This window comes from Bubalus kerabau, chromosome X (genome assembly GCF_029407905.1).
Source record: "Bubalus kerabau isolate K-KA32 ecotype Philippines breed swamp buffalo chromosome X, PCC_UOA_SB_1v2, whole genome shotgun sequence".
Taxonomy (NCBI): Eukaryota; Metazoa; Chordata; class Mammalia; order Artiodactyla; family Bovidae; genus Bubalus; species Bubalus kerabau.
In genome coordinates this window covers 109,746,341-109,890,519 of record NC_073647.1, presented here as the reverse complement: position 1 = coordinate 109,890,519, position 144,179 = coordinate 109,746,341, and the positions used below count along the sequence as shown (strand labels likewise).

The following is a 144,179-nucleotide window of genomic DNA, read 5'->3' as shown; positions in this document are numbered from 1 at the left end:
AAATTTAGAACTCTGTGTAATGTCTGATGATCTTTTAAATATTGACAACCAACTCAATATTAAGTGACTCTGAGACACTATGAACCTGCACACCAACCTTTCTCCAACCTGTGCTTTGTATTGATACCTTATCCATTTGAACTTCATATAATCCCACTTAATTAAGTCCCATTTTAGATTTATAGCATTGATCTTGCTCTTGAATTTCAGACTTTGATGTACAATTATCAGTTAAAAATCTCCATTTGTATGTTATAAATATAAATGTGCCCAATTCTCTTCATTTCTACCATCACCACTCAAGTCCCAGTCTCTGATATCTGTTAACTGGGCTTATAAAACCATCTCTTCACTGGTTACTACTTCCATTCTTGCATTTATATAACTTAAAATTTTCTTCATGGTCTAGACTTATGGTTTCTGTCTTGATTATATCCCTGTGGTAAATGAATCAATATTTATATTTTACAAGTCTTCCAAATGTTACCAAATCCATAAGTCATTATCGTGATTCCCATTTTTCTTCTTATATACCATAGGAAGTATATAGTAGACTTACTGTATTTTCCCTATTAAACAAAAGAAGCTTCTGGAGGATACATTAAGTGTGACAATATTTTCATATTTAAGAAATGGAACAAGATAGAACACCAAGAGATAAACCTATGCACCTGTGGACACCTTATATTTCACAAAAGAGGCAAGAATATACAATGAAGAACTTCAATAAGTGGTGCTGGGAAAACTGGACAGCTACATACAAAAGAAGGAAATTAGAATACTTCCTAACACCGTACACAAAAATAAATACAAAATAGATTAAATATTTAAATGTAAGCCCAGAAACTATAAAGCTCTTATAGGAACATAGCACACACAGCAAGATCTTCTTTGTCCCACCTCCTAGAGTAATGGAAATAAAAACAAAAATAAATGGAATCTAATTAAATGTAAAAGCTTTTGCACAGCAAGGAAACAATAAACAAGACAAAAAAGACGACCTTCAGGATAGGAGAAAATAATTGCAAATGAAGCAACTAACAAAGGATCAATCTCCAAAATATATAAGCAGCTCATACAGCTCAATATCAGAAAAACAAACAGTCCAACAAAAAAATGGGCAGAAGACCTACACAGACATTTCTCCAAAGACACACAGATGGACAATAAACACATGAAAAGATGATCAACACCACTCATTACTAGAGAATTGCAAATTAAAACTACAGTGAGGTGACACCTTACACCATTCAGAATTACCATCATCAAAAAAAAAAAAAAATACAAGCAATAAATGCTGGAGAGGATGTGGAGAAAAGGAAACTTTATTGCAGCGTTGGCAGGAATGTAAATTGGTACAGCCACTATGGAGAACAGTATAGACAATTCTTTAACAAACTAAGAATTAAACTACCATGTGACCCAGCAATCCCACTACTGGGCATACACCCTGAGAAAACAATAATTCAGAAAGACACAAATATCCCAATTTTCACTGCAGCACTATTTACAATAACTAGGACATGGAAACATCTTAGAAGTCCACTGACAGATAAATGAATAAAGAAGTTGTGGTACAATACAGTGGAATATTCAGTCATTAAAAGGAACGGATTTGAGTCAGTTGTAACAAGGTGGATGAACCTAGAGCCTGTTATATAGAGTGAATTAAGTTGAAAAGAGGAAAACAAATATTGTATATTAACACATATATATGGAATCTAGAAAACCAGTACTGATGAACTTATTAGATGCGGATGTGGAGAAAGGACTTGTGGACACAGCAGGGGAAGCAGAGGCTAGGACAATTGCAAAAGTAGTAATATCATGCATAAAATAGAAAACTAGCAGGAAGCTGCATATAACACACCGGGCCCAGTCTCACACTCTGTGACAACATAGAGGGGTGGAACTGGGGGGAGGGAGGCTCAAGAGAGAGGGAATATATATATATATATATATATATATATATATATATATATATTTATGACTGATTTGCATTGATGTACACGGAGACCACCACAACATTGTAAAGCAATTATCTTCTAATTAAAAAAAAAAAAAAACAGAAATGGTGTAAACTTACCAACAATGACAAATGTATAGTTGGCTAATGAATTTGGTTAACTTATTCAAGTGGGAGAAGAACACAGCAATGAAGGCATGGAGTAATATTTGAAATAATTAGAGCCTAATTTTAAGTCATTAATTTTTAAAAAAATTATCTACTATTTTTATACATACATTTCTGCTTTTTCTAAATTTATTGTAAGTTCCTTCTAGGCTAAGATTGTGTTATTTATACTTCTGACTCCCCAGATTGAACCTCCATGCTAAAAATAGAACTTTATTAATTGTAGAGGACATGATGTTAAAGCTTTAAAAGCATTAAACATTTGTTGAATTTAATCAAAATTCTTTATGTTTCCAATACAATTCAACGTGCCATTATTTTCTTTTGTGGTGAGAACATTGAAGATCTACTTTTTTAGTAACACTATTGTTAACTATAGTTACCATACTATATATTAGATCCTCAGAACTTATTTCTTTAATGTCTGAAAAATTATACTATTGGACCACCATCCCCCCATTTCCTTCACCCTCTAGGCCCTGGACACCAATGCTCTACCCTCTGTTTCTATCAGCTCAGCCTTTTTAGATTCTACATATAAGTAAGATCATACAGTGCTTGTCTGTCTCTGATTTACTTTGCTTAGCTTAAAATCTTCAAGGTCCATCCATGTTGTCAAAAACGGCAGGATTTCCTTCATTTTTATGGCTGCTGAATTGAAATTGTAATAATTATGTATAAAATTATATATTCAAATGTTATATATATATATATATATATATATTATATATATATTGCATTTTCTTTATCCATACATCTGTCCATAGACACTTAAGTTGTTCCCATATCTTGGCTATTGTATGTAATGTTGCTGCAATGAACATGGGTGTGCAGATATTTCTTTGAGACAGTGATTTCATCTTCTTCATATATATACCCAGAAGTGGAGTTGCTGGATCATATGGTAATTCTATTTTTAATTTCTTGAGGATTCTGTATAATGGTTGTACCAATTTACATCCACACTAATGGTGTACTGGTGTTCTTTTTGTCTGTATTGTCACCAGCATCTGTTATCCCTTATCTTTTTGACAATCATTCTAACAGGTGTGAGGTGGTATCTCAATGTGGTTTTGATTTGTATTTCCTTTTCTTTTAGTTTGGCTGCACCAAGCAGCGTGCAAGATCTTATTTCTCTGGCCAGGGATTGAACACTCTCCCCCAGCATTGAAAACAGAATCTTAATGCATGGACCACCAGGGAAGTACCTTGATTTGTATTTCCTTGATAATTAGTGGTGGTGTGCATCTTTTCAGGTACCTGTTGTCATTTGTATGTCTTCTTTGGGAAGATGTCTATTTATTTCCTGCTCATTTAAAAATCTGTTTATTGTTATTTTGCTATTGTGTTATATCAATTCCTTGTATATTTTGGATATTAATCTCTCATCAGAGAGGTGGTTTGCAAATACTTTCTCCTATTCTGTAGGTGGCTTTTTCATTTTGTAGATGATATTTTTCTGTGCAGAAGTTTTAAAGTTTGTTGTAGTTCTATTTGCTTACTTATCCTTTTGTTGCTTAAGCTTTCAGTGTCATATCCAATATATCACTGTCAAGACTGATGTCAAGAAATTTTTTACTTATTTTTTTTTTTTAGGATTTTTATAACTTCAGATCTTTGTCTTTAATCTATTTCAATTTTCTGTGTGAGTGGTGTAAGATAAGTTCCCAGTTTCATATTTTTGCATGTAAATATCCAGTTTCCCCAACACCATTTATAGAAGCCATTACCCTTTCCTCACTGAGTATTCTTCACTCCCTTGTCAAGTATTTTTTGGCCATTATTTATGGATTTATTTCTGAACTCTTAATTCTGGTCCGTCAGTCTATGTGTCTATTTTTATCCCAATACTGTACTGTTTTGATTACTATAGCTTGGTAATATAGTTTGAACTCAGGAAATATGATGCCTCACTTCACTGTGCTTTTTCCTCAAGTTTTCCTTAGCTATTCTGGGTCTTTTCTAGTTTCATAAACATATTAGGATTGTTTTTCTATTTGTGCAAAAATGCCATTGGGATATTGTTATAGATTGTATTGACTCTATAGATGGCTTTGGATAATATGGAAATTATGGAAAATTAAATTTAAAATATTGATTCTTTCAATCCACAGATACAGGATATCTATCTATGTATTTCTGTCTACTTAAATTTCTTTCATCAATGTCATAGTTTTTAATATAGTGCTCTACTTCCATGGGTAAATATATTTCTAAATATTTCCTTATTTTTGATGCTATTGTAAATGGTATTGCTTCACTGATTTCTTTTTCAGATAGATACTTCATAGTTAGTGCATAGAAACACAACTGGTACTTGTACATTGATCTTATATCCTGCAATACATTGAATTATTTTTATCGTTCTAACAGTGCTTCTTTTGTTGTTATTGTTGTTGAGGCTTTAGTGTTTTAGACCATATCTTCTGCAAACAATTTTATTTCTCCCCTTCCAACTTGAATGCTTTTAATTTTTTAGCTTGCCTGATGCTCTGGCTAGGACATTCAGTACTACGGTGAATAGATTCATAGGATTCATGTGTGGGGGTACCCTTTTCTTTTCCCCAATCTAAGAGGAAAAGCTTTCAACCTTTCACAATTGACTATGAGGTGAGCTTCTGGCCTGTCATAAATAATTTTTGTTTTGTCAAAGTAAGTTCCTTCTATGCCTAATTGGTCGAGGGTTTTTTGGTTTTCTTGGTTTGTTTACCATAAAAGAGCTTTGAATTTCATGTTTTTTCTTCATCTAACAGATGATCATAAGATTTGTATCATTCATTCATTCATTGAACTAATGTGGTGTATCACATTTACTGATTTGAATATGTTGAATCACCCTTGTACTTCATTTATTAGTCCCACTTGATGATGGTGTATGACCCTTTTAATGCTCTGTTGAATTAGGTTTGCTTGTATTTTGTTGATAATTTTGCATGTATATGCCATCAAAGATATTGACCAATAGTTTTATTTTATTGTAGTGTCCTCATTGGAATTTGGTACCTGGGTAGTGCTCAACTCATAAAGTTATTTTAAAAGTGTTGTACTTCTTCAGTTTCTTAGAGTTAAAAAGGATTGGGGTTACTTCTTAAATGTTTGGTAGAATCCACCAGTAAAACAATCTGGTCTTGGGCTTTTCTTTTTTATAACTTTTTGATTAATAAATTATCTATTTACTCACTATTAGTCTGTTCATATTGTATATTACTTCAAGATTCAGTCTTGTTAGGTTGTATATTTGTAGAAGTTTATCCATTTCTTCTCAGTTATGCAATTTCTGTGTATTGTTCATAGTAGGTTCTTAGAGTTCTTTGTATTTCTGTGGAATTAGCTGTAATAGTCCCTCTTTCATTTTTTATGTATTTGAGATTTATCTCTTTTTTCTTACTGGTCTAGTAAAATATTTCTGCATTTTACTTGTGTTTTCAAAAAACCAATAGTTTCGTCAAACTTTTCTATTGTTTTCTGTTGATGATTTCATTTATTTCCCATTTGAACTTTATTAATTCCTTCATTCTGTTAACTTTGGGTTTTGTTCTTGTTTTTAGTTCATTAATGTGTAAAGTAAAGCTGTTTATTTGAAATGTTTCTTTTTTCTTCATATAGGCATTTATCATCATGAACTTCTCTCTTAGAAATGCTTTTGCAGCATCCCATAATTTATGGTGTGTTTTTATTCCATTTTCATATGTTTCAAGATATTTTTCATTTCCCTTAAAAATAATTTAATGGAGGGAAATTATTTACAATATTGTGATGGTTTTTGCCATACACCAATATGAATCAGTCATAGGTATACACGTATCACTTCCATCCCGAACTGTCCTCGCACCACCCACCACACCCTATGCCTCCAGGTTGTCACAGAGTACCAGCTTTGGGAGCCTTGCTTCATACATCAAAATTGCACTGGTTATCTATTTTACATATGGCAATGTATGTGTTGCAATGCTATTCTCTCAAATCATCCCACCTCCTCTACCTTCCACTGATTCCAAATGTCTGTTCTTATGTCTGTGTCTCCTTTGCTGCCCTGACTTATTCGTTGATCCACTGGTTGTTCAGTTGTGTGCTGTTTAATTTTCACGTATATGAGAATTCTCTTTTTCTAATCTTTAAGTCAACACTTTATTGAGATATAATTATCATCACATAAAATTCAGCCTTTTACAGGGTACAATTCAATGGTTTTTGCACATTCACAGATATGTGCAGCCATACGTACTATTTGCTTATTTTTTAATCAATTTATTTTAATTGGAGGCTAATTACTTTACAATATTGTAGTGGTTTTTGCCATACATTGACATGAATCAGCCACGGGTATACATGTGTTCCCCATCCTGAACCCCCCTCCCACCTCCCTCCCCATCCCATCCCTCAGGGTCATCACAGTGCACCAGCCCTGAGCACCCTGTCTCATGCATCGAACCTGGACTGGCAATCTGTTTCACGTATGATAATATACATGTTTTAATGCTATTCTCTCAAATTATCCCACCCTCGCCTTCTCCCAGAGTCCAAAAGGCTGTTCTATACATCTGTGTCTCTTTTGTTGTCTCGCATATAGGGTCATCATTACCATCTTTCTAAATTCCATATATATGTGTTGGTATATGTATATGTGTTTTTCTTTCCGACTTACTTCACTCTGTGTAATAGGCTCCAGTTTCATGCACCTCATTAGAACTGATTAAAATGCATTCTTATTCCATTGTGTATACATACCACAGTTTTCTTATCCATTCTCCTGCCGATGGACATCTAGTTTGCTTCCATGTCCTGGTTATTGTAAACAGTGCTGCGATGAATATTGGGGTACACGTGTCTCTTTCAATTCCGCATACCTACTATTGAAATTTATTTTTTTAATTTAAATTTATTTATTTTAATTGGAGGCTAATTACTTTACAATATTGTATTGGTTTTGCCATACATCAACATGAATCCACCACAGGTGTACACGTGTTCCCAATCCTGAATCCCCCTCCCACCTCCCTCCCACACCATCCCTCTGGGTCATCCCAGTGCACCAGCCCCAAGCATCCTGTATCCTGCATCAAACCTGGACTGGAGATTCGTTTCTTACTTGATATTATACATGTTTCAATGCCATTCGCCCAAATCATCCTCCCCTCCCTCTCCCACAGAGTCCAAAAGACTCTTCTATACATCTGTGTTTCTTTTGCTGTCTTGCATACAGGGTTATCATTACCATCTTTCTAAATTCCATATATATGCGTTAGTATACTGTATAGGTGTTTTTCTTTCTGGCTTACTTCACTCTGTATTATCATTTGTATTACCCCAAAGTGAAATTCCACATGAATTATCAGCCTCTTCCCATTTTCCTCTCCTCTCAATCCCAGTTATTAATCTAGTCTTTCTAGGAGTTTTAATATTATGGGCATTTCATATAAACATTTATATAATATGTAGCTATTTTTAATAATTTATTTCTTTTTGATTGGAGGATAATTGTTTTACAATACTGTGTTGGTTTCTGTCATACAACAGCATGAATTAACCATTGGTATATATATTCCCTTTCTTCTTGAACCTTCCTCCCAACTCCCAATCCATCCCACCCCTCTAGGTTGTCACAAAGCACTGGTTTGAGCTCCCTGTATCATACAGCAAATTCCTACCAGCTATCTATCTTACATATAGTAATGTATATGTTTCAATCTACTCTCTCAATTCATCCCATCCTCTCCTTCCCCTACTGTGTCCACAAGTCTGTTCTCTAGCTCTGAATTTCCATTGATGCCCTGACAATGGCATAATCTCCAAAATATAGAAGCAACTCAAGCATCTCAATACCAACAAAACAAACAACCCAATGAGAAAGTGGGCAGGAAACCTAAACAAACAAACTTAACAAAAGTAGTGAAAGACTGAATCACTGAAAACTATAAGACACTGATTAAAGAATCTGAAAATGATACAAAGAAATGGAAAGATATCCTGTGTTTTTGGATTTGAGGCATTATATTATTAAGTTCATTTTAAGTAAAGCATACTTTTGAAGCCTAGCTTGAAGGAGAATTTCCAGATGTTCAAGCTGGATTTAGAAAAGGCAGAGTAACCAGAAATCAAATTGCCAATATCCATTGGATCATAGAAAAAAAATCAAGAGAATTTTTAGAAAAACATCTATTTCTGCTTCATTGACTATGCTAAAGCCTTGACTGTGTGGATCACAACAAACTGGAAAATCCTTAAAGATATTGGACTAACAGACCCCGTTGCCTGCCTCCTGGGAAACCTGTATGCAGGTTAAGAAGCAACGGTTAGAATTGGACATGAAACAATGGACTGGTTCAAAATTAGGAAAGGCATATGACAAGGTTGTATATTGTCACCCTACTTATTTAACTTATATGCAGAGTACATCAGGGAAATGCTAGGCTGGATGAAGAACAAACTGGCATAAAGATTGCTGGGAGAAGTATCAATAACCTCAGATATGAAAATTACACCATCCTTTTGGCAGAAAGCAAAGAGGAACTAAACAGCCTCTTGAGGAAGGTGAAAAAGGAAAGTAAAAAAGCTGGATTAAATTCAACATTCAAAAAATTAAGATCATGGCATCTGGTCCCATCACTTCATGGCAAATATATGGGGAAACAATCGAAACAGTGACAGATTCAATTTCCTTGGGCTCCAAAATCACTGTGGATGGTGACTGCAGCAATAAAATTCAAAGCTGCTTGCTTCTTGGAAGAAAAGCTATGACCAACCTAGACAGCATATTAAAAAGCAGAGACATCACTTTGCCAACAAAGGTTTGTATAGTCAAAGCTATGGTTTTTCCAGTAGTCATGTATGAACGTGAGAGTTGGACCATAAAGGATGAGCACTGAAGAATGGATGAGGTTGAACTGTAGTGCTAGAAAAGACTCTTGAGAGTCCCTTGGACTGCAAGATCAAACCAGTCAATCCTAAAGGAAATCAACCTTGAATATTTATTGGAAGGACTGATGCTGAAGCTGAAGCTCCAATATTTTGCCACCTGATGCAAAGAGCTGACTCACTGGAAAAGACCTTGATTCTGGGAAAGATTGAAGGCAGGTGGAGACGGGGACGACAGAGAACGGGATGGTTGGATGGCATCACCAACTCAATGGACATGAGTTTGAGCAAACTCTGAAAGATAGTGAAGGACAGGGAAGACTGGCATGCTGCAGTCCACAGGGTTACAAAGTGTCAGACATGACTGAGCAACTATATGACAACAAATACTAAGAAATTTACAGATTTAAAGCATGCATATGTGCTCAGTCACTTCAGTCATGTCCAACTCTTTGCGACCATTTAGACTGTGGCCTGCCAAGCTCCTCTGTCCGTGGGCTTCTCCAGGCAAGAACACTGTAGTGGGTTGCCATGCCCTCATCCAGGGGATCTTCATGACCCAGGGATTGAACCCACATCTCTTGCAACTCCTGCATTGGTAGGCAGATTCTTTATCACTAGTGCCACCTGGGAAGCCCTACAGATTCAAAGCAATTCCTCTTAAAAGACCCATGCCATGATTCATAGAACTAGAACAAATAACCTTAAAATTTATATGTAACCTGGGCCCCCTGGAGTTCTGCAATCAGTCACCTCATGAAACAACTCCACCAAATAGAAGTTGGCAGCTTCCACACAAGGCAGTGCCTGGTGATGAACCAATTGTGGGCCAAACAAGACTCACAGACACTCCACATAGTCAGTCTGCCACAAAAAGATGACCCATACAGCCCTCATAGGAGGAATGCGTACAGCATATATATTAAGTGATGTGCTGGTGGTACACACAGGATGTCTCCTACAGAAGGCCAATTCTCCAAGGTTGGGGATGTAAGTTATATATTGTCAGTTACCTACCAGGTACATAAAAATAAAAACAGCAACTTAGGCAAAAATAAGGCAACAGAAGAATGTCTTCAAGATGAAGAAATACGGTTACACCCCTGAAAAAGAACAAAGTAAAATGGAGATAGACAATCTACCTAAGACTCCATCTGAAAGCAACAGAATACACTTTTTTCTTAAGTGAACACAGAACATTTTGCAAGATAGAATGCATCAGTTCAGTTGCTCAGTTGTGTCTGACTCTTTGTGACCCTATGGACTGCAGCACACCAGGCTTGCCTATCCATCATCAATTCAGAGAGCTTGAGCAAACATGTCCATTGAGTCGGTGATGCCATCCAACATTCTCATCCTTTGTCTTCCCTTTCTCCTCCCATCTTCAATCTTTCCCGGTATCAGAGTCTTTTCCAGTGCCTCAGTTCTTTGCATCAGGTGGCCAAAGTATTGGAGTTTCAGCTTCAGCATCAGTCCTTCCAGTGGATATTCAGGACTGATTTCCTTTAGGATGGAATGGTTGGATCTCCTTGCTGTCCAAGGGATTCTCAACAATCTTCTCCAACACCACAGTTCAAAAACATCAGTTCATTGGTGCTCAGCCTTCTGAGTGCTCAGTTCAATGCTCACAGCCATACATGACTACTGGAAAAAGCATAGCTTTGATGAGACAGATCTTTGTTGGCAAAGTAATGTCTCTGCTTTTCAATATGCTATCTAGGTTGGTCATAACTTTTCTTCCAAGGAGCAAGCATAATTTATTTTATAATAGATATAAAAACTATAAACATTAAAATTTGTGATTATATTTTCCATCTGTGTCTTCTATGTTATTATACAGTTATATTTCAATTAAAAACCAAGAATTTGGAAGCTGAGTAAAACCCAAAATGATACAAAATTTGTAGATCTTGGGAAAAGCAGGTTTTGAGGGGGGGGGGCATGCCATGTGGCCTGTGGGGTCACAGTTCCTTGACTAGGAATTGAACACAAACCTTCAGCAGTGAGTACAAAGTCCTAACCACTGGAATGTCAGGGAATTCTCAAAAAAAAGAAAAAGCAGCTCTGAAAATGAAGTTTATCAATAGAAACCATAAATATGAGAGCAGAAAAAAAAAATGAAATAGAGGAGAAACTATTTAAAAAAAAAATGAAGTAACAGAGATGATCAATGAAACTAAGAGCTCACTGGTTCAAAGAAAAACAAAATTGCTAATCTTCTAATCAGACTTATCAGGAAAAAAGTGAGATGATCTAAGTCAATAAAATAAAAATATAAAAATTAGCACTTACAGCTAACATCACAGAAACACAAAGGATCATGAGATTACTATATACCAAAGAAATGGTCAATGTAGAAGTAATGGTTAAATTTTTAGAAATATGTAATCTTTCAAGATTGAACCAGTAAGATAGAAAATATGAACAAAACAATTACTAGTGATGGCATTGAATCAGTAATTTTAAAACTCCTCAAAAGCAAAATTCCAGGACCAGATGGCCTCACAATTGAACTCTACCAAACATTTAAAGAGCAGCTAATATCTATCCTTCTCAAACCATTCCAAAAATTGCTGAGGAAGGAACACTTCCAACCTCACTCCAAGAGGCCACCACTAGTCTCTTACCAAAATCACAGAAAGGTCAGGCCAGGTTCAATGTAGGATACAGGATGCTTGGGGCTGGTGCACTAGGGTGACCCAGAAGGATGGTACGGGGAGGGAGGTGGGAGGGGGGGTTCAGGATGGGGAACATGTGTACACCCGTGGCAGATTCATGTTGATGTATGGCAAAACCAATATAATATTGTAAAGTAAAGAAAAAAAAAAAAAGAAAGAAAAAGAAAATTACAGACCAATATCACTGATGAATATAAATGAAAATATCCTCAACAAGATATTACCAACTGAATTCAATAATATAATAAAAGGATCATACACCATAAGTAAGTGGGGAGGTGTTAAAATTGTCCTATATGTGCAAACTAATCAATCCGAAATGTAATATTTACAAAGTGAAGAATAAAAATCATATAATTGTCTCAACAGTTGCAGAAAAACTTTTGAAAGAATTTCACATCCATTTATGATTTAAAAAATCTCTCAACAAAATGGGTATAGAGGGAAAATACCTCAACAAGATACAGGTATTATATCACAAGCCCACAGCTAATATACTATTCAGTTTTGAAAAGCTGAAACCTTTTTTTCTCTAAGACCAGGAACAATACAAGTTTGCCCACTCTGGCCACTTTTATTCAGTATATTATACATATATATTATTTCAAGTTCTAGCCACTGCAAACAGACAAGAAAATAAATGAAAGGAACACAAATTGGAAAGGAGGAAGTAAAACTGTCACTATGTACAGATGACATGATACTATATATAGAAAATTCTAAACATGTCACCAAAACATGCTAGAAATCATTAGTGTATTTGGTTAAGTTACAGGACATGAAACTAACATACAAAATTCTATTGCATTTCTAAATGCCAAAAACAAGGTGCAAGATAGAGAAATAAAGAAAACAATCCCATTTTCCATCACATCAAAAAGAATAAAATTCCTAGCGGTAAATCTAACTAAGAAGGTAGAAACTTGTGCTCAGAAAATTATCAGACATTGTTGAAAGAAATGGAAGATGACACAAGAGATGGGAAGATAGACTGTGTTCACTGATTGGAATAAATATTATTAAAATAACTTTTATCCAAGGCAATATACAGATTCAATGCAATCACTATCAAAATAGCAATGGCTATTTATACAGAACTAGAATGAATAATTCTAAATTTGTAGGGAAATGTAAAAGATCCTGAACAGCCAAAATAACCTTGAGAAAGAACCTAACTGAAGGTATCATACTCCCTGATTATACTCCAAGTTATACTACAAGGTATAGTAAGCAAAACAGCATGGTGTACTACCACAAAAACCGACACATTATTCAATGGACTGGTATGGAGAGCCCAGAAATGCACCCTTATATCAGCAATTAATGTATTACAAAGGAGGCAAGAATATACTTTGGGGGACAGGCAGCCCTTTCAACAAATGGTGCTAAACAAACTGGACAGCTACAGACAAAATAATCACACTGGGCTACTCTCTCACTTCATGCACAAAAATAAACTCAAAAGAGATTAAAGATTTAAATGTGAGACCTGATACCATAAATTTTCTCAAAGAAAACATGCTGCATCATCTTTGACATTGGTTTTAGCAATATGTTTTTGGAAATGTTTTCTCAGGCAAGGAAATCAAAAGCTAAAATAAACAAACAGCATTACATCAAACCAAGAAGCTTTTGCACAGTGAAGAAAACTATCAGTAAAATGAAAAGACTACCTATTGAAACAGAGAAGCTGTTTGCAAATAATATATCTGATAAGGCATTACTATTCAAAATATACAAAAAACTCATACAACTCAGCATCAAACAAATCAAACAATCTAATTACAAAATGGTCAGAGGATCTGAATAGACATGTCTCCACAAAGACAAAGCAATGGCCAAAAGGAACATGAAAAGATGCTTAAAATAATTAGTGATAGGGGAATGCAAATCAAAACCACAATGAGATATCCCTTCACAACTCTCAGAATGGTTATTATCAAAAAGACAGCACACAGCAAATGTTCTAGCTGTGGTTATTTTTTATACTTTTGTCCTTTAACCTTGACCCTAGAACTACAATATTAACACAATATCATATCACAAATTCTCATTTGAGTATATATTTACCTTGAATAGTGTGCTTTATGGTCTCACGTATTTTCCCATTACTAATAATTGTCCTTTCCTTTCAACTTGAAGAACTCCTTTCAGCAATATTTTTGTAAGTCAGATTTAGAGCTGATAAAGGCCATCAGCTTTTGATTGTATGGGAAGGACTTTACTCCGATACTCTTCTTTATTTGTGTAGGACAACACTGCCTGGTCAACTATTCTTGCTTCACAGCTTTTTTTTTTTTTTTTTTTCTCTAAGCACTTTATCACCCTATACTTCTTCGTCTGCAAGTTTCTGCTGAAAAATCTGTTAAATAGGAATTTCTTATATGTAAGGAATTTAAAATTCCTGATGGTTTTTAAATCCTTTCTTTCATTTTTAGATAGTTTTAATTTGTCTTGGAGAAGATCATTCAGGTTGAAATTTTAGAGGGACCTATGAATTTCATGAACTTGGATGTCTGAATCTCTCTCTAAATTTGGGAAGTTAATAACCATTATTTAATTAAATAAGCTTTCTGCACCTTTCTTCCGCTTTTCTCCTAGGACTACAATAATGTATAGATTGGTTCTGGTAATGGTATTCCATACTTAATGGAGGCTTTTGTCATTCTTTTTCCTTTATTTTCCTCTGACTAAATAATTTTGAATAATTTGCCTTTCACTCTACAGATTCTTCCTTATGCTTGATCAAGTCAGTAGGTGATACTCTCCTCCATATTTTAAAAACTTTAGTCATTATATTCTTCAGCTCCAGAAGCTGTTTGCTTCTTAATTTTTTAAACAATTTCTATCTCTCTGTCAAACTTCCTGGTTGTTTTTCCTTGCATATGACATTCCTGATTTCATTGAATTATCTTTCTGTGTTTTCTTAGAGCTCACTGAGATTCCTCAAAATATTTTGAATTCTGAATCAGGTATACAGGCTTCCTTGGTGGCTAAGGGAATAAAGATCTTCATTTCTTAGGGATCAGTTCCTAGAAAGTTATTGTGTACTTTGACGGTGTCATTTTCCCTGAATTTTCATATTTCTTGGTGCCTTCTGTTTCTGTCTTCACATTTGAGATATTGTTACCTCCAGGAGCTGACTGTGGCTCAGATCATGAACTCCTTATTGCAAAATTCAGACTTAAATTGAAGAAAGAAAGGAAAACCACTAGACCATTCAGGTATGACCTAAATCAAATCCCTTACAATTATACAATGGAAATGACAAATAGATTCAAGGGATTAGATATGAGAGAGTGCCTGAAAAACTATGGATGGAGGTTCGTGACACTGTACAGGAAGCAGTGATCAAGAACATCCCCACGAAAAATAAATTCAAAAAAGCAAAATGTCTGTCTGAGGAGGTCTTACAAAAAGCTGAGAAAACAAGAGAAGCTAAAGGCAAAGGAGTAAAGGAAAGATATACCCAACTGAATGCACAGTTCCAAAGAATAGCAAGGAGAGATAAGAAAGCCTTCCTCAGTGATCAATGCAAAGAAATAGAGGAAAACAATAGAATGGGAAAGATTAGAGATCTCTTCATGAAAATTAGAGATACCAAGGGAACATTTCATGCAAAGATGGGCTCAATAAAGGACAGAAATGGTATGGACCTAACAGAAGCAGAAGATATTAAGAAGAGGTGGCAAGAATACACAGAACTATATAAAAAAGATCTTCATGACTCAGATAATCACGATGGTGTGATCACTCACCTAGAGCCAGACATCCTGGAGTGTGAAGTCAAGTGGGCCTTAGGAAGCATCACTATGAACAAAGCTAGTGGAGGTAATGGAATTCCAGCTGAGCTATTTCAAATCTTAAAAGATGATGCTGTGGAAGTGCTGCACTCAATATGACAGCAAATTTGGAAAACTTAGCAGTGGCCACAGGACTGGAAAGGAGCAGTTTTCATTTCAACCCCAAAGAAAGGCAAACCCCCAAAATGTTCAAACTACCACAAAATTGCACCCATCTCACAAAGTAATGCTCAAAATTTTCCAAGTTAGGTTTCAACAGTACATGAAACATGAACTTCCAAATGTTCAAGCTGGATTTAGAAAAGGTAGAGGAACCAGAGATCAAATTGTCAATATACGTTGGATCATAGAAAAAGCAAAAGAGTTCCAGAAAAACATCCACTTCTGCTTTATTGACTATGCCAAGGCCTTTGACTGTGTGCTCACAACAAACAGTGGAAAATTCTTAGAAGAGATGGGAATACCATTCCACCTTGCCTTCCTCCTGAGATATCTGTATGCAGGTCAAGAAGCAGCAGTTAGAACCAGACATGGAACAACAGACTGGTTCCAAATTAGGAGAGGAGTATATCAGTGCTGTATATTTTCACCCTTCTTATTTAACTTATATGCAAGGCACATCATGTGAAATGCCAGGCTGGATGAAACACAAGCTAGAATCAAGATGGCTGGGAGAAATATCAATAACCTCAGATACACGGATGACACCACCCTTATGGCAGAAAGTGAAGAACTAAAGAGCCTCTTGATAAAAGTGAAAGAGGACAGTGAAAAAGTTGGCTTAAAGCTCAACATTCAAATAACCTAGACCATGGCATCAGGTCCCATCACTTCATGGCAAATAGATGGGAAATCAATGGAAACAGTGACATACTTTATTTTGGGGGGCTCCAAAATCACTGCAGATGTTGATTGCAGCCATGAAATTAAAGACAGTTGCTCCTTGGAAGAAAAGCTATGATAAACCTAGACAGCATAATAAAAGCAGAGACATTACTTTGCCAACAAAGTTCTGTCTAGTTAAAACTATGGATTTTTCCAGTATTCATGTATGGATGTGAGAGGTGAACTATAAAGAACTAGCTGAGCACTGGAGAATGGATGCTTTTGAACTGTGGTGTTGAAAAAGGCTCTTGAGAGTCCCTTGGACTGCAAGGAGATCAAACCAGTCACTCCTAAAGGAAATCATTCCTGAATATTCATTGGAACGACAGATGCTGAAGCTGAAACTCCAAAACTTTGGCCACTTATTGCGAAGAATTGACTAATTGGAAAAGACCGTGATGTTGGGAAATATTGAAGGCAGGAGGAGAAGTGGATAACAGAGGATGAGATGGTTGGATGGCATCACCGACTCAATGGACCTAAGTTTGAGCAAACTCTGGGAGTCGGTGATGGACAGGGAAGCATGGCATGCTGCAGTCCATTGGGTCGCTAAGAATCAGAGATGACTGAGAGACTGAAATGAACACCTCTTTCAGTCTTTCCTGACATAGAAAGAGAAATACCTTCCATGAGCACTGTTAGGAATTCTAAGGCTTTCTAAAAACTTTTCTAGTGTACACGTGCTCTATATTTCTTGTTCCTTCTTGGAGTGAATTCTTTAGATTTTATGCCTTCTCTCAGCCTTGAAAAGCCAATCCAAGTTCTGACAGCTTCCCATTTGCTTTACCTTGGGTGGTGCTGAATTCTCAGATTTGTGTGTTTTCTTCCAATCTCACAGAGTCAAGTTGCCTAGTGAGTGCATGTGCTTACTAGCTACCTACAAATAATTATTCTCACTGCCCTTAGGGGTGTGAACAACAGGCCAGACCATGGGTTTGGTTGTGTGTAGGTGAGGTCCATAGAGCATTGTGGGTGACCATGGGAAAGTTGGGTGACTCTGAGCACAATGCATCCCAAGCATTTTGTGAATAAACTTCCCAATGAATTTCACAAAGTGGTTAATGGGATATGTGTACCTTTGATGCCCTTTGGAAGCCCTGGCTAGTGTTGTCTCAGACCTTACCTACCCCCAAAATGTGCAGCTCACTTAAGTTTTCTGGATGGGGAAAGAAGAAGCAGGTCTCTTTGGCAACATCCTACACAGTTAGAGAAGCTGGTTGCTTACTGACATGGTCTCACTTTTTCCTATGGGGGGGGAAAAAAAAATCACGGCCCTAAAGGGCTCTTTTGGCACTGAACTTTGTCCTCTTGAAGGAAGACCAGACATGGGTAAAGTGAAATTGTTGTTTCTTGCCTTCTTCAGTGCATCAAATCTTGGATATTTTTGATCCAGAAGTGATCTGGATCTTTTCCACTGGACTCTGAGACTTCCACAAAGTCCCTCTCATCTGTGGGTCATTGTCAAATTTGGAGGAAGATGGTAGAAAACTCCTATTCTTCCATTTTGATGATGTCTCTTCTATTACCCATGGTTTCAAATTTTCTCTTCATCCTTTGAAATCCTTTTCAAACAACAATGAGTACTAAAAGTGCATGAAAAAAAAAAAAAAGAAGAAGAAGTGTTAGTCGTTCAGTTGTGTCTCACTCTTGGTGATCCCATAGACTGTAGCCCACTGGGCTCCTCTGTCCAGGAGGAGAGGAATGTCCATGGAATTTTCCAGGCAAGAATCTTGGAGTGGGTAGCCATTTCCTTCTCTAGGGGATCTTCTTGACCCAGGGATTGATCCCGGATTGCCTGCATTGCTGGTGGATTCTTTACTGTCTGAGCCACCAGGGAAACCCCACTAAAAGTGCACCAGGAACTTCTAAGTGTGTGTGTGTGTGTGTGTGTGTGTGTGTGTCTATTAGGTGCATAATATACAGTATACACCCACTCAATTTTAAAAATTGAAGTAACATCTACATAGCACAAAACCCTTTAAATTGTATAATTCAGTCTAATTCAATATATTTAAAATGTTGTGCAACCATCTCTCCTAATTTTAAAACATTTTTAATACCAAATAATCCCATTATCATTTAGTAGTTGCTTTTCATCTTTCCCTCCCTTCATCCCCTAGAACACCTAACCTGCTTTCACTCTCTCTGACTGACATTTTCTTGATATTTAGTATAAATGGAGTCATACAATGTTCTCTTTTTTCTTTCTGATTTATTTTACTAGTATAATATTTTTGAGGTACATCCATGTTGTAGCATCTATCAGTACTTCATTGCATCATATGACCAAATAATATTTCATTGTTTGGATATACCAAATTTTGTTTATCTGTGCATGGACATTTGGGTTGTTTTCAACTTTGGGGTGTTGTAAATAATGCTGTTATAAGCATTCATGTACAGTTATTTGTTTGAGTACCTGTTTTCAATTAGTTTATGTTTTATACCTAGGAGTGGAATTGCTGGACTTTATCATAATTTTATATTTAGGTTTCTGAATAACCACTAAACTGTTTCCAAGGTAGGTATATAATTTTGCCTCTTCACTAGCAATGGATAAGCATCACAATTTCTCTGTATCCTCACTGACTCTTTCTTTTCCAACCTAGCAAGTGGGAAATGCTATTCCATCGTGATTTTGATTTTCATTTCCCTTATGCCTAGTCATAAATAACTTTTCGTGTGTTTGTTGGCTTTATGTACATTTGGTGGGGGAATGTTTATTCAAGTTCTTTGTCCAGTTGTGAGTTGTTTGTCTTTCTGTGGTTGAGATGTAAGAGTTCTTTATATACTCTTGATACTAGACCCTCTAATCATATATGATTTGCAAATATTTTCTCCTTTTTTGTAGGCTACCTTTATACTTTCTTGATAGTTCCCAGTGATATAAATATATATATATATATATATATATATATATATATATATATATTGTTTTTATGAAATTGAATTCATTTTTTCTCTTTTGTTTATTGTTTTGTTTGTGTTACATATAAGAATCCATTGTCAAATCAAGGACATGAAGATATATATCCCCATTCTTCTAAGAGTTTTGTAGCTTTAACTCTTACATTGCAGCTTTTAATTCATTTTGCATTAATTTTTGTATCTGGTGTGAGGTAAGGTACACTTTACCCTTTTGCATGTGGCGATTTGGTTGCCATACCACTGCCTGATGAAAAGACTTTTCATTACCAATTGAATTATCCTAGAAACTAGAGCACTAATGTTGTCACATATTGAGCTTGTGATTAAGTGAAAACCCCTGTTGTTGTTATCTTTAAAGTGAATTCTGGGTTTCCCCTATCTTGTAATACTATAGTTGTCTACTTGATCTCAAGTATAGAATTTGACATTTGTCAGTGATATATTTTATCTTGTGAATTTTTATTCAATTTTCAATCAACAAATATTTATAGAATGTATACTATATATCTGACCACTATAAATTGCAAGTGGTCAAACAGGAGGTGGCAAGAGTGAACATTGACATTTTAGGAAGCAGTGGACTAAAATGAACAGGAATGGGTGAATTTAATTCAGATGACCATTATTACATCTACTACTGTGAGTAAAAATCCCTTAGAAGAAATGAAGTAATCCTCATAGTCAACAAAATAGTCCAAAGTGTAGTACTTGGTTACAGTCTCAAAAATGACAGAATGATCTGTGTTCGTTTCCAAGGCAAACCATTCAATATTACAGTAATCCAAGCCTATGCCCTAACCAGTAATGCCGAAGAAACTGAAGTTGATGGGTTTTATGAACCCTTATAAGACCTTCTAGAACTAACACCAAAAAAATATGTGCTTTTCATCATAGTGGACTGGAATGCAAAAGTAGGAAGTCAAGAGATACATGGAATAACAGGCAAATTTGGATTTGGAGTACAAAATGGACCAGGGCAAAGGCTAACAGAGCTTTGCCAGGAAAACACACTGGTCATAGCAAACATCATCTTCCAACAACACAAGAGACAACTCTACACATAAACATCATCAGATAGTCAGAACCGAAATCAGATTGATTATATTCTTTGCAATTGAAGATGGAGAAGCTCTATAGAGTTAGCTAAAACAAGGCTGGGAGCTGACTGTGGCTCAGATCATGAACTCCTTATTGCAAAATTCAGGCTTAAATTGAAAACTCCTTATTGCAAAATTCAGACTTAAATTGAAGAAAGTAGGGAAAACCACTAGACCATTCAAGGTATGACCTAAATCAAACCCCTTATTGTTATACAGTGGAAGTGACAAATAGATTCAAAGGATTAGATCTGATAGACAGAGTGCCTGAAGAACTATGGATGGAAGTTTGTGACATTGTAGAGGAGGCAGTAATCAAGACCACCTCCAAGAAAAAGAATTACAAAAAGGCAAAATGATTGTCTGAGGAGGCCTTACAATTAGCAAAGAAAAGAAGAGAAGCAAAAGGCAAAGGAGAAAAAAAGATATACCCATCTGAATGCAGAGTTCCAAGACTAGTAAAAGAGATAAGAGAGCCTTTTTAGGGGAACAGAAGAAGATGGCAGAGAAGTAAGATGGGGAGATCACCAGCCTCCCCACAAATACATCACAAATGCATCAAGATATAGAACAACTCCTACAAAGCAACCTCTGCGAAAACAGAAGACCCCAGGCCTCCAGTGGTATAGGCTAATCTCCCAGGAATTAGGTAGGATAGAGAATGAAGACATAAAAAGGGAAAACAAGGAGAACTTCTGGACGGGACTTGTGCCCCGAGGGAAGGTAGGAGTCCTGAAACAGGAAGAGTTCCTGTGCACTGGGAAGCTCCTTCACAGGCAGGTCCAAGGGGGAACTGAGGAATCTCAGAAAACCAGGCAAACCAGGGACTTAGAGGGCAGAAAATAGAGAAAGCTGCACTTTTCAGCCTGTAAATAGCTCTCAGACTGTGGCCCCGATCAGATGGCAGGCATGGGAAACGAAGAGAAGCCCACAGAAGCCCTGTAGCACAGAGGGCAAGCCCAGGGTGATGAAAGAGGTGTGGCATACAAACCGATGAGCACACACAACCATCTTGGTGCAGAGGGCAGGCCTGGGGTGCCAAGAGAGGAATGACATACAAACCTCTGCAGTGCTCACAAACCAAGGAACGCAGAGGGCGGGCCTAGGGAGCCAAGACAAGTGAAATAGAGGGCGGGCTGGTGAGAGGAGACAAGTGCACACAAGCCCCTTGATGCAGACCACACACTGGTGAGGTGAAACTAGTGCACACAAACCCTGGAACATAGAGGATGGGTCTGGGGATCAAGACAAGTGAACACAAGTCCCATGACACAGAGGGAGGGCCCAGGGATTGAGACAAGTGAACCCAAGCCCGGCGAAACAGAGGGTGGGCTGGTGAGACGAAACTAGTGCACACAAGGCCCGTGGCACAGAAGGAGGACACGAGGACCTGAGGCAAGTGCATACAAGCCCCATGGTATAGAGGGCAGGCTTAGTGAGCCAGGACAAGTGCACACAGCCCTGAGACACAGAGGGTGAGTTTAGGGGGCTGAGGGAAACCAACACAAGTCTTCACAACACAGAGGGCATGGTTGGGGAGCCGAGAAAATATCCACACAGCCTTTACCTAATAAGCTTTGGCCTGCAGTGCAGGGTGGGAACATGGAACAGAAGCACCAGCAAACATTCCAGGGTCAAGTAGGGGGCTGGCAGCAGTAAAGATATGCTGAGAGGGCCACTTTGAACCAACTGCAGAATTAGACATGTCTAACAGTCGGACACGACTGAAGCGACTTAGCAGCAGCAGCAGCAGCAACACTGCCAAAGCCAGAAGGACTGCCTGAAGACATATTGAACCTGTAGACACACAAAACCTACAACTGGATACTGCACTGCCCTTCAGAGAGACTAAATCCAGCTCAAAGAGAATACAGGCATAAGCTACCCCAACCAGGAAAACATCACAGGACACTAATCCAACCCCATCCACGGGGGGCAGACTCCACAACCAAGAAGAACTATGACCTTGAGAACTTTTTATTTTCTTATAAATTGCACTGTTTATTCCCCTACATATTTCTACCTTCACATTAGTCTTTTGTGGTGCTGTGGAGCTTTCCTCTTTTTCTTGTTAAAAAAAAAAAAAAAATTCATTTTAAGATTTTTTTTTCTTTTTCACCTTTTTTTTTTGTGATTTTTGTGATTTTGATATATTCGACTGTTTTTCTTATAGTTCTTTATCAGCTGTATCTATTCCTGAATATACACAAATCTCTTTGAGCTTTCCTCTTTTTCTTGTTAATAAAAAAAAAAATTCATTTTAAGATTTTTTTTTCTTTTTCACCTTTTTTTTTGTGATTTTTGTGATTTTGATATATTTGACTGTTTTTCTTATAGTTCTTTATCAGCTGTATCTATTCCTGAATATACACAAATCTCTTTCATGTACATCTATTTATTTTTGCTTTTCTATTTTTTTCTTTTCTCTCTTTTTTAACCCTCTTTTCCACCCTTCCTTTTCTCTTTTCTCTTCGTTTTCTTTTTTTTCTCATTTTTCATCTCCCTCTTTTCCTTAATTCTTTCCTTTTTCACCAAGTACATTAAATTGTTGAGCTTCCTTTGCTATATTCCCCAGTTGGCATTCTTCTTAGGCTCACTTTTCCAGACTGAGCATTAGTTAACTCTGCTTTTAATTGGTTGATATCACTTTTGGTTTCCTTTGTTCACCAAGTCAATCTCTTGTACTCTTCATTAGAATACTTTGGTTATAACTGTGTATATGGAAGTGTGTGTATATGTCCCATTATTTCTGTAACTACCTGCTTGATCTACTTGATTTCCTCCCACTAGAACACAGACACAAGTCACCTCTAACAAGAAAACACAAACCACTCAACTGACCTTTCCCTCCAAGGCAAAAAACCAAAAGGAAGAAGGAATACAACCCTAAGGCTTAAGAAAAGGAGACCTCAAGTGGAGCAAGTTAGAAAAAAAATTATGAAAAGACATAAATAAAGCAAAAATGAAAGAACAAGGTAGAAACTCACAAGACCAAATAAACGAAGAGGAAATAAGCAAACTACCTGAAAGATAATTCATAATACTAATAGTAAAGATGCTCCAAAGACTTGAAAATAGAATGGAGAAAATGCAAGAAACAATTAACACAGTTAATATAGTCACCAAGGACATAGAAGAAATAAAGAATAAGCAAACATAGATGGATAACACAATTACTGAAATTAAAAATACTCTAAAAGGAACCAATAGCAGAATAACTGAGGTAGAAGAATGGATAAGTGAGCTGAAAAATAGAATGGTGGAACTAACTGCTGAAGAGCAGAATAAAGGAAAAAGAATAAAAAAAAATTGATGATAACCTCAGAGACCTTTGGGACAATATTAACATACCAAGATTTGAGTTACAATGGTCTTAGAGGAAGAAGAAAAAAAGAAATGTAGTGAGAATTTTTTTTTAAGAAACTATACTTGCAAACTTCCCCAATATGGGAAAGGAAAATAGTTAAGTCCAAGAAGTGCAGAGAGTCGCTTACAGGATAAACCCAAAGGAGAAAAACGTCAAGACACATATTAATCAAGTTAACAGAGATTAAAAACAAAAAAAGAATACTAAAACATATCAATAGGAAAAAAAACTATAAAAAACACAAATACATGGAAGCTAAACAATACTCTTCTGAATAACCAAGAGGTCACTGAAAAAAAAAAAAAATCAAAGAGGAAATAAAAAAATTACCTTGAAGCAAATGACAATGAAAACACAACAACACAAAACATCTGGGATACAGAAAAAGCAGTGCTAAGAAGGAAGGTTATAGGAATACAAACTACCACAAGAAACAAGGGAATCATCAAATAAAAAACAACCTTATACCTAAAGTAACTAGAAAAAGAAGAATAAAAACATCCCCAAGTTAGTAGAATGAAATAAATCTTAAAAGATCAGATCAGAAATAAATGAAAAAGAAATGGAGACAATACCAAAGATCAATACAGCTAAAAGCTGGTTCTTTGAGAAGATAAATGAAATGGACACATCATAAACCAGACTCCTCAACGAAAAAAAGAAGACTCAAATCAATAAAATTAGAACTGATAAAGGAGAAGTTAAAACAGACAATGCAGAAATAAAAAGGATCATGAGAGACTACTATGAGCAACTATATACCAATAAAATTAATAACATGGAAGGAATGGACAAATTCTTAGAAAAGTACAACTATCCAAAACTGAACCAAGAACACACAGAAAATATGAACAGACCAATCACAAGCATGGGAAACGAAACTATAATCAAAAATCTTCCCAAAACAAAGGCACAGGACCAGATGGCTTCACAGGCAAATTCCAGCAAAAGTTTAGAGAAGAGCTAAGCACTATGCTAAACACTAGGGAATATATTACTTAACAGGAATGATAAATCTCTGCCCTTGACTTGTTTACATTCAAACTGAGAGAACAGATAATAAACACATGAACATATATGTAAGGTTAGACAATGTTAACTGCAAGCAATTTGAAAGACATTGAGTGAACAAGGAGTGCCACACTATTGAAAGAAGCTCTTTGTAGAAAAGTCACATTTGAGGGGAATCTTCCAGATGGTAGTGGAGTCATCTGTGGAGATCCCCTCCTTCCCCACAAATACATGAAAAATACATTTTCATGTGGACCAACTCCTACAGAACACCTACTGAACACTGGCAAGAGACCTCAGACTTCCAAAAAGGCAAGCTAATGTCCAAAAAATGAGGTAGAGCAAAAGAAATAAGAACAAGAAAATGAGACAAAGGAATCCAGACAGGACCTGTGCCTCTGGGAGGGAGCTATAAAGGAGGAAAAGTTTCTGCACAATAGGAAATCCTTTCACTAGCAGGGAAAGGGAGGAGCTTTAGAGCCTCAGAAGAGAGTGCAGGAACAGGTGTGCAAAGGGCAAAGCAGAAAGGACTCCACACAGAGATCAACTGCTGACCAGAAATCCTCAGCCTCAGATGTTTGTCTGCACACCCACTGGAGCAGTTGTGAGTAGGGTACTGAGATCCAGGCTTCAGAGGTCAGACCTCAGGTAGAGGACTGGGGATGACTGCCATGATGACAGCCTGAGGAGGCTAGTATTACACAGTTGAGGGAGTCCAGGAAAAAGCCAGAGAGGCAAGAGGTCATTGTCCTGGGGTAAAAGAGGAGAGGGGTGGGCCTACCAAGGAGCATGTAACTCCATACACTCACAGATAGCAGGGCACTGCCTTCATGAGCTACTGAGGCAGACAAGCTGCAGTTGCTATCTCTGAACACTGAGGTGGTGAGACAACTGCCACCGCTACCACCAAGCTGTGAACAAGCGGAGGTCACCATCTAGAACTTCCAGGGAGCCTGTGCAGCCTGGCACTGCCAAAGGTCCCACAGTCCGGGGCCAAATCCCCTTGGGAGAATACACTGCTTCCCTCAGGATGTAGCAATGTCCTGTTGAGGCTCTGCCACAGGCACTCCCTGTATATCCCAATTTTGACTGCCATATCCCTCCTTCTCCCTGGCCTGAGTGAGCTTGTGAGCCCTAATCAGCTGCTGTTTTCGCTCCCTATTGTCTGAGTGAGGAACAGACGCCTGAGGGTGGCAGAGCCAGAATCAGACTTGACCTGTAGGAGCTGTGAGACCAAAGAAGAGGAAGGGAATTCCCTCGTACAGCCACAGGAGCAGGAGATTAATTCATCACAATTGGCTTGGTAAACCCTGCATCTGTAGGATATCTGAATAGACAAATGAGTGTTCCCACATTTGAAGCTGTGGACTTCAGGAGTAATTGTGGACTTTGAAAGAAAGTACTAGCCAGAATAAGGCCACATCAGAGTCTAAGCGGGCTCAGTGACCACAGCTGATCCAGATACCTTCCTAGAAATATTGGAGGATGCCCTGAGAAGGCACATTGGCTGGAGCTCACTGTGGGGCAAGGAAACTGACACCTGAGACAACAGGAACATATTCTTCTTAATACTACTACTCTATTGTTCTTTATTTTCCATTAACTTTTGTTTTTTATGCTTTAACTTTATATTATTATATGTTTTTCTTATTTCTATTTTTTTCATATATTGTATTTTTCCAAGTTTTTTCTTATTTTTAACTATATTTTATATTCTATTTTTACTTTAGCTGTTTATTATTTTGTATTTTTTCCATTTGTTTGCAGCTCTCCTTGTTTTACATTTTCTTTTTCTTTTGATCATATTGGTGCATTTGTTTTATGCTTTCTTTGACTTTTTAAACTTTGCTTTCTTCATTTTGATTTGCTATCTATCATTTTTAATTTTTGATAGTTTGTTTATGGTGTTTGTTTTCATTTATGGGTTGCATTATTGGTGTGATTGCACTCTTTTATTTGTTTCCTCGTCTCTTTTTTTCTTTTTCCAAGTGTTTCTTTGTGTGTTTTTGTCTGTTTAGGTTTGCTTTTATCATTTGTCTTGGGGTTTTGTCTGCCTGTTTTTTGTTTATTTATTTTTTCCCCTTCTGTAATGTGCTGTGTAAAGAATCTACCTGCAATGTGGGAGACCTGGGTTCGATTCCTGGGTTGGGAAGATCCCCTGGAGAAGGGAGGGTCTACCCACTCCAGTATTCTGGCCTAGAGAATTCCATGGACTCTATAGTCCATGGGGTTGCAAAGAGTCGGACATGACTGAGCAACTTTCACTTTCACTTTCAATGTGCTATGTGGCTTGCAATCTTGGTGCTCCAGCCAAGGGTCAGTCCTGAACTTCTGATGTGAGAGACCTGAGTCTAGGACATTGGACCATGAGAGAAATCCCAACCCAATGGAATATTAATTGGTGAGAACTCTCCCAAAGGCCTCCATCTCAACACTAAGACCTGGCTTCACCCAGTGGCCAGCAAGCTTCAGTATTGGACACTAGAGGCTAAATAGGGAGCAAAACAGGAACACATCCCCACCCATTAGAAGACAGGTTGTCTAAAGCCATACTTAGCTCAAAGGCACACCAAAACCACTGGACATGGTACTGCCCATCAGAGACAAAATACAGCTGCACCCACAAGAACACAGACACCAGACCCCCTCCACCAGAAAGCTTACACAAGGCACTGGTCCAAACGTACACACTGGGAGCAAACTCTGCAAGTAAGATGAATCATGACCCTGCAGCCTGTGGAAAGGAGACCCCAAGCACAGTAAGTTAAACAAAATAGGAAGACAGAGAACCATGCAGCTAATGAAGGAGTAAGGTGACAACTCACAAGACCAAACAAACAAAGACAAAATAGGCAGTCAACCTGAAAAACAATTCAAGGTAATGATAGTAAAGCTGATTCAAAACCTTAGAAACAGAATGGAGGCACAGATAAATAAAATGGAAGCATTGATCAAGAAGATATATAAATGTTTAACAATGACCAAAAAGAACTAAAGAACAGACCATCAGCAATGAACAACACAATAATTGAAATTAAAAAAAAAAATTCTAAATGTGATGTTGGAGAAGACTCTTGCAAGTCCTTGGACAGCAAGATCAAACCAATCAATCCTATCAACCCTGAATATTCATTGGAAGGACTGATGCTGAAACTCCAATATTATGACTGCCTGATATGAAGAGCTGACTCATTAGAAGACCCTGATGCTGGGAAAGATTGAAGGCAGGAGGAGAAGCGGATGACAGAGGATGGGATGGTTGGATGGCATCATCAACTCAATGGACATGAGTTTGAGAAGACTCCAAGAGATAATGAGGAACAGGGAACCCTGTTGTGCCACAGTCTTTGGGGTCACAAAGAGTTATACATGACTGAGCAACTGAACAACAACACTGAAGAAATCAAAGAGGAAATTTTTAAAAATGCCTAGAAACAAATGAAAAAGAAAACATGACAACCCAAAACCTATAGAATGCAGCAAAAGCACTGCTAAGAGGTAAGTTTATAGCAATAAAAGCCTACATCTAGAAACAAGGAAACCATCAAATAAAAAACCTAAACTTACACCTAAAACAAATAGAAAAAGAAGATTTAAAAAAAATTTAGTAGAGGGAAATAACTCATAAAGATCAGAACAGAAATAAAATAGAAATGAATAAAAAAGGAAAGGTCAAGAAAATGAAAAGCTGCTTCTTTGAGAAGATAAACAAAATTGACAAACCAGTGGCTAGATTCATCAAAAAAAAATAAGGGAGAAGATTCAAATCCATAAAATTAGACATTGAATACAAGTTACAGTGCACAATGCAGGAAAACAAAAACAAAAACGATCAGGGCTTCCCTGGTGGCTCAAGGGTAAAGACTCTGCCTGTGAATGCAGAAGAAACAGGTTCAATCCTTCATCCAGGAAAATCCCACATGCCATGGAGCAACTAAGCCTATTTACAAGAACCATTGAGCCTGTGCTCTACAGCTGGAAAACACAACTACTGAAACCACTGAACTACTGAAGCCCATGTGCCCTCAAGCCAGTGTTCCACAATAAGAGAAGCCAGCACAATGAGAAGCCCAAACACTGCAAATAGACTTGCCCTTGCTCATCTCAACTAGAGAAAAGCTTGCACAAACCAGCAAAGCCAAAAATAAATAAAGTTATCTTAAGAAAGAAATAAAAGGGTCATAAGAGATTATTACAAGCACTTACATGCCAATAAAAGAAATGTAAAAATATCTAGAAAAATACAACCTCCCAAGACTGAACCAAGAAAAAATTGAAATTATGAACAGACAAATCACATGAACTGAAACTTTGATCGAAAACCTTCCAACCAACAAAAGCCCAGGGCCAGATGGCTTCAAAGGCAATTTCTATGAAAAGTTCAGAGAAGATCTAATGCCTACCCAGCTTAAACTGCTCAAAAAATTGCAGAGGGAGGAAAACTTCCAAACTCATTCTATTAAACCACCATCAACCTATATCAAAACCAGACAAAAATATCACACAAAAAAGAAGTTTATAGGCCAATATCACTGATGAACACAGGTGCAAAAGTCCTCAACAAAATTCTTGCAAACAGAATTCAAGAACACATTAAAAAGATCATACACCATGCTCAGGTGGCATTTATCCCAGAGATATAATTATTTTTCAATATATGCAAATCAATCAATGTGATATACCATATTAACAAATTGAAAGACAAAACCAATATGATCATCTCAATAGATGCAGAAAAAAGCTTTTGATAAAATTCAATACCCATTTATGATTAAAATTCTCCAGAAAATTGACAGAGAAGGAAATTACCTCATTATAGTAAAGACCATACATGAGAAATCCACAGCAAACATGATCTTAAATGGTGAAGAACTGAAAGTTTTTCCTCTGATAAGGATAAATATAAGGGTCCCCACTGTCTCCACTATTATTCAATAGTTTGGAAATCCTAGCCATGGCAATCAGAGAAGAAAAGAAATAAAAGGAATCCAGATTGGAAAAAAAGTAAAATTCTCACTGTTTGTAGATGACAGGTTACTATACATAAAAACCCTAAAAATGCCACCAGAAAATTACTAGAGCTTATCAGTGATTTGGAAGTCAAAGGATACAAAATTAATACACAAAAATCCCTTGCATTCCTACACACTAACAATGAAAAGTAGAAAGAGAAGTTAAGGAAACCATCCCATTCAGCATTGCAAGAAAAAAAAAAAAGTACCAAGGAATAAATCTACCAAAAGAGACAGAGGACCTGTACGCAGAAAACTATAAGACACTGATGAAAGTAATCAAAGATGACACAAACAGTTGGAGAGATATACCATGTTCGTGGATTGGAAAAATCAATATTGTGAAAATGAATATACTATCAAATCTAATCTATAGATTCAATGCAATCCCGATCAAACTACCAATAGCATTTTTTCACAGAACTAAAACAAACAAACAAACAAAAAAAAAAAAAAAAGGAAAACTCAACAGTGACCACAGGACTGGAAAAGGTCAATTTTCATTCCAATCAAAAAGAAAGGCAAAGGCAAAGCCAAAGAATGTTCAAACTACTGCACAATTGCACTCATCTCACATGCTAGCAAAGTAATGCTCAAAAATCTCCAAGCCAGGCTTCAACAGCACATGAACCGTGAAATTCCACGCATTCAAGCTGGATTTAGAAAAGGCAGAGGAATCAGAGATCATATTGTCAACATCCGTTGGATCATAGAAAAAGCAAGAGAGTTCCAGAAAAATCATCTACTTCTGCTTTATTGACTATACCAAAGCCTTTGACTGTGTGGATCACAACATACTGTGGAAAATTCTTAAAGAGATAGAAATACCAGACCACCTCACCTGCCTCCTGAGAAATCAAGGATATGCAGGTCAAGAAGCAACAGTCGGACCTTACATGGAACAGACTGGTTTCAAATTGGGAAAGGAGTACGTCAAGGCTGTATATGGTCACACTGCTTATTCAACTTATATGAAGAGTACATCATGCCAAATGTCAGGCTGGATGAAACACAAGCTGGAATCAAGATTGCCAGGAGAAATATCAATAACCTCAGATATGCTGATGATGCCATCCTTTTGGAAGAAAGTGAAGAAGAACTAAAGAGGTTCAAGATGAAAGTGAAAGTGGAGAGTGAAAAACTTGGCTTAAAGCTCAACATTCAGAAAACTAAGATCACGACATCTGGTCCCATCACTTCATGGCAAATAGATGGGAAAACAGTGGGAACAGTAACAGACTTTATTTTCTTGCGCTCCAAAATCACTGTGGATGGTGACTGCAATCATGAAATTAAAAGACACTTGCTCCTTGGAAGAAAAGCTATGACCAACCTAGACAGTATATTAAAAAGCAGAGACATCACTTTGCCAACAAAGATCCATCTAGTCAAAGCTATGGTTTTTCCAGTGGTCATGTATGGATGTGAGAGTTGGAATATAAAGAAGGCTGAGTGCCAAAGAATAGATGTTTTTGAACTGTGGTGTTGGAGAAGACTCTTGAGAGCCCCTTGGACTGCAAGGAGATCAAACCAGTCCATCCTAAAGGAAATCAGTCCTGAATATTCACTGGAAGGACTGATGCTGAAGCTGAAACTCCAATCCTTTGGCCACCTGATGTGAAGAACTGACTCATTGGAAAAGATCCTGATGCTGGGAAAGTTTGAAGACAGCAGGAGAAGGGGATAACAGAGGATGAGATGGTTGGATGGCATCAGTGACTCGATGAGCTTGAGTTTGAGCAAGCTTCAGGCATTGGTGATGGACAGGGAAGCCTAGCATGCTGCAGTCCATGAGGTTGCAAAGAGTTGGACTTGACTGATTGAACTGAGAACTAAAAATTTTCACAATTTGTATGGAAATACAAAAGACCTCAAATAGACAAAGCAATGTTGAAAACAAAATACGGAGCTGGAGGAATCAACCTTCCTGACTTCAGACTATACTACAAATCTACAGTCATCAAGACAGTATGGTACTGGAATAGAAACAGAAATTTGGACAAATGGAACAAGACAGAAGGCCCGGAGATAAACCCATGCACACATAGGCAACATATGTATATTCTTATGTATATTCATAGGAAGCAAGAATATACAATGGAGAAAAGGCAGCCTCTTCAACAAATGCTGCTGGAGAACAGGACAGATACATGTAAATGAATGAATTTAGAACACTTCATAACACCCTACACAAAACAAACTCAAAGTGGATTAAAGACCTAAATGTAAGGCCAGGAACTATAAAATTCTTAGAAGAAATCATAGTCAGAACACTCTTTGATGTAAATCACAGGAAGGTACTTCTTGGCCCACCTCCTAAAGTAATCAAATAAAAACAAAAAGAAACAATTGGCCCTAATTAAACTTAAAAGCTTTTGTGCAGCAAAAGAACCTATAAACAAAATGAAAAAAGAACCCACAGAATGCTAGAAAAAATTAGAAATGAAGTTACTGACAAAGGATTAATCTCCAAAATATACAAGCAGCTCATGCAACTCAGTACCAGAAAAAACAAACAATCCAATTAATAAATGGGTGGAAAACCTAACCAGACATTTCTCCAAAGAAGACATACCAATGGCCAACAAAGACATAGAAAGATTCTCAACATCGCTCATTATTAGAGAAATTCAGATCAAAACTAAAACGAAGTATCACCTCAAACCAGTCAGATTGGCCATCATCAAAAAAATCTACAAACAGTAAATGTTGGAGAGAATGTGGAAAAAGAGAACCATCTTGCATTCTTGGTTGGAATGTTAATTAACACATCTACTATGGAGAACAGTATGTAGAGTCCTTAAAAAATTATGAATAAAACTACCATATGACACCCCACTCCAGTCCTCTTTCCTGGAAAATCCCATGGACGGAGGAGCCTGGTGGGCTGCAGTCCATGGGGTCGCTAAGAGTCGGACACGACTGAGCGACTTCACTTTCACTTTTCACCTTCATGCATTGGAGGAGGAAATGGCAACCCACTCCAGTGTTCTTGCCTGGAGAATCCCAGGGACTGGGGAGCCTGGTGGGCTGCCATCTATGGGGTCCCACAGAGTCGGACATGACCAAAGTGACTTAGCAGCAGCAGCATGACATAGTGATCCCACTACTGGGCATATACCCTGAGAAAACAATAATTCAAAAAGACACGTGTATCCCAATGTTCATAATAGCACTATTTACAATAGACAAGACATGGAAGCAACCTAGATGTCGATTGAAAGGTGAATGGATAAAGAAGTTATGGTACAAATATACAATGAAATAGTACATGGTCATAAAAAGGAAAAAAAAAAAAAAAGATGAGTCTGTTAAACTGAGGTAAATGAACCTAGAGCCTGTATACAGAGTGAAGTAAGTCAGAAATAGAAGAACAAATATTGTATATTAACACATATATGGAATCTAGAAAAACAGTACTGATGAACCTATTTACAGAGAAGAAATGGAAACACAGACATAGAGAATAGTCTGGTGGACACAGCAGGGGAAGGAGTTGTTTTATTCACTGTCTTCCTTGACTCTTTTGCAAACCCATGGACTGTAGCCCACCAGGCTCCTTTGTCCATGAGATTTCCCAGGCAAGAATACTGGAATGGGTTGTCATTTCTTCCTCTAGAGGATCTTCCTGACCCAGGGATCAAACCCACATCTCCTATGTCTCCTGTAATGGCAGGCAGATACTTTACCACTTAGCCACCTGGGAAGCCCAGGGGAGGGAGAGGGTAGGACAAATTGAGAAAGTAGTATTGACATATATACACTATCATATGTAAAATAAATAACTAGCAGGAAGCTGTTGTAAAACACAGGGAGCTAAACCTGGCACTCTGTGACGACCTAGAAGGGTGGAATGAGGGGACAGGGAGGCTCACAAGGGAGTGGGTATATTCATACTTAATTTTAATCTGCATTGTTGTATGACAGAAACCAACAAGTACACACACACACACACACACACACACACATATAATTATGACTGATTTCTGTTCAGGTATGGCAGAGACCACAACACTCTAAACTAATTATCCTCCAATAAAAAAGAAAATACAAAAAAAGAAATTTCATATATTAATGCATATATATGGGATATATAAAAATGATACTAATGAACCTATATGCAGGGCAGGATTACTCAGACATAGAGAACCGACTTGTGGCCACAGGAAGGGAAGGAGAGTGTGGGATGAATTGAGAGTAGCATTGACATATATACACTACCATGTGTAAAACAGATACTAGCAGGAAACCACTATGTAACACAGAGTTGAGCCTAATGCTCTATGATGACCTAGAGGAGTGGGATGGGGAGTGGGAGGGAGGCTTATGAGGGAGTGGATATATTTGTACTTAATTCTGATTTGCATCATTGTTCAGCAAAAACCAACACAACATTGTAAAGCAATTATCCTCCAGTTATAAATTTTTTTAAAAAGTCACATTTCAGCAGAGGCAAGTAAGAGATAAGGTATAGGGAGATCTGGGGGATAATGTTTTAAGCAAAGGGAACAGTCAATGCAAGTTCCCTGAAGTGAGCACATGTCTGGCACATTCTAGGAACAGTGAAGGGGGCAGTGTGGCTACAGTGTAGACAGCAAAGGGATGAATGGCAGGAGATGAGGTCAGAAAGTTAGCAGAGGCCCCAAATGCATAAGACCTTGGAGACCATGGTAAAACCTTTGATTTTTACACTTCCTAATATGGAAAACCATTAGAGAGTTTTGAGGAGAGAAGAAACAATACCTGACACATGTTTTTAAAAGGATCACTTTAGATCAGTGGCTAGCAAAGAGACCACTAAGTCAGCTAGTGCTTTAATCCAGGTGAGATGATGTTAACTTGTACCAAGGAAACAGTGATAGAAATATTGAGATTAGAATCTGAAGGCAAAAATGTGGTCTTTTGTTGATAGGATATAAAGTACTAGAGAGACTTCCAGCAGATTACTTCAAGTTCCAGGGCTTCAGCAAATTAAAAGATATTATTATCATTACCTGACATAGATAAGACTTCAGACTAAGCAGGTTTAGTGATGAGAGAATGAGAGTTAAGTTTTGGATGTATTAAATTTGAGATGCCTAACATATCCAAGTAAAGATATGAAGTAGATTGTTACATACGAGTTATGATTTCAGGTTTTAGCTGAGGCATGGTTTTAGCTGGGTATACAAAATTTAGGAATCATTGGCATACGGATCGGATGTGAAGTCATGGAACTGGCTGAAAGTACCTAAATGCTGAGTGTATATAGACTTCTGAAGTCTGAGCCTTGGAGCACTCCAAAATTTAAAGTTGGGTAAGATAAGGAAGATTCAAAAAAGGAGACACCAAAATGCTAGGAGGATAACTAAGACAGCATAGAAACCTGGAAGTCATATGAAGAAAAGTGTTTCCAGGAGGTATGGTTAAAGCTATCATTTCCTGCAGATAATTTTGAGTAACATGAGGACTGAGAATTTACTATTGGATTTAATAATTTGGAGGTTATTGGTGGTCTTGACAAGAACATTTTCAGGGGAGTAGTGGGGGTAAAATCCTATAGATACACATGATAAACAAAAGAATAATTTAATGATTAATTTTACAGGTATCATCAAAAATTATGTGCCTATTAAAGAAGGTATGACACAAGGCATAAAATGAAGTGAGCTTTGAAGGATAAACACAAGCTTGCCTGGAAAATAAAGAGGAGGGACAGTTCAGATGTAGCGTGAAGCAAGGACACAGAAGTGCTGACTTGCCCAATGTGTTCAAGGCAGAATAAACAATCAGTTTTAGCTGAAAATATAAGGTTCATGAGAGGTTAAGATTTTTTGCCATGGACATTTTGCTTACATATGCAGCATGAAGGAAAGGTTTCAGATGAGACCTTTTTTGGTTATTTGCACTATCATTAGTTAATAGTGAAGGCATTATCACATAATATTTATTAAGTGTGAACTGGAGCTTGATATTATCTTCAAACTATAAGTAGGCATTTATGTTGCATCAATTTCCCACTAGTTAAGAGGAATTAATGTAATAGATGCAATTTCAATATGTGTATGAATAGTCTTATTCTACCAGATGTCACAATTGATACCATAAATTTGCAAAAGTAAAAACTGTGATACACAAAAAATTAACAAAAATAATAGAGCTTTAAAATACACACATATTATATATATATATATATATATATATATATATATATATACAAACACACACACACACACACACACATATGGATATTTAGTACTTGATAAATGTGGTGGCATTTAAAATTAAATTAAAAAAAGATGGATTCTTTAATAAATGCCACTTGATCTGTTTGGGAACAACAAAGTTAAATTCTTACCTAATACAGCATAATCAACCCTCCACCTCCACACACACACACAACAGGGGAAAAGAAATGCAAATCAAAACCACTATGAGGTACCATTTCACACCAGTCAGAATGGCTGCGATCCAAAACTCTACAAGTAATAAATGCTGGAGAGGGTGTGGAGAAAAGGGAACCCTCTTACACTGTTGGTGGGAATGCAAACTAGTACAGCCACTATGGAGAACAGTGTGGAGATTCCTTAAAAAACTGGAAATAGACCTGCCTTATGATCCAGCAATCCCACTGCTGGGCATACACACTGAGGAAACCAGAAGGGAAAGAGACACGAGTACCCCAATGTTCATCGCAGCACTGTTTATAATAGCCAGGACATGGAAGCAACCTAGATGTCCATCAGCAGATGAATGGATAAGAAAGCTGTGGTACATATACACAATGGAGTATTACTCAGCCATTAAAAAGAATACATTTGAATCAGTTCTAATGAGGTGGATGAAACTGGAGCCTATTATACAGAGTGAAGTAAGCCAGAAAGAAAAACACCAATACAGTATACTAACGCATATATATGGAATTTAGAATGATGGTAACAATAACCCTGTATACAAGACAGCAAAAGAGACACAGATGTATAGAACAGTCTTTTGGACTCTGTGGGAGAGGGAGAGGGTGGGAAGATTTGGGATAATGGCATTGAAACATGTAAAATATCATGTATGAAATGAGTTGCCAGTCCAGGTTCGATGCATGATACTGGATGCTTGGGGCTGGTGCACTGGGACGACCCAGAGGGATGGAATGGGGAGGGAGGAGGGAGGAGGGTTCAGGATGGGGAACACATGTATACCTGTGGCAGATTCATTTTGATATTTGGCAAAACTAATACAGTTATGTAAAGTTTAAAAATAAAATAAAATTAAAAAAAATAAAATAAAATAGGTAATTCACAGAAAAATATAGATAGCTTGTAGCTTAATCTAAATTAATTGTCATGTAAACACAAATTAAAGAGTAATGAGAGGTTTTTAATCTATCAGATCGGAAAGTTTTAAGAATATAAAGAATCAGGTAACTTTATGCAATTGGTGGTTATAAAAATTGGTATAGCATTTTAGTTAAGACTTCAAATTTGAACAGCATTTTATCCAGGAATGTTAGGTCCAGCAATCTAGCCTACAAATGTGCAAAGACAGAGTAACAAACATGTCCATATCATCATCATCATTATCACATCACTTATTGAGCATTACTGTGGGCCAGAAACTGTTTTAAGAATTTTTATTTATACCACTCATTTAATTTCCACAATAAATATGAGTCAGGTAACTAGAGTTGACCCTTGAACAACACGTGTTTGACTTTCTCAAGTCCACTTACATGTGGATTTTTTCTTCCTTTTTTTTTTTTAATAAATGTATTTATTTTAATTGGAGGCTAATTACTTTACAATATTGTATTGGTTTTGCCATACATCAACATGAATCCGCCATGGGTAATCACATGTTCCCCATCCTGAACCCCCCTCCCACCTCCCTCCCCATACCATCCTTCTGGGTCATCCCAGTGCACAAGCCCCAAGCATCCTGTATCATGCATCAAACCTGGACTGGCGATTCATTTCATATATGATATTATACATGTTTCAATGCCATTCTCCCAAATCATCCCACCCTCTCCCTCTCCCACAGAGTCCAAAAGACTGTTCTATACATCTGTGTCTCTTTTGCTGTCTTGTATACAGGGTTATTGTTACCATCATTCTAAATTCCATATATATGCATTAGTATACTGTATTGGTGTTTTTCTTTCTGGCTTACTTCACTCTGTATAATAGGCTCCAGTTTCATCCACCTCATTAGAACTGATTCAAATGTATTCTTTTTAATGGCTGAGTAATACTCCATTGTGTATATGTACCACAGCTTTCTTATCTATTCATCTGCTGATGGACATCTAGGTTGCTTCCATGTCCTGGCTATTCAGAATCCTTTTCCACCATGGATCTGCAGCAGCTGCTGCTGCTGGATTATTGTAAAGGTGCTAGCTAAAGCAACTCATTAAACAAAAAGGAACAGACTTCATTCCTGGGAAAGGAGAGAGTAACTAGACCATAAGGAAGGCTCCTATTGGAATGTACCATTTATAGAAGGTTATGGAAGTCAGAAACTGATTGATGATGATGATTAACAGAAAATATGGAAGTAACATAAGGAAATAAGAAAAGGAGTACATCAAGGCTGTATATTGTCACCCTGCTTATTTAACTTATATGCAGAGTACATCATGAGAAATGCTGGGCTGGAAGAAGCACAAGCTGGAATCAAGAATGCTGGGAGAAATATCAATAACCTCAGATATGCAGATGATACCACCCTTATGGTAGAAAGTGAAGAACTAAAGAACCTCTTGATGAAAGTGAAAGAGGAGAGTGAAAAAGTTGGCTTAAAGCTCAACATTCAGAAAACTAAGATCATGGCATCCAGTCCCATCATTTCATGGGAAATAGATGCAGAAACAGTGAAAACAGTGGCTGACTTTATTTTTCTGGGCTCCAAAATCACTGAAGATGGTGATTGCAGCCATGAAATTAAAAGACGCTTACTCTTTGGAAGGAAAGTTATGGCCAACCTAGACAGCATATTAAAAAGTAGAGACATTACTTTGTCAACAAAGGTCCGTCTAGTCAAGGCTACGGTTTTTCCTGTGGTCATGTATGGATGTGAGAGTTGGACCATAAAGAAAGCTGAGCACTGAAGAATTGCTGCTTTTGAACTATGGTGTTGGAGAAGACTCTTGAGAGTCCCTTGGACTGCAAGGAGATCCAACCAGTCCATCCTAACGGGATCAGTCCTGGGTGTTCAGTGGAAGGACTGATGTTGAAGCTGAAACTCCAATACTTTGGCCACTTGATGTGAAGAGCTGACTCATTTGAAAAGACCCTGATGTTGGGAAAGATTAAGAGCAGGAGGAGAAGGGGATGACAGAGGATTAGATGGTTGGGTGGCATCACCGACTCAATGGACATGGGTTTGGGTGGACTCCGGGAGTTGGTGATGGACAGGGAGGCCTGGTGTGCTGCAGTTCATGGGGTCACAAAGAGTCAGACACGACTGAGCGACTGAACTAACTGAACTGAACAACAGGAAATGACATTACTAAGAGATCCCTCAGACGTATGTGGAATCTGCTCAAACTTGAGGCAGAGAAACTAGTCTCATAATAATTGTACTAGTTCAGGCATAAGAACCTAGAGGAACTGGAAAGGACAAATATGACAGAGATTTTAAAAGACACATTTTGATTTTACAACTAATTAGACCTAAGCAACATAGGAAAGAATCATTTTTACTGTCCAGCTCTACCAGTGGCAGTCCATTTAACCTACTTAAAGAGTGATCTAGCATAAGAAGATTTTTAAAACCCATACAACTAGTAATTTATTTCTCTTCTTCCTTGTACACTGCCTTGCATACAACTGTCACTCAATTCATATTTGTTCAATAAAGGGTGTTTGAGAAGTTCACAACACTTAACAATATGACACTATCTAATTTTGTCTCAGCTGTATTCCATAGCAGCTACACAATGGATATAGGTTTTACTTTGCTTTGTTCATCTGATCTGACTTGTTCTAACAAAACCTAAACTAAATGAGTAATACAACAAGCCTAATTTTCATCCTACTTGGTATATATTACCAGTGGTTATAATTTTGGCTTGTAGATAGGTGCAAAGCCTTTGGAACTGGCTGTGAAATAAACAAAAAGATAAATGCTAAGCCACTGATTTAAAGATAAACCACTTTATATTATGTCAAATACGGAAATACTGCATTTTCTTCTTTCATCTACTGGGGTTGAGATTCAGGTGACAAACGCTCTCTTGGGGGCAAGCAAAGGTAGTCGGGAAATAAATAATTTCCTTGAAAAAGCTGTGGAGAAAGGATGTCCTGAAAACTTTACCCATATCTAGTGAACTGCACTATTTTTTTTTATAATTCATTTTTCTTGTTGCTTACAAAATTGTGTTAGCTTCTACTGCACAGCTCAGCACACATATATATGGATTCCCTCACTTTGGATTTCCCTCTCATTTAGGATACCACAATGTCTCATTTAGCAAAGTAGAGCTCCCTGTGCTATACAGTATGTTCCCCTCAGTTGTCCATTTTATGCATAGTATCAATAGTATATACATGTCAATCCCAATCTCCCAATTTCTCCCACCCCACCCCTTTACCTTGTTATCCATACATTTGTTCTCTACATCTGTGTTTCTAGTTTTGCTTCACAAATAAGGTCATCTATACTATTTTTCTGGATTCCACATATATGCAGGAATATATGATATTTATTAGCATATGATATTTATTTTACTCTTTCTGACTTACTCTATATGACAATCTCTATCCATCCATGTCTCTACAAATGACCAAACTTCGTTCCATTTTCTGGTTGAGTAATATTCCATTCAATATATGTGACATGAGTTTTTTCTATTTGGAGAATAATTGATTTACAATGTGATTTCTGCTATATAGGGAGAATAAGCAATAATTATCCATATATCCTCTCTTTCTTAAGCCTCTCTCCCACCCCCATCCCACCTCTCTAGGTTGTCACAGAGCGCCAAGGTGAGCTCCCTGTGTTATACAGCAGCTTCCCACTAGCTATCTACTTTATACATGGTAGTATATATATGTCAATGCTACTCTCTCATTTCTTCCCACCCTCTCATTCCCCTACTGTGTCCACAAGTCTATTATTTATATATCTGTGTCTCTATTCCTGCCCTGAAGACAGGTTCATCATTACAGTTTTTCTAGGTCCATATGTATGCATTGCTGCTGCTGCTAAGTCACTTCAGTCACGTCCGACTCTGTGCAACCCCAGAGACAGCAGCCCACCAGGCTCCCCCATCCCTGGGATTCTCCAGGCAAGAACACTGGAATGGGTTGCCATTTCTTTCTCCAATGCATGAAAGTGAAAAGTGAAAGTGAAGTCGCTCAGTCGTGTCCGACTCCTAGATGTATGCATTAATATATGAAATTTAGTTGTCTCTTTCTGGTATACTTCACTCTGTGTAACAGGTTCTAGGTTCATCGACCTCAGTTCAACTGACTCACATTCATTCCCTTTATGGCTGAGTAATATTCCATTGTGTATTATGTACTACAACTTCTTGATCCATTCATTTGTCAATGGACATCTAGGTTTGCTTCCATGTCCTGGCTATTGTAAATAGTGCTGCTATGAACATCGGGGTACACATGCCTTTTTGAATTACTGTTTTCTCAGGGTGTATGTCCAGTAGTGGGATTGCTGGGTCATATGGTAGTTGTATTCCTAGTTTTTTAAGGAATCTATACTCTTATCCATAGTGGCTGTATCAATTAACATCCCCACCAACATTGTGACACATGTTCTTTACCCATTCTTCTGTTGAAGAACATTTAGATTGCTTCCATGCCCTGGCTATTATAAGTAGTGCTCTTATGAACATTGGGGTGCATATGTTGTTTTGAATAATGGTTTTCTCTCGGTATATACCCAGTAGTGATATTGCAGGGTTATATGATAGTACTATTTTTAGTTTTTTAAGGAAACTTCACACTGTTTTCCCTAGTGGCTTTATCAATTTAAATTCCCACCAACAGTTTAAGAGGGTTCCTTTTTCTCCATACAGTCTCAACCAGTTATTGTTTGTAGATTTTTTGATGATGACCATTCTGACCAGCATTTCTCTATTAGTGATGTTGAGTATCTTTTCATGTGTTTGTTGCCCATCTGTACATCTTCCTCAGAGAAATGTCTATGTAGGTCTTTCATGTGTTTAAAATTTTTATATATTGAGCTGCATGAGCTGTTTGTATATTTTAGAGATTAATCCTTTGTCATTTGATTTGTTGGCAAATATTTATCCCATTTGGAGGGTTGTTTTTTCTTCTTATTTATGGTTTCCTTTGCTGTGCAAAAGTGTTTAGATTTAATTGGGTCCTATTTGTTTATTTTTGGTTTTATTTTTATTAATCTAGGAGGGAGACAAAAAGATCATGCTTTGATTTATATCAAACTGTGTTCTGCCTATGCTTTTCTATAAGAGTTTTATAGTGTCTCACCTTGCATATATGTCTTTAACCCATTTTGAGTTTGTGTGTGTGTGTTTACATGGTGTTAGGAAGTGTTCTAAATTCATTATCTTACATGTGAGTGCATGCATGCTAAGTCACTTCAGTCATGCTCACCTTTTTGTGACCCTGTGTACTGTAGCCCACCAAGATCCTCTGTCCATGAGATTTCCCAGAAAAGAATACTGGAGTGGGTTGGCATTTTTTTTTTCTCCAGGAGATCTTCCCAACTCAGGGATCGGACCCATGTCTCCTATGTCTCCTGAACTAGCAGGTAAGTTCTTTAACACCAGTGCCACATGTAGCTGTCAAGTTTTCCAGTTTTCCCAGCACCACTTATTAAAGAGGCTGTATTTGCTCTATTCTATATTCTGGCCTCATTGTCATATTTTAGGTGATCATGGGTGCATGAGTTTAATCTTGGGGCTTTGTATCCTATTATGTTGATCTACATTTATGTTTTTGTGCCAGTATCATACTGTCTTGATTACTGTAGCTTTGTAGTATAGTCTGAAGTCAATAAGTCTGATTCCTCCAGCTCCACATTTCTCTCTCTGATTTTGCTATTCAGAGTCTTTTGTGTTTCCATGAACTATAAATTTATTTTTTTCGTTCTAGTTCTGTAAAAAAAAAATGCCATTGGTAATTTGATAGGGATTGAACTGAGTCTGTACATTGCTTGGGTGAGTATAGTCATTTTCACAATATTGATTCTTCCAATCCAAGAAGATAATATATATCTCCGTTTGTGCTATTTTTTATTTAATTTTGTTTTTATTCTTCAATCTGTTTTTATGGTGTATCACATTGATTGATTTGTGTATATTGAAGAATCTTTGCATCCCTGGGATAAATCCCACTTGATCATGATGTATGATCCTTTTAGTGTGTTGTTGGATTCAGGTTGCTAGTATTTTGTTGAGGATTTTTGTGTCTATGTTCACCAGTACTACTGGCCTGTAATTTTCTTTTTTGTGTGTGATATCTTTGTCTGATTTTGATATTAGGGTGATGGTGTGATGGTGGCCTTGTACAATGAATTTGGGTGTATTCCATCCTCTGCAATATTTTGCCAGAGATTAAGATGGATAGGTGTTAGCTTTTCTCTAAATATTTGATAGAATTCACCAGTGAAGCCATCTGGTCCTGGACTTCTGTATTTTGGGGAGATTTTTAACCACATTTCAATTTCATTAGTTATGATTGTTCTGTTCATATTTTCTATTTCTTCTGGTTCAGTCATGAAAGGTTGTGTTTGCCTTACAAGTTGTCCATTTTTTCCAGGTTTTCCATTTTATTGGCATATAAAATGTCTTGAATGTAGTCTCTTATGATCCTTTGTATTTCTGTGGTGCAAGTTTTATCTTCTACTTTTTTATTTCTAATTTTATTGATTTCAGCCCTCTCCTGTATTTTTTGATGAGTCTGGCTAAAGATTTATCATTTTTTTTTTCTCAAAGAGCTAGCTTTTAGTTTCATTGAATTTTTCAATTTATTTTTCTGCTCTTATCTTTATAATTTCTTTCCTTCTAATAACTTTGGGTTTTGTTTATTGTTGTTTCCCTAGTTGCTTCAGTATAAGATTAGGTGTTTGTTGGATATTTTTCTTGTTTCTTTAGTAAGGGTTGCATTGCTATACATTTCCCTCTTAAAAATGCTTTTGCTTCATCCCATAAATTTTGGGTCATTATGTTTTCACTGTCACTTGTTTCTGGTATTTTTAAACTTTTCTCTTTAACTTCTTCACTGATCTCTTGTTTATTTTGTAGCTTACTGGTTAGCTACTGAGAGGGTAATGGCAACCCACTCCAGTACTCTTGCCTGGAAAACCCCATGGATGGAGAAGCCTGGTGGGCTACAGTCCATGGAGTCGCAAAGAGTCGGAAACGACTGAGTGATTTCACTTTCACTGAGAAGGTAACAGGGGTCCCCAAGTGGAGGAAATGGACTGTAATTTTCAGACTTTTTTTTCCCTCTCTCGTAAGTGGCAGAAGGAAACAAACTACAAGTGTCAGACTTTTTTTTCCCCTTCTCTATACAAAATTAAAAGGTTTCTTTTAAAATTCTGGTTCCACCTAAACTTAACTTTTCTCAAACCTTGAGCTAACCAATGCATTTTTCTTATGGAAATGTTTTTCTTAAGCTATGTTAATGAACTGTGTATTTGCCTTAGAATCTGCCTTTCTTCAAGTCAGTTCCACCTAAGACTGAAACCTGGGAACTGATAATGGTTCAACAAACCAGTATGTTTTATTCTTGGAAATGCTCTTTTAAGCTATGTTAATGAATCTATGTATTTGCCTGGAAATCTGCCTTTCTTCAAGATTCATATCAATTGTTTTATGGCCTGGGGATGACTCACCTTGTGGCAATGCTATCTCAAATGTTTGTTGTGGGTGAGGGGCCTGGTGTAACTCTCTCAATTTTGGAGCATTTCCTTTCTCTAATTAGCAGTTTGCTAATAGGTATATAACTCCTTGCTATAAACTAGCAAGGGAGCACTCTTTCTGTCCCCTTGTGATGTCTATGTGCTTTGCCATGTTAGGGAAATTTTCAACTATAATCTCTTGAAATATTTTCTTATGCCCTTTCTCTTTCTCTTCTTCTTCTCGGACCCCTATAATTCCAATTTGGTACATTTAGTGTCCCAGATTTCTCTGCAACTGTTCTCAATTCTTTTCATTCTTTTTCTTTATTCTGCTCCTCAACATTTATTTCCACCATTCTGTATTTCAGCTAAACTTTTCTTTTTTTTTTTTTTGCCTCAGTTATTTAGCTGTTGATTCCATCTAGCATTTTTTTTTTTTATTTCAGTTAATCATGTTGTTCATTACTGATTGTTCATTCTTTAGTTCTTCTAGGTCCTTGTTAATTATTTCTTGAATCTTCTTGATCCATGCCTCCATTCTATTTCCAAGATCTTGGAGCATGTGTACTATGATTTCTCTGAATTTTTTTAAGGTAGATTGCCTATTTCCTCTTTATGTATTTGGTCTTTGGGTTTTTTTAGCTTGCTCCTTCATCTGCACCATATTTTCCTGTCGTCTCATTTCGTCTAACCTACTGTGTTTAGGGTCTTTGTTCTCACAGGCTGCAGACTTGTTTTTCCTCTTGCCTCTGCTGTCTGCCCCCTGGTGAGTGAGGATTGCATGTGTAGACTTCTTGGTGGAAGGGCCTTGCGCCTAGTCCTCATCAGGTGGGGTGTCTTGGGATATCTGTGAGCTAAGTATGATTGCAGGCAGCCCGTTTACTGATGGGTGGATTTGTGTTATTCTCTTGATTGTCTGGCATGACATTTCTAGCACTGAAGCCTGCTGGAAGTTGCACTGGGCTGGGTCTTAATTTTGATATGGGTACCTCCAGGAACATGCATGCCTGTTAATATTCCCTGGACCCAGAAATTCTCTGGTGGTTCAACATCTTGGACTCTATGCTCCCAACCTGGAGGCCCAGGCTCAACTCTTCAGCAGAGCCTACAGCCAACAATGCAAGACCCTACAGCCAATAGAGTGCAGACTGAGAAAAAAGGAAGAAAAGGAAAGAAATAACAGAAAAGTTAAAAATGAAAAAAAGAAAACAGAACCCAAGACATACCAAAAACAACAGCAGATAAAAAAAGTAACAACAACCCAACAAACACACACACATAAAATAGGAAAAAAACAGACAAAACAATAACAAAATAATTCTAATATGAGAATAGTTAATAAGGACTAAACTAACAAAGAATGAAAAATAAAAACAAAGCAAACAATAAGAAGAGTGAAAGCAAACAAAACATAAAGTAGATACAGAAAAACAATGAAAACAAAATAAAATAACAAAGGACAAAAGCAGGAAAAAAAAAAAAAAGCCACAAAGCAACAAGAAGAATATAAAACACAGTGCAACAAAAAGTTAAAGTAAAAAATTATATATAATATATACATATATAAAGTAAAAATAAAAGATAAAAAACAATAAAAACAATAACAAAAACAATGAGTAAAATGAAACACACACACACAAAAATAGTAGTAATAAGAATATTTCCCTGGAGCCTCTTCTGTCAATGTTCTTGCTCCCACAGTGAGCCAGAGCCAAACCCCACATCCTAAGTAGGCTTTCAAATACCTCTAGATAGTTCTTTGTATCTGCTGTGGACACTGTGGAGCCAGCTCAGACTCTGACCTTGCCCAATTCTCACATGTACTTGCCCTCTGTGTCCAGTGTTGTGAAGGCTAAACAGGTCTCAATTGTTGAAACATTTGTCGCCTATTCATGTGTTCCAGAGGCGCAGGATTTATCCAGCTTACATGGGGATTGAGTCCACAGCTTGTGCAGCTGCACAGAAAGATATCTGTTCCCCTTCCTTAGTTGCACTGCTCCTCGGGCTCAGGTTTGGTTTTGACCCAACCTCTTTGTGTGCCTCACTCTCAAGCATCTGTTCCCTGCCCAGATGAGAGGGAATGAATAGATGCTTGAGGCACCATTTATTTATTCATATTGGGGCAGTGGTACTATGGCCACAATTGGATTGTCTGTAAGTTGTCTGTGGCAGCAGGACCAACAAGAAGTTGGAACAGACTGTGGCACACTCCCTCTGTCGAGGAAGCAGAAGCTGGAGTATGGGAAGATGATGGCTGTACTCCCTGTGCACCTCTCAGTAATGATGCCTCGCTTTTCAGGCAGACCATGCTTTCTCTAGGGGGCATTCCCAGATGCAAATCTCCTCACTCCAGTCCCCTCTGCTGTATCCACCCAACCAAGTGTTTCTCTCCCAGGATTCATTCTCTCAACCCCAGGCTTTAGCATTCAGCCCTCACCAGCATTGGAGGGCTCTTGTCCCAGGCAGGGGTGCCCACCACTGATTCCCAAGGAGGTTTTGGGATGGGCAGCGCTCAGACTCTTGGAGCCCATGCTGGCCAACAGAGGAGACCTCCACCTAACAAGGAAGTGGACCCGCTCAGGTGGGAGCCCCTCCCAATGCCCATGGAGACCAAAGAAGCCAGCAGTTGGGGAAAGGGGTTATAATGTTAGGTTCTCCTCTTGCATGCCTCTCAACAATGACAACTTGCTTTTAGGTATCTTAGGCTTTTTCTCCAGATGTTCCCAGTTGTGGATCTCCTTACTCCTATCTCTTCAGGCTGCCTTTTCACAATCAACAGTTGTCTCCTCCCTGGGTCCCTGATCCAAACCCACTTTCCAACCCAGCCCTGTTTTGCAAAGACAATTCATGATTCAGGTTGGAATGTGCAGAGTTGTGGTAGACTGCACTAAGGTTTAACTGCAACAATGTTTTCTATTATTCTGTTCCTTACCCAAAGTAGAAGATATGCTGACCTGAGGAACATAATCCAGGTCTGAAGGACATAATTCAAATAATTTCTAAAATCATCACTAGCTCCTCCGATCTATCAGGGATCCTTCCTCAGTGAATGGAACTTTGCACGTTTCATATACTCATCCTATTCACTCTATTTTTTGATTGGGTTGAAAAAAGACAAGTCCCTTGACAAAGATGAGTAAAAATCCCCCTTCCATACCATGTATGCACAATACCCTAGTTCCAAGAAATTTTTAATCATTCTACTTATACATAGCTGCTGCTATATTTCACATCTCTGTGTGGATCACAATAAACTGTGGAAAATTCTGAAAGAGATGGGAATACCAGACCACCTGATCTGCCTCTTGAGAAATTTGTATGCAGATCAGGAAGCAACAGTTAGAACTAGACATGGAACAACAGACTGGTTCCAAATAGGAAAAGGAGTATGTCAAGGCTGTATATTGTCACCCTGCTTATTTAACTTATATGCAGAATACATCATGAGAAAGGCTGGACTGGAAGAAACACAAGGTGGAATCAAGATTGCCAGGAGAAATATCAATAACCTCAGATATGCAGATGACACCACCCTTATGGCAGAAAGTGAAGAGGAACTAAAAAGCCTCTTGATGAAAGTGAAAGTGGAGAGTGAAAAAGTTGGCTTAAAGCTCAACATTCAGAAAATGAAGATCATGGCATCCAGTCCCATCACTTCATGGGAAATAGATGGGGAAACAGTGGAAACAGTGTCAGACTTTATTTTTCTGGGCTCCAAAATCACTACAGATGGTGGCTGCAGCCATGAAATTAAAAGACGCTTACTCCTTGGAAGGAAGGTTATGACCAACCTAGATAGCATATTCAAAAGCAGAGAAATTACTTTGCCAACAAAGGTTCGCCTAGTCAAGGCCATGGTTTTTCCTGTGGTCATGTATGGATGTGAGAGTTGGACTGTGAAGAAGGCTGAGTGCTGAAGAATTGATACTTTTGAACTGTGGTGTTGGATAAGACTCTTGAAAGTCCCTTGGACTGCAAGGAGATCCAACCAGTCCATTCTGAAGGAGATCAGCCCTGGGATTTCTTTGGAAGGAATGATGCTAAAGCTGAAACTCCAGTACTTTGGCCACCTCATGCAAAGAGTTGACTCATTGGAAAAGACTCTGATGCTGGGAGGGATTGGGGGCAGGAGGAGAAGGGGACGACAGAGGATGAGATGGCTGGATAGCATCACTGACTCGATGGACGTGAGTCTCAGTGAACTCTGGGAGTTAGTGATGGACAGGGAGGCCTGGCGTGCTGCGATTCATGGGGTCTCAAAGAGTCGGACACGACTGAGTGACTGATCTGATCTTATCTGATGTCATTTTATTTGCTTTTTTCTTTAGTTAGAATGTCTTTTCAACATTTCCCTCCTATCAACACCTTTTACTCCTCTTTCGCTTGTTGAATATTCATCCTTCAGATTCAGCTCAAATTCTACCTCTAGCATTACCTTCCTAATGAAGACTTTCTTGCCATCCATCATACAATTGAGCTCCATCCTCTAAACTACCACAGCACCTGGTAAAGATAATTATTATAGTACCTAGCATTATAATAGGAATTGTGCATTTATATTACTTCTTTGAACTCCTCCAGGCTAGAGCTAATGTGTTGTATGTAGCCCTGGTGCTTGATACAGTGTTTGTAACATAGTAGGCACTGAGCTAGTTATTCATTTATTCAGTACTGGGAGTTAGTGGAAAGAACAGTGTCCCTTATGAAGGTTATTAAATACTAGTCAGAATGAAAGGACAATAATCAATATAGAATATGTCAGATAAAATCAGAGAGGGTAGTAGGGATGGGGGTACTCACGAGGGTGTTATTTTTTTATATAAACCTGTCTGGGGAGGTAACATTTTAACAGAAGACTGAAAAAAGCAGGTGAGTCACGTGGATATTGCAGCGAAGAGGATTCCCAGCGGAAGGAATGGCAAATTCAAAGTTGTTATAGCTTAAACACAGTGAATGGAGACAGGGGATAGGAGATGGGGTCAGAGAGGGAGCAGGTACAAAATCGTGCAGTTTCTTGTATGCCAAGGTAAGTACTTTGGCTTTCAGTTTGATGGGATGCCATTGGAGAGATTTGAGCAAGGAACTGACCTGATATGCCTTTGGTTATAATAGGATCACTCTTGCTGATGTATTAGGAATACATTTTTAGGGACAGATAAAGAATAGAGGGTACTACTTAAAAGGCTATTATAAAATATTAGGGGAGAGATGGTGGTAGCACAGACCAGTTTGGTATGCTGGAGTTGGTGAAAAGTGGTGGGATTTAGGAGATTCTCTTTTATAAGATTATAGCTAACAGCATGTGCTCTATTTATCAAATACAGAATATAATGATGACTCTAAGGTCTTTGGCCTGATAAACTGAAAGGAGGCACAATTTACAGGAAAAGAGAAGGTTGAAAGAAGCAGGTTGATTAGAACCATGGGAACACTGAGTTGTGCTTTGGCTGGGTTAATAATGGGACAAAGTAAGATGAATAGATGAAGGAGAGGAAGATGAACAGTTTTCCTGAGATAAATTAAGGGTACCTGACTTTGGTGTTTTGAGGTACTGTTCTTCACAAAACCAAAGTCAGTAACAACAGTTTCAAAAATCACTAAAATTTATTTAATAAAAAATAAGTGCTAGGCACTGTGGGTACTTTATATGTATGCTCTTATTTAATATTTCTCCAAATGCTAGAAATTACAAATTATTTTTCCCTTTTTGCAGATGATACAGCTAAAGTTCAGAGACTTAGACACACTCCAAAATCATCACGGATTTCTACTATACATTATCTTTGTCCATGAACAGATTTGAACCACTCCTGTTATAGCATATATTTTGTCCAGTTTTGCAATTGGATAAATGAAGATCTTAGAGGCAGAGAGTACTTAAGTATTTCAGACAGAAATACACCACAATCTGGAGATATATCTTCTCATATAAAAAATACTAACAGAAATAAAAAAAACAGGAGGAAAGCTAGAAAATTCACAAATACATAGAAATTAAATGACACACTCCTGAAATCAAAGAATAAATCAAAAGGAAAATAAAAAATAAAAAAAAGAAGTACAACATATCAGAACTTATGGAGTGCAGCAAAGGCAGTTTTAAGAAGAAAGTTTATAACTATAAACATACACATTTAAGAGCAAAGAAATATCTCAAACAGCCTAACATTACACCTCAAGGAACTAGAAAAACTAGGCCCAAAATTAGCAGAAGTAAAGAAATAATAAAGATCAGAGCAGATGTAAAGGGAATAGAGAATAATAACACAATAGAGAAGATTAACAAAAGCAAGAGCTGGTTCTTTGGAAAGGTAAAGAAAATGACTAATCTTTAGCTATACTAACCAAGAAATAAAAAAGATAAATTAAATTTTAAAAATTACAAGTGAAAGAAGTGGCATTACCACTGGTACCAGAGATACCAAGACTATAAAAAATGATACACCAACTTATTGGACATCCTAACTAGAGGAAGTAGATTCCTATAATAATATAATCTATCAAGTGTGAATCATGAAGAAATAGAAAATATGAACAGACTAATAACAAGTAAGAAAACTGAATCATTAATAAAAAAATATCCCAAATAAGGCAAGGTCAGGACTAGGTGGGTTTATTGGTGAATTCGACCAAATATTTAAAGAAGAATTACCAATCCTCCTCTACTCCTCCAAAAAAATCGAAGAGGAGGGGATACTCTCAAATTCATGTTAGGAAATCAGCTTTACCCTGACTCAAAAGCAGATAAGGACACTATAAGAAAGCCATAGGCCAATATCACTAATGAATATGGATGCAAAAATTCTCAACAAGATACTAAGACAACTAATTCAACATAACATTAAAAGAGCATATACCATGTTCGAGGGGCTTCCCTGGTAGCTCAGACGGTAAAGCATCTGCCTGCAATTCGGGAGACCTGGGTTCGATCCCTGGGTCGGGAAGATCCCCTGGAGAAGGAAATGGGAATCCACTCCAGTACTCTTGCCTGGAAAATTCCATGGATGGAGGAGCCTGGTAGGCTACAGTTCATGAGATCACAAAGAGTCAGACACGACTGAGCAACTTCACTGATACCATGTTCAAGCGGGATTTATCCCAAGGATATAAAAATGATTCCACATATGCCAATCAATCATGTGGCACACTATAGTAAAAGAACAAAGGATAGCAGGAATTAATTCCTTGATGGTCTAGTAGTTAGGACTCTACACTTTCACTGCTGAGGGCCCAGGTTCAATCCCTGGTCAAGGAACTAAGATCCTGAAAGCCATACAGTGTGGCCAAAAAAAAAGAGAATAAAGGAAAAATTCACATGATCAGCTCAACAGATAAAGAAAAAGTATTTAACAAATACAGTGCTCTTTCATGATAAACACCCTAAACTAGGTATAGAAGAAACTTACTTCAACATAATAAAGGCTCCATAGGACCAGCCCACAGATGACATCATACTCATTGACGAAAGGCTGAAAGCATTTCCTCTAAAATCAACAAAATAAGGATGTTTACTCCCAGAACTCCTATTCAATGTAGTACCAGAAGTCCTAGCCAGAGCAATCAGGCAAGAGAAAGTAATAAGTCATCCAAAACAGAAAAGAAATAAAATTGCTCTATTTGCAGATAACATCTCATATATAGAAAAGCCTAAAGATTCCACCAAACAATTGTTAGACTTAACAAATAAAGTGGAAGTGAAGTCGTTCAGTCATGTCCGACTCTCCGCAACCCCATGGACTGCAGCCTACCAGGCTCCTCTGTCCATGGGATTTTCCAGGCAAGAGTACTGGAGTGGGTTGCCATTGCCTTCTCCAAACAAATAATTTTAAGAACTACTAAATAGTAATTGTTAGAATGAATAAAATTGCAGAATACAAAATCAACATACAAAAATCAATTATGTTTCTTTACACTAACAATGAACTATCTGAAAAACAAATAAAACAATCCCATTTGCAACAGTATCAAAACCAATAAAATACCTAAGAAAAATTTAACCAAAAGGTGAAAGATCTGTGCAGTAAAAACTGTAAGACATTGGTAAATGGCATAAAATTCCATTTATAAGATGAATAATTTACTGGAGATCTAACTGACAGGATGGTACCTATAGTTAACAACAATGTATTGTACACTTGAAAATTAGTAGGAGAGTAGACCTCAATTTCAGAAATAAAGTCCAGAAATAAACTCATGCATATACCATCAGTTAACATTTGACAAGGTAGCAGACAATACTCAATGAGGAAAAGACAGTCTCTTCAATAAACAGTGTTAGGAAAACTAGATGTACACATGCAAAAAAATGAAATTGAACTCCCTTTTATGTCACTCAAAAAGTTAAACTGAAATGGATTAAAGACCTAAATGTAAGACTGGAAACCATAAAACTCCTAGGAAAAAAATGTAGGGAAAGGAATTCCTTAATGTTAATTTATTGAGTTTTTAAATATTAATAAACTTAATATTGAATTTTTACATATATAAGTATATATTTCAAAATGATTACCGGAATAAGGTTAGTTAACAAATCTATTACCTCACATAATTACCCATTTTTGGCATGTGGTGAGAACCTTTGAGATCCACTCTCTTAGCAACTTTCAAGTATGTATTATTGTTAACTATATTCACCATGCTGTCAATTAGATCTCCAGAAAATTATTCATTTTATAAATGGAATTTTTCACCATTTGGCAACAAATTTTTGGAGATGACAATAAAAGCATAAAAAATGAAAACACAATAAGTAGGACTATATAAAACTAAAAAGCTTCTGAACAGTAATAAACATATAAATAAATAAGCAAATAAAATGAAACACAACCTAACAGAATGAGAAAAAATATTTGAAAACTATCTATCTGATAAGGGGTTAATATCCAAAATATGTAAGTGTTAGTCGCTCAGTTGTGTCCGACTCTTTGCGACCCCATGGACTTTAGCCTGCCAAGCTCCTCTGTCTATGGGATTCTTCAGGCAAGGATACTGGAGTGGGTTGCCATTCCCTTCTCCAAAAATATATAAGAAACCCATATAACTCAATACCAAAAGAAAGAAAGGAAGAAAGAATCCAGTTTAAAAAGGAGCATAAGACCTTTGGATCATTTTTCCATAGAAGACAGTCACATGGTCAACTGATACATGAAAATATGCTCAACATCACTAATTACCAGGAAAATGTAAAGAATAAAAGGGGCACCTATGCACTGTTGGTAGTAATGTAAATTGGTACAGCCACTATGGAGAACAGTATGGTGGTGCCTCAAAAAAACAAACAAACAAACAAAAAAACAGCTAAAAATAGAACTACAATATAATTCAGCAATCTCACTTATGGGTAAGACAAGGTACACCAGTGAGTTTGGTTCCAAACCACCACAATAAGGAAAATAGCACAACTGAGTCACACACATTTTTAGGTTTCCCAGTGAATATAAAAGTTTATGTTTGCACTATATTATAGTCTATTCAGGCTTCCCTGGTGGTTCAGTAGTAGAGAACCTGCCTGCAATGCAGGGGCCACAGGAGAAGCAGGTTTGATCCTTGGGTTAGGAAGATCCTGGAGGAGAGCATGGCAATGCACGCCAATAATTTTGCCTGGAGAATCCCAAGGACAGAGGAGCCTGGCAGGTTATAGTCCATAGGGTGGCAGAGATGAACACGACTGAAGTGAGTTAGCACACACTCACATAGTCTATTAACTAAACGCATAAGAGCATTTTATCTAAAAATGTGCATCAGTTCAGTTCAGTTCAGTCGCTCAGTCATGTCTGACTCTTTGCAACCCCATGAATTGCACCACACCAGGCCTCCCTGTCCATCACCAACTCCTGGAGTTCACTCAGACTCATGTCCATCGAGTCCGTGATGCCATCCAGCCATCTCATCCTCTGTCGTCCCCTTCTCCTCCTGCCCCCAATCCCTCCCAGCATCAGAGTCTTTTCCAATGAGTCAACTCTTTGCATGAGGTGGCCAAAGTAACTGGAGTTTCAGCTTTAGCATCATTCCTTCCAAAGAAATCCCAGGGCTGATCTCCTTCAGAATGGACTGGTTGGATCTCCTTGCAGTCCAAGGGACTCTCAAGAATCTTCTCCAACACCACAGTTCAAAAGTATCAATTCTTCAGCACTCAGCCTTCTTCACAGTCCAACTCTCACATCCATACATGACCACTGGAAAAACCATAGCCTTGACTAGACGGACCTTTGTTGGCAAAGTAATGTCTCTGATTTTTTTTTTAATTTATTTTTTTAGTTTTATTTTTTTTTTAACTTTACAATATTGTATTGGTTTTGCCATATATCAACATGAATCCGCCACAGGTATACACATGTTCCCATCTAGGTTGGTCATAACTTTTCTTCCAAGGAGTAAGCATCTTTTAAATTCATGTCTGCAGTCACCATCTGCAGTGATTTTGGAGCCCCAAAAAATAAAGTTTGACACTGTTTCCCCATCTATTTATCATGAAATGATGGGACCGGATGCCATGATCTTCATTTTCTGAATATTGAGTTTTAAGCCAACTTTTTCACTCTCCTCTTTCACCTTCATCAAGAGGCTTTTTAGTTCCTCTTCACTTTCTGCCATAAGGGTGGTGTCATCTGCATATCTGAGGTTATTGATATTTCTTCCAGCAATCTTGATTTCAGCTTGTGCTTCTTCCAGCCCAGCTTTTCTCATGATGTACTCTGCATATAAGTTAAATAAGCAGGGTGACAATATACAGCCTTGACGTACTCCTTTTCCTATTTGGAACCAGTCTGTTGTTCCATGTCCAGTTCTAACTGTTGCTTCCTGACCTGCATACAAATTTCTCAAATGTGCATAACTTATTTAAAAAATACTTTATTGCTAAACAAAAAATGAGCCTTCAGTTCAGATGGTGGTGCCGGGTCTTGCCTCAATGTTGATGGCTGCTGACTGGTCAGGTTGGTGGTTACTGAAGGTTGGGGTGGCTGTAGCAACTTCTTAAAGTAATACAACAATACAGTTTGCAGCATCAATTGAGTCTTCCTTTCATGCAGCATCAATTGAGTCTTCCATTCATGAAGTATTTCTTTGTAGTATGAAATACTATTTGATGATAGCATTTTATCCATGGTAGCACTTCTTTGAAAATTGGAGTCAATCTTCTCAAACTCTACCACAACTTTATCAACTAAGTTTATGTAATATTCTAATTCCTTTGTTGTCATTCCAACAATCTTCACAGTATCTTCACCAGCAGGAGAGTCAATCTCCAGAAACAACTTTCTTTGGTCATCCTTAAGAAACAACTCCTCACCCAATAAATTTTTATCATGAGATTGCAGCAACTCAGTCACATTTTCAGTCTCTACTTCTAATTCTAGTTTTCTCTTTCTATTTTCACCACATCTGAATATACATCCTCTACATAAATCATGAGGATTGGAATCAACTTCCAAACTCCTGTTTATATTGATATTTTAACCTCTTTCCATGATTCATGACTATTCTAGCATGGTCAATCCTTTCCAGAAGATTTTTCCTTTACTTTGTCCAAATCCATTAAAGAAATTATTATCTATAGCAGCTATAGCTTTAAAAAATATATTTCTTAAACAATATGACTTGAAAGTCAAAATTATTCCTCGATCCATGGACTGCAGAATGGATGTCGTGTTAACAAGCATGAAAACAACATTAATCTTGTGGCATATCCATCAAGAGCTCTTCAGTGACCAGGTATCAATGCCAATGAGCATTAATGTTTAAAAAGGTATCAATTTTTTCCCAAGAACTAGGTCTCAACAGTAGGCTTAAAATATTCAGTAAACAATGCTATAAACAGATATACTTGTCATTCAGGCATTGTTCTTCCTTCTACAGAAGACAGGCAGAATGTTTAACATAGTTCTTAATAGTCCTAGGATTTTTGGAATGGTAAATGAGCACTGGCTTACCAGTTACCAGCTACCTTAGCCCCCAACAAGAGAGTCAGCCTGTCCTTTGAAGCCAGGCATTGACTTCTCATTTATAGCTCTAAAAGTCCTAGATGGCATCTTCTTCCAATAGAAGGTTGATTAATCTATTTGAAAATCTGTTGTTCAGTGTAGCCACCTTCATTAATTATCTTAGAATTTCTGGATAACTTGCTTCAGCTTTTACATCAGCACTTGCAAGCAGTGTTTCACCTTGCACTTTTATGTTAGGTAGAAGGCTTCTTCCCTTAAATCTAATGAACTAAGCCCTTCTAGCTTCACACTTTTCTTCTGCAGCTTCCTCACTTCTTTCAGCCTTTACAGAATTGAGAAGAGTCAGGGCTTTGCTTTGGATAAGGTTTGGCTTAGGGGAATGTTGTGGCTGGTTTGATTTCTGTCTAGACCACTCAAATGTCTCCATACCAGCAAAAAGGTTGTTTTTGCTTTATTATGGTTCATATGTTCAGTGGAGTAGCACTTTCAATTTCCTTTAAGAAATACTTTTCCTTTGCATTCACAACTTGTCTATCTATTTGATGCATGCAAGAGGTGTAGCTTTTGGCCTGTCTTAGCTTTCAACATGGAGAAGGAAATGGCAACCCACTCCAGTGTTCTTCCCTGGAGAATCCCAGGGACGGGGTCGCACAGAGTCGGACACGACTGAAGCAACTTAGCAGCAGCAGCAGCAGCTTTCAACATGCTTTTCTCACTAAGCTTAATAAGTTCTAGCTTTTGATTTAAAGTGAGAGACATGTGACTTTTCCTTTTACTTGAACACTTATAGGCCATTGTAAGGTTATTAATTGGCCTAATTTCAATATTGTTGTGTCTCAGGTAATAAGGAGACCTGAACAGAGGAGAGAGATGGAGGCACAGCCAGTCAGCAGAGAAGTCAGAATACACATACCATCTATCAATTACATCTGTCACATACAGGCATGATCTGTGATGCCCCAAAACCTACATTGTAATATAAAAGATCATCTATCACAAATCACCATAATAAATATAGCAATAATGAAAAAGCTTGAAATAGCATGAGAATTACCAAAATATGACAGAGATATGAAGTAAGCAAATGTTAGAAAAATAGTGCCAATAGATTTGCTCAATGCAGGGTTACCACAAACCTATAATTTGAAAAATACACACACACAATTATCTGTGTAAATTAAAGCACAATAGAATGAGGTATGCCTACATATAAAAAGGGAATAAAATCAGTACCTGAAAGAGACATCTGCAACATCATGCTTGTTGTAGACATTATTTAAAATAATCAAGACATGGAAACAACCTAAGTGTCCAGCAACTGATGCATGGATAAAGAAATGGAATGGAATGCTAATCATCCAGAAAAAGAAGGAAATCTTGACATTTGTGACTATATGGGTGTACCTTGAGGGCATTATGCAAGTGAAATAAGTCAGAGAAAGACAAATACTCTAAGATATCACTTATATATAGAACCTTAAAAAATGAACTCATAGAAACAGAGTAGATTGGTTGTGGTCAGGGGCAGAGGAGTGGGAAAAAATGGGTGAAAGTGGCTATTTCTAAATATAAGGAATAAGTTTTAGTAATTTACAGCATGATGACTATAGTTAACAATACCATATTGTATCCTTGAAAGTTGCTAAGAGAATATAGATCCTAAAAGTTCTTACCAGACACACAAAAAAATTGTATCTACATGAGATGATAGATGTGTTAATTAACTTCATCGTGGTAATCATTTCACAATACATATATCAAATAATCACATTTTATACCTTTAACTTATACAATATTATATTTCAACAAAGCTGGAGAAAACATTATTTATCAAAAAATAGAAGAATATACTTGCTGAGCACTAGACAAGGTGTTGGACAATGTGTTAATGAGATTTCAGAGCTTCATAATCTAATGGAGAGAACTGAATTATTCATGCCTTGGTGAGTGTGGACTCTAACACATGAAATCATCTTGACTAATTTCCATTCTTTAGACAAGGTCAAGATATTCCATTGCATATCTACTATATGGCACATTATATTCCTTAAGACCTTGAAAAGTGTTATGCGAAGATCTGTCTCTCTGCTCCCCTCTTATTCTGGGAAGACACTGAGAAATCACTTGTAAGGGCCAGGTAAATGAGGAAGGGTTGCATTTGATGTCACTAGACTATGGAGGATGGGGGCGTGAAAGGATGTCAGGAATTTGTAAGCACCACCAGCCATTTTTAAAAATGCTTCTTAAAAGTGCAGGTGGAAAAAAAAAATTTAATCATAATGTAGATCCTATGAAGGCATAAACTGGAAAACTCGTTCAGATGCTGAGCTGACTCTGACACTAGGGCCCTTTCAGTGCCCTCTCAATCAAGCCTGCTGAAATGACTGCTAAACTAAAATTAATTCACTGTAGAGACTTCTGAAGGGATTTTGCTGTGCACTTCTATTTCTGAATGAAATTCACAGTTGAACTTCTTCTGACTTTTGATCTTCATGAAGGGAGTTCTTCCTGTGAGTTGTGAAAGGAGAATGAGAATGTGAAAAGAATGGACATTAAAATGTCAAATATATATCAAACAGAAGAATCATTTTCTCTTGATTCAGCCATAGCCAAGACTCAAAAGAAAATACACTAGATTTTATGACATCACCCTTTTTTAGCATAGTGTACATAAGCTAGGCTAAACTGAATCCACAGGGGCTTGATGCAGGTTGGGAGCTCTCCCAAGAAAATCCTCTGGCAATGAGAAAGAACACTCCACTGACCTCTCCCTATATAGTCCACAATGTCCTATGGCATGTAAAGATAGCTGTGGAAAGCATAATATTTTACATGGCATCAGAAACTGATGAATAATGCACATATTTCAGGCAGAGAGACAGTAGAGTAAGTAGAGAGAGCAGATGCTAAAGTGTGCCTGGCTTCAAATCTCACCTCTGCTATTTACATGTTGTGTGACTTTGGTGAAGTTATTTATTCAGCAAATATTAAGTGAGATTTTAATATGTGCAAAGTTTTATTTTAGGCATTTTAGACATCTAAATCAACAAAACAGGTGCAGATCCCTGCCTTCATAAATCCTGCATTCTAGTGGCAGAACAAAGACAATAAACAATAAATGTAACAAATTTCATACTATATTTGCTTGAGGTAAAGGTAAAGTGATATAATAGTGCCTAGCACATAGGACATGCTTCATTAATTTTAACTACTGTTATTATTGCCCCATGATGTAATTTGACCAAAGACTGTTTCCTACCAAAATGCCATTAATCCCCTAGAAAAATACTTCTTCAGTTCATCCTCTCTTTTATGGAAACAGTCATAGCATGCCACTCCTCAATTACGTAGATTTCAGGAATGGCTGAGGAAAAATGGACACCCAGACTGATTCCAGTTATATAAAATATTCTTATGAAATATCCTTATGGAAAATAAATATAGAAACCAAACACTACACTTATAACTTACCTATGAAATCTTGATTTTTCTCCCTCAATCTTGTTTTCACCACTCTTCCACTTACTAATAACTCCTTGCATTGATCCTTTCTTTTAAACAACCCTTTCTTTCTAGTCTTATTACTGTCTTCTGTCCAAGTCCCCTGCCTTTATCCAATGGCTAGAAAAATTATAGTCTTAAGGCATTCAGAGGTTGTTTGATGCTTTTGAACAGGGTCAAGTATTTCATGAGTTTTTTTACTTCATAGCCACTCACTATTAATAACTCTTTTCATTGAGTAAGGAGACTGTACTGGCTCTCATCAAATACACTTAAGGAGAAGGCTAGAAAGGTGAAAATGTTGAAAGGAAACATACAGAGGCACTCATTCCAGAACCCATGTTCACTAAGACACTAGAGATGCCAAGAAGCAGGAATGCTTAGCAACAGCTCCCTTGATCTCCTAGAGTTCACCCATTTATTGTGTGTATGTATCTTTCAGAGTGAGGAGTGGGTGGAGAACAAGGAAGATTTGGAGAATAGTGTATGAGAACATCAAAGGAAGAGAAGCAGGAAAGGAATTAAGTGCGGCAAGGCAAATCAGAGGTCTGAAAACCAAGTTCAACTCCAGGGATTAGCTTTATAATAAGAAAAAAACAGAAGAGAAAAACAAAATATAGGTACACAGAAATGTGCCATTTGAATAGGGCTTAAAGCATGAAACTCAAATGGACATTTGAAGACTGAAGCTCAATTTCTCCACCTCTTTATTTAAAAGTACTTAATACTGTATTTTACAGGCACTCTATCTATCAGATCTAGTCCCTTAAATCTATTTCTCACTTCCACTATATAATCATAAGGGATTTGATTTAGGTCATACCTGAGTGGTCTAGTGGTTTTCCCTACTTTCTTCAATTTAAGTTTGAATTTGGCAATAAGGAGTTCATGATCTGAGCCACAGTCAGCTCCCGGTCTTGTTTTTGCTGACTGTATAGAGCTTCTCCATCTTTGGCTGCAAAGAATATAATCAATCTGATTTTGGTGTTGACCATCAGGTGATGTCCATGTATAGAGTCTTCTCTTGTGTTGTTGGAAGAGGGTGTTTGCTATGACCAGTGCATTTTCTTGGCAAAAAAAAAAAAAAAAAATAGATGGGGAAACAGTGGAAACAGTGTCAGACTTTATTTTTGGGGGCTCCAAAATCACTGCAGATGGTAACTGCAGCCATGAAATTAAAAGACGTTTACTCCTTGGAAGGAAAGTTATGACCAACCTAGATAGCATATTCAAAAGCAGAGACATTACTTTGCCAACAAAGGTTCGTCTAATCAAGGCTATGGTTTTTCCAGTAGTCATGTATGGATGTGAGAGTTGGACTGTGAAGAAGGCTGAGCACCGAAGAATTGATGCTTTTGAACTGTGGTGTTGGAGAAGATTCTTGAGAGTCCCTTGGACTGCAAGGAGATCCAACCAGTCCATTCTTAAGGAGATCAGCCCTGGGATTTCTTTGGAAGGAATGATGCTAAAGCTGAAACTCCAGTACTTTGGCCACCTCATGCGAAGAGCTGACTCATTGGAAAAGACCCTGATGCTGGGAGGGAATGGGGGCAGGAGGAGAAGGGGATGGCAGAGGATGACATGGCTGGATGGCATCACTGACTCGATGGACGTGAGTCTGGGTGAACTCCAGGAGATGGTGATGGACAGGGAGGCCTGGCGTGCTGCGATGGGGTCGCAAAGAGTCAGACACGACTGAGCGACTGAACTGAACTGAACTGAATACTGTATTTTTACCTTTTTCAAAAAATATTCATTTAAAAATATTTTTATTTATTTATTATTGTCCATAGTGAGTCTTCATTGCTGCATGGACTTTCTTCTAGTTGTGGTGAGCAGGGTCTACTTTCTAGTTGTGGTACACAGGCTTTTCATTGCAGTGGCTTCTCTTGTGGAGCAGTGGCTCCAGAGCATGTGATCTTCAGTAGCTGCAGCATGTGGGCTCAGTAGTTGCAGCTCCCAGGCTCAATAGTTGTGGCACATGGGCTTAGTTGCTCTGTGGCATATGGGATCTTCCCAGATCAGGGATCAAACCCATGTCTTCTGCATTGGTAGGTCATTCTTTACCACTGAGCCACCAGGGAAGCTCCAGTACTTTATATTTTAACTAAAAATAATGTGATATTAAATAAGCAGAAACTTGTCACCAACTTAAAAGCTTAAAAATATTTTCACCTTTCTTTAAAGCATGTTTTACAAGAGTATTAGAATAATACATATTACTATGATTGTTAAGTACCTACTAGGGATGAGACATTTTATATGTTTTGTCTCACTTATTTCCCTTTTGTATGGTATAGTAATTTTTACAGATGAGAAAACATAGGCTCAAAGTTGTTAAGTCACTTGCACTAAGGCTTTCAGCTGATGGTGAGACAAGGTTTGGAATTCAGATTAGGACTGACTCCCAAATCTTTTCATTTTAGCATGCTTTTTTCTTCCAAATAGAACTTGTCCACATTTTGTTCTTTTTTCATATATGAGTCATACCTCCTCAAATAGACATGAGCCATCACTGAGTTTTCTTTCTTATCTCTCCTTCAGCTCATAGTACAAGGGCACACAATAAACTTTAATAATGTCTTGCTAAGTGGTTCATAAACTTCCGTGGCTTTACCAACATTTTGGTTGACAAGGAACAGAAAATAATCAAACATAACAACTATAAGGGTAGTAAAAATGATCAAATTTTACTCAAAATATGGCCAGGGAAGACTATCATCCATTCTTGCTGAAACAGATACTGGGTCCTAAATGTTTATTAAGCCTCTAGTAAGTGCAAAGGCAGAAGAATCAGAGATGAAATTGCCAACATCTGTTGGATCATAGAAAAAATAAGAGAGTTCCAGAAAAACATCTACTTCTGTTTTATTGACTATGACAAAGCCTTCGAATATGTGGATCACAACAAACTGTGAAAAATTCTTAAAGAGATGGGAATACCAGACCACCTTACCAGCCTCCTAAGAAATCTGTGAGCAGGCCAAGAAGCAATAGTTAGAACTGGACATGGAACAATGGACTAGTTCCATATTGGGAAAGGAGTACGTCAAGGCTGTATATTGTCATCCTGTTTATTTAACTTATACGCAGAGTGAAAGTGAAAATGAAAGTTGCTCAGTTGTGTCCAACTCTTTGCAATCCCATGAACTATACAGTCCATGGAATTCTCCAGGCCAGAATACTGGAGTGGGGAGCCTTTCCCTTCTCCAGGGCATTTTCCCAACCCAGGGACCAAACTCAGGTCTCCCGCACTGCAGGCGGATTCTTTACCAGTTGAGCCACAAAGGAAGCCCAAGGATACTGGAGTGGGACCTTTGTTGGCAAAGTGACATCTCAGCTTTTTAATACGCTGCCTAGGTCTTTCATAGCTTTTCTTCCAAGGAGCAAGCGTCTTTTAATTTCATGGCTGCAATCAACATCCACAGTGATTTTGGAGCCCAAGAAAATAAAATCTGTCACTGTTTCCACTTTTTCCCCACCTATCTGCCACGAAGTGATGGGGCCATATGCCATAATCTTAGTTTTTTGAATGTTGATTTCAAGCCAGCTTTTTCACTCTCCTCTTTCACTTTCATCAAGAGGCTCTTTAGTTCCTCTTTCCTTTCTGCCATTAGAGTGGTATGACCTGCATATCTGAAGTTGTTGATATTTGTGGTTCAAGCAGTAAAGAATCTGACTGCAATGCAGGAGCCACAGGAGTCACAGGTTCAATCCCTAGGTTGGGAGGATCTTCTGGAGGAGGAAATGCCAACCCACTACAGTATTCTTGCCTGGAGAATTCCATGGACAGAGGATCTTGTAGGGCTACAGTCCATGGGGTCACAAAAAGTTGGACACGACTGAAGCGAATTAGCCCAGCTCAGCCTCCAGGGAAAAGTGGGATTCAGTTACACAAAAAAAGGAGGCAAGACAGTGGTGGTATCTAGAATTCTCACTTTAGAGAAGCTTAGGGGCAGTAAGCTGGGTTGGAAAGGAGGTAGGGAGTACTGTTTTACTTAAGCTGTAGGTCACAGTTGAGTTAAAAATAAAGTTTTCAGAGATGCTTTTACTTACACTTGATATAGGATTGAGGAAATATCCATCAGAGACTTAAAAATTATTATTTTAGAAAATTTTTGGTGTGGTTAGGGGACACAACACCCATGGCGGATCCATGTTGATGTATGGCAAAACCAATACAATATTGTAAAGTAATTAGCCTCTAATTAAAATAAATTAATTTAAATTAAAAAAATTATAGGGGGGTTATTTCAATTATAGGATACACATAGACTGGGGATGAGATGCTGAGTGGGAAGCCAGGACTTCCAAGGTAGCCAAACAACCATGGGAACAAGGGTAAAAGTGGGAATGGCCAGGATTTAAGTATAATTCATGGTTAATGGCCACTCAGGAACTGAGGCTAGTAACATAGACACACATAGATTTCAACAGATAAGAATATATAATTACACATACACATACACACTCTCATAATTTTTATAAGTTCCTTTTCAAAAATCCTCCACTAGTATACAAAAGGTCATCTATGAGGTAGGCTCCCATTTCCTGGTAGCCAATAAATACTTATGTGTTTCCTTCCTCTTGGAACCTTGGATCTGAATGCCTACAACCCATTCTTCTGTTTGCAGACAAACTGGAGATGCCAGCCACTATGCTGATTGAGAAACAAATCAGTATACAGAAACTGCTCATGCTCAGTCGCTGTCATGTCCAACTCTTTGGGACCCCATGGACTGCAGCCCACCAGCCTCCTCTGTCCAGGGGATTTTTCATGGAAGAATACTGGAGGGTATTGTCATTTCCTCCTCCAGGGGATCTTCCCAACCCAGGGATTGAACCTGTGTCTCCTGCATTAGCAGGCAGTAGACACCTTGGAGCCCCATACAGAAACTGCTGCTGCTGCTGCTGCTAAGTCACTTCACTCGTGTCCGACTCTGCGCGACCCCAGAGACAGCAGCCCACTAGGCTCCCCCGTCCCTGGGATTCTCCAGGCAAGAATACTAGAGTGGGTTGCCATTTCCTTCTCCAATGCATGAAAGTGAAAAGTGAAAGTGAAGTAATTCAGTCGTGCCTGACTCTTAGCAACCCCATGGACTAGAGCCTACCAGGCTGCTCTGTCCATGGGATTTTCCAGGCAAGAGTACTGGAGTGGAGTGCCATTGCCTTCTCTGATACAGAAACTAGACAGCACTAAAACAAAAATTAAAATCCAAAGGCTTCTACATGATCAGAAATTAATGGAATCTCGTGTGGTAATGAAATTTCTTTTTTATAGCCAGTTTGCTTCTCCTAGGCTGCTTCTTCACTCCCTCTCCATTATCTTACCCTTCCTTACTCTTGGCAAAGGAAATCAAAGCTCTCTTCAGTCAAAGAGGATCCCAGCAGGAGGGAAGAAGACTCTTTTGGAAGTAGACCAGTCTCTGACTTCTCCCCTCTCTTTCACACACAGGCCTCTTGGTTTCAAACTATGTCAAATACCTCTTGATTCTTAAGAAAAGATGTAAGAATAGCCAGGTTGGTTTCTGCAAAACAGATTTACACTCAACCCATTCTATATTCAGCTTCCCAGGTGACTCAGTGGTAAAACAAAAATCTGCCTGCTGAGCAGGAAACGTGGGTCTCCTCCCTTGGTCAGGAAGATCCTCTGGAGAAGGAACTGGCAGCCTACTCCAGTATTCTTGCCTGGAAAATCCCATGGACAGAGGAGCCTGGTGGGCTATGGTCCATGGGCTCACAAAGAATCAGACACAACTTAATGACTAAACCACCACGACCACCATTCTATATTCACACCCTCTCCAAGAATTTCCTCCTATTTGAGACTTCCATATCCCCCACCCATCTTTAAGTCTATGAGTATATGTTGTATAAATTTATATATACAGAGAGAGAGAGAGAGATTATGATTGAAAAATACATATATGCACACACAATAAAAGATAAACTAAATTAGAAAGTCCTGGTACAGTATCATAGACTCAGCTCAGTTACCACATATATGCATAGTAATATGGCAAAATTTCATCACCCCAAAGAAGTTTTTCCATTATACTTTACTGATAATAAAATGACACTAATAATTGCTCTGAAAATTTACAGAGAAAAACACAACAGTGAATTGTTTTGTGGTCGAAGGATCTGAAATTGGAAGTTAGAAGACCTGGGCTCCAACCTAGACCTGGGCTTTAGGTGATCTGCTGTATGACCAACAGCAAATCACCTTATCGTTTTAGGCCTCAGTTAACTGAAGTCAAAATCTCCACTCTACCTATCTCATAGGGATGTTACAGTGAGTAAGTGAAAATAAGACTGTGAGAACGTTAGAAAAAGATAAATAAACATAATATATTTTAAGAATAATAGAAAAGGTAATAATCATAAATATTTACAATTTTTATTTCCAACTAAGGTACAACTGACTTTCCAAATCATTTATGCAGTAATGGAATTCAGCAGTTTCCTTTTCATTGTGCACACTGATAGTAGTAGATAACTTATATTGAGTATTATATAGGTGTTTTAAATATATTAGCTCCTTTTACAACTCACAGCATCACAGTGGGTTGGGCAAACTGAGAATCCAGAGAGGTTAAGTAACTTGTCTAAGGTTAGGAAATAGAGACGCTAAGACTAATTTAGTCAGTCTGATTGCAGAGCCTAACATACCATATTACCTCATTGATTAGATAAAAAAGCGAAATATGAATGAATTTGAACACTAGAGGCCGATAGCCAGTCTCTCATTTAATGAAGAACTTATGAACCAATCTGTCAGTCTTGCATGAATCTTGCTTTCGGAAAATTTTATTTCTGAAACATCACTATCTGAAAGTGACATACTTAACAAGGTAAAACAAATTGTCTCTCTGATTCTAATTAACAATTCTGATTGAGAAAAATGTTGAAATCAATGGAAAACTGAGATTAGATGTATTATAATCATTCAAGTCTTTCTTGTCCTTCTTTCCAAAGATAATATAGCTGGCCAAGACTGATTATAAATTCTGTAAGAGGCCAGAATCATGAATTATCATAGAATGCAAAAACCCAGCAAATACAAAACTCCAGTTCTGAGGTACCTGCATTTGCTGCTTAGGACTCAGGACAAGAACTGTGATATACAGTGAGTTCTCAGGGAGTACTCACTGGATGGATTTGATTGCAACAAGGAACATGATAGCTACTGTTTGAGAGGGGACTCAAATATCGGAGAGGACAAAGCTAAAATGGCAAAGTGGCTACTTGAACTGATAAACTAGGATGGCCATGTCAATGTCTCTGGTTCTTACATGGTGTTTAAGGGCTAGGAGAATTCTAGTTCATTAGAAAGATCATTTAGAAATACAACATAGAAATTTATTAGAGCACAATGTTGTACCAAAGTACAAGATGGAATTTCTACAGTGTTATAATATTCATGAACCATTAAAATACTTTAAGGAAAGAACATTTCACATGCTTTCACACTCTACATCAATAGTCCAAGTGTCACCCACTCGCAGTTAATTTCCTTACGTCTCTCCATTTGAGAGAAATCATGAGAAAAGCAGGAGATAATCTGAGACTCAGAAAGTTAAGTGAACTTTAATTCTGAACTGCTCTGTGATCCTTCTTGTTTGTTCATCTACTCCCACCCACAATCAAACAGTCACAGTCAGAATTCTCAGATAAATTAAGATTATATCAAAATCACTTTTTCCAGAAAAGAATTCCCAGTTAAAAAAAGAACCTCTTGCTACAGTGGCAGATACACTCAGCTTCTATCTCAAGCCAGATAGCCAGCCTAAAAGGAGTTTTTAAATCCATAGCAAATGGAAGACTGGCATCATGAAAATGGTGAAAGAAGTTTTCTATCATTTCACCCTCCCCTCAAGGGGGGAAAAAAAAGATTCTTTTTTCTCATCAACAAGAGAGCATTCATGGAAGTCTAGGAGTCATCAGAAAAGTCCCAGCATACTGCTGGAACAAAACAAAAACTCCAAGATTGGGTACACTGAAGAGGGTAAGAGGATCAGTTTCATTTTACCTGTGTCAACCTTCCCTCAAGGTGGCAGAGCCCAGGATCAAGAGAGAATTTCTTGGTCCATAATTTTTCCAACAGATGAAAGTGAGAGAATGTGAGGGAGGGCCCAGTCTGCCTAACTGTAAAAGATGCTGCCAAAGAGACCCGCTTCTTTCTTGACCCCTCCAGAAGACTGAAAAATGAAAGTGAAAATGTTAGTCACTCAGTCATGTCCAATTCTTTGTGACCCCATGGAGTGTAGCCAGCCAGGCTCCTTTGTCCATGGAATTCTCCAGGCAAGAATACTGGAGTGGGTAGCAATTCTATTCTCCAGGGGATGTTCCTCACCTAGGGAGGGAATTGGGGTCTGCAGCATCACAGGCAGACTATTTACCATCTGAGCTACAAGGGAAGCCCCAGAAAACTGAGGTGTGCTATAAAACTGGAGGTTTGGAAGTGGCTCAGACAACAGCAGCTAGGGCTCTCTTAAGGCATCAAAGAAACACATCAAGAAGACTTCCCATAAACTGCTGGGGACATCTCACCCTCAGATGCTCCCAACTGGCCCATGGGCACCTCCAATACTCCATATGTCTCAGACAAACACACTTCCACCCCATGACTGGCTCTCTGCCCATGCCCCCAAGGACAGAGAGAATGAACCTTTGCAGATAGCCAGTAAGCATACACAGAAAGCTGGCCCAACTTTAGGGAATTGGGAGAAACCACACAAACTTCAGTATTCAGTGCTGCCCTGCTGCTGCTAAGTCGCTTCAGTCATGTCTGACTCTGTGCGACCCCATAGATGGCAGCACACGAGGCTCCCCCGTCCCTGGGATTCTCCAGGCAAGAACACTGGAGTGGGTTGCCATTTCCTTCTCCAATGCATGAAAGTGAAAAGTGAAAGTGAAGTCACTCAGTCGTGTCCGACTCTTAGTGACCCCATGGACTACAGCCCACCAGGCCCTCCGTCCATGGGACTTTCCAGGCAAGAGTACTGGAGTGGGGTGCCATGGGGAAAGCAAAATCAGACTGATTATATTCTTTGCAGCCAAAGATGAAGAAGCTCTATATAGTCATCAAAAAAAAAAAAAAAAAAGACCGGGAGCTGACTGTGGCTCAGATCATGAACTCCTTAATGCCAAATTCACACTTAGATTGAAGAATGTGGGGAAAACCACCAGACCATTCAGGTATGACCTAAATCAAATCCCTTACAATGATACACTGGAAGTGACAAATAGATTCAAGGGATTAGATCTGATAGACACAGTGCCTGAAGAACAATGGAGGTTCGTAACACTGTACAGGAGGGGGTGAACTAAACCATCCCCAAAAAGAGGAAATGCAAAAAGGCAAATTGATTGTCTGAGGAGGCCTTACAAATAGCTGAGAAAACAAGAGAAGCAAAAGGCAAAGGAGAAAAGGAAAGATAAATCCATCTAAATGCAGAGATCCAAAGAATAGCAAGGAGAGATTAGCCTTCCTGGGAGATCAGTGCAAAGAAATGGAGGAAAACAATAGAATGGGAAAGACTGGAGATCTCTCCAAGAAAATTAGAGATACTGATGGAATATTTCATGCAAAGATGGGCACAACAAAAGACAGAAACAGTATGAACCTAACAGAAGCAGATGATATTAAGAAGAGGTAGCAAAAATACACAAAGAACTATACACAAATGATCTTAATGACCCAGATAATCATGATGGTGTAATCACTCATCTAGAACCAGACATCCTGAAGTGTGAAGTCAAGTAGGCCTTAGGAAGCATCACTACGAAAAAAACTAGTGGGGGTAATGGAATTCCAGTTGAGCTATTTCAAATCCTAAAAGATGATGCTGTTAAAGTGCTGCACTCAATATGTCAGCAAATTTGGAAACTTCAGCAGTGACCAAAGGACTGGAAAAGATCAGTTTTCATTCAAATCTCAAAGAAAGACAATACCAAAGAATGTTCAAACTACCACACAACTGTACTCATCTTACAGCATGAAATTAAAAGACGCTTACTCCTTGGAAGGAAAGTTATGACCAACCTAGATAGCATATGGAAAAGCAGAGACATTACTTTGCCAACAAAGATCCGTCTAGTCAAGGCTATGGTTTTTCCAGTGGTCATGCATGGATGTGAAAATTGGACTGTGAAGAAAGCTGAGCACTGAAGAATTGATGCTTTTGAACTGTGGTGTTGGATAAGACTCTTGAGAGTCCCTTGGACTTCAAGGTGATCGAATCAGTCCATTCCAAAGGAGATCAGTCCTGAGTGTTCTTTGGAAGGAATGATGCTAAAGCTGAAACTCCAATACTTTGGCCACCTCATGTGAAGAGTTGACTCACTGGAAAAAATTCTGATGCTGGGAGGGATTGAGGGCAGGAGGAGAAGGGGACGACAGAGGATGAGATGGCTGGATGGCATCACTGACTCGATGGACATGAGTTTGGGTGAACTCTGGGAGTTGGTGATGGACAGGGAGGCCTGGAATGCTGCAATTAATTGGGTTGCAAAGAGTCAGACACAACTGAGCGACTGAACTGAACTGAACTGCTAGCAAAGTAATGCTCAAAATTCTCCAAGCTAGGCTTCAACAGTACGTTAACCAAGAAATTCCAGATGTACAAGGTGGATTTAGAAAACACAGAAGAACCAGAGATCAAATCGCCAACATCCGTTGGATCATTGAAAAAGCAAGAGAATTCTACAAAAAAACATCTACTTCTGTTTCATTGACTACGCTAAAGCCTTTGACTATGTGGATTACAAAAAACTGTGTAAAATTACTAAAGAGATGGGAATACCATAATACCTATGTGTTTCCTGAGAAATCTGCATGCGTGTCAAGAAACAACAATTAGAACCAGAAATGGAACAATAGATTTATTCCAAATTGGGAAAGGAGTACTTCAAAGATGTATATTGTCATCCTGCTTATTTAACTTATATGCAGAGGGCATCGCGAGAAATGCTGGACTGGATGAGGCACAAACTGGAATCAAGATTTCCAGGAGAAATACCAAAAACCTCAGATATGCAGATGGCACCACCCTTATGGCAGAAAGTGAAGAGGAACTAAAAAGTCTCTTGATGAAAGTGAAAGAAGAGAGTGAAAAAGCTGGCTTAAAATTCAACATTCAGAAAACTAAGATCATGGCATCTGGTCCCATTATTTCATGGCAAATAGATGGGGAAACAATGTAAACAGTGACAACTTTATTTTATTGTGCTCCAAAGACACTACAGATGGTGACTGCAGCCATGAAATTAAAAGACACTTGCTCTTTGGATAAAAGCTATGACCAACGTATACAGCATATTAAAAAGCAGAGACATCACTTTGCCAACAAAGGTCCATCTAGTCAAGGCTATGGTTTTTCCAGTAGTCATGTATGGATGTGAGAGCTGGATGATAAAGAAAACTGAGTGCTAAAGAATTGATACTTTTGAACTGTGGTATTGGTGAAGAATCTTGAGTGTCCCTTGGACTGCAAGGAGATCAAACGAGTCAATCCTAAAGGAAATCAATCCTGAATATTCGTTGAAAGGACTGATGCTGAAGCCAAAGCTCCAATATTCTGGATACCTGATGTGAAGAACTGACTCACTGGAAATACCCTGATGCTGGGAAAGACTGAAGGTAGGAAGAGAATAGGACAACAGAGGACAAGATGTTTTGATGGCATCACCAACTCAATAGATGTGAGTTTGAGCAAGCTCCAGGAGATGGTGAAGGATAGTCAAGCCTGGCATGCTGCAGTCCATGAGGTCGCAAAGAGTTAGACATGACTGAGTGACTGAACATCAACAACATGTAAAAAATAATTTAAAATGAAAATATAATATTGTGATAAATGGAAAACCAGAATCCAAAGTGAGACATATTTGTACATGTTCAAAGGAATGCTAACTGTTCCAATTTTTTAGTTTACTAGGAAACAGTGAGTTTGAACAACCTCTTTGTTTTACAAAGGAGAAAAAATGAAATGCAGTGAAAGGACCATACACATAATAAGCAGTCTAGTGGATAAAAATTACTAGAAGCCAAAGGCCCCTGAAACCAAATTCAGTTATCTTGTACTACCTTTGGTCTGTTTGAAGAAAATTTCAATGCTTTTCACAACCCCATATACCCTTCACTCTTACCTAGGGCAACTTGAGAAAAGAAGTCATTTCTAGAATAACTGACTAAACTTCTTTTGGTCCCTGATCCTTCTCAAAAGCAGACAGGCAAACTGAAGTACAGATAAATTATTTGCTTTGACCCCAGAATTCTGTATAAAAAGCTATGTCCACTTCCATGTGCAATAGGAAGGTATTCTACTTTTCATTCCTCTTGATACAGGTAGTCACATCCAAAGCTTATTGTTTCAGTTGCTGGATCATAGAAGTCTATGAATCAAAGTCACAAGAGATTCGAGCAGCTGTATAATTTCAAACCCTCCTCATCTGACAAATGAGAATACTGAGTTTTATAAAGGAGCAAGTGCTTGTGCAAAGTCACACTTTAAGTTGCTCTCAAGGCAAGACCTATAAAATTAGATCTCAGGCTATTCCCATTATTGTACTTTAGTTCTTTACCAGGGCCTGGAATTACAATGCATCAGGGCTTGAAATTACAATGCATCAAGCAATATAATGATTTACAATTCTATATTGTATGATTAGTTTAATTTCCCTCACTACTGAAGGGTCTCAAGGTTCAGATATGCCCTCTCCTCTCTCTACAATTTCTCCCACAGTCATCTAAATCTAAGTCCATGGCTTTTAAAATGCCATCTAAAGGCTGATAGTCCAGTTTATATCTCCGTTCTAGATCTCTTCCATGAACATCAGATTTGTACACACACAATCATTTGAGAGCTACATATAGATGTTTAAATGGCACCTCAAATTTAGTATATTCAAAGCAGAAGCATTGATTTATACCCTAAACCTTCTCCTTTTCTGGTTAACCCTATCTCAATTAATAACACCATTATCCTTTCAATTGCACAGGTCAAAAACCATGGAGTCATCTTTGATTTTTCTTTTTCCTTCCCTTTTAGATATTCAAAGATAGATGATCATAGATATTCAATGTATTACAAATATTGCCAATTCTCAAACCAACTCTCAAACCTACTTTATATCTGATCATTTCTATCTTCACTTCTGTTAGTTTGCTCCAGGCTACCATCATTTCACTTATAACAGAAACCTAGTTGGTTTTCCCAGTTCCACTACAATCCATTCTCTATGGAGCAACCAGAGTGATTATTTTTTGAAGTTCAAATCAGATTATTCTCCTGCTTAATACTTCCCAATATTTCAACTGTAAGTGGAATAAAATTCAAGCCTCTAATCATGGCTTAAAGTCCTACATGATCTGACCGAATCTACCTCTCCAACTTTACCTTCCTAATAACAGGCTCCCTCATGCATTATGCTCTAGCCACATGGGCCTTTTGGCTATTTCCCAAATCCTCCCCTCCATTTCACTTCAGATCCCTTGTATCTGTTGTTATTCCTTGGAATGCTCTTTCTCCAGAGATTCACATGACCATCATAGCTAAGGTATCTCCTTTGATGTTATTTAACCTACTATTCTGATGTGTGTGTCTGTGTGTGTGTGTGTGTGTGTGTGTGTGTCTGTATGTGTGACAACATTTAATATCTAAAAGTTATTTTACTTTTGTGTTTTTTATTTATCTATTCCACTAGAAAATCAACACAAAAATGTCTACTGTGTCCTAGCACTTCTAACAGTGCCTAGAACAGAATAGACTGAATAAATAATTTTTGAATAAATGAATCAGGCACTTTGTTCTACCTCAATGATTCCCAAACCAAGACATGTTTATCACTGGTGGAACATGAGATAATTTTAGTTGGTATGAATAATTATTTTTTTAATTTTTATGAACAATTTTTAACATGGGGCTTCCCAGGTGGCTCAGTGGTAAAGAATCTGCCTGCCAATGGAAGAGACACAGGAGATGTGGGTTCCATCCCTGGGTGGGGAAAATTCCGTGGAGTAGAAAACAGCAACCTACTCCAGTATTCTTACCTGGAAAATTCAGTGGATAGAGGATCCTGGTGGGCTACAGTCTCTGGGGTTGCAAAGTCAGACATGACTGAGAGACTGAGCAGGCACACAGGCTCAGTTTTAATATATGCCAATATTACTAGCATATTTCATACATAAAATTATAAATATTATCACTAAGGACAAAGCAAAGCAAAACCAAAAAATGGATTTAAAAAAATCAATAAAATATAAGTACATGTATCTGGCAAAGTCATGAAGGTGATTTCATGACTAAAGTCTTCAAAATGCTGATTAAAGTCCAATAGTATGCATGACCACTACTTACCTTGATTTTGGTTATTAACTACATTCAAGTGATCATATTCACTGATTGCTGACAATGACTACTTGGTGATTTGACCACATAGGAACCTTGGAATAAAGTGAAGATTTTATCCTAAAGACAGAAATAGGGAGATGATACCATTGTTAAGTAATGTAAAATCAAGATTCAAAAAAGAGTCAGATGTCACAAATCACTTTAGGTTCTGAAACTCTGGATTCACTCATGAATACATGTAAAGATCAATATTCAATCCTCAAATATCATTGATTCACTGGATGTCTTTTAATGTAGCCTAGGTCTCATGAAGTTTGTATTCTGTTATCCAGTGGTTATCAAATCTCACAACCAGCAACATCAGTATCCCCTAAAAATGTGTTAGAAATGCAAATTTTGAGGGCTCACTTGTAGACCTACTAAATCACATACACTAGAAGTGTGTTTTAACAAGGCCTACAGATGATTCTGATGCATGTTGAAGCTTGAGAATAATTGTTGTAGTTGTACCTCACTGCTGGTTCAAATTAAAGTTGAATAAAATTCCTAATTTAGAAATTATATAAAATAGATACTACTACAATACTAGAACTAATAAATTTTATACTTATGGATTCTGTGTGCTGAAGAGAGGTCCTTGGCTAGTAAATGTGCCTATCTAACAATTCAGAATCGAATCTCAAATGGTTATGATGCTCTTTACATGTCAAGCAATCATCTAACAACTATTAAAAATCCTCCAATGGCTTCCTAAGAGACTTAAAATAAAATTCATACTCATCATTTTGGTCTACAAATACCCTTCATGACTTGCCTCCTGACTAAATTTCCAACTATGTTTATACCTACATTCAGTTCAGTTCACTTCAATTCAGTTCAGTCACTCAGTCGTGACTGACTCTGCAACCCCATGAATCACAGCATGGCAGGCTTCCCTGTACATCACCAACTCCCGGAGTTCACTCAAACTCATGACCATCGAGTCGGTGATGCCATCCAGCCACCTCATCCTCTGTCTTCCCCTTCTCCTCCTGCCCCCAATCCCTCCCAGCATCAGAGTCTTTTCCAATGAGTCAACACTTCGCAAGAGGTGGCCAAAGTACTAGTTTCAGCTTTAGCATCATTCCTTCCAAAGAAATCCCAGGGCTGATCTCCTTCAGAATGGACTGGTTGGATCTCCTTGCAGTCCAAGGGCCTCTCAAAAGTCTTCTCCAACACCACAGTTCAAAAGCATCAATTCTTCAGCGCTCAGCTTTCTTCACAGTCCAACTCTCACATCCATACATGATCACTGGAAAAACCATAGTCTTGACTAGATGGACCTTTGTTGGCAAAGTAATGTCTGCTTTTGAATATGCTATCTAGGTTGGTCATAACTTTCCTTCCAAGGAGTAAGCGTCTTTTAATTTCGTGACTGCAGTCACCATCTGCACTGACTTTGGAGCCCAAAAAATAAAGTCTGACACTGTTTCCCCATCCCATCTATTTCTCATGAAGTGCTGGGACCAGATGACATGATCTTCGTTTTCTGAATGTTGAGCTTTAAGCCAACTTTTCACTCTCCTCTTTCACTTTCATCAAGAGGCTCTTTAGTTCCTCTTCACTTTCTGCCATAAGGGTGGTGTCATCTGCATATCTGAGGTTATTGATATTTCTCCCAGCAATCTTGATTCCAGCTTGTACTTCTTCCAGCCCAGTGTTTCTCATGATGTACTCTACATATAAGTTTAATAAGCAGGGTGATAATATACAGCCTTGATGTACTCCTTTTCCTATTTGGAACCAGTCTGTTGTTCCATGTCCAGTTCTAACTGTCGCTTCCTGACCTGCATACAGGTTTCTCAAGAAGCAGCTCAGGTGGTCTGGTATTCCCATCTCTTGAAGAATTTTCCACAATTTATTGTGATTCACACAGTCAAAGGTTTTGGCATAGTCAATAAAGCAGAAATAGACGTTTTTCTGTAACTCTCTTGCTTTTTTGATGATCCAGCAGATGTTGGCAATTTGATCTCTGATTCCTCTGCCTTTTCTAAAACCAGCTTGAACATCAGGAAGTTCATGGTTCACATATTGCTGAAGCCTGGCTTTGGAGAATTTTGAGCATTACTTTACTAGTGTGTGAGATGAGTGAAATTGTGTAGTAGTTTGAGCATTCTTTGGTGTTGCCTTTCTTTGGGATTGGAATGAAAACTGACATTTTCCATTCCTGTGACCACTGCTGAGTTTTCCAAATTTGCTGGCATATTGAGTGCAGCACTTTCACAGCATCATCTTCCAGGATTTGAAGTAGCTCAACTGGAATTCCATCACCTCCACTAGCTTTGTTCGTAGTGATGCTTTCTAAGGCCCACTTGATTTCACATTCCAGGATGTCCGGCTCTAGGTCAGTGATCACACCATCATGATTATCTGGGTCATGAAGATCTTTTTTGTACAGTTCTTCTGTGTATTCTTGCCACCTCTTCTTAATATCTTCTGCTTCTGTTAGGTCCATGCCATTTCTGTCCTTTATCGAGCCCATCTTTGCATGAAATGCTCCCTTGGTATCTCTAATTTTCTTGAAATGATCTCTAGTCTTTCCCATTCTGTTGTTTTCCTCTATTTCTTTGCATTGATCGCTGAGGAAGGCTTTCTTATCTCTCCTTGCTATTCTTTGGAACTCTGCATTCAGATGCTTATATCTTTTCTCTTCTCCTTTGCTTTCCGCTTCCCTTCTTTTCACAGCTACTTGTAGGGCCTTCCCAGACAGCCATTTTGCTAATTTGCATTTCTTTTCCATTGGGAATGTCTTGATCCCTGTCTCCTATACAATGTCATGAACCTCCATCCATAGTTCATAAGGCACTCTTATCTATCAGATCTAGTCCTTTAAATATATTTCTCACTTCCACTGTATTTATCATATTTCATTTCTAAAATAGTGCTTTTCACTATTTGAAATTTTCTTACTTGTGATGGAATAACTAAGATGGCTGATTGGGAAGATCCTTAGCTCATCTCCTCTCAGAGTCACACCAAAATTACAATCATTTACAGAGCAACTATTGATATTATGACCTGAAGACTAAGAGAAAAGATTTTCTACAAGTAAAGATATAAAGAAGGTATCAAACAAGATATGTAAGAGGTGCATAGACACAGTATAGCCAAGATGTATACCCCTGAGTGAGCATCCCAGATGACTCTGTGATAAAGAATCCACCTGTCAATGTAGGAGATACAAGAGACGTGGGTTAGATACCTGGATCAAGAAGATCCTCTGGAGAAGGGAATGGCAACTCACTCCAGTATTCTTGCCTGGAAAATCCCATGGACAGAGGAATCTGGAAGGTTACAGTCCACGGGGTCACAGAGTCAGACACACTGAGCAACTAAGGAGGCACACATTCTCCTGGGTAGGCAACCCACAAATGGGAGGATGATTACAACTGCAGAGGTGTCCCCAAGGATCAATGGGTCCAAAACATACATATGGCTCTTAATCCTAGAGTCTTATACCAGAACAACAAGGCTATAGAATGTCTGGCTAAGAAGGCCATCATTGCTTTTTTTTGGACAGCCTGAGGGGGGTACATGCAAAATCTCATGCACTACAAGACTCAGGGCAGAGGCAGTAATTTGAAAGGAGTCTAATCAGACCCAGTTTCTGATCTTTGTGAGCCTCCCAGAGAGGCAGAAGGCAACTGGGACTTCTCCTGGGGACATAGATGCTGGTGGCAGCCATTTTAAAAAGCTCATTCTACCATGAAGAAACTGGATCTGGTAAGCACAATTTTGAAGACCTCTACCTAACCTATAAGTGCTGGAAGCAAGCCCTGCACACCATTCAGTGGGAACCAGTGCCTGGACTCCACAGGCCTAGGAGACAGTCACAAGAGGAACCAGACCTGCACATCAGTGAGATGGCACCAGCCTCATCATCCCTGAGTCTAACAGCTAGCTGTCCCAGGATATACCAGGCCCACAGACAGCCACAATGTGACATAGCCCCTCCCACCAGAAGTCTGACACCAGCCTTGGACAACCCTGGAACCCAAAACCAGCTACCATGGAACCTGATCTGTCCAATCAGCTGGCCAGTATCAGCCACAGGATCACATGAGACCTGCAACCAGCTGCTATGGGATACCTTGGCCTCATAGCCAACTGTACCAGACCTAGCCATGCTTACTGGTAGCCATCAGCCTCCACAAAATGCAGCCAAAAGGACCAGGACAAGAAGCACATACCAGCATGCCCATTTTAGTCAGTTGCACCACAATAGGAAGATACACACAGCTTATATAAGGGGCATGCCTGGATCATATAAATGTGGTAACCAGAGGAAAATGTGCTATCTGGTCCAATAGAACATCTCCTACATAAGGTCACTACCTCAAGACTGGTAATCATAACTGACCTATCTAATGCACAAAGATAAACCCAGAAAATTAGGCAAAATGAGGTAACAAAGGAATATGTTTCAAATGAAGAAGCAAGAATTCAGAAGAACTAAATGAATGGAGATAAGGAATCTACCTTATGAGTTCAAGGTAGTGATCCTTAAAATGCTCGATGAAGATGGAAGAAAAATGGGTGAATACAATGAGAAATTTAACAAAGAGTTATTATATATATATATATATATATATATATATATATATATATATGAAGAACCAGAGTTGAAGCACAATAACTGAAATAAAAATACACTAGAAGAAATCAACAGTAGATTAGAAGATACAGAGGAATGGATCAGTAAACTGGAAGGAAGACAGAGTAGTGGAAGACATAAAAAATGAACAGAAAAAAAAAAAAAAACAAAGAATTTTAAAAAATGAAGACAGTTTAAGAGATCTCTGGGACAACATCAAGCACACTAACATTCACATTATATGGGCCTCAGAAGGAGAAGAGAGAGAAAAAAGAGCAGAGAACTTATTTTAGGCAATCATAACCAAAAGCATCCCCAGCTTGGAGAGGAAAAAGACATTCACGTCCAGGAAGGACAGGGAACCCAAAGAAAATCAACCTAATGATATGCACAACAAGACACACTGTATAATAATTAAAATGGAAAATTAACTTAAAATATTAAAAACAGCAAGGGGAAGCAACGAGATACACACAAGGAAACACCAATAAAACTGTCAGCTGACTCAGCAGAACTGTTACAGGCCAGGAATGGCACAACATATTTAAAGTGAGGAACAAAAATAACCTACAACCCAGAACTCTACCCAGCAAGGCTATTACTCAGTTTTGTAGAAAATATAAAGTTTTCTATACATCTGCTTCTCTTTTGCTGTCTTGCATACAGGGTTATTGTTACCACCCTTCTAAATTCCATATATATGCATTACTATACTGTATTGGTGTTTTGCTTTCTGGCATACTTCACTCTGTATATTAGGCTCCAGTTTCATCTACCTCATTAGAACTGATTCAAATGTATTCTTTTTAATGGCTGAGTAATACTCCATTGTGTATATGTACCACAGCTTTCTTATCCATTTATCTGCTGATGGGCATCTAGGTTGCTTCCATGTCCTGGCTATTATAAACAGTGCTGTAAATGAACATTGGGGTACACGTGTCTCTTTCCCTTCTGGTTTCCTTGGTGTGTATGCCCAGCAGTGGGATTGCTGGGTCATAAGGCAGTTCTATTTCCAGTTTTTTAAGGAATCTCCACAATGTTCTCCAGAGTGGCTGTACTAGTTTGCATTCCCACCAACAGTGTAAGAGGGCTCCCTTTTCTCCACACCCTGTCCAGCATTTATTGCTTGTAGACTTCTGGATTGCAGCCATTCTGACTGGCGTGAAATGGTACCTCACTGTGGTTTTGATTTACATTTCTCTGATAATGAGTGATGTTGAGCATCTTTTCATGTGTTTGTTAGCCATCTGTATGTCTTCTTTGGAGAAATGTCTGTTTAGTTATTTGGCCCATTTTTTGATTGGGTCATTCATTTTTCTGGAATTGAGCTGCAGGAGTTACTTATATATTTTTGAGATTAGCTCTTTGTCAGTTGCTTCATTTGCTATTATTTTCTCCCATTCTGAAGGCTGTCTTTTCACCTTCTTTATAATTTCCTTTGTTGTGCAGAAGCTTTTAAGTTTAATTAGGTCCCATTTGTTTATTTTTGCTTTTATTTCCAATATTCTGGGAGGTGGGTCATAGAGGATCCTGCTATGATTTATGTCGGAGAGTGTTTTGCATATGTTCTCCTCTAGGAGTTTTATAGTTTCTGGTCTTACGGACTCTGTGGGAGAGGGAGAGGGTGGGCTGATTTGGGAGAATGGCATTGAAACATGTATAATATCATATATGAAATGAATCACCAGTCCAGGTTCGATGCAGGATACAGGATGCTTGGGGCTGGTGCACTGGGATGACCCAGAGGGATGGTATGGAGAGGGAGGTGGGAGGGGGATTAAGGATGGGAAACAAGTGTACACCCGTGGCAGATTCATGTTGATATATGGCAAAACCAATACAATATTGTAAAGTAATTAGCCTCCAATTAAAATAAATAAATTTATATTAAAAAAGAAAGAAAATATAAAGTTTTAAAGACAAGAAAAAGATAAAACAGCTCAACACCATTAAACTAGCTTTACAAGAAATCTTAAAGGGACTTCTCTAGATGGAAAAGATCACAACTAGAAATATAAAAAAAATTATGAAAGGAAAAGTCTCACTGGTAAAGGTAGTACATCAACTTACCTACAAAGCTAATAGAAAGGGTGAAAAACAAAAGTAGTAAAATTATCTACATTCTCAATAAAAAGTTTAAAAGGATACACAAAACAAAAAGGTATAAAATATGAGTTCAACAACTTTAAACATGAGAGGGGCAAGTAAAAGTAGAAGGCTGCTTAGAAAGTATTCAAACGAGATAATCAAGTTAAAATAATCATACATTTGTATCATATAATTATTATACTATGTTACAATAACCCATACAAATATTATGTTATTATCGTTATATGTTTATATACAGTTATGTATGTCTCAGGGTAACTACAAACCAAAAATTGATAATAGATACACTTACACAGAAAAGAATTCAAACATAGCACTAAAGATAGTCATCAAATCAAAAGGGAAGAGAATAAAAAAAAAAAAAAGAATTACAAAAACAACCTGAGAACAATTAACAAAATGGCAGTAAGTACATACCTATCAGTAATGACTTTAACTGTCAATGGTCTAAATGCTTCCATCAAAAAACACAGAATGGCAGAAATTAATGAAAAAAAAAAATACAAGATCCATATATATGCTGCCTACAACAGACTCACTTCAGATCTAAAGACACACACAGTGAGATGATTAAAAAAAAAAAAAGTATCTCATGCAAACAGAAACCAAAAAAGGTTAGAATAACAATATGTATATCAAACAAAACAGACTGTAATTAGTTATAAGAAACAAAAAAGGACACTACATAGTAATAAAGGTATGGATCCAAGAAAAAGACTTAGAAATTTGTAATATATATACCCAACAAAGCAACACATAAATATATAAATATTAATAAAGATGAAGAAAAACTAACAGTAATATAAACAATAATGTTTGAGGTTTTTAACATCCAACTTGCATCAGTGGACAGATCACCTAGAGAGAAAACAGTAAGGAAATACTCGGTTGAAATGATATATTAGACCATCCAAAAGCAGCAGAGTACACATTCTTTTTGAGTGAACGTGAAACATTCACCAGGATAGATCACAAGCTAGGTCAAAACACAAGCCTCAAACTTACAATTAAAATTGCCAACATCCACTGGATCATCAAAAAAGCAAGAGAGTTCCAGAAAAACATCTATTTCTGCTTTACTGACTATGCCAAAGCCTTTGACTGTGTGGATCACAATAAACTGTGGAAAATTCTGAAGGAGATGAGAATACCAGACCACCTGACCTCCCTCTTGAAAAATTTGTATGCAGGTCAGGAAGCAACAGTTAGAACTGGACAGAGAACAACAGACTGGTTCCAAATAGGAAAAGGAGTACATCAAGTCTGTATATTGTCACCCTGCTTATTTAACTTCTATGCAGAGTACGTCATGAGAAACACTGGGCTGGAAGAAGCACAAGCTGGAATCAAGATTGCTGGGAGAAATATCAATAACCTCAGATATGCAGATGACACCACCCTTATGGCAGAAAGTGAAGAGGAACTAAAAAGCCTCTTGATGAAAGTGAAAGAGGAGAGTGAAAAAGTTGGCTTAAAGCTCAACATTCAGAAAACGAAGATCATGGCATCTGGTCCCATCACTTCATGGGAAATAGATGGGGAAACAGTTTCAGACTTTATTTTGGGGGGCTCCAAAATCACTGCAGATGGTGACTGCAGCCATGAAATTAAAAGACGCTTACTCCTTGATAGAAAAGTTATGACCAACCTAGATAGCATATTGAAAAGCAGAGACACTACTTTGCCAACAAAGGTCCATCTAGTCAAGACTATGGTTTTTCCAGTGGTCATGTATGGATGTGAGAGTTGGACTGTGAAGAAAGCTGATCACTGAAGAATTGATGCTTTTGAACTGTGGTGTTGGGGAAGACTCTTGAGAGTCCCTTGGACTGCAAGGAGATCCAACCAGTCCATTCTGAAGTAGATCAGCCCTGGGATTTCTTTGGAAGGAATGATGCTAAAATTGAAACTCCAGTACTTTGGCCACCTCATGCGAAGTGTTGACTCATTGGAAATGACCCTGATGCTGTGAGGGATTGGGGGTAGGAGGAGAAGGGGACGACAGAGGATGAGGTGGCTGGATGGCATCACCGACTCGATGGACATGAGTCTGAGTGAACTCCGGGTGTTGGTGATGGACAGGGAGGCCTTGCGTGCTACAGTTCATGTGGTCGCAGAGTCGGACACGACTGAGTGACTGAACTGAACTGAACTGAACTATTAATATAAAACAAAATTAATGAGTGTAATTGACAGTACAGGAAATATAACCAATATTTTATAGTAGCTTCACATGGGATATAAACTATAAAAATACTGAGTCACTATATTTTCTATTTAAAACTAGTGTAATTTTTAACTCAACTATCCTTCAATAAAAATATTTTAAAGTTACAAATAGAAAATTTTTAATAAAAAATAAAAATTAAATTAAAAATAATTAAAATTTAAAAATAAATTAAAAATAAAATTATAAATTAAATTAAATAAATATTAAAAATTAAATTAAAATAAAATTTAAAATAAAATCTGCTGGAGAGGCAGGAGACAGTTTGGACTCTGCAAAGAAGGAGGCACTAGTGAACATCATTTTGCACTTTCCCTCTTCCCATTAGCACAAGCAAAAACAGAAAAATGTGGCACCATCTTGCTGCGTTGCTAAGATCTGTCAGGGCAAGGCATCACAGCAATACTCAGTTTGCTTGCTGCAGCTCCCAGGCTTTGTGGCTTGGACTCAGTAGCATTTGTTTTCAAGACATTCTATTGCCTCCTTGCTAAACCTGACAGGAAAATGTAGAAAGGTATTCTCACACTACATCACTGAAGGTGGTGGATGTTTGAATTCAAGGCATTTTCCCACTGCCGTGATGAAGCAGGTGACTGTATCCTGGATATGTTCTTAATGAAAATCAATATAGTGAAAATGAGTATACTACCCAAAGCAATCTATAGATTCAATGCAATCCCTATCAAGCTACCAACAGCATTCTTCACAGAGCTAGAACAAATAATTTCACAATTTGTATGGAAATACAAAAAACCTCGAATAGCCAAAGCGATCTTGAGAAAGAAGAATGGAACTGGAGGAATCAACCTACCTGACTTCAGGCTCTTCTACAAAGCCACAGTTATCAAGACAGTATGGTACTGGCACAAAGACAGAAATATAGATGAGTGGAACAAAATAGAAAGCCCAGAGATAAATCCACACACATATGGACACCTTATCTTTGACAAAGGAGGCAAGAATATACAATGGATGAAAGACAATCTCTTTAACAAGTGGTGCTGGGAAATCTGGTCAACCACTTGTAAAAGAATGAAACTAGAACACTTTCTAACACCATACACAAAAATAAACTCAAAATGGATTAAAGATCTAAACGTAAGACCAGAAGCTATAAAACTCCTAGAGGAGAACATAGGCAAAACACTCTCTGACATACATCACAGCAGGATCCTCTATGACCCACCTCCCAGAATATTGGAAATAAAAGCACAAATAAACAAATGGGACCTAATTAACCTTAAAAGCTTCTGCACATCAAAGGAAACTATTAGCAAGGTGAAAAGACAGCCTTCAGAATGGGAGAAGATAATAGCAAATGAAGCAACTGACAAACAACTAATGTTGAAATTTGAATTCTTACATTGAGTATTTGCTCTGTCCAGTTATATCTTTATGATATTTTCTTTATGGAATTTGATTGCTGTTCATTACAATAAATTACTTGAATTGTCAAAAAAAAAAAAGAAAAAGAAAATATAACACTACAAGAAAAAATCCTTAATGCAACAAAGATAAATAATATACCTGATAAAGAATTCAAATTAATCATCATTTAAATGCTTACCAAACTTAGAAAAATGGATGTAAACAGAGAACTTCAACAAAGAGAGAGAAGATATAAGAAAGTACCAAATGAAAGTCACAGAATTGAAGAATATCTTAACTGAACTGAAAAGTATATTAAAGGTTTCAACAGCAGCAGAGCTGAAGTAGAAGAAAAGACCAGCAATCCAGAAGACAAGGCAAGGCAATCCACCCAAACAGAGCAGTAAAAACAACAACAACAAAAAAAAGTAAGAGTGAAGATAGCTTATGGGATGTGTGGGACAACATCAAGCAGAATAACATTCACATTATGGGAGTCTCAGAAGAAAAGCACAAAAGGGGGAAGTAAGATAATTTGAAGAAATGATGGGTGAAAATGTCCTTAACCTGTGGGAGGAAAAAGATATCCAGGTCCAGGAAGCCCATGCATATGTGACTCATGTCTGACTCTTTGTGACACCATGGTCTGTAGCCCATCAGACTCCTCTGTCCATAGGTTTATCCAAGCAAGAACACTGGAGTGGGTTGCCATTCCCTCCTTCAGGGGATCTTTCCAATCCAGGGATTGTAACCACGTCTCCTGCATTGGCAGGTGGATTCTTTACAACTGAAGCCCAGAAAGTCCCAAATAAGATAAATACAGAGATACATACCAAGACACATTATAATTCAGTAATCAAAAGTTAGAGAATCCTTTTTTTTTTTTTTTAGAGTTATGCTTTATTTAGCAGACATACTTAGGATGAGAAAACTGCTCTGAGGAGGCAAGGTGGGGGAGGGGGCAGTTAGGATATATAGGAGCTTTTGAACAAAGAGCAGGTTGTAGGAACAAAAAACTATTCTTAATAAAAGAAAACTAGATATCTCAATTTAAGGAATTTAGTGTTTTTTTCTATATATGGGAAGATGCAAGAGTCTAGGCTCACTGAAATCACTCCTGTGATATACACCTCAGCTATCTGGAGCCAGTATCCTGTTTTTATTTGTTTCCTGAGTTTCCTCCAGAGAAGGCAATAGCACCCTACTCCAGCACTCTTGCCTGGAAAATCCCATGGATGGAGGAGCCTGGTAGGCTGCAGTCCATGGGGTTGTGAAGAGTCGGACACGACTGAGTGACTTCACTTTGACTTTTCATTTTCATGCATTGGAGAAGGAAATGGCAACCCACTCCAGTGTTCTTGCCTGGAGAATCCCGGGACAGGGGAGCCTGGTGAGCTGCCATCTATGGGGTCGCACACAGTCAGACACGACTGAAGCGACTTAGCAGCAGCAGCAGCAGCAGCAGAGTTTCCTCAGGGCTTACTATTGGGAGTGGCTGCAGCAGTCTGATGGCTGTTAGATGGCAAGTAATTTTTGTTTCCTTCCTGAGTTCCCACAGAATTCATCAGTTCACCATCAGTGGTGACTGCAATCACTGATGATTGTGACATTCTTTGTTTACTGATATGGAAGGAAATACTGTAGTTCTCAGTTCCTCCTCTGGGTATGAAATTTGACCAATATTTGGGACATATATCAGGACTAATTTTTGCCCCACAAAGCTTGGAGGCTCATCCCAGATCAGGTGAGAATTCTTGTTGGCATGCCATTCCAGGCATTAATTTCTGGATTAGGCCCTATTAATAATTAAAGATTCTCTGGATCCTCTATCTTACTAGACTGCTACGATTCAATATTTTCCCCCCTTCTTGCTTCTTCCCATACCTGTGAAAGTGAAAGTTGCTCAGTCGTGTCTGATTCTTTGCAACCCCATGGACTATACAGTTCATGGAATTCTCTAAGCCTGAGTACTGGAGTATGTAGCCTTTCCCTTCTCCAGGGGATGTTCCCAGCCCAGGGATTGAACCCAGGTCTCCCACATTGCAGGCAGATTCTTTACCAGCTGAGCCACAAGGGAAACTCAAGAATACTGGAGTGGGTAGCCTACCCCTTCTCCAGCGGATCTTCATAAACCAGGAACTGAACCGGGGTCTCCTGCATTGTAGGTGGATTGTTTACCAACTGAGCTACCAGGGAAACCCATACCTATAATCATACTATTACAATCACTGTAAGAGTCATAGATTTGATCTATTTCCTCAAGATGTTCAGCCATCATCAATTTTGCTAGAGGCCTAGTTTTACATTGGGTATTGAAACAGGCAACAATTTTATAAAATAGACATGGTATCAGTAATACAGCTGGTAATATTGACAAAACCATAGTGTAGCAGAGAGACACAAATCATAATTTGTAAACAAAGAATAAATTAAAACAATAATTAGTATAACTCATTTTAATCCACTTGTAATAAACCATCAAGTCCACAGGAGACCTGGCTGAAGAAGCCAATCTCTGATAGGATCAAGTAGAGAGAAAAAGGTTAATGCTTCACCCTTTACAAAGCTATATTTTATCAACTTGTTGCAAGTCACATCATAAGAGAAAGATTTTTCTGGAAAATAAAAATTAAGCTTGTATATTTTCTAAAATTTCATAAAGTTATATATCATGGTCATCAGCTCATTCAACCCCATGTAATTAATTCTTGTTGATTTGGATGAAGTTGTGAGTTTTCCCATTAGAGTTTTTTCATTTGTTACTTAGGTCAGTGGTATTATCTAAAGGCTACTGAAAACTTACATTTCTTTTTTTTTTTAAGTTATTTTTTATGAGTTTTCTTGAAGACCTTCATTGTGTAAAAGCATAAGTGGAAAATAATGATTATCTATAAATTACAAAACTTAGAATGGTTAAAGATTTGAGTATAATGCAGTTAGCAAGAAACTTAGATATTTCTGTGACATAAAATATTTTAGGCTAATAATTAGAATTATAACTAATATTGCAACAGGGCATATCAAATGTAAGAAATTTCACATAAATTTTGGAATATCTATACTAATGACATTTATCCATTCACCATAAGCTAAGGTGTATGAATAAATGCCAATCACTTGACAACGTTTTTCAAATAATTTCACATGCCAAATAATTCATTTAACATTCTTCTTTGAGATGTCTCAGTGTCCCTTCAAAGCATCCCAGTGTCAGTTTCAGGCTAAAAAAGCTTCAGTTAGATTTTGATAATTTGATAAGTCTATTAAAAATAATAAAAATGTTTTAAAACATAAAAGATCATAAGTCTTTTTTAAAAAATACTTATTTATTTAACCCAAGTCACAAAAAGATGGGGAAAAAATTAAAAGACTTAAGGGCACAGAATTCATACAATCTCTTATAAAAAAGGAGCATTAAGAAACTTCTTTCAAATTCCAATCCTGTACTCACCTACTTAGCAACAAAATTTATTTATTTCATTATTTCAATATAAAATTACTTAAACCCTGGACATGCATAAAAAACGCACCCCCCCCCCCCACCCCACTAGCCAGGGTTACTTTTCACAATCTTTCGTCATTCTCTGTATCCCTACTAGTTTGTCCCTTATTGTTCCATTGAAAAACAGTCAGCTCTAAGACAGTGTTTCTTTTCCTTCAGCAAAATTCAATTCCATTCTTCATAACTTCTTTACTGAAAGCACATATTCTACTTTCCTACTCTAAACTGAAATGTTTATTCCTATTAGCTTTGATTACATGTTTAAATTAGAATCTACAACTCAACATATAAAAAACCCAACCCAATGAAAAAAATAAGTGGAAGACCTAAACAGACATTTCTCCAAAGACATATAGATGCCAAACAAATAAATGAAAAAATGCTCAGCATCACTAATTATTAAAGAAATGCAAATCAAAATTACAATGAGGTATCACCTCATACTAGTCAGAATGGCCATCATAAAAATTTCACAAAAAGTAAACACTAGAGAGGACATGGCGAAAAGGGAACACTCCTACGCTTGTTTGTGGGTATGTAAATTGATACAGTCACTACAGAGAATAGTATGGAGGTTCCTCAAAAAACTGAAAATAGAACTACTGTATCATCCAACACTGTCACTTCCAGGCATATACCCAGAATAAACAATAATTCAAAAGATAAATGCAGAGATGGAAGAAGATGGTGGAAGAATAATATGGGAAGATCATCTTCCTTCCCATAAATACATCAAAAATTCAACTGAATATGGAACAACTCCAACAGAACAACTGAATGCTGGCAGAAGACACCAGACTTCAAAATGGCTAGCCAATCTCCTTAGAATGAGGTAGGAGAAAAGGTAATGATAAAAAAGAGACAAAGGATTTCATGATATGGACCTGTGCCTCAGGAAGGGACTGGTGAAGGAGGAAAATTTTTGGCACACTCGGAAACTCACTCACAGGCCAGGTCAGTGGGGAGCTTCAGAACTCAGAGGGGAGTGCAATGACAGGTGCTCAGAAGGCAAAACAGGGACAATGCACCACAGAGATCATTGCCAAACAGCACTTCCTAGCAGAGAAGAGGCTCTCATGCCTCCACCCACAGCAGAGAATGGGGGGGCAAGGTGCCAAGGCTCAGGTTCCAGTGTCAGGCCCCAGGGAGAGAACTGGTATGGCTGCCATAAGGATACTCTGAGGGGACTAGTGCAACAGAGGAGGGACTCCAGGGAAAAGACTGGGTGTCTCAGCGTAGCAAGAGGTCACTGTCACCGAGACAGATTTAAAGAGAGCAGCTGAGTGTCTGAAGGTGGCCTCCAAACAGCAAGTGGAAATAGACATGACTGCAGTTTACAAATGCTATGCTAAGTCACTTCAGTCGTGTCCGACTGTGCGACCCCATAGACGGCAGCCTACCAGGCTCCCCCGTCCCTGGGATTCTCCAGGCAAGAACACTGGAGTGGGTTGCCATTTCCTTCTCCAATGCATGAAAGTGAAAGTGAAGTCGCTCAGTCGTGTCCGACTCTTAGCGACCTCATGGATTGCAGCCTAACAGGCTCCTCCATCCATGGGATTTTCCAAGCAAGAGTACTGGAGTGGGGTGCCATTGCCTTCTCTGGCAGTTTACAAAAGCCACTGCCAAATACAGGGAAAGTGCCTCAGGCAGTGGACAAAATGCTGCTGCAGTCCCAACCCCAGAGGTGGCAACTATCACTAGGTTGTGAACAGGCACAGGATACTGCCCACACCCTGCTGGGAGTCTAAGAAGCTTTACCCTTGTTCCTTGGGGCCAATTCCTCTGAGAGTGTACGAACTGCCTATAACAACATCTGGCAGGTCTCTCTACCAGTGCAAGCACTCTCCAGTACATCCCAACTGTGGTGGCCATACCCCTCCTGCTCCCCAGTCAGACTGAGGAAGTGAGACCAAATAAGCCTAGGCCTTTTCCCGCTCCTTTCTGGGTTTGGAACAGTCACCTTAGTGTAGCATTCAAGTAGAGCTGGCCCTAAAACCAAAGCACAACACCAGAGGTTATATCACTGAAGAAAATAAAGGGAATCAGCTCCAGCAGCCACAGGTCCAGTGGATTAAAAACCCACAATTAGCCTGAGACTGTGGACGATAGGGACAACTATAAACTTGGGAGCAACTACAAGCTGGAGTAAGGCGAGATCTGAGACTGAGCAGAACCCACACTGTTCACAACTGGTACAGACACCTTCCTAGAAATACTGGAGGACTTTGGTGTGAGTTCGTTAGGGTTTTGTGGGGTATTAAATGTTGCTTTCACCAATAGTCTTGGGGGTTTGTCTTCTGTTCTGTGTGGTTTGTGAGGTTTTGGTACTACAGTAAGGGGTTGGGCCTGAACACCTGAGGTGGGAGACCCGAGCCCACAATTTTGAACCACCAAAGAACTCCCAACTTCATGGAACATTAATCAACGAGAGCTCTCTCAAAGGTCTCCATCTCAACAATAAGACCAAGCCCCACTGAAAGGCCAGCCCCAGTGCTGGAGGCCCCATACCAAAACTTCAGCAAAACAGGAGCACAACCCTAGACATTAGCAGACAGACTACTCAAAGATATACAAAACCCATAGACACACCAGAACACACTACTGGACATTGCACCACCCTTCAGAGAAACAAGATCCAGCTCCATTAACCAGAACACAGGTATAAATCCCACCAGCCAGGAAACCTTCAGAAGGCACTATGAGAGGCAGACTCCAATATCAAGAGGAACTACAACCTTCCAGTCTGCAAAAAGAAGATCTCAAACACAGTAAATTAAATAAAATGAAAAGGCAGAAAAACATACAACAGATGAAGGAAAATGGTAAAAACTCACAAGACCAAACAAATGAAAAGGAAATAGGTAATCCGTCTGAAAAATAATTCAGAGTAATGATACTAAAGATGATGCAAAATCTTGAAAATCAAATAGAGGCACCGATAAATAGACTGGGGGCAAGGATTGAGAAGATGCAAGAAATGTTTAACAAGGACCTAGAAGAATTAAAGAATAAAGACTCAGCAATGAACAACACAATAACTGAGATTAACTGAAGCAGAAGAATGGATAAGTTACCAGGAAGATAGAATGGTGGAAATGACTGAATTAGAGCAGAATAAAGAAAAAAGAATTTAAAAAGGACAGTCTCAGAGACCTCTGAAATATTATTAAGCATAACAATATCAGGATCATAGCAGACCCAGAAAAAGAAGACAAAAAGAAAGGGCATGATAAATATTTGAAGAGATTAAGGTCGAAAACTTCACTAATATGGGAACGAACATAGCTACCCAAGTCCAGGAAGCCGAGAGACTCCTACAGGATAAACCCAAGGAGAAACTCACCAAGACACATATTAAAGCAACTAATAAAAATTAATCACAAAGAACAAATATTAAAAACAGCAAGGGAAAAGCAACAAATAACATGCAAGGGACTCCCCATAAGACCAACACAGCTGATCTTTCAACAGAAACTCTGAAAGCCAGAAGGGACTGGCAAGATATGCTTAAAGGGATGAAAAGAAAAAAAAAAAAAAAAAAAAAAAACACCTACAACTGAGATCACTCTGTGCAGTAAGGATCTAATTTAGATTTGGAGGAGAAATTTAAAAGTTTACAGAAAAGCAAAATTTGAGAGAATTCAGCACCACCAAACCACTTTTTCAAAAAATGCTAAAAAGACTTCTCAAGACAGAAAACAAACAAAGAAAAGGCCTACAAAAACAAACCCCAAACAATCAATGGGTAATACAATCATACATATCAATATTTATCTTAAATGTAAAAGGCCTAAATGCTCCAACCAAAGCACACAGATTGGCTGAATAGATACAAAAACAAGACCCCTATATATGCCATCTACAGGAGACCAACCGCAAACCTAGGGACATATTCAGACTGAAAATGAAGGGCTGGAAAAAGATATGCCATGCAAACCAAAATCAAAAGAAACCTGAAGTAACAATACTCTTATCAGATAAAATACACTTTAACATAAAGACCGTTAGAGGAAACAAAGAAGGATACTACATAATGATCACAGAATCAATTCAAGAAGATAAAATAACTATAAATACATATGCACCCATCATAGAAGCACCTTAATACATAAAGCAAATGCTAACAACAATTAAACAGGAAATTGACAGTAACATCATAATAGTGGGAGACATCAATATCTCACTCATACCAATGGACAGATCACCCAGACAGAAAACTAATAAGGATGCAAGCTTTAAACAATGGATTGGACCAGACAGACCTAATTGATAGCTACAGTGCATTTCATCAAAAGATAGTGGATTTCTTCTCAAGTACATATGGAATATTCTACAGGACAGATAACATCTTGGGTCAAAATCAAGCCTTGGCAAATTAAAAAAAAATAAATAAATAAATCATTCCAAGCATCTTTTCTGACCACAACGCTGTAAGATTAGACATCAAATGGAGGGAGAAAAAAACTATAAAAAAACACAAACACATGCAGGCCAAACAATACACTTCTGAATAACCTAGTGGTCACTGAGGAAATAAAAAAGGAAATCAAAACACACCTAGAAACAAATTAAAATGAAAACATGAAAACTCAAAGCCTATGGCATTCACCTAAAGCAGTGCTAAGAGGGAAGTTTATAACAATCATACCTCAAGAAACAAGAAAAATATTTAATAAACAAACTCCTTTTTCATATTAAGCAACCAAAAAAAACCAAAAACAAACAAACAAAACAAAAATCCTCAGTTATATGAGGGAAAGAAATCATAAATACCAGAGCAGAAATAAATGAAGGAAACAATAGCAAAGTTCAACAAAACTAAAACCTGATTCCTTGAAAACATAAACAAAATTGACAAGCCATTAGCCAGATTCATCAAGAAAAAAAGGAGAAAACTTAAATCAGTAAAATTAGAAATTAAAAAGGAGAAGTTACAACAGACAAAGGAAGTTACAACAGAAATGAAAAAGAAGTTACAACAGACAATGCAGAAGTCCAAAGATCAGAAGAGATTACTATGAGCAATGCCAATAAAATGGACAACCTGGAAGAAATGAAACTTAGAAAATATAACCTTTCAAAACTGAATCAGAAAGAAATGGAAAATATGAACATACCAATCACAAGCACAAAAATCAAAACTGTTAATAAAAATTTTCCCAACAAACAAAAGCTCAGGGCCTGATGGCTTCACAGGTGAACACTACTAAAAGTTTAGAGAAGAGCTTCCCTGATAGCTCAGCTGGTAATCAATCTGCCTGCAATGCAGGTAAGCCCAAGTTCAACTCCTGGGTCAGGAAGATCCATTGGAGAAGGGATAGGCTACACACTCCAGTATTCTTGGGCTTCCCCTGTGGCTCAGCTGGTAAAGAATCCACCTGCAATGTAGGAGACCTGGGTTCGATCCTTGGGTTGGGAAGATTCCCTGGAAAAGGGAAAGGCTACCCACTGCAGTATTCTGGCCTGGAGAATTCCATAGACTGTATAGTCCATGGGGTCACAAAGAGTCGGACGCAACTGAGCAACTTTCACTTTCACTTGCAACACCTATACTACTCAAACACAGAAAATTGCAGAGGAAGAAAAATTCCTGAACTCATTCTGACGCCATGATTACCATGATAACAAACCAGACAAAGATGATGTAAAAAAACCAGAAAATTAGAGGCCAGTTTCACTGGTGAACAAAGATGAAAAGTCCTCAACAAAATCCTAGCAAACAGAATCCAACAACATATAAAAAGGACCAAGCGGGCTTTGTCCCATGGATACAAGAATTCTTCAGTAATGAAAATCAGTAAATGTGATGCACCAAATTAACAAATTGAAACACCAAAAAAAAAAACAAAAAACAAAAAAAACCCACAACCATCTCAATAAATGCAAAGAGAGCTTTGGACAAAATTCAAAACCCATTTATGATAATAACTCTCCAAAAAGTAGATAGACATAAAAGGATCATACATCACCATAATAAAACCATACACAACAACCCCTAAGCAAATATTATCCTCAAAGGTGAAAAACTGATATAATTTCCTTTAAGACTAGGAACAAGACAAGGGTGCCTACTCTCATAACTCTTATTCAACAGAGTTTTCAAAGTCCTAGCCATAGCAATCAGAAAATTAAAAATCAGAATCCAGATCAGAAAACAAAACTCTCCTGTTTGCAGAAGACACTATCTTATACAAAGAAAATCCGAAAGATGCCAACAGAAAATTATTACAGCTAATTAATGAGTACAGTAAAATCACAGGATATAAAATTAATACAAAGAATTCCCTTGCATTTCCATACACTATGAATAAAAGATCTGAAAGTGAAATTAAGGAAACAACTCCATTCACCATTGCAACAAAAAGAATAAACCTACCTAAAGAAACAAAAGACCTGTATGCAGAAAACTGTATGACACTAATGAAAGAAATCAAAGATGACATAAACATATTGAGAGACATACCATGTTCTTGGATTGGAAGAAACAATATTGTGAAAATGACTACATGTCCCAAGCAATCTATAGATTTAATGCAATCCTTATCAAACTTCCAATGGTATTTTTCACAGAGCTAGAGCAAAAAAAGTCACAATTTATATGGAAACACAAAACAACTCTAATAGCCAAAGTGATTTGAGAAAGAAGAATGGAGCTGGAAGAATCAACCTCCATGACTTTAAATTATACTACAAAGTTACAGTCATCAAGACAATGTGGTACTGGCACAAAAGCAGAAATATAGACCAATAGAAAAATACTAGAAAATCCAGAGTTAAACCCACAAACTTATGGGCATCTTATCTTTGACAAAAGAGGCAAGAATATATAATGGAGAAAAAATAGCCTCTTCAATAAGTGGTGCTGGGAAAACTAGAAAACTACATATAAAAGAATGAAAGTAGAACACTTCCTAACATCATACAAAAAATAAACTCAAAATGGATTAAAGACTGAATATAAGGCCAGAAACTATAAAGTTCCTAGAAGATAACATAGTTTGTACACTCCTTGGCATAAATTACAGCAAGATTCTCTGTGACCCACATCCTAGAATAATGGAAATAAAAGCAAAACCAAAAAAGTTGGAGCTAATTAAACTTAAAAGCTTTTGCACAGCAAATAAATCATAAATAAAATGAACAGACAAGTTTCAGAATTGAAAAAAAAAATAGCAAGTGAATCACCTGACAAAGTATTAAACTCCAAAATACACAAGCAGCTTATGCAACTCAATACCAGAAAAACAAGCCATCAGCAGGCAAGTGGATTTGTTTTATTGAGCATGGTCCCACCCATCAGAGCAAGACCCAGTTCCATACAACACCCAGTTCTACACACCACCAGTCTCTCCTATCAGGAAGCTTCCAGAAGCCTCTTGGGGAGCCACATTCACCAGAGGACAGACAGAAGAAGCCACAAGAACTACCGTACTGCAGCCTACAGAACAAAAACCACAATCACAGAAATTAATTAAAATGAAAAGGCAGAGGATTATGTTTCAGATGAAGGAACAAGATAAAGTCCAAAAAGAAAAATAAATGAAGTGTAGATAGGCAACAGACAGAGAAAGAATTGAGAATAATGATATTGAAGATGATCAAGGATCTCGGAAAAAAAACAGAGTCAAAGACTGAGAAGCTGCAAAAATTGCTTAAGACCTGGAATAACTAAAGAATAAACAAACAGAAATGAACAATACAATAACTAAAATGAAAAATACCCTGGAAGGAATCAAAAGCAGAAAAGCTCAAGCAGAAGAATGGATAAGTGACCTAAAAGATAGAATGGTGGAAAACATCCTCAAGAAAAAGAATAAAGAAAAAAAAATTTAAAAAATGAACACAGTCTAAAAGACATCAGAGACAATATTAAAGACACAATATTCACATTATAGGGATCCTAGAAGAAGAAGAAGAGAGAGAAAGGACTCCACAGAATATCTGAAGAGATAATAGCTGAAAACATCCCTAATACAGTAAAGGAAAGTCAGTTAAATCCAGGAAACACAGAGAATCACAGGAAGGCTAAAGCCAAGGAAGAACATGGAGACACCCACAGTAATCAAACTGACTAATATTAAAGCAAAGATAATATATTAAAAACAACAAAGAAAATACAAGGGAACTCCCATAAGATAAACAGGTGATTTCTCAGCAGAAACTCTACAAGTCCAAAGGGAATGGCATGAAATTTTTAAAGTGGGTAAAGGGAAGAACCCACAACCAACAATATTGTACCCAGCCATGCTTTCATTCAGATTTGACAAAAGTCAAAAACTTTACAGGCAAGCAAAAGTCAGGAAAATTCAGCACTACCAAATCAGTTTTACAACAAATGCTAAATGAAATTCTCTAGACAGAAAACACAAGGGAAGGAAAATAACTTCAAAAACAAACCCAAAACATTTAAGAAAATGGTAATAGGATCACACATATTGATAATTACCTTAAATGTAAATGGATTAAATGCACCAAACAAAAGACATAGTTCACTTGATTGGATACAAAAACAAGAGCCATATAAATGCTGTCTACAAGAGACCCATCTTAGACCAAGAGAGATATACAGACTCAAAGTGAGGGAAAGGAAGAAGGCATTCCATGCAAATGGAAATCAAAAGAAAGCTGGAGCAGCAGTATTCGTATCAGGCAAAATAGACTTTAAACAAAGTCTGTTGTAAGAGTCAAAGAAGAAACTAAATAATGATGATGAGATTAATCCACGATGAAGATATAACAATTGTAAAGATATATGCACCCAACAGAGGAGCACCTCAATATGTAAGGCAAGTGCAAACAACCATAAAGGGAAAAATCAACTGTAACACAATAATAGTGGGAGACTTGGACACCCCACTAACATGAATGGACAGATCATCTAGACAGATTTCTTTAGTCAAGAAACATAGGCCTTCAATGACATATTAAAACACATGGACTTAATTGATATTTATAGAGCATTCCATCCAAAAGCAGCAGAATACACATTCTTCTCAAGTGTACACAGAACATTCTCAAGGATTTACCAAATGCTGAGCCCCAAACTGAGCTTTGGTAAATTTAAGAAAACTGAAATCATATCAAGTATGTTTTCTGATCACAACATGATGAGATGAAAAATAAACTACAAGAAAAAAAACTATAAAGCCCTTAGAGGAAAACATTGGTAGAACACTCTTTGACATAAATCCCAGCAAGATTCTCTTTGACCCGCCTCCTAGAGTAATGAAAATAAAAACAAAAATAAACAAATGGGACCTAATTAAACTTAAAAGCTTTTGCTTTTAAGCAAAAGAAACACTAAATAAGGTTAAAAGACAACTCTTATAATGGGAGAAAATAATTGCTAACAAAACTACTGACAAAATATTAATCTCCAAAATATATAAGCACCTCATGCAGCTCAACATTAAGAAAAACAAACAGCCCAATCAAAAAATGAGAAGAAGATCTAAACAGACATTTTTCCAAAGAAGGCATGCTGTTGCTGCTGCTGCTAAGTCGGTTCAGTCGTGTCCGACTCTGTGCAACCCCATAGATGACAGCCCACTAGGTTCCTCTGTCCCTGGGATTCTCCAGACAAGAATACTGGAGTGGGTTGCAATTTCCTTCTCCAAATCATGAAAGTGAAAAGTGAAAGTGGAGTCGCTCAGTCATGCCCAACTCTTAGCAATACCATGGACTGCAGCCTACCAGGCTCCTCCATCCATGGGATTTTCCAGGCAAGAGTACTGGAGTGGGTTGCCATTGCCTTCTCCCAAAGAAGGCATACAGGTGGACAATAAACACATGAAAAGATGCTCAATATCACTCATTATTAGGGAAATGCAAAGAAACTACAATGAGATGTCACATCACATCAGTCATAATGGCCATCATCAAAAAATCTACAAAAAATAAATGTTGTAGAGGATGTGATGAAAAGGGAATCCCCACAGACTGCTGTTGGGAACGTAAACTGATACAGTCACTATAGAGAGCAATATGATGATTCCTTAAAAAAAAAAAAAAAAAAAAAAAAAAAAAAAAAAAAACAGGAATAAAACTACTAAATGACCCAGCAATCCCCCTATTGGGCATATACCCTGAGAAAACCATCATTGAAAAAGAAACATGTTCCCCAATGTTCATTGCAGTGCTATTTAAAGTGGCTAGGACATGGAAACAACCTAGATGACCACTGACAATTGAGTGGATAAAGAAGATATGGTGATACATATATACTGTGGAATATTTACTCAGCTATAAAAAGGAATGAATTTTAGTCAGTTCTAATGAGGTGGATGATCCTATAGACTGTTATACAGAGTGAAGTATTTTTGTCAGAAAGACAAAAATAAATATTTAATATTAATACACATATATGTGGAATCTTGAAAAGTGATATTGATGAACCTTTTTGCAGGGAAACAATGGAGACTCAGATGTGGAGAATGGACTTGTGGACACATTGGGGGAAGGAGAGACTGACAGAAATGGAGAAAGTACCATTGACATGTATACACTACCATGTGCAACAAAGATAGCTGGCAAGAAACAGGGAGCACAGCCTGGAGCTCTGTGAAGACCTGGAGGAGTATGATCCAGGATGAGGAGGGAGGTTCATGAGGGAGGTGATACATGTATAATTATGGCTGATTTGTGTTGTTTTATGACAGAAACCAACACAAAATTGTAAAGCAATTTCCCCCCAGTTATAAAAAAAAAAATAAAAATTAGGAATACCAAAATAATAAATGAGGGGAAAACTATATGTGTTTCCAATAGTAAATTGCTCTGATACATTCACAAATACACACACAATATGAAAAACACAAACATGTGGATGCTAAAGAAGACTCTTAAGAGTCCCCTGGACTGCAAGGAGATCAAACCAGTCAATCCTAAAGGATATCAGTCCTGAATATTCATTGGAAGGTCTGATGCTGAAGCTGAAAGCCCAATACTTTGTCCACCTGATGCAAAGAACTGACTCATTGGAAAAGACCCTGATGCTGGGAAAGATTTAAGGCAGGATGAGAAGGGGACAATAGAGGATAAGATGGTTGGATGGCATCCCCAACTTGATGGACATGAGTCTGAGCATGCTTCAGGAGTTGGTGATGGACAGAGAAGCCTGGCGTGCTGTAGTCCATGGGTTTGCAGAGAGGCAGACACGACTGAGTGACTGAACTGAACTGAAACAACATGCTACTAAGCAATCAACAGATTACTGAAGAAACCAAGAGGAAATTAAAAAATGAGAATAATAAATTAAATTACAATTATCCAAATTTAAGGGAGGCAGCAAAAGAAGTTCTAAGAGGAAAGTTTAAAGCAATACAGTCTTACCTCAAAAAACAAGAAAAATCTCAAGTAAACAACCTAACCTTATACCTAAAACAACTGGTAAAACAGTAACAAACAAAACTTAAAATTCATTGAAGGAAAAAAAGTAAAAAAAAAAATCAGAGCAGAAATAAATGAAATAGAAACAAAGAAAACAAAACAAAGATCAATGAAACTAAAAGCTGGTTCTTTGAAAAGATGAACAAAATTGACAATCGTTTAGCCAAACTCATCAAGAAAAAAAAAAAAATAGAGAGGACACAAATCAATAACATTATAAATGAAAAAAAAATAGATGTTACAACTGACACCACAAAAATACAAAGGATCATAAGAGACTACTAAAAGCAACTGTATGCCAAAAAAAATGGACAACCTAAAAAAATAGAATAATCCTTAAAGGTATAATTGCCCAAAACTGAATCAGGAATAAATAGAAGTATGAACAGACCAATCACAAACACTGAAATGGAAAGAAACTGATTTTAAAACTCCTAACAAATAAAAAAGTGTAACACCCAGTGTCTTGAAAGGTGAATTTCATCAAACATTTAGATAAGATCCAACACCTATTCTTTTGAAACTTTGCCAAAAAATTGCAGAGGAAGGAAAACTCCCAAACTCATTCTATGAGGCAACCATCACCCTGATAACAAAACTAGAGAAAGATATCACACAAAAATGAAAATTACAGGACAAGATCAATGATGAATAAAGATGCAAAAATCCTCAACAAAAGACTAGTGATTCAAATCCAGAAATACATTAAAAGGATCACACAACATGATCAAGTGGGATTTATCCCAGAGATGCAAGAAATTTTCAATATCCACAAATCAACAGCACATCAAGAAACCAAAGAATAAAAACTATATGATCATCTCAGTAGATGGTGAAAAAGCTTTTGACAAAATTTAGCACTCATTTATAAAGAAAGATAGAGAAACTGGGCATAGAGGGGACCTACCACAACATAATATAGGGCATATATAACAAACCTTCAGCTAATATCATACTTAATGGTGAAAATATGAAAGCATTTCCTCTGATATCAGGAACAAGAAAAAAGGTCCACTTTCACCACTTTTATTCAACATGGTTTTGAAAGTCCCAGATACAGGAATCAGAGAAGAAAAAGAAATAAAAGGAATTCAAATTGGAAAAGAAGTTAAACCATCACTCTTTGCAGATGATATAATACTATACATGTGTGCATGTGTGCATAGTCACTCAGCTGTGTTCAATCCTTTGAAACACCACAGACAGTATAAAGTCTGGCTCCTCTGTCCATAGAGTTTTCCAGGCAAGAACAGTGGAGTGGGTTGCCATTTCCTACTCCAGGGGATCTTCCCAAACCATGAATCGAACCCACATCTCCTATGTCTCCTGCATCTGCAGGGTGATTCTTTACCACTGATCCACCTGGGAATTCCCCGATACTACATATAGAAAATCCTAAAGATGCTACCAGAAATTACTAGTTGCTCATCAATGAATTTGGCAAAGTTGTAGATTACAAAATCAACACAAAGAAATCTCCTGCATTTCTATATACCAACAACAAAAATTCAGAAAGAGAAGTTCAAGAAACAATTTCACTTACAATTGCATCAAAAAATATAGAATACTTAAGAATAAACCTATGTAAGGAGACAAAATATCTGTACTCTGAAAACTATAAGATGCTGATAAAAAAAATCAAAGAAGATACAAACAGAGATATATATTATGTTCTTGGGTTGGAAGAATAAATATTGTTAAAGTGAATACACTACCCAAGGCAATCTACAGATTCAATGCAATCCCTGTCAGATTTCCAATTACATTTTCTACACAACTAGAACAAAAAAATCATTAAATCTGCATGGAGATACAAAAGATCCTGAATAGCCAAAGCAATCTTGAGAAGTAAATCAGAGCTGGAGGAATAAGGCTCCCTGATTTCAGTCTATCCTACACAGCTATAGTCAGATCATAAAAACAGTATGGTACTGGCACAAAAATAGAAATTTAGATCAGTGGAACAGGATAGAAAGCCCAGAAATAAGCGCACACATTTATGTCAATTAATCTATGACAAAGGAGGCAAGGCTATACAATGTTGGAAAGAGAGTCATCTGAACACATGGTGCTGAGAAAACTGGACACCTACATGTAAAACAAAAATAAATTAGATCATTATGTAACACTATACACAAAAATAAATGCAAGCTGTATTAAAGAACTAAATGTTTGATTGATCACTATGAAACTCCTAGAGAAAACAATGGCAGTACACTTTCTGACATAAATCACAGCAGTATCTTTTTAAATCTATCTCCCACTGTAACAGAAATGAAAATAAAAATAAACAAATGGCACAAAATTAAAGTCAGAAGCTTTTTCACAGCAAAGGAAACCATAAACCAAGCAAAAAGAAAGTCTACAGAATGGGAGAAAATATTTGTATAGATGTGATGGAAAAGGGATTAGTCATCAAAATTTACAAAAAACTTACAAAAATTAATGTCATTAAAATAAACAACCTAATGAAAGTATGGGCAGAAGATTTAAACAGAAATTTATCCAAAGAAGACATACAAATGGTAAAGAGGTACATGAAAAGATGCTCAAATGTGCTAATTATTAGAGAAATCCAATCAAAACTACAATGAGGTATCACCTCAAACCAGTCAAAATGGCCATTGTCAAAATATTCACAGATAATAAATGCTGGAGAGGGTATGAAGACAAGGGAATTCTCCTACACTGTTGGTGGGAATGTAAATTTGTACAGCCACTATGGAGAACAGTTTGGAGGTTCCTTAAAAAGCTAAAATTAAAGCTATCATATGAGCCTGGAATCTCACTCTCAGGCGTGTATCTGGAGAAAAACAAGGTCCAAAAGATCCATGTACTCCAGTGTTCATTGCAGCATTGTTTACTACAGTCAAGACATGGTAGCAGTCTAAATGTTCATTGATGGAGGAATGGATAAAGAAGATATGGTACATATACAATGGAATACTGAGTTCAGTTCAGGCACTCAGTCTTGTCCGACTCTTTGCAACCCCATGAACTGCAGCATGCCAGGCCTCTCTGTTCATCACCAACTCCCAGAGTCCACATAAACTCATCGCCATTGAGTCAGTGATGCCATTCAACCATTTCGTCCTCTGTCGTCCCCATCTCCTCCCACCCTCAATCTTTACCAGCATCAGGGTCTTTTTAAATGAGTCAGCTCTTTGCATCTGGTGGCCAAACTACTGGAGTTTCAGCTTCAACATCAGTCCTTCCAATGAGCACAAGGACTGATCTCCTTTAGAATGGACTGGTTGGATCTCCTTGCAGTCCAAGAGAATCTCAAGAGTCTTCTCCAACACGACAGTTCAAAAGCATCAATTCTTCAGCCTTCAGCTTTCTTTATAGTCCAACTCTCACATCCATACATGACTACTGCAAAAACCATAGCCTTGACTGGACAGACCTTTGTTGGCAAAGTAATATCTCTGCTTTTTAATATGCTGTCTAGGTTGGTCATAACTTTCCTTCCAAGGAGTATGTGTCTTTTAATTTCATGGCTGCAATCACAATCTGCAGTGATTTGGGAGCCCAGAAAAATAGTCAGCCACTGTTTCCACTGTTTCCCCATCTATTTGCAATGAAGCAATGGGACCAGATGTCATGATCTTCGCTTTCTGAATGTTGAGCTTTAAGCCAACTTTTTCACTCTCCACTTTCACTTTCATCAAGAGGCTTTTTAGTTCTTCTTCACTTTCTGCCATAAGGGTGTGTCATCTGCATATCTAAGGTTGTTGATATTTCTCCCAGCAATCTTGATTCCAGCTTGTGCTTCCTCCAGCCCAGCGTTTCTCATGTTCTCTGCATATTTGATAAATAAGCCAGGTGACAATATACAGCCTTGATGTACTCCTTTTCCTATTTGGAACCAGTCTGTTGTTCCATGTCCAGTTCTAAATGTTGCTTCCTGACCTGTATACAGGTTTCTCAAGAAGCAGCTCAGGTGGTCTGGTATTCCCATCACTTTCAGAATTTTCCACAGTTGATTGTGATCCACACAGTCAAAGGCTTTGGCCTAGTAAATAATGCAGAAATAGATGTTTTTCTGGAACTCTTGCTTTTTCGATGATCCAGCAGATGTTGGCAATTTGATCTCTGGTTCCTCTGCCTTTTCTAAAACCAGCTTGAACATCTGGAAGTTCATGGTTCACATATTGAGGAAGCCTGGCTTGGAGAATTTTGAACATTACTTTACTAGCATGTGAGATGAGTGCAACTGTGCAGTACTTTGAGCATTCTTTGGCATTGCCTTTCTTTGGGATTGGAATGAAAACTGACCTTTTCCAGTCCTGTGGCCACTGCTGAGTTTTCCAAATTTGCTGGCATATTGAGTCCAGCACTTGACGGCATCATCTTTCACAATTTGAAATAGCTCAACTTGAATTCCATCACCTGCACTAGCTTTGTTCGTAGTGATGCTTCATAAGGCCCACTTCACTTCACATTCCAGGATGTCTGGCTCTACGTGAGTAATCACACCATCGTGATTAACTGGGTCGTGAAGATCTTTTTTGTACAGTTCTTCTGTGTATTCTTGCCACCTCTTCTTACTATCTTCTGCTTCTGTTAGGTCCATACTATTTCTTTCCTTTATTGAGTCCATCTTTGCATGAAATGTTCCCTTGGTATCTCTAATTTTCTTGAAGAGATCTCTAGTCTTTCCCATTCTGTTGTTTTCCTCTATTTCTTTGGATTGATCACTGAGGAAGGCTTTCTTATCTCTCCTTGCTACTCTTTGGAAATATGCATTCAGATGGGTATATCTTTCCTTTTCTCCTTTGCTTTTCACTTCTCTTCTTCTCACAGTTATTTGTAAGGCCTCCTCAGACAGTCATTTTGCTTTTTTGCATTTCTTTTTCTTGGGGATGGTCTTGATCCCTGTCTAGTATAGAATGTCATGAACCTCCGTCCATAGTTCATCAGGCACTCTGTCTATCAGATCTAGTCATCAGCCATAAAAAGGAATGAAATAATACCATTTGCAGCAACATGGACACACTTGGCAATTGTCATACTGAGTGAAGTTAAGTCACACAGAGAAGCAGAAATGTAGTTCAACATCTCTTATATGCAAAATCAAAAAGAAATGATAAAAACTTACTTACAACGCAGAAACACACTTATAGACTTAGAATGAACTTACAGTTGCCAAGGGAGAATAATGGAGAGGACATAGTTTTAGAGATTTGGGGATCAACGCATAGACACTACTATATTTAAAATGGCTCACAAACACTGTCTTACTGCATAACACAGGGAATTACACTCAATGTTATGTGGCAGCCTGAATGGGAGTGAAGTTTCAGGAATAGACACATGTATATGTATGGCTGAGTCCCTTTGTTGTCCACCTGAAGTTATCACAACATTGTTTATCAGCTATATCCAAAACAAAATAAAAAGTTAAAAAAAGAAACATGTACCCCAATGTTCATTTTCAGAATAGTTCATTAGCACTATTTAAAGTGGCCAGGATATGTACATAACCTAAATATCTATCAAGAGAGGAATGGATAAAGAACATGAAAGTGAAGTTAGACAAAAGTGAAAGTCACTCAGTCGTGTCCTACTTTTTGCAACCCCATGGACTATACAGTCCATGGAATTCTCCAAGCCAGAATACTGCAGTGCGTAGCCTTTTCCTTCTCCAGGGGATCTTCCCAACCCAGGAATCGAACCCAGGTCTCCTACATTGCAGGCAGATTCTTTACAAGCTGAGCCACCAGGGAAATCCAAGAATACTGGAGTGAGTAGCCTATGCCTTCTGCAGCAGATCTTGCCAAATCAGGAATCAGGGATGAACCAGGGTCTCCTGAACTGCAGGTGAATTCTTTACCAACTGAGCTACCAGGGAAGGTAAAGAACATGTGTCAAAGAACACACACACACACACACACACACACACACACACCATGGAATATAACACGATCATAAAAAGGAATGAAATATTTTCATTTGCCAGCATGTGAGTAGACCTAGAGACTGTCATACAGAGTGAAGTAAGAAAGAGAAAAGCAAACATTTTATCAGTTACATGTGGAATATAGAAAAATGGTATATATGAACTAACTTGCAAAGCATAAACAAACACAAAGATGCAGGGAGCAAACTTATGAATAAAAAAGGGAGAAGGGTGGTGGGATAAATTGGGAGAATGGGATTGATATATATACAATGATGTATAAAACAGGTAACTAATGAAAACCTACTGAATAGCACAGAGAATGCTACTCAAGGTTTTTTAGTGACCTAAATGGAAAGGAAATCTAAAAATAGGAGATAGCTGGGCTGGATGAAGCACAAGCTAGAATCAAGATTTCCATGAGAAACATCAATAACATCACATATGCAGATGACACCAACTTAATGGCAGAAAGCAAAGAGGAACTAAAGAGCATCTTGATGAAGATGTAGAAGAGAGTGAGAAAGCTGGCTTAATACTCAACATTCAAAAAATTAAGATCATACCACCTGGTCCCATCACTTCATGGCAAATTTTGTTGTTGTTCAGTTGTTCAGTAGTGTACAACTCTTTGAGATGCTATGGACTGCAGCAACTTCAGGATTCCCTGTCCTTCACGATTTCTTGTAGTTAGTTCACACTCATGTCCACTGAGTCAACAATGTCATCCAACAATCTCACCCTTTGTTGTCCCCTTCTTCGCCTGCCTTTAATCTTTCCCATCAACAGGGTCTTTTCTGATGAGTTGGCTCTTCGCATCAGGTGGCCATAGTATTGGAACTTCAGCTTCAGTCCTTCCAATGAATATTCAGAATTGATATTCTTAAGGAAGGACTGGTTTAATCTCCCTGCAATCCAAGGGACTCTCAAGATTCTTCTCCAACACCACAGTTCAAAAACATCGATTCTTCAGTCTTCAGCTTTCTTTATGGTCCAACACTCACATGCATACATGACTCCTGGAAAAATCACAGCTTTGAGTGGAGAGACCTTTATCGGCAAAGTAATAGTTCTGCTTTTTAATATTCTGTCTAGGTTTGTCATTGCTTTTCTTCCAAGGAGCAAGTGTCTTTCAATTTCAAGGCTGCAGTCACCATGTACAGTGATTTTTGAACCCAAGAAAATAAACTCTGTCACTGTTTCCATTGTTTCCCCATCTATTTGCCATGAAGTCATGGGACCAGATGGCATGATCTTAGTTTTTTGAATATTGAGTTTAAGTTAGCTTTTTCACCTTCATCGAGAGGCTTTTTAGTTCCTCTTTAATTTCTGCCATAAGGGAGGTGTCATCTGCATATCTGAGGTTACTGATATTTCTCCTAGCAATCTTGATTCCAGCTTGTGCTTCATCCAGTCTGGCATTTCACATGATGCACTCTGCATTTAAGTTAAATAAGCAGGGTGACAATATACAGCCTTGATGTACTCCTTTCCCAATATTGAGTCAGTCCGTTATCCCATGGCCAGTTCTGTTGCTTCTTGTCTGCATACAGGTTCCTCAAGAGCCAGATAAGGTGGTCTGATAATTCCATCTAAGAATTTTCCAGAATTTGTTGTGATCCACACATTCAAAGGCTTTAGCATAGTCAGTGAAACAGAAGATTTTTTTTTCTGGGATTCCCTTGCTTTTTCTATGATCCAGTGGATGTTGGGAATTTGATCTCGGGTTCTTCTGCCTTTTCTAAATCCAGCTTGAAGATCTAGAAGTTCTCAGTTCATGTACTGTTGAAGCCTGGCTTGGAGAATTTTGAGAATTACTTTGCTAGCATGTGAAATGAGTGAAATTGTGTAGTAGTTTGAATGTTCTTTGGCATTGCCTTTGGATTTGGAAAGAAAACTGACCTTTTCCAGTCCTGTGGCCACTCCTTTTTCCAAATTTGCTGACATATTGAGTGCAGCACTTTAACAGCGTGGTCTTTTAGGATTTGAAACAGCTCGCCTGGAATTTCATCATCTCCACTAGGTTTGATCATAGCGATACTTCCTAAGGCCCACTTCACTTCACACTCTAGGATATTTGGATCTAGATGAGTGACCACATCATTGTGGTTATCTGGGTCATTACGATATTTTTTGTATAGTTCTGTGTATTCTTGCCACGTCTTCTTAATATCTTCTGCTTCTGTTAGGTTCATCCTATTTCAGTCCTTTATTATGCCCATCTTTGCATGAAATGTTCCTTTGGCATCTCTCATTTTCTTGAAGACATCTCTAGTCGTTCCCATTCTATTGTTTTCCTCTATTTCTTTACATTGTTCCTTTAGGAAGGCTTTCTTATTTCTCCTTGCTATTCTTTGGAACTCTGCATTCAGACAGGTATATCTTTCCTTTTCTCCTTTGCCTTTCCCTTCCCTTCTTTTCTTAGCTGTTTGTAGGACCTCCTCAGACAACCGTTTTGCCTTTTTGCATTTCTTTTTCTTGGGGATGGTTTTGATCACTGCCTCCTATACAATGTTTTGTACCTCTGTCCATAGTTCTTTAAGCACTGTGTCTATCAGCTCTAACCCTTTGAATCTGTCACTTTCACTGTGTAATTGTAAGGGGTTTGATTTAGGTCATACCTGAATGGTCTAGTGGTTTTCCATTCACTCTTTAATTTGAGCCTGAATTTTCAATAAGTAGCTGATGATTTGAGCTACAGTCAGCTCCTAGTCTTGTTTTTGCTGAATGTATAGAGCTTCTTCCTCTTTGGCTACAAAGAATATAATCAATCTGATTTTGGTATTGACTATCTGGGGATATTCATGTGTAGAGTCATCTCTTGTGTTGTTGGAAGAGGGTGTTTGCTATGATCAGTGTGTTCTCTTGGCAAAACTCTGTTAACCTTTGTCCTGCTATTTTTGTACTCCAAGACCAAACTTTCCTGTTACTCCAGGTATCTGGTGACTTCCTACTTTTGAATTCCAGTCCCCTATGATGAAAATAATTTCTTTTTTTTTTTTTTTTTTCAGTGTTAGTTCTAGAAGATGTTGTAGGTCTGCATAGAACCATTCAACTTCAGCTCCTTTGGCATTAAAGTTTGGGGCATAGACTTATATTACTGTGATACTGAATATTTTGTCTTGGATACAAACGGTGATCATTCTGTTGTTTTGAGATTAAACCCAACTAATTCTCAGACTCTTGTTTACTGTAAGAGTTACTATACTTCTTCTAAGGGGTTCTTGCACACAGTAGTAGATATAATGGTCATCTGAATTAAATTTGCCCATTTCTGTCCATTCTTCTGGCATCATATCTTTTTGCCTTTTCATACTGTACATGGCATTCTTGCAGCAAGAATACTAGAGCAATTTTCCATTCCCTCCTCCAGTGAACCATGTTTTGACAGAACTCTTCACTATGACCTATCATTCTTGGGTGGCCCTGTATGTCATGGCTCGTAGCTTCACTGAGTTATGCAAGCCCCTTCATCATGACAAGGCTGTGATCCATGAAGGGGATGTATATATCATAGCAGAGTTATATAGGTATATATGTATATAGCAGATTTACTTGGGCTTTTTTTTTTTTTTGGGAAATGAGTAGTACTGAAATATTTAGCCAGAAAATAACTTTGACAGATGAAATATCTTAGAGAATATACCGGGGGGCGGGGTGGGGGGGGGAAGGCATATACAGAACATGATTTCAAAGTTTTTCTTTTTTTTTTTTTTTAAATTGGAGGATAAGTGTGTCACCATATTTTGTTGGTGTTGAGAACCAATATACTGTCCACTTTTGCCCTTTTAAACTTTAGGTAGTGTAATCTCAAAACGTCATGATTTAATCACATAATGTCTATTTATCCTATTTTAAATAACCATTTAAATATTTATTCATTTAAGTTAAATTCTGTCTAAAATTTCTACCTTGTTGGTAAAAGTGGCTAGACTCTTCCTTAAAAGTATTTTCCCCCCCTGTTAGCATTAATTATTCTCTTTTTATTAGCATCAGCAAGACCCATTGATGGGAAAGCAATAAAGATTCACAAACTGTTGTTTCTTTTTTTTCTTTGCTTTCTTTTAAACTAAGGAAGTCCTTTGGCTTCCCTGGTGACTTAGTGGTAAAGAACCTGCCTGCCAATGCAGGAGACATGGGTTCAATCCATGGATCAGGAAGATCCCCTAAGGAAATGGCAACCTACTCCAGTATTTTTTCTTGGGAAATCCCATGGACAGAGGGGCCTGGTGGGCTACAATCTATGAAGATATGAAGCAGGAGGTATATGGGTCCCCCTAGGGTAAGCAATTGAGATTCTTTCCCTGTAGACTAATATTCTAAGAATAGCAGGACCACTGAGAAGGAGGTTGGGCCCTGCTCATAAAGAAGATGAGACACCACATATTTTTCATTCTTGAGGTCAGGTTACCTCAATAACTATACATGCACAGAAAGGCTTCTTGCAGGTCAGAAAGAGGGGACAGCACCCCATAGTAAGTGATGTCGACTACCCATCAGACTCTTCAGTGGACTCTATCTTGACTGAGAGATTCATGCACACCCATAGAAGGATCCTGATGAGAGGCTAACAAGCAGGAAGGCCAGGGCTCTCCAAACAGAGGAAATAGCCTGCAAGTGTCAGACATTTTTATCTCTCTTAAGCAGCAGGAGGAAACAAACTAGTGATATTTTTTTTCTTCTCTATACAAATTTAAAAGGAGGTTTCTCCTAAAATACTGTGTTGCTATAATGACACCTGGTTTCACCCGAAGTTAACTATTCTCACACCTTGAGATTACCAATGCATTTTTCTTATAGAAATGTTTGTCTTAAGCTATGCTAATAAACTATGCATTTACCCCAAACTCTGTCTTCAAGTGGGTTCTGCCTCTTGGCTCAGAACCTACTTGACAAACCAGTATGTTATACTCAGATATTGTTTTCCTAATCTATGTAAATGAAACTATTTGTATGGTAATCTGTCCTTCTACAAGTTTCAAGTTAATCATTTTATGGCCCAGGATGAACCATTTGGTGCCAAGATTACCTCAAAATGCATCTTATGAATGAGGGGCCTGGTGCCATCCTGAGTTTTAAGACATTTCTTTCTTTCATTAACAGACTGCTAGTGACTATATAACATCCAGCTGAAGACTAGCAGGGGGGGGTACTCTTTCTGCCCCCTTCTGATGCCTATGTCAGAAGCTTTATCTCCTTTATACTTTAATAAAACTTTATTACACAAAGCTCTGAGCGATCAAGCCTCGTCTCTGGCCCTAGATTGAATTCTTCTCCTCTAGAGGCCAAGAATCCCGGCGTCTTTTCATTCAGCAACAGCCTTTCACTGAGATATACCAAACACGGACTCAGAAAAATACAAACCAAAATCCTAGAAAAATGCCCCATAAAAGTGACTGAAACTACCATGAATACATGACTCTGAGTCCAACCATATGTCTATTCACATGTACTGTTTTTCCTTCCAATAAACACTTTACTTGTTTTACTACTTTCTTTGTGAGAATTCTTTTCTGCAAAGCTAAAGGGTCAGAGCCTGGTAACTAACTACTGGTCTAATGGCTAGGAATTGGTACTATGGCCACAACCCAACCTCAATTTCTGGCCAAGAACAGAAATTCTGCTTCAAAGTGCTGTAGGCCAAGGCCATTGAAGATCAGATGAATTTCTTTTTTCTCCCTTTAATTTGATTTTTGCTTTTATACATTCCAATGAAGCAGTTATTTACAATGAGAGTGCTCTAGAAATCCACCAGTTTCAAAGTTTTTTCCAATTTAAATGATCCATCATTTGGCCATTAATGAAATATTTTAATAGTGATTCACACCAATAAAACACAAGAGGCTTCTCCAAAACAGAGTGTGGAAGGATGTCACCTAATAAGATCTAGAGAGTTTACTCTCAAAACCAATATATCAGAGGTCAAGTTTTCAAAGCTAATACACATACACATACATACACAGAGAGCCCTAGGAAGATCAGGTAGAACATTTACATACCAAAGAAACAGGAAGAGAAATGCAAGTTCCCCCTAGAAGACCTTTGTTTTCAGTCAGGATTTTGAAAAGATACTTTAATCAAGCAGGCTTTTCAAACTTAAATTATGTATACAATAAAAGAGCCTCTTCATGTTTAGGGCGGAGAAGGCAATGGTACCCCACTCCAATACTCTTGCCTGGAAAATCCCATGGATAGAGGAGCCTGGTAGGCTGCAGTCCATGGGGTCATTGAGAGTTGGACATGACTCAGTGACTTCACTTTCACTTTTCACTTTCATGCATTGGAGAAGAAAATGGCAACCCACTCCAGTGTTCTTGCTTGGAGAATCCCAGGGACAGCGGAGCCTGGTGGGCTCCCGTCTATGGGGTCGCACAGAGTTGGACACGACTGAAGCAACTTAGCAGCAGCAGCAGCATGTTTAGGGCAAGATTTCCTTTAATTCCCAACTGAGTAGGTACTTGTAAGCTTTAAACATAAACCTGGTTGGGGTATTAGCTGGAGGCTGGCAATCTGTATTGCCTTTCTCTTTTGTTCTAAAAGCTTTATTTCCCATTCAAAGGTCAGTTTGTCAAAATAAAAATTGCCAGTGACAACTGAGTAATGGGTCAATATGCTGCTTCAGAGCTTTACTTCTCTAGGTTTTTTACCAGGATTGTTTCAGACCCTTCCTACGTGTCTTAGGTTCTTCCAGTGGTATATAAGACTACCACAGGTGCTCAGATCATGGTCCATTAGTCACATCCCTGGTTGAGCAGGTTAATTAAAATAAGTGGATTTCCCTGTAGACAGCTAAACAGCATAAGGTCTTGCCTTCACCCCTCCTCCAAGTTTTTCATTCTCCTGAGAAAGCTAATGCTGGCCCAGAGGAAAGAGTACCTTCTTTGGAATTCATAAGCTCTTCTAAGTTTTCACTTTTACTTTAACAAACTGTATTAAGGTAGCTAACTCAAGGAATAATAACAGGCAAGTCTTCCTAACTACTCAGTCCAACCTTGCTCAGTGTTTAACTGAACGTCTTTCCAGTCTTTAAACTGAGGATAAAACATTCAATGTCTAAACCGAGTAAAATCTTCCCAGTCTCTTTCACTGAGGATAACCCACTCAAGTGTCTAAACTGAGCAAAAATCTTCCCAGTATTTCCTACACTGAGGATAAACCAGGTACTTCTTGAAACTAAATTCCAAGGATAATCTATTTCTCCAGAGAGGAGTTTAACATCTCTGAATAAAACTTAAGATCATCAACCAATAACAGGAGGTCCTAGAACTAGGAGAGACTCACTCAATTTCAAGAAAGTGGATGGGCACAAGAGGCCTCTGCTGGTACCAAAGCTCTGGATCCTCAAAGAGTTCAGGTGAAGGAGAGAAGTCTGCTCTGGTCCCTTCATCAGTCACTGTAACTGTCAGCTAAAAAACGTATACATAACCTAAAAGCTGATTAGTATGTACTATGCAGTGGACATACTGAGGATTTCAAGCCCAGGAGGCAGCATCTCAGGTAACCCTGAGAAAAGTGCTCCAAAAGTTGGAGAATCTTAAAAGCAGCAAGACAGTAGCAACTTGTTACATAAAAGGGAAGGAACATAAGAAGGTCTGCAAATATTTTAGCAGAAAGTTTGCATACTAAAAGAACATGGCATTATATATTTAAAGCATTGAAAGGGAAAAGTCTAACCAAGAACACTCTACATAAAAAGATTTGAGGTAGACATAAAGAGTTTCCAGAAAAGCAAGGATAAAGTACTTCACCACCAACAAATCAACTTTACAGAAAATATTAAAAGCATTTTAAACTGCAAAATAACACTAATTAATTAAACGAAAATAAAAATATAACTGGGAAAGTTAAAAAATAGTAAAGTTAGCCTATTATTCACTTGCAAAGTTTGTATGAAAGTTAAAAGGAAAAAGTAGCAAAATTAACAAAAACTACAATAATTATTTAAGGAGATATATAAAGTATAATGATATAAAATGTGACATGAAAAACATAAAACAAAAGGGGTAAAATATAGCATTTTAGAATGAATTCAAATTTAAGTTGCTATCAATTGAAAATGGACTCATATACATACATTATTTATATGTGAACCTCAGGATAGTCACAAAGTAAAACTAGATTTACAAAAGAAAATAGGAAATAAATCTTAATGTAATCCTTAAAAAGTTATTAAATCAAAAGGGAAGAGAATAAGAGACAAAGAAAGGAACTATAAAATTACTATAAAACTATTCAGATGATAATATACAAGATGACAATTATTACACGCTTATCAACAATAACTTTAAAAGTTAATTAATTTAATTATCCAATCAAAAGACATAGAATGGCTGGATGGAAAAAAAAAAAAAAAAGAAGATGACACATGTATATGCATGCCTACATATCTTCACTTCAGATATAGAGATACACAAGAGGCTAAAAGTGAAGGGATGTAAAAAGATATATCATTGCATTAGAAATTAAAAGAAAGGTGATGTAGGTATGTTCATATCAGACAAAGCAGACTTTAAAACACGGACTGTAGTAAAAGACCAAAAAGGGCATAAACGAGTAAATCAAAAAAGAAGATATGGCATTTTATATGTACCCAATATAGGAACACCACAATATATAAAGCAAGTATTAATTAACAGACCTAAAGGGAGAATTTGACATATACTAGTATAAGGAAACTCTAACATCAATATACCAACAGAAGGAGTTTTTTTTTTTTTTTTAATTTTCATTGGAGGCTAAACCACTTCAGTATTCTATCCTTGAGAACCCCATGAACAGTATGAAAAGGCAAAATGATAGGATACTGAAAGAGGAACTCCCCAGGTCAGTAGGTGTCCAATATGCTACTGGAGATCAGTGGAGAAATAACTCCAGAAAGAATGAAAGGATGGAGCCAAAGCAAAAACAATACCCAGTTGTGGATGTGACTGGTGATAGAAGCAAGGTTCAATGCTGTAAGGAACAATGTTGCATAAGAACCTGGAATGTCAGGTCCATGAATCAAGGCAAATTGCAAGTGGTCAAACAGGAGATGGCAAGAGTGAATGTCGACATTCTAGGAATCAGCGAACTAAAATGGACTGGAATGGGTGAATTTAACTCAGATGACCATTATATCTACTACTGCAGGCAGGAATCCCTCAGAAAAAATGGAGTAGCCATCATGGTCAACAAGAGAGTCCAAAATGCAGTACTTGGATGCAATCTCAAAAATGACAGAATAATCTCTGCTAGGGGCTGGTGCACTGGGATGACCCAGAGGAATGGGATGGGGAGGGAGGTGAGAGGGGGTTTCAGGATAGGGAACAGGTGTGCACCCATGGTGGATTTGTGTTGATGTATGGCAAAACCAATACAATATTGTAAAGTAATTAGCCTCCAATTAAAATAAATAAATTTATATTAAAAAAAAAAGTGAGGGTAAATATTTTTATATTAGACAAAATAGACTTTTAGCCCGAAATGGTAACAAGAAACAAAAAGATCATTATATGATGATAAAGAAGTCAGAAAATAATTGCAAATAAAACAACTGACAAAGGATTAATCTCTAGAGTATATAAGCAGCTCATATAGCTCACTCCAGTACTCTTGCCTGGAAACCCCATGGATGGCGGAGCCTGGTGGGCTGCCGTCTATGGGGTCGCACAGAGTTGGACACGACTGAAGCGACTTAACAGCAGCAGAAGAAGCAACTTAGATGTCCATCGACAGATGAATGGATAATGAAGTCATAGTACATATATAAAATGGAATATTACTCAGCTGTAAAAAAAATGCATTTGAGTCAGTTCTAATGAGGAGGATGGACCTAGAGCCTATTATACAGAATGAAGTAAGTCATAAAGAGAAAAACAGATATCATATATTAACACACATATATATAGAAATCTAGAAAGATGGTACTGATTAACCTATATGCAGTGCAGCAATGGAAATAGAGACATAGTAAACAGACTTGTGGACACAGTGTGGGAAGGAGAAGATGGGATAAATTGGGAGAGTAGCACTGAAGCATATACATTACTATGTGCAAAACTGATAGTCAGTGGGAATTTGCTGTATGACACAGAGAGTTCAAATCTGGTGCTGTGTGACAACACAGAGGGGTGGGAGGTGGGAGGCAGGTTCATGAGAGAGGGTCCATATGTATACCTATGGTTGATTCATGTTAATCTATGGTAGAAACCAACACAATATTATACAGCAAGTATCTTTCAGTTGAAAATAAAAATTTAAAAATCATTAATATCTGCACACACAACATGGACCAACAACATTTGTTAAGCAAATAGTAACAGATCTGAAGGAAGAAATAAAAAACAATACAATCATAGAAACTTCAATACCCCAAAGTCAGCAATGGATACATCATCCAGACAGAAAATATAAAAGGAAAAAATGCACTTGAATGATACATTAATCTAAATGAAACTGACAGAAATTTATAGAACATTCCATCCAACAGCATTAGAATACACATTCTTCTAAAGAGCAGACAACAAATCCCCCAAAGTAGATCATAATGACAGGACATGAAAAGGGTGTTAGTAAATTCAAGAAGTTTAAAATCATAGCAAGTATCTTTTCTGACCACAGTGGTGTGAAACTAGAGATCAACAATAGGACACATGAAATATCTACAAATATGTGGACAATAACTAAATGACAAAACTCTAAAACAACCAGCGAAAAAGTCAAAAGGGAAATTAAACAGTATATTAAATGAAAATGGAAACACAGCATACCAAAACAAGTCAGTTCTGAGAAGAAAATTTAGTGCTAAATGCACACATTAAGAAATTAGAAAGAAAATAACTAATTTTACACCTCTAAGAACTAGAAAAAAAAGAACAAATTATTGACAACGTTAGCAGATGAAAGGAAGTAATAAAGATCAGAGTGGAAATAAATGAAATAGACCAGAAAAACAATAGAAAAGACTAACACCCCTAAAATCTAAGTTTTTGAAAAGATAAATAAAACTGACAATACTTTTTGGTAAACTAACAAAGAAAGAAAAGAGATGCAAATAAAATTAGAATGAAAGAGGAGATATTAGAATTGCTACTACAGAAATACATACGATTATAAGAGATTACTATGAACATTTATACATCAATAAGTTAGATAACCTAGAGCAAATGGACAAGTTCCTACAAACACACAACCTACCAAGACTAAATCTGGAAGAACTAGAAAAGCTGACCAGATCAATAATGAGTAAGGAAACCAGTCATCAAAAACCTCCCAACATAGAAAACCCTATGATTAGATATCTTCACTGATGGATTTTACCAAACATTTAAAAATTAACACCAACCTTTCTATCAGTTCAGTTCAGTTCAGTCGCTCAGCCATGTCTGACTCTTTGTGACCCCATGAACCACAGCATGCCAGGCCTCCTTGTCCATCACCAACTCCGGGGACCACCCAAACCCATGTCAATCGAGTCAGTGACGCCATTCAACCATCTCATCCTCTGTGGTCCCCTTCTCCTCCTGCCCTCAATCTTTCCCAACATCAGAGTCTTTTCAAATGAGTCAGTTCTTCCCATTAGGTGGCCAAAGTATTGGAGTTTCAGCTTCAACATCAGTCCTTCCAATGAATACCCAGGACTGACCTCCTCTAGGATGGACTGATTGAATCTCCTTGCAGTCCAGGGGACTCTCAAGAGTCTTCTCCAACACCACACTTCAAAAGCATCAATTCTTCGGTGCTCAGCTTTCTTTATAGTCCAACTCTCATATCCATACATGACCATTGGAAAAACCATAGCCTTGACTAGACGGACTTTTGTTGGCAAAGTAATGTCTCTACTTTTTAATATGGTGTCTAGGTTGGTCATAACTTTCCTTCCAAGAAGTAAGCGTCTTTTAATTTCATGGCTGCAATCACCATCTGCAGTGATTTTGGAGCCCAGAAAAATAAAGTCAGCCACTGTTTCCACTGTTTCCCCATGTATCTGCCATGAAGTGATGGGACCGGATGCCATGATCTTCGTTTTCTGAATGTTGAGCTTTAAGCCAACTTTTCACTCTCCTCTTTCACTTTCATCAAGAGGCTCTCTAGTTCCTCTTCACTTTCTGTAATAAGGGTGGTGTCATCTGCTTATCTGAGGTTATTGATATTTCTCCCAGCAGTCTTGATTCCAGCTGTGCTTCTTCCAGCCCAGCGTTTTTCATGATGTACTCTGCATATAAGTTAAATAAACAGGGTGATGATATACAGCCTTGACGTTCTCCTTTTCCTATTTGGAACCAGTCTGTTGTTCCATGTCCAGTTCTAACTGTTGCTTCCTGACCTGCATACAGATTTCTCAAGAGGGAGGTCAGGTGGTCTGGTATTCTCATCTCCTTCAGAATTTTCCACAGTTTATTGTGATCCACACAGTCAAAGGCTTTGGCATAGTCAGTAAAGCAGAAATAGATGTTTTTCTGGAACTCTCTTGCTTTTTCAATGATCCAGTGGATGTTGGTAATTTGATCTCTGGTTCCTCTGCCTTTTCTAAAACCAGCTGGAACATCTGGAATTTCACGGTTCATGTATTGCTGAAGCCTGCCTTGGAGAATTTTAAGCATTAGTTTACTAGTATGTGAGATGAGTGTAACTGTGTGGTAGTTTGAGCATTCTTTGGCATTGCCTTTCTTTGGGATACTTTCTATAAGATTGAAGAGCAGGAAACACTTCCAAACTCATTTTTACAAGGTCACCATTACCCAGACACAAAAACAAGATTAAGAATACTGTAGAAGAAAAATATAGATCAATATCCCAGATGAATACAGATGCAAAAATTCTCAACCAAATATTAGCAAACTGAATTCAAGAGCACATTAAAAGAATAATATACCATGACCAAGTACAATTTATCCCTGGGATGTAATGATATTTCAACATACACAAATCAATAAAAGTGATATACCACATTAATAACATGAAATAAAAATCATAGGATTATCTCAATTGATTCCGGTAAAGTATTCACACAAAAAAGCACCATTTCATGATAAAAAATCCTTGACAGATCGGGTATATAAGGAATGTACCTTAAAAACCTTATATGACACACCCACAGGTTACATGGTGCCCAACAGTGAAAAGTTGAAAGTTTTTCCTCTAAGATCAGGAACATGGAAAGCACGCCCATTCTCACTAGTGTTATTCAATATACTACTAGAATTCCTAGCTAGAGCAATTAGGCAAGACAAAGAAATATAAAGCATCCTAGTCAGAAAGGAAGAAGCAAAATTGTCATTACTTGCAGATGATATGATGTTATATATAGAAAATCTCAAAGGTTCAACCAACATATGTTGGAACTAATCAACAAATTCAATAAAAAGCAGGCTGTAAAATAAACATCCTCATTTTAAGTCACTAACTACCTAGTCAGTTATATGACCTAATGTATGACACTTATTTGTGTTTCAATTTATTCATCTGTACAGCTTATTTATGTCTCAGTTCCTTCATTTATACAATTTAAAAATTAAGCATCTAACAGAAAAAAAAAATCCTGAAATCTGTTGCACTTCTATACACTAAAAATAAAACATCTGAAAAAGAAAGGAGGAAATCTTTCACATTCACAATAGCATCAAAAGTAATAAAATGCTTAGGAATAAATTTAACCAAGGATGTGAATAATCTATATAACAAGAACAAGATTTTGTTGAAAGAAATCAAAGATGACACAAGCAAATGGAAAGATATCCCATGTTGATGAATTGGAAGAATTAATATTGTTAAAATATCCTCAGCTACCCAAAGCCGTCTATAAATTCAAAGCAATTCCAGTGTCATTTTCCTCAGATATAGATCATAAAATCCCAACGTTTGTATACAGCTCCAAAAGACTCCAAATAACCAAAACAATCATGAGAAAAGAACAAAGAAGTAAGCCATCACACATCCTGGCTTCAAACTATAGTACAAATCTATAGTAATTAAGACAGTATGGTACTGGCATAAAAATAGACACAAAAACCAATGGAACAGGAGAGCCCAGAAATTAATCTCCACCTATATGGTCAACTAATATTTGGTGAGGGAGCCAAGAACACTCAGTAGGGAAAGGGTAGTCTCTTCAACAAATGGTGTTGCCAAAACTAGATAACCACATGCACAGATATGAAATCAGGTCCCTATATTACACCACTCACAAAGATCATTTGGCCATAACATTTGTTAACTCATCTTATGACACATGAAGAATCAAATTTCTGCTCTAAAAGATGTTCTTCCCTGTTTAGGAAAAATACCAGGGAAATGGTTTGGTTTAGGAGAATCTTGGCTTAAAACTTTATTAATGACTTGGTCATCCCTACTGTCAATTTTGATCACATCTATAGCTCTCTATAAATGGACATACACAATGCACATGCAAGGTAAAATTGCACTAAGTACTACTGGACAACTTGGAATTGACTGCTAGTTCTTGCCAGACATCTTACTAACATATCATACTAAAAGGAAAAAAAAAAAAAACAGGCCATTAAGACCCAACATTGAGGGACATGATGGATCAGAGGCAGGTAAGCAACCACTCTGGCATCGAGGAACCAACTATTTTATCACCGAGTGCTTTCTAAGAAAAAAGTTAATTATCGAAAGGGGGAAATTGATGAAATAAAATTTATATTCTATGGCAAAGCAAGAAAAACTTTGAATACAATATTTTTCTTTGCCCATTCATGTCTCCTTCCTTCCCTTTACTGGGTATTGTGCATCTGCATTAACCAGACCTCCTGAGGAGATAATATTCCTTCTTAATCTCATAACAAGTCACAAATCCTGAGGACACAATCTTCCTTCTTATTCTTATAAGGGGCCACAATGACCCATGATCTGCCGATCTACTTTGTATGTGTAGATCTGGATTGTTTAAACTGTCAGTACATCATTTGACATACAAACTTTTGTCTCAAAAACTTATATAACTGTACTTTGACCTCTAATGGGTGGAACAGTCCTGAGAACTTTCTGAAAGACTGTCTCCCAGGTAATAATCTTCAGGTTGGCTCAAATAAAATTTTCCATTTCTTTCTTAGATCAACTAATTTTTTTTCATTGACACTTGAAAACTCTTATTATCCTTCAAGAGTCAAACATCACCTCCTCTACCAAGACTTCTTTGACTTCTTTACCCCAAATGCCACCAACATCCTTTCTACTCATGTTAACAATCTGCCCACTTGTCAATTTTCCAATTCCTCCCTCCTGAATTTATTCAACATTTCTCTAACCTGTGCCCTTACCCAAAAAAATGGGTATAACCCTACTGGGAATTTAAGTGAGACACATGCAAAGCTTAGTGTGGTCCCTAGCATATGGTAAGTGATCGACCAGTACTAGATGTTAGCTAGAACTTTGTCTGTCTCCCAGCTAACCTCCAGGGCAAGGTTGAGGTCTTATATTTGTGTATTCCCATTCTGTAGCACAGAGCTATCCACATAGAGGGCTTCCAAGGCATGTATGTTGAGTAAGTGAGTGAGATTAATGAATCAGTTTTGCTTCCTCCTTTCAAAACTATCTGCTTTATATAAGTAGAAATGGTTAATATATAGAGTCAGGTTTAAATAACCTACAGCAGAAAAGGACTCTGAACCCTGTTGAGTATTTTCTGCTCTACTACCATACCATCACTGATCAGCAAAAGTGCCCCAAGCCCATGGTCCTATTATAAAGATCAGCTTTCCAAGAACATAATACAGGCTATCTTATCTCATTATCCAGTGACATTAGCTGGATAATAATATTCTTTGAGGCCTGTCTGTTTCCCTGAGACACTATGGAGGGAGAAAACTGACCTTGCAGCTTCTCCAGAAGCTACTTTGGTCCTATCTATATTATCACCAATGAGTCGGTGATGGCATCTTTGACTCAATGGACCTGAGTTTGAATAAACTCTGAGAGACAATGAATGACAGGGAAGCCTGGCCTGCTGTAGTAAATGGGGTCACAAAGAGACACGACTGAGCAACTGAACAACAACAAATATTATCACCAAAGGAAAAGAGTTATCTAACCTCACTTTTCCATAACTCTACTCCATTCCCCTCCAACCCACATTAAATTGATACTCATTACCTGCCTTTTGTTATATGACTATTCCTGCTTAGAATATCTTTTCCCCTTAACTCTGGCTATTCAGATCTTACCTATACTTCAAGGCTTCACAGAAAAAATGAATTGGGTATCATGCTCTGTTATAAGTGTTTATCAAAAAGAGAAGAATGGAGTGGAAGGAAAGGTGGAGGTGGAGTAGTACATGTGTCTTACTAAAAGGCAAGGATTTAATCCTGTAAGTGAAGGGGAGTCTGAATAATTCTAAACATAGGATTGTCAAGATAAAAACACATATTTTAGAAATATCCTAAAATGTAGACTACACTGGAAATTATATTACTTTGCTAGGACTGCCACATCAAAGTACTAAAAACCAGGGGATTTAACAACAAAAATGTATTGTCTCACAGTTCTGAAGGCTGTTAACTCTGAAACCAAAGTGCCACCAGGTTTGGTTCCTCCTGAGGGTTCTCAGAGAAGAATCTGTTCTAGGCCTCTCTCCTTGTCTTATAGATGACTGTCTTCTCTCTGTGTCTCTCCAGATCATCTTTCCTCTATGAGCCTTTATGTCCAAATTTTCCCTTTTCATAAGGATACCACTCATATTGGATTAGGGCCTGTCCTAACTACCTCATTTTAACTTGATTACCTCTGTAAATACCCGTCTCCAAATACAGTCACATTCTATGGTACCAGAAATTAGGAATCCAATGTATTTTGAGGGACGTAATTCAACATATAACAAAGGTCACAGAGATTGCTGCTGCTGCTGCTAAGTCGCTTCAGTCGTGTCCGACTCTGTGCGACCCCATAGACGGCAGCCTACCAGGCTCCCCCGTCTCTGGGATTCTCCAGGCAAGAACACTGGAGTGGGTTGCCATTTCCTTCTCCAATGCATGAAAGTGAAAAGTGAAAGTGAAGTCGCTTAGGCGTGTCCAACTCTTAGTAACCCCTTGGACTGCAGCCCACCAGGCTCCTCCACCCGTGGGATTTTCCAAGCAAGAGTACTGGAGTGGGGTGCCATTGCCTTCTCTGGTCACAGAGATTAGAGGCAGATAAAACAACAGTAAGGGGCTATGTTAATAGGCTAGGTCATACGTGATGAAAAATTATGCAAAGACACTACAAGTAGGAATGCAGAGGATACAAAGATTTAAGAAGGAGAATCTAGAAGCTATGGAGAAGAAAGAGTCATAGATGACCCTAGGCTTTATTGCTGCTGCTAAGTCACTTCAGTCGTGTCTGACTCTGTGTGACCCCATAGACGGCAGCCCACCAGGCTCCCCCATCCCTGGGATTCTCCAGGCAAGAGCACTGGAGTGGGTTGCCATTTCCTTCTCCAATGCATGAAAGTGAAAAGTGAAAGGGAAGTCGCTCAGTCATGTCTGACTCTTAGCGACCCATTGCTAGGCTTTTATTGTTTTGGTTGATTATGTGACTGTTGATCAAGAAGAGAAACTGGAGTCAGGGAGTTTGATGATGAATTCAATTTTAAACATATTAACTGTAGAGGTGTCAAGTTAAGATGTCTGATTAACAGACAAATGGATGTGTCTGGGCTAAGAAAAAGCATTCAGTTGGAGATAGAGACTGTCATATAGGTTATATAAATGGCTGTTGAAATTCTTAAGTGGATGAGATGACCTAAATAAGGAGTATAGAGTAGCAAGATAAGAGAATAAAAAGAGCAATCAGAGAGGTTCGTGGAAATCCATGGTAGAGTATTATCACAGAAGACATGAAAGGGGAGGCTTTAAAGATGGAAGGAAAGTACAACAACCTTAAATGTAGTAAAGCCAAGTATGTTGAAAACCTAAAGAGAGAGTACATGACATGACATTTAGGAGATCTTCAGGTAACTCTTGTGAGAGCAGTTTCAATAATGATCTAAATGGAAACTGTCAAAAAATAGGGTGGTAATTTGAGTAAGGGCTGTTAAATAAAGATTGACTTAGGAAATAAATGTGTTTGCAAGCTAAAGACTAGGCAGTAAAGCATAATAATCAAGGTGTAGACTTTATAGACCTGGGTTCAAATCTCACATCTGCTCTTTCCAAGTTGTATAAACTTGAGCAAGTTGCTTGATTTTTCTGTCACAATTTCCCTAACTGAAAAATTGGGAATACAACAGTACCTACTACATAGGATTATGGTGAACATTATATCAATTGATAAATGCAAAGTGTTCAATAGAGGGCTTGGCACAGAGTAGGTATTCAATAGGGCTTCCCTGATGGTTCAGTTGGTAAAGAATCCACCTGCAATGCAGGAGACCCCAGTTCTATTCCTGGGTTGGGAAGATCCGCTGGAGAAGGGATAGGCTACCCACTCCAGTATTCCTGGGCTTCCCTTGTGACTCAGGTAGTAAAGAATCTGCCTGCAATGCGGGAGACCTGGGTTCAATCCCTGAATTGGGAAGATCCCCTGGAGAAGGGAAAGGGTTACCCACTCCAGTATTCTGGCCTAGAGAATTCCATGGACTGCATAGTCCATAGGGTTGCAAAGAGTCGACACAACTGAGCAACTTTCACTTTCACTTTTCACTTTCAGGTATTCAATAAATGTTATCTATATTAGGTGGGAATGGTTGGATGGGTGGAAGAACCAAAGAAAAAGGAATTGAAGAAAAAGAAGCTGATGGAACAACTTTTCAGAAGGTATGGGAGAGAATGAATCCTCTTTAACTTACTAGCTCTGTGTCCTTTGGTAAGGCACTTTACATTCCTGTGTCACAGTTTCCTATTCTGTAGAATGTAAATGATAATATTGCTTCCCTCACAAGGGTATTGTGAGGATTAAATGAAATGATACATGAAACACACTTCCCTACTGGGAAGAACTTGAGGAGAAGAATAGTATATAATCTACATGAAATTATGTGTGCCAGCAAGACTGAAATTAAAAAAAAAATAAAGTATTAAAGTGAATAATATTCACAATTTCATGCTAGAGTAAAACAGTGCTATACAATCTTGTGAATGTTTTCTTAACAAGATTAAGCATTCTTCTAGTGCTAATAAATTTATTGTGATTTTTTTAAATTATGCTGAAAATATTTTTTGTATTTCAGTAGTTTCAAATATGTTTGAAATCTTTTTCAGATAATTGTTATGAAACAATGGCTAGTATAAAATTAAATTAGTTACATGAATTCAGCAATAAGCTTACTAATTTTTTCAAATCATAATATCATAAATTCAAATATCAAAATCATAAAATCATAATCTGTCTTGATTGTGTTAAGATGAACAACTGAAGATTTATCCTTACAAGAGTAGAATTTTAAATATAATAATAAATATAATAATTGTTGATTATTTATCTTCTTTAAAAATGACTCCCTATCTCACTTGGAATAAAATCCAAAGTATTTACAAGGTCCTATAAGATCTGGCCAGAGATGGCAATGGCAACCCACTCCAGTACTCTTGCCTGGAAAATCCCATGGATGGAGGAGCCTGGTAGGCTGCAGACCATGGGGTCGTGAAGAGTCGGACACGACTGAGCGACTTCACTTTCACTTTTCACTTTCATGCATTGGAGGAGGAAATGGCAACCCACTCCAGTGTTCTTGCCTGGAGAATCCCAGGGATGGCGGGGCCTGGTGGGCTGCCCTCTATGGGATCGCACAGAGTCGGACACGACTGAAGCAACTTAGCAGCAGCAGCAGCATAAGATCTGGCACTTCTCTGTCTCTCTGAAATCATGTGCTACCACTCTCCTCTTCACTCCAGTGATGCTGGCTTTGCTATTCTTTGAACACGTCAAACCTTTGAAATTCTATTTTCTCTGTCAAGAATACTCTTCCCTTGGGTATTCTCATGGCTAGTTCTCTCACTTTATTCATATATATTCTTTAAAATCATCATATCAGAGAAGCCCTCTTTGATTGTTCATTAAATAGCTCTCCCCAGTCCCTCTGCTATCTTATTCAATGCCCCCTCCCAAAAAAAAAAAAAAAAAACCCATCCAATAACATACCCTCATTAGAATACAGTCTCCAAAATGGCAAGGGACTTGTCTTGCAGACTCTTCAGAGTCTTGTGCAGTGATGGCACAGAATAGGTTCTCAGTAAGTATTTGTTGAATTAATTAATGAATGAATCTCATAACACAATGTACTTTCCTATTGATACTTTTGTCTTTCATATGTCCTTATCCTTGAACGCTGAGAAAAAACCAGGAAGGAACTCAGACCAAAGTAAATGTAGGCATAGGCTATACTAGTCTAATCAAGAACAGCCTAGGCTACCAGATTCCAGAAGAGGAGTTGGGGGATCGAAACTACTGCTTGTGACATAGAGAGAGCGAGAGAGGACAAAGTGTTCTTTCTGCAATTATTTCTTATGAAGCCCTTTTGCCTCTGTGTAGACAGAAACTGTCTTCAAGCCCAGAAAGCAGAATGAATGACAACAAACTAATTTCTCTGGGAAAGTCACTTGAAACCTTTGTACTGCTGCTAAGTCGCTTCAGTCATGTCCGACTCTGTGCAACCCAGAGACAACAGCCCACCAGGCTCCCCCATCCCTGGGATTCTCCAGGCAAGAACACTGGAGTGGGTTGCCATTTCCTAATGCTATTGCCATTACCTTTGTACTGCTTGCCTATAATAACTGTTAGTGGGTTCACAAAATTTTCACTGTCTTAGGAAGAGATTAACCATATTTCATCAAACATATTTTATGACAGCTATATCCTGCATCTAGAAACTCTCCCAAAGAAAAACCAACATGAACACAAAGGGACAATCAAATATTAAAATGGAAGCACAGCAATACCTAACATATTCCATGATTATCAAATTTAGAAGGTTGGCTGTGGAGTCAGCACACAGTTCCTTCCCACTCTCCATGCCAGGGTGTGGGTAGCAGATTTTAATGTGAGTGACAAGTACAAGTGGCTCTTGACTCTAGAGCAGGACTGTACTCCCACTGGTGAAAGTAGCCAGGAGGGTTCCAGTTGAATTAATGTTTCCTTTGTTTTTTTTTTTTAATTTAATTTTATTTTATTTTTAAACTTTACATAATTGTATTAGTTTTGCCAAATATCAAAATGAATCCACCACAGGTATACATGTGTTCCCCATCCTGAACCCTCCTCCCTCCTCCCTCCCCATTCCATCCCTCTGGGTCGTCCCAGTGCACCAGCCCCAAGCATCCAGTATCGTGCATCGAACCTGGACTGGCAACTCGTTTCATACATGGCACAAAGACAGAAATATAGATCAATGGAACAAAATAGAAAGCCCAGAGATAAGTCTACACACATATGGACACCTTATCTTTGACAAAGGAGGCAAGAATATACAATGGATTAAAGACAATCTCTTTAACAAGTGGTGCTGGGAAATCTGGTCAACCACTTGTAAAAGAATGAAACTAGAACACTTTCTAACACCATACACAAAAATAAACTCAAAATGGATTAAAGATCTCAACGTAAGACCAGAAACTATAAAACTCCTAGAGGAGAACATAGGCAAAACACTCTCTGACATACATCACAGCAGGATCCTCTATGACCCACCTCCCAGAATATTGGAAATCAAAGCAAAACTAAACAAATGGGACCTAACTAACCTTAAAAGCTTCTGCACATCAAAGGAAACTATTAGCAAGGTGAAAAGACAGCCTTCAGAATGGGAGAAGATAATAGCAAATGAAGCAACTGACAAACAACTAATCTCGAGAATATACAAGCAACTCCTACAGCTCAACTCCAGAAAAATAAATGACCCAATCAAAAAATGGGCCAAAGAACTAAATAGACATTTCTCCAAAGAAGACATACAGATGGCTAACAAACCCATGAAAAGATGCTCAACATCACTCATTATCAGAGAAATGCAAATCAAAACCACTATGAGGTACCATTTCACACCAGTCAGAATGGCTGCGATCCAAAAGTCTACAAGTAATAAATGCTGGAGAGGGTGTGGAGAAAAGGGAACCCTCTTACACTGTTGGTGGGAATGCAAACTAGTACAGCCACTATGGAGAACAGTGTGGAGATTCCTTAAAAAACTGGAAATAGAACTGCCTTATGATCCAGCAATCCCACTGCTGGGCAAACAGACTGAGGAAACCAGAAGGGAAAGAGACACGTGTACCCCAATGTTCATCGCAGCGCTGTTTATAATAGCCAGGACATGGAAGCAATCTAGATGTCCATCAGCAGATGAATGGATAAGAAAGCTGTGGTACATATACACAATGGAGTATTACTCAGCCATTAAAAAGAATACATTTGAATCAGTTCTAATGAGGTGGATGAAACTGGAGCCTATTATACAGAGTGAAGTAAGCCAGAAAGAAAAACACCAATACAGTATACTAACACATATATATGGAATTTAGAAAGATGGTAATAATAACCCTGTGTACGAGACAGCAAAAGAGACACTGATGTATAGAACAGTCTTATGGACTCTGTGAGAGAGGGAGAGGGTGGGAAGATTTGGGATAATGGCATTGAAACATGTAAAATATCATGTATGAAATGAATTAATGTTTCCTTTGTTTTTACGACCCCATAGACCAGTGACTTAGCAGCAGCAGCAGACCAGTGACTTTATAGAGAAAGAACACTGAGGCTTTCTTTTTTATCTGAATCTAGTGGATTCAATGTCATGGCCATTCAGAATAAGGTCATTTTGGGGTTTAGAAAACCAATTGAGAAAAGAAGGGATGGAGGAAGGTGCTTTAATAAATGGTGCCGAGAAACCTAAAACCAATCCATGCCCTTAATGGGAGTTGACACTGGGGATGCACTGAAACCTAGCACATTAAAAAAGAGAGGGTCTCTGCCTTGTATTTAATACCAGAGATAGCTGAACTGGTAAACTGCAGAGTGCTAGAAGCTATGCCATTCCACTGACCAAATAGAAATGCGTAGATACGCACAGACAATTCATACCTTAAAAAAAAAAAAAAAAGACATCCAGAGTAAAATATTAGACCTAAAACCTCAAACAACATATTTTATTATCTTTGACATGCAGGATATCATTAGGCTCCATCCAGACCTGCCATCCTCCTTAAGCAGAAACATAAGAAAAATAAACTTGGAAGAGATGCCACTGATCTGTATGAGGCCTTCTAACAAGTTTCCACCACACTAGTTCTTTTATTTAACAGCAGAAGGGAGCTGGTAAAGCCCTCCTGCCCAAGACAATCTTCCAGGTTGGACATGGACATGGGAATAACAGATCAGTCAAGGTAGCCTTTAGCTTCCCTATTGAAACATCCTGCCCTTCTCTCTTTGCATGCCATTTTGACTTGAGTTCCTATCTCTTACAGCTGAATCTCCCAATCACTTGGGCTTGGGCATATGGATGCTTGGTACTAAAGACAACACAATAAAGATGAATAATGGGAACCTTCACGTGACACATGCTTGATAAATGCTGAAATCAAATTCAACATTCGACTCTAGGAAGAAACCTTGGCCACCAATCTGTTAATAAAGGAGTCAGTGACATCACTCTACATTGTCCTGACATATTACAGACATTCAGCAGTGGGATTAGTCACAGACAATGAACCTATCTTTTGATAAATATTTGTAAAATAAATTATTTTTTCAAATCTTGATAAATTTTCCTCTTGAGCTAAAACTGCAAGGCCAGTTGACTCTGCAGTTAACTAATGTACAAATTGGCAGCATAGCCCAGGATGCGCCTCCTGAGAATCAACTGGATATTAGAACAAGTTTGGAGGCTGGTATAAGGAGGAAAAACTTGCCTATCTGTACAAATTCCCCCAACACACCTTGTATCATAATAAAGATGAGTTAATGCCATCCTTTTCCAAATCGAATTTTCAGTATTTCCCACATCAGAACTGGTGCACTGCCGCTTTAAGAAGCTGGGCAAGATGGAGCCCTCCCAACTCACAGCTAGAAGCTTTAAGCAGCCAGATACCACTGTGGATTGTGACAAAAAGAAAAAAAATGCCTGGAGGGGTAAGTCGAGGCTCTAAGGGCAGGAGAGGAAATCAAGGCTGTAATCAAACAACCAGCAAACTCTGAGCTTCCTATCCGGTGGATGGCAGCTCCTCTAGGCTTTAAAGCGCCACCCCTCCTCCGTTCCCCTCCCCTTCTTACCCCACCCTACCCGGTCCAACCCTCTGTGTCCTCCTTGAAAGAGTCTCCTTCGGTAAGGTGGCTCTTTGCCGCCCAGAGAATACCCCAGTGAGGGCAGCAAAAGGAAGGGGAGAGGGGGGGTAAGCAAAATGAAAGGGACTTACTTTCGGATTCTGCGCCTCCAAAGGCATCCTCTGCTCCAGCCCCGGGCCAGGCCGATGGGGCGGGGCCGGGGGTTGAGGTGGTGGACCCGGGGTCTTCACTCACTCGTACTACAAATCTAATTCAGTGGAGTCAGGAAAGGGCACCGACTAGGGCCGGTGTACAGTAGGTTTTAATTATCTCAAAAGGAGACAGAAGGGTCTGAGAGAGTTGATCAGGGTAGGAATGGAGGTGAGCTCTAAAACCCTCCTGTCCTCCCTTTCTGGCTAGCTTCCCCCTGGTATTAGCGATTTCAGGGGCTACGGTTTTCTTTTTTCTTCCTTTTGGTTTCTCCCAGCTGCCTGTCCCAGACCCCACCCAGCGGCTCCACCCCATCCACTGCTACACATTCTGTCAATCACCAGCCCCTTTAAAGCTGCACCGCACAACTTGGGTTTTCATCTCTCTTTGGCGGGCAGACAGAATCACGGGGTTCGTGGCATTTCCAACAATACCTCCGACCTCTCTGTTGAGTTTAGGTAGCTGATGTTAGTTGCTAGTGGCGGCCTTCTCTCACCCTCTGCCCCGAAGCTTGCACAGTCGGCTCCACCCAAGCTCCTTCCGGCGGGCCAGACCACCAAACCCCACCCCATCTCTTTTCTTTACTTTGTTTCTAGTTAAAAAAAAAAAAAAATGGTTCTCTAGGCTTCCAGATCGCCAAGAAGGTTCCTGCAGCGCCCTCCTTGGCGCTGCCCAATCTCATAGTATCTGTGCTGAAGTGGCTACAGAAGATTTCCTGTGCCTGGGGACTCTCCGTTTTGCCTGGCCCAATGTGCTCAGTCTTCTCTATCTCATCTGTGTAAATCTCCAGGTTTATGAATACAATCAGAAGGGAGAAGGCAGGGATTCCCCAAAATGTGCTTCATTGCTCTTAGCCAAAAGGAGCGCCCCACTCCATAATTAGGCTGCTCAAAGTTGGAGCAGGACCCTGAGGTCCCATCCACAGGTATTAGTGGAAGTCTAGAATGACCCATCAGAAATCATGTTTAATGTCTTTCTCCCTTCCGGTTAATGGGAACATCTGGTTGTTCAGGCCAAAAAGCAGAGACAATACTTTGCCAACAAAGGTGCATCTAGTCAAAGCTATGGTTTTTCCAGTAGTCATGTATGGATGTGAGAGTTGGACTATAAAGAAAGCTGAGTGCCAAAGAATTGATGTTTTTGAACTGTGGTGTTGAAGAAGACTCTTGAGAGTCCCTTGGTCAGCAAGGAGATACAACCAGTCCATCCTAAAGGAAATCAGTCCTGAATATTCATTGGAAGGACTGATGTTGAAGCTGAAACTCCAATACTTTGGTCACCTGATGCGAAGAACTGACTCATTGGAAAAGATCCTGATGCTGGAAAAGATTGAAGGAGGGAAGAGAAGGGGACAACAGAGGATAAGATGGTTGGATGGCATCACCAACTCAATGGACATGAGTTTGACTAAACTCCGGGAGTTGGTGATGGACAGGGAGGCCTGATGTGCTACAGTCCATGGGGTCACAAAGAGTCAGACACAACTGAGCTACTGAACTGAACTGAACTGAATCCTTAAATCTTTTTCTTTTGTGCTTCATATCCAGTTCTTCAATAAATCCTGTTGGCCATTCTTTAAAATTTGTCCAAAATGGCTCGCCATTTCCTGGTCCCATGCATGCATGCTAAGTCACTTCAGTTGTGTCCCATTCTTTGCGACCCCATGGACTGTAGTCCTCCAAGCTCCTCTGTCCATGGGATTCTCCAGACAAGAATACTGGAGGGGTTGCCATGCCCTCCTCCAGGGAATCTTCCCCACCTAGGGATCCAGCCCACCTCTTGTATCTCCTGCATTGACAGTCAGATTATTTACCACTAGTGCCATCTAGGAAGCCCTTCCTGGTCCCAGACACCACCATCAATATATCCAGCCCCTGCCTACCTCTTTGATGTGATTTATAAAAACATTGTATACTCTCCTCTAGCAACACTGGGGTTGGATGGCATCACCGACTCAATGGACATGAGTTTGAGCAAGCTCCAGGAGGTGGTGGAGGACAGAGAAGCCTGGAATGCTACAGTCCATGGGGTTGCAAAGAGTCGGGCACGACTGGGTGGCTGAACAGAACAGCAACAGCAACACTGATCTCCTTTTTATACCCATATGCTAGGATCTGTCTGACCTGAAGAACTTTGTACTTCCTTTTCTTTCTACCTGGTTCTACCCATGGTGGGCCTCTATATCCTTCAGAATTCAGGAAAGAGAGATTAAAGTAAGTCGGATGGCCCAGGCATTCTCTGTGACCTTATCCCTTCCCTTTTTATTTTTATCACAACACTGATCACAGTTTAAAACAATATTATATGTGTGTTTGCTTCTGTGGTAAAATGTATTTCCCACTAGAGTATAAGCTCAGTAAGAACAGGGACTCCATCTATTTTGTTCTCTGCTCTGTCCTCAGCATACTGAACAGTGGCTGCCATATAGTGGGGGATCAATTAATATTTGTTGAGAGAATGATTGAAGGCAGATTCTTCTTGCATCTACCTGAATTTTATCTTGTTTTTAAACAACAAACAAAAAAGACAGCAAAGAGAAGTGAACCTGGTTATGAAACACTGGCCCCATGTATTCCTTCTTAGAACATCTGGATACCTTGTCTCTGAGCAGAGTTAGCCATGGTTGGAGCAGTAGTAGTGTGCTTTTGGGTTGGCCTTTAGAGTTTGCAGCTGATTGCTGGGGGTTGAGTTCAGTGTTCTTAGTTTTGTCATGTCAGTGCTAGACAGCATAGTTCTTGAGGGCCTGACTCATTTAAATTAATAGAATTTTTGTCTCTAAATGTGTTCCTTTTTTGGAGTCAAATTATCTATATGTTCTGTCATACCCCCCAAGTATGTAGTAAAACTCATTGGATTCCCACTACTTCCCAATGAAGTTGTTGTTGTTCAGTTGCTCAGTCGTGTCTGACTCTTTGTGACCACATGGACCACAGCACGCCAGGCTTCCTTGTCCTTTAACATCTCCCAGAGTTTGCTCAAACTCACATCCATTGAGTCAGTGATACCATCCAACAATCTCATCCTCTGTTGTCCCCTTCTCCTCCTGCCTTCAATCATTCCCAGTGTCAGGGTATCTTCCAATGAGTTCACTCTTCACATCAGGTGGCCAAAGTATTAGAGCCTCAGCTTCAGCATCAGTCCTTCCAATGAATATTCAGGGTTGATTTCCTTTAGGATCTACTGGTATGATCTCCATGCTTTCCCAGGAACTCTCAAGAGTCTTCTCCAGCACCACAGTTCAAAGGCATCAGCTCTTTGGTGCTCAGCCTTTTGTTTTGTCTAGCTCTCACATCCATACATGACTACTGGAAAAACTATAACTTTGATGATACAGACCTTTGTAGACAAAGTAATGTCTCTGCTTTCTAATATGCAGTCTAAGTCTGTGATTGCTTTTTTCCAAGGAACAAGCGTCTTATAATTTCATGGTTGCAGTCACCAACTACGGTGATTTGGAAGCCGAAGAAGTAAAGTCTCTCATCATTTCCATTTTTCCCCATCTATTTGCCATGAAGTGATGAGAGCAGATGCCATGAGCTTTGTTTTTTTAATGTTGAGTTTTAAGCCAGCTTTTTCACTCTCCTCTTTCACCTTAATCAGGAGGCTCTTTAGTTCTTGTTCTCTTTCTGCAATAAGGGGAATGTCATCTGTATATCAAGGTTATTGATATTTCTCCCAGCAATCTTGATTCCAGCTTGTGCTTCATCCAGCCCAGCATTTCACATGATGTACTCTGCATATAAGTTAAATAAGCAGGGTGACAATATATATACAGTTTTGACATACTCCTTTCCCAGTTTTGAACCAGTCCATTGTTCCAGGTCTGCTTCTAACTGTTGCTTCTTGACCTGCACACAGATTTCTCAGGAGGCAGGTAAGGTGGTATGGTTATCCCATCTCTTGAAAAATTTTCCACAGTTTTTTGTGATCCACACACACAGTCAAAGGCTTCAGCGTTGTTAATGAAGCAGAAGTAGATGTTTATCTGCATTCTCTTGCTTTCTCTATGATCCAACGTATGTTGGCAATTTTATCTCTCTGCCATTTCTAAATCAAGCTTGTACATCTGGAAGTTCTTAGTTCACATACTATTGAAGGTTAGCTTGAAGGATATTGAGGATTACTTTGCTAGCATATCTTGAAGTGAGTGCAATTGTGTGGTAGTTTGAGCATTCTTTGGCATTGCCCTTCTTTGGGACTGGAATGAAAACTGAACTTTTCCAGTCCTGTAGCCATTGCTGAGTTTTCCAAATTTGTTGGCATACTGAGTGCAGCACTTTCACAGCATCATAATTTAGGATTTGAAATAGCTCAGCTGGAATTCCATCACCTCCACTAGTTTTATTCAGTGATGCTTCCTAAGGCCCACATGACTTCACATCCAGGATGTCTGGCTCTAGGTGAGTGATCACACAATCGTAGATCTCTGGGTCATTAAGATCTTTTTTGTATAGTTCTTCTATATATTCTTGCTAGCTCTTAATATCTTCTAATTCTGTTAGATCCATACCGTTTCTGTCCTTTATTGTGCCTATCTTTGCATGAAATGTTCCCCTGGTATCTCTCATTTTCTTTAAGAGATTTCTAGTCTTTCCCATTCTGTTGTTTTCCTCTATTTGCTGTGTTCACTTAGGAAGGCTTTCATATCTCTCCTTGCTGTTCTTTGAAACGCTGCATTCAGATAGATATATCTCTCCTTTTCTCCTCCCCTTTTTGCTTCTCTTCTTTTCTCAGCTATTTGTAAGGCCTCCTCAGACAACTATTTTGCCTTTTTATATTACTTTCTCTTGGATATGGTTGTGATCACTGCCTCCTGTACAATGTTGCAAACCTTCTTCCATAGTTCTTCAATCACGCTGTGTATCAGATCTAATCCTTTGAATCTGTTTGTCACTTTCACTGTATAATCATAAGGGATTTGATTTAGGTCATACATGAATGGGAATCATCATGCAAAGACTGGATGAAGCACAAACTGGAATCAAGATTGCTGGGAGAAATATCAAAAACCTCAAATATGCAGATGATGCCACCCTTATGGCAGAAATTGAAGAGAAACTAAAGAGCCTCTTGATGAAAGTGAAAGAGGAGAGTGAAAAATCTGGCTTCTCACTCAACATTCAGAAAACAAAGATCATGACATCGGGTCCATCACTTCATGGCAAATAGACGGGGAAACAACAGAAACAGTGGCAGACTATATTTTCTTGGGCTCCAAAATCACTGCAGATTGTGGCTGCAGCCATGAAATTAAAAGACACTTGCTCCTTGGAAAAAAAGCTATGACAAACTGAAACATCATTTTAAAAAGCAGAGATATTACTTTGCCAACAAAGATCCGTATAGTCAAAGCTATGGTTTTTCCAGTAATCATGTATGGATGTGAGATTTGGACCATAAAGAAAGCTTAACACCGAAGAATTGATGCTTTTGAACTGTGGTGTTGGAGAAGACTCTTGAGAGTCCCTTGGATGACAAGGAGATCAAACCAGTCAATCCTGAAGGAAATCAATCCTGCATATTGATTGGAAGGACTGATCCTGAAGCTGAAACTCCAATACTTTGACCACCTGATGCAAAGAGCCAACTCATTAGAAAAAGCCCTCATGCTGGGAAAGATTGAAGGCAGAAAGAGAAGGGAACGACAGAGGATGAGATGGTTGGTGGCATCACTGATTCAATGGATGTGAGTTTGAGCAGGCTCTTGGAGATTGTGAAGGACAGGGAAGCCTGGCATGCTGCAGTTATGGCATTGCAAAGAATCAGACAAGACTTAGCAACTGAACAAAAAATACCAGAATGGCCTACTGGTTTTGCCTACTTTCTTCAATTTTAGTCTGAATTTTTCAATCTGAGCCACAGTCAGCTCCCAACCTTGTTTTTGCTAACTGTATAGAGCTTCTCCATTTTGGCCTCAAATAATATAATCAATCTCATTTCACTATTGACCATATGGTGATGTCCATATGTAGAGTCATCTCTTGTGTTGTTGGAAGAGGTTGTTTGCCTGACCAGTGCATTCTCTTGGCAAAGCTCTGTTTGCCTTTGTCCTGTTTCATTTTGTACACCAAGGCCAGACTTGCTTGTTTCTCCAGGTATCTCTTGACTTCCTACTTTTGCATTCCAGTCCCCTATGATGAAAAAGACATCTCTTTTTAGTGTTAGTTCTAGAAGGTCTTGTAGTTCTTCACAGAACCATTCAACTTCAGCTTCTTTGGCATTAGTGATTGGGGCATAGACTGGGATTACTGTATTATTGAATTGTTTGCCTTGGAGATAAACAGAGATCATTCTGTTGTTTTTGAGACTGCACCCAAGTACTGTGTTTTGGACTCTTTTGTTGACTATAAGGGCTATTTTGTTTCTTCTGAGGGATTCTTACCCACAGCAGTAGATATAATGGTCATCTGAATTAAATTCACCCTTTCTATTCCATTTTGGTTCACTGATTCCTAAAATGTCATTGTTCACCCTTGCCACCTCCTGTTTGACCACTTCAGTTTACCTTGATTCATGGAACTAAGATTCTAGGTTTCTATGCAATACCGTTCTTTACAGCATTGGACTTTACTTTCACCACCAGACATGTCCACAACTAGGCATTGTTTCTGCTTTGGTTCAGCCTCATAATTTCTTCCGTAACTATTTCTCCACTCTTCCCCAGTACCATATTGGTCACCTACCAAAGTGAGGGCTTCGTCTTTCAGTGTCATGTCTTTTTGCCTTTTTATACCGTTCTTGAGTTTCTCAAGGCAAGAATGCTGAAGTGGTTTGCCATTCCCTTCTCCAGTGGACCCCCTTTTTTTTTTTTTTTCCCCGAACTCTCCACCATGACCTATCCATCCTGGGTGGCTCTACATGGCATGGCTCGTAGTTTCATCGAGTTAGGCAAGCTTGTGGTCCAAGTGATCAGTTTGGTTAGTTTTCTGTGATTGTGATTTTCATTATGTCTGCACTCTGACAGGTGAGGATAAGAGGCTTATGCAAGCTTCCTAATGGAAGGGACTGGCTATGGGGAAAATTAGGTCTTTCTCTGGCGGACAAGGCCATGCTCAGTAAGTCTTTAATCCAATTTTCTGCTTATAGGTGGGCCTATGTTTCCTCCTTATATTTTGGCCTGAGGCCTTCTTCAAAAGGACCCATGACAGCAGGCTGGGGCTCCCAGGACTGTTGTCATCAGTGCCCCTGAACCCATGGCAGGCCACTGTTGACCCATGCCTACGCTGGAGACTCCCAAGCATACACAGGCACATCCGGCTCAGTCTCTTGTGGTGTCACTGATCCTTTCTCCTGGGTTCTGGTGCATGCAAGGTTTCTGCACACAAGTCTCTATTTCCCCAGTCATGTGGAAGTTCTGTAATCAAATCCTTCTGACCTAAAAATCAGATTCCTTGGGGATACTCAGTCCCTTTGCCGGACCCCCAAGATTGGAAGTCTGTGTGGGACCTAGATTTTTCACAGCAGCATGAGAACTTCTTTGGCATAATTGTTCTACAGTTTGTGAGTCATCCCCCTGCCCCACCCCAGTGGCTGTATAGTGAAGCTAATGTCGATTTCCTTCGAAAGGACTTATGCCATATGCTGTTCCTCCCAGGACCTGCCTCCTGAGAAACCTGCATGCATGTCAAAAGCATGCAGTCAGACCCAGACATGGATCAACACACTGGTTCAAAATTGAGAAAAGAGTACGTCAAGGCTGTTATTGTGACCTTGCTTATTTAACTTATATGTAGAGTACATCATGTAAAATGTTGGGCTGGATGAAGCACAAGCTGAAATCAAGATTGCCAGGAGAAATATCAATAACCTCAAATAGGCAGATGACATCACCCTTATGGCAGAAAGCAAAGAGGAAATAAAGAGCCTCTTGATTAATGTGAAAGAGGAGAGTGAAAAATCTGGCTTAAACTCAACATTCAAAAAACGAAGATCATGGCATCTGGCCCCATCACTTCATAGCAAATAGATGGGGAAACAATGGAAACTGATAGACTTTAGTTTCTTTATCTCCAAAATTACTGGAGATGGTGACTGCAGCCATGAAATTAAAAAACGCTTGCTCCTTGGAAGAAAAGCTATGACCAACCTAGACAGCATATTAAAAAGCAGAGACATTACTTTGTCTACAAAGGAGCATATAGTTAAAGCTATGTTTTTTTCAGTAGTCATGAATGGATGTGAGAGATGGATCATAAAGAAGGCTGAGAGCTGAAGAATTGATGCTTTTGAACTGTGGTGTTGGAGAAGACTCTTGAGAGTCCCTTGTACTACAAGAAGATCAAACCAGCCAATTCTAAAGGAAATCAACCTTGAATATTCATTGGAAGGACGGATGCTGAAGCTGAAGCTCCAAATCCTTGGCCACCTGATATGAGAGCTGACTCATTAAAAAAGACCCTGATGCTTGGAAAGAGTAAAGGCAGGAGGAAAGGGGCATGACAGAGGATGGTATCATTGGATGACATCACAGACTCAATGAACATGACTTTGAGCAAGCTCCAGGAGATGGTGAAGTACAGGGAAGCCTGGTGTGCTATAGTCATGGGGTTGCAAAGAGACATGACTGAGCGAATGAACAACATTAATATTAGCTGTGGGCTTGTCATTATGGTCTTTATTATGTTGAGATACATGTCTTCTATGCTTAATTTGTTGAGACGTTTTTTCATGATGTGTGTATGTGTTTGTGTGTTAGTTGTTCAGTCATATGCAACTCTTTGCGACCCCATGGACTGATGCCTGCCAGACTCCTCTGTCCATGGAATTCTCCAGGCAAGAATACTGGAATGGGTTGCCATTTCCTTCTCCAAGGGAAATTCCTGACCCAGGGATCAAACCTTAGTCTCCTGCATTGCTGGTGGATTCTTTACCATTTGAGACAATAGGGAAGCCCTTTTATCACTATAAGATGTTGAACATTTTTCCTGCATCTATTGAGATGATCATATGATTTTTATTCTTTATTCTGTTAACATGATATATAACAGTTAGTGACTATATATATGTTGAAACATTCTCACATCCCAGTGCTAAACACCATGATATATTATCCTTTTTTATATTAATATTTTTAAAAATGCTTATCTATTAATATTTATTTGTCTATGCCAAGTCTTAGGTGTGGCATGTGGGCTTAGTTCCCCTGCAGAATGTGGGATCTTCCTGGACCAGGGATTGAACCCAAGTTGCCTGCATTGGAAGGCAGATTCTTAACCATTGAACCACTAGGGAAGTCTCTATTAATCTTTGTGTGTGTGTTTACTTTTTTAATTATTAAAATTTATTTTTTAATTGGGAAATACTTACTTGGGAAATGTTGTGATGGCCTTTGCCATACATCAAGATGAATCGGCCATAGGCATACATGTGTCTCTTCCTTCCTGAATCTGTCTCCCACCTCCCTCTAGACCCAATCCTCCAGGTTGTCACAGAGCCCCAGCTTTGGGTTTCCTGCATCATATATCAAAACCTCAAGGGCTATCTGTTTTACATATGGAAGTGTATATGTGTAAATGCTATTCTCTCAAATCATCTCATTCTTTACATCTCCCACTGGATCCAAAAGTCTGTTATTTATATATGTGTCTCCTTTGATGCCTGGCACATAGGATTATCATTACTTTCTTTCTAGATTCCATATATATTCATTATTATGTGATAGTTATCTTTATCTTTCTGATTTACATCACTCTGTATGATAAGATCTAGGTTCATCTACCTCATTAGAACTGACTCAAATGTGTTCCCCTGTGTAATATTCCATTATATACATGTACCACACTTCCTTATCTATTAATCTGCCTATGGACATCTAGGTTGCTTCCATGTCCTAAGTTTGTGAACAGTGCTGCAGTGAACACTGGGGTACATGTGACTTTTTCAACTCTGTTGAAATTTCCTTGGGGAATATTCCCAGCAGTGGGATTGCTGGGTCATATGACAGTTATATTCCCAGTTTTTTAAGGAATCACCACATTTTCTCCATAGTGGCTGTACCAGTTTGCATTCCCATCAACAGTGTAAGAGGGTTCCCTTTCCTCCATACCCTCTCATGCATATATTGTTTGTAGACTTTTTGATAATCGCCATTCTGACAGGTGTGAGATGATACTTCATTGTAGTTTTGATTTGCATTTCTCTAATAATGAGTGATGTTGAGCATCTTGTCATGTGTATATTAGCCATCTTTATGTCTTCCTTGGAGAAATGTCTGTTTAAGTCTTTAGCCCACTTTTTGACTGAGTTGTTGGTTTTTCTGGTATTGAGCTCCATGTGCTGCTTGTATATTTTGGAGATTAATTCTTTATCAGTTGTTTTGTTTGCTATTATTTTCTCCCATTCTGAGGGATGTCTTTTCACCTTGCTGATAGTTTTCTTTCAGCATCAGTATCACTCAATATCACAGTAACCATTCAATATCACAGTAATCCAAGTCTATGCCCCAACCAGTAATGCTGAAGAAGCTGATGTTGAACGGTTCTATGAAGACCTACAAGACCTTTTAGAACTAACACCCAAAAAAGATGTCCGTCTCGTTATAGGGGACTGGAATGCAAAAGTAAGAAGTCAAGAAACACCTGGACTAACAGGCAAATGTGGCCTTGGAATACGGAATGAATCAAGGCAAAGACTAATAGAGTTTTCCCAAGAGAATGCACTGGTCATAGCAAACACCCTCTTCCAACAACACAAGAGAAGACTCTACACATGGATATCACCAGATGGTCAACACTGAAATCAGATTGATTATATTCTTTGCAGCCAAGGATGGAGATGATCTATACAGTCAACAAAAACAAGACCAGGAGCTGACTGTTGCTCAGATCATGAACTCCTTATTGCCAAGTTCAGACGGAAATTGAAGAAAGTAGGGAAAACCACTAGACCATTCAGGTATGACCTAAATCAAATAGTTTATGATTATACAGTGGAAGTGAGAAATAGATTTCAGGGACTAGATCTGATAGATAGAGTGCCTGATGAACTATGGACTGAGGTTCTTGACATTGTACAGGAGACAGGGATCAAGACCATACCCATGGAAAAGAAATGCAAAAAAGCTAAATGGCTGTCTGGGGAGGCCTTACAAATAGCTGTGAAAAGAAGAGAAGCGAAAAGCAAAGGAGAAAAGGAAAGATATAAGCATCTGAATGCAGAGTTCCAAAGAATAGCAAGAAGAGATAAGAAAGCCTTCCTCAGTGATCAATGCAAGGAAATAGAGGAAAACAACAGAATGGGAAAGACTAGAGATCTCTTCAAGAAAATCAGAGATACCAAGGGAACATTTCATGCAAATATGGGCTTGATAAAGGACAGAAATGGTATGGACCTAATAGAAGCAGAAGATATTAAGAAGAGGTGGCAAGAATACACAGAAGAACTGTACAAAAAAGATCTTCACGACCCAGATAATCATGATGGTGTGATGACTGACCTAGAGCCAGACATCCTGGAATGTGAAATCAAGTGGGCCTTAGAAAGCATCACTACGAACAAAGCTAGTGGAGATGATGGAATTCCAGTTGAGCTATTTCAAATCCTGAAAGATGATGCTGTGAAAGTGCTGCACTCAATATGCCAGCAAATTTGGAAAACTCAGCAGTGGCCACAGGACTGGAAAAGGTCAGTTTTCATTCCAATCCCAAAGAAAGGCAATGCCAAAGAATGCTCAAAGTACTGCACAATTGCACTCATCTCACATGCTAGTAAAGAAATGCTCAAAATTCTCCAAGCCAGGCTTCATCAATACATGAACTGTGAACTTCCAGATGTTCAAGCTGGTTTTAGAAAAGGCAGAGGAACCAGAGATCAAATTGCCAGCATCCGCTGGATCATTGAAAATGCAAGAGAGTTCCAGAAAAAATATCTATTTCTTCTTTATTGACTATACTAAAGCCTTTGACTGTGTGAATCACAATAAACTGTGGAAAATTCTGAAAGAGATGGGAATACCAGACCACCTGACCTGCCTCTTGAGAAATTTGTATGCAGGTCAGGAAGCAACAGTTAGAACTGGACATGGAACAACAGACTGGTTCCAAATAGGAAAAGGAGTATGTCAAGGCTGTATATTGTCACCCTGCGTATTTAACTTCTATGCAGAGTACATCATGAGAAATGCTGTGCTCGAAGAAGCACAAGCTGGAATCAAAATTGCCAGGAGAAATATCAATAACCTCAGATATGCAGATGACACCTCCCTTATGGCAGAAAGTGAAGAGGAACTAAAAAACCTCTTGATGAAGGTGAAAGAGGAGAGTGAAAAAGTTGGCTTAAAGCTCAACATTCAGAAAACGAAGATCATGGCATCTGGTCCCATCACTTCATGGGAAATAGAAGGGAAAACAGTGTCAGACTTTATTTTTTGTGGCTCCCAAATCACTGCAGATGGTGACTGCAGCCATGAAATTAAAAGATGCTTACTCCTTGGAAGGAAAGTTATGACCAACCTAGATAGCATATTCAAAAGCAGAGACATTACTTTGCCAACAAAGGCCCATCTAGTCAAGGCTATGGTTTTTCCAGTGGTCATGTATGGATGTGAGAGTTGGACTGTGAAGAAAGTCGAGCGTCAAAGAATTGATGCCTTTGAACTGTGGTGTTGGAGAAGGCTCTTGAGAGTCCCTTGGAGTGCATGGAGATCCAACCAGTCCATTCTGAAGGAGGTCAGCCCTGGGATTTCTTTGGAAGGAATGATGTTAAAGCTGAAACTCCATTACTTTGGCCACCTCATGTGAAGAGTTGACTCATTGGCAAAGACTCTGATGCTGGGAGGGATTGAGGGCAGGAGGAGAAGGGGATGACAGAAGATGAGATGGCTCGATGGCATCACTGACTCAATGGACGTGAGTCTGAGTGAACTCTTGGAGTTGGTGATGGACAGGGAGGCCTGGCGTGCTGCGTTTCATGGGGTCGCAAAGAGTCGGACACCACTGAGCAACTGAACTGACTGACTGACTAAACTGATAGTTTCCTTTGTTATGCAAAATTATTTGTGCTTAATTATGTCCCTTTTGTTTTTATTTCCATTACTCTGGGAGGTGGGTCATAGAGGATCTTGCTTTGATTTATGTCAGTGAGTGTTCTGCCTGTGTTTTCCTCTAAGTGTTTTATATTTTATGGTCTTACATTTAGGTCTTTAATACATTTTGAATTTATTTTTGTGTATGATGCTAGAAAGTGTTCTAGGTTCATTCTTTTACATGTAGTTAACCAGTTTTCCCAACACCACTTGTTTAGAGACTGCCTTTTATCCATTGTATATGCTTTCCTCCTTTATCAAAGATAAGATGTCCATAGGTGTGTAGATTTATTCCTGAATTTTGTCCATAGGTGTGTAGATTTATTCCTGAATTTTCTATTTTGTTCCACTAATCTGTATTTCTGTCTGTACCAGTACTATATGTCTTGATGACTGTAGCTTTGTAGTATAGTCTGAAGTCAGGAAGGTTTATTCCTGAAGTTGCACTCTTCTTCTCAAGTTTCCTTTGGTTATTTGGGGTCTTTTGTATTTACATACAAATTGTGAAGTTATTTGTTCCAGTTTTGTGAAAAATACTGTTGGTATTTTGATCAGGATTGCGTTGAATCTATAGATTGATTTGGGTAGCATACTCATTTTCACTATAATGATTATTCCAATTCAAGAACATGGTATATTTTCCCGTCTATTTTTATCACCTTTGACTTGTTTCATCAGTGTTTTATAGTTTTCTGTAGGCAGAAACCTTTTGTTTCCTTAGGTAAATTTATTCTTATGTATTTTATTCTTTGTGTTGCGTTGGTGAATGGGATTATTTCCTTAATTTCTCTTTCTGATTTTTCATTGTTAGTGTATAGGAATGCAAGAGATTTCTGTATATTAATTTTATATCCTGCAACTTTACTATATTTATTAACTCTAGGAATTTTCTGGTGGAATATTTAGAGTTTTCTATGTAGAGGATTATGTCATCTGCAAACAGTGACAGTGTTACTTATTCTTTTCAATCTGGCTTCCTTTTGTTTCTTTTTATTCTCTGATTGCTATAGCTAGGACTTCCAAAATTATGCTGAATAGTCATGGTGAGAGTGGGCACCCTTGTCTTGTTCCTGATTTTGGAGTAAATACTTTCAGTTTTTCACTATTTAGGATAATGTTTGCTGTGATTTTGTCATATATGGCATTTATTATGTTGAGGTATGTTCTATCTGTGCCTACTTTCTGGAAAGTATTTATGATAAATGGGTGTTGAATTTTGTCAAAGGCTTTTTCAGCATCTATTGAAATAATACTATGTTTT

At 38.2% G+C, this 144,179-nt stretch overlaps 1 long non-coding RNA gene and 1 other non-coding gene across 3 annotated transcripts; one reads left to right on the top strand and one right to left on the bottom strand.

The window, feature by feature from the left end:
- Positions 1-51,775: 51,775 nt before the first annotated feature.
- Positions 51,776-51,848, top strand: TRNAE-UUC (transfer RNA glutamic acid (anticodon UUC)). The gene has a single exon. It is a non-coding gene; the product is annotated as a tRNA-Glu (tRNA).
- A 6,283-nt stretch (positions 51,849-58,131) lies between these two features.
- LOC129639488 (uncharacterized) lies at positions 58,132-130,421 on the bottom strand. 2 transcript variants are annotated; one of them, XR_008708429.1, is made up of 4 exons: positions 129,840-130,421; positions 129,363-129,516; positions 74,397-74,507; positions 58,132-59,043 (listed from the first exon to the last, which is right to left on the bottom strand). It is a non-coding gene; the product is annotated as an uncharacterized LOC129639488 (long non-coding RNA). The 2 variants fall into 2 exon arrangements; XR_008708428.1 differs by lacking the exon at positions 129,363-129,516.
- Positions 130,422-144,179: the final 13,758 nt, after the last annotated feature.